This window comes from Corvus cornix, chromosome 3 (genome assembly GCF_000738735.6).
Source record: "Corvus cornix cornix isolate S_Up_H32 chromosome 3, ASM73873v5, whole genome shotgun sequence".
NCBI classification, from domain to species: Eukaryota; Metazoa; Chordata; class Aves; order Passeriformes; family Corvidae; genus Corvus; species Corvus cornix.
The window spans coordinates 63,974,763-64,118,941 of record NC_047056.1 but is presented as its reverse complement, the minus strand read 5'-3'; the positions used below and the strand labels follow the sequence as shown (position 1 = coordinate 64,118,941).

At 36.8% G+C, this 144,179-nt stretch overlaps 2 protein-coding genes across 7 annotated transcripts in view; one reads left to right on the top strand and one right to left on the bottom strand.

Annotated features, from left to right (window-relative positions):
- Positions 1-23,658: 23,658 nt before the first annotated feature.
- On the bottom strand, positions 23,659-94,920 carry TBC1D32 (TBC1 domain family member 32). Of its 5 annotated transcripts, none has more exons than XM_039569534.1 (34): positions 94,849-94,920; positions 92,478-92,632; positions 89,066-89,227; positions 87,740-87,917; positions 87,028-87,099; positions 85,757-85,882; positions 84,777-84,855; positions 84,532-84,632; positions 84,390-84,451; positions 83,745-83,889; positions 82,940-82,999; positions 81,021-81,111; positions 80,613-80,750; positions 79,129-79,221; positions 78,730-78,872; positions 77,909-78,033; positions 76,587-76,785; positions 74,674-74,756; positions 72,903-73,041; positions 72,318-72,405; positions 70,745-70,863; positions 70,043-70,159; positions 66,581-66,669; positions 56,248-56,370; positions 55,105-55,213; positions 54,168-54,261; positions 45,853-45,978; positions 38,941-39,024; positions 32,269-32,338; positions 31,343-31,458; positions 30,185-30,339; positions 28,580-28,720; positions 26,618-26,806; positions 23,659-24,360 (listed from the first exon to the last, which is right to left on the bottom strand). In XM_039569534.1, exons 1-34 carry the CDS (start codon positions 94,912-94,914, stop codon positions 24,241-24,243), a joined length of 3,957 nt encoding a protein of 1,318 aa, XP_039425468.1. In that variant the 5' UTR covers positions 94,915-94,920; the 3' UTR covers positions 23,659-24,240. The 5 variants fall into 5 exon arrangements, with proteins under 5 accessions (XP_039425468.1, XP_019146494.1, XP_039425469.1 ...); XM_019290949.3 differs by lacking the exon at positions 94,849-94,920 and adding an exon at positions 93,040-94,749; XM_039569535.1 differs by lacking the exon at positions 94,849-94,920 and adding an exon at positions 94,134-94,749.
- Positions 94,921-137,331: 42,411 nt separating this feature from the next.
- GJA1 (gap junction protein alpha 1) overlaps positions 137,332-144,179 on the top strand; it is a 9,326-nt gene continuing 2,478 nt past the window's right edge. Inside the window, exons 1-2 of one of the 2 annotated variants that reach the window (XM_010402325.4) lie at positions 137,332-137,574; positions 143,578-144,179. The exon at positions 143,578-144,179 is cut by the window's right edge and continues 2,478 nt beyond it. In XM_010402325.4, the coding sequence (XP_010400627.1) occupies positions 143,594-144,179 (586 nt within the window). In that variant the 5' untranslated portion in view covers positions 137,332-137,574; positions 143,578-143,593. The remainder of the gene's footprint in view (positions 137,575-143,577) is intronic. The other variant, XM_010402333.4, reaches the window with a different exon arrangement.

Genomic DNA, 144,179 nt, shown 5'->3' with positions numbered 1-144,179 from the left:
ATTTGTCCTGTTACTCAGACAACTAATTGCTTAGATCAGGGCAGTTGGCCTGAAGGAATTTTTGTCTGTGGCTTGTGTTTTTGTTTTTCCTGCTGAAATTTCTTAGTTTTCCTCTTGCTAGCTTAGTTTATATCAAATTAAGTGGGGCTCTTATGCTTCTTTCTGTCTCTACTTTGTTTCTCTCAATGTTCATCAGTTTCATCAGAAGATGTTCTAAGAATCTTCTGCATCTTTTTCAGGTTTCCTGAGCCACTTTCAAATTAATTGGGCAGTGTAATTTCTTCTTGTGTATCTCAACACCTGATTCTTATTTTGAAATTTTTACATGGGCTGTGTAATACCTTTGAATAAAAGCATAGAACAATTTTAGGTTGGAAATATCAGGACAGGTTCTCCAGGACAGGAAATAAGGCTTGCTGACATCTTACTTGTCTTTTTCTCCTAGAAGGCTTTTCTTTTTGATGTAGTCCTAAGATGTGATTGATGTTGGTTAGCTGAAATGCCTTAAATCATCTGCCTCATTTAAATGCCATACTCTGGAAATACTGACATCCAAAAGACAGAGCTTTTTTGACCTGAAAGCTAAAGCATAATATTTTATTTGTTGGCCCAATAAAAGGTATTGCATTATCTACCTTGTCAGTAGACACTGCTGTTCATAGTGCTTGGCCCTTATCCTAGCACACATAAAATGCTCTTGATAAATTACTTATGAAAAGGCTGGATAGACAACAGGCACAGTGACAGCAGCATATCTCTCCTCCCTGCCTCGTTCAAACAGGAGAGATGGTGTGTTTTGTTTCTTCCAGTATGGGATGTTTCAGGATGATTACTGTAATGGAATCTGGTAGCAGACACATTTGTGGCTTTGCAGATGTTGTAAAATAGCACTTAATGTTTTCTGTCTTGAGTCTCTTGCAAGCGGCCCCCACCTCTTCCCATCCAGAGGAATACCAGCTGAGGTAATAGCTTTTATGTTTGTGAAGGAGTTAGTCCTCAAAGTGCACATCAGACCAGCTTTTTTATGTGTTTATTGGCTTCACACAGAATGTCAAGACCAAGCTGGGGATTCAGCACTGTCCAGACTGTGTTTTCATTCCTTGATACCTGGAGTTTCAAGGTGAAAACCTTGTCCCAAAAGTTGGCTCAGGTAAAACAGGGATTTCTACAGGAAAGCAGAGGAGGAAGAGAGAGCTCACTGTCTCTGGCCCAGTGCAGTTCAGGAATATTCTGAACTGGTCATGAGCAGGGCTTAAAGTTCATGCACCACTCACTGAGGAAAACCCAAATCTGGGGCCCACTAAAATAAAACATTCTGTAGCCATTCCTCTGGAAAGTGAGTGAAAGATTGGACACTGTTTATGCAGCCAAAGGTTTATAAATTCAGAGACGGTGAAAAATGCTTGGATGCTACAATGAACTGCATTTTTACAGGTCCATGGAAGAGATGTCATTTCAGTATAGGCTATGCAGATTTCAACTGATACATGGAACTACTCTATCCTTATCCCTAAAGATTTACACCCTAACCAGCAAAATCTGAGGGCATAAGATGATATGAAAAAAAAAAAATTGTTAGCTGCTAAGAAACTATGCACTTCAATAGGTTACAAAGAATAGAATCATTTAGGTTGGAAAAGACCTTTAAGATTGGGTCCAGCTGTTAACCCAGCACTCCCAAGTCTACCACTAAACCATGTCCCTAAGTGCCACATCGACACATTTTTTAAATACATCAAGGGATGGTGACTCCACCACTTCCCCGGGTAGCTTGATAACGCTTTTGGTGTAGAAATTTTTCTTAATATCCAACCTAAACCTCGGTGTTCCCACTGGAGCTCTGTCTGGATAACTGGATCAGTCATGGTGGGTGCAGAGCTTGGAGAGGCAGTGGCTTTCTGCTGAGTGGATGCTATTGCTCACTGATTGAGCTGTCTAGGCTTCAGTGCCCTTCCTGTGCCCCTTTCTGCTCAAGCTGTCATTCCATGCCCTTGCTGACACACCAGACCGTGTCTATGGGCACTCCCCAAGGACTTCTTTTCTAGGGTTGGGGTGCTTGGTTGACATGGTTTCTGGCCTCCCCCAGGCCTCATTTGCCACTGTGGCACAAGCTGTGGTCTCCTGGCAGGTGTCTCTTTTCCCCCGAGGTTCCCCTAGATCAGGAAACACCCATGTGCACCACACTAGAGCTCCCCACTGCAGCACCTGAGAACAAATCTCATCGGGAAAAAAAAGATCTACCTCCTTAAATCCCTAAGGTTTTTAAATTTGGGTATGGATGATGTACTTGTTTTTCAGAAGGTATTAGTATTATAGGTGAAATATTGTTGGCCTCTTCTGTGGCTTTTTGTTGTTCATTTGTTTGGGTTTTTGCTGAAGATGTTTTTGTTTCTTTCCTCCCCTCTACATATTTTAATTAAACAAATGAAAAGGATGCAGAACTTTAAAACTCATCTTGCACTCACAGAAACTGGCTGAACATGCATGAAGTTGTGGGCCTTCTTGGGTTGGAAAAGCAAAAACTCTTTTAGTACACAATGTGTTCATTTAAATGACATGAGACAGCCTTTAAAATAAGGCAGGTGCTGTATAAATGATTCCTATGTCCTGAAGTTCAGGAGTATTGAGTTTTAGTAAGAAGTTTTTATTAAGGATCTTAGGGATGAAAGAAATGGGAATTAATTAAAATACTACTAAGAAAACATGACAGAGTGAGTTCATATAATAATGATGGGAAATAATCTGATTGGGTCCTGCAGAAACCTTGATGTGCCTTCAAAGAATCTCTGATCTAATTCAGTGTTGTAGGTTGGAAAGTCATGAACATTAGAAGTAGAGTACCTGTAATCTATGGGTATAAATGGGATACCATTTGAATACAAAAGAAAGGTTGTGACTTTCCTTTTATCTTCTCTTTCAGGCCTTTCTCAATAACTGTGCAAGAATGCAGAATGAATTAGAACACAGTCATTTATATTTCATTTGATTGTAGGTAGTACGTTTTGTGCTAAAGCCTTGGACTTACCTCTTAAAGTGGAATATAACTTCAGAACTACTGCACAGAAAAACCAAGCCCGTAGTAGGTAAATATTAGAAAATACTCATCTGCTCATGTTTTATTTCTTCAGTCCAACTAGCCATTCATCTGTTTTCCACCTCTTGCAAATTTGGGGGAGAATCTCAGATCATTTTTACCCAGAGAAGTAAAATACTAGCTATTACTCTTCTTTGGTGCAAGAAATGTTCTAAGGAGAATTTCAGTATGTATTTTAACAGACCAAAATCTTAGCGAGGAATGTTTATTGCAAAAATTTCTGTCAAAAGAAAAGTCCTTTAACTGCACTACATAAAATGCCTCTTTCTGGTAAGATGTTGGGAAATATTTATTTTTTTTTACAAAAATACATACTGTCATCTACCATGTCACATAACAAGTATGGTTTGTTTTTTTGTTTTTTTCCCTCAAAACTTTCAAATACCTCTTTTATTTTTCCTGGAAACTATACCTTTGCACTTACCTGAAAGATGTTGACGTTACTTTAGCACCGTAAGTCTCTTATAAGGCAGAAGTGTTAGCCTTCTGTCCTGGGCAGGAGAAGTGGGCTACAGTGTAGCTATTAAGTGTCAGTAACTTCTATAAATTGAGTCACTGCAGTGTCATCATGATGCAAGATTGATGAATATATTCTTTTATTTTCATCTGTTGTGCCTGTTCTCAAATACAGACCATATTGTCCTCAGGGATCACAGAGATCGATGTATCAGTGGGAAGGTTTTTCATCTCATAAGTGGCAGATGAAATTTTGAAAAATATGTATCAGTGGGGCATTTTGCTTCACTGTGAAGGTGGAAAGGAAGAAGATGATATTTTTATCCTTTAGAACAACCAAACAAGATGTTTGGCATATCAGGAATCCTATGACTAAAACCAGTGATCATTTATGTAGAAGTTTTCTTTTCGTGAAAGAAAGACAATTTTGAAAAATGAAAAGAAAAAGAACAAAGCTAGGAGCATAGTCCAACCTTTCTGATGCCTGAGTAGGAATAAGAGGTGTGTAAAATAAGTGCTCTTTTAAAGAGCAATTCTGTTAGTGTTTGGATTAAAAAAAGGATTTCAGTTTGGACAATGATTACAATTTTATGCTATTATGCTTAACAATTTCATGCTGAAAGTCTCATCTTATAAGCTCATGTATTTATAAAAAAAATTCAAAAAAACCAAAACCAGGTTACTTCTGCAAAATGCATCTGAGGATGAGTCGTGGTAGGTTATCAGTCCACTGTGAACTATTGGTTCTCTCCTGTTCTAGAACAGACATGGCCTGTGGGTGCAAGAGCAGGGATCTGTCAATGAAGAAGTTAAATGTCCACAATGGATCACACTGAAAATTTGGTTTAAAAAAGAAATCTGAACATTTTAGCTCTTAGAGAAAGAGGCGGGGGGAGGGGGGGGATAAGAGAAACTCAGCAATAAGAGAAAAAAATCCCTAAAGTTTTCCACTTTAGTGAGAGATCTAAGAAACCCGGTCAACTCAGTGTTTATTCTAATTTGAAACAACTTAAAAGGTAAATCAATTCCCATACAGAGGTACTTAGCAATTGGGATTTCTGAAAGTAAGTAGCTTATTAAAGTAGCAGAAAAATGTAAACTACTAAAGAAAGGCAGAGTCCAAGCAGAAGTATTTCCATAACAAGGAATACACTGCTGCTTTTCAGTTTTCTTAAGGCAGGCAATTAGATATGGCCATCAAGAAGCATGACAACCCTTTAATGCTTCAGCCTTATGTTAGGATTTATAGATCAAATAGAGCAAGGTTGGATAGTTGAGCGAGGTGTGTGGCCTGCATTTTGGTCAAGTACTTGATCACAAATCACTTGTTTAGCCTGAAGATTTGTGGCTTTTCTGTAAAAGCTGTTTTCCTACTGGTGCTTCAATCTGTACTGCCATTGTCCCTTAATCCTCAATTTACCTACAGCTAGGTTTGTTCAGAGAATTTATATTGTCCTTTTAGGAATGCCTGAATACTTACATTCGAATTCCTTCAAAATCATCCATCTATCTCATTGGCAGCTTTGAAGGTAAGAGTGTATTCTGTGTATTGCTAGATGAAGTTGGGATGGGTTTGGGATCAAGTTGCTTGGCTCTTTGACTATGGGGTGGTTTGGGTTTTGGGGCAGAAACAAGGAACAGACCTCAGAGACCGGTAAGGAGACAAGTAAAGAGTTTCCTGGATGTCCAGAACCAGTGCATTTTCCCTTAGAAAATGCTTGCTGTCAAGGTGTGTGATGTCATATCTGCTATTTGGACCTCAGGTAGCAGTAAGTAGATCTTTTCTCACTATACCTGCTTGTTGGCCACGAGTCCATCTCTTTGCTAGCAACGTGGAATAGAATGGCAGCTTTGTGGAAGGTGATCCATAGGTAATCACTAAGCAGAGCACATGGACTGACAAGCAATGCTAACACAGGAGATTTTTCCTCATGTGCCACATTTTGTCCTTATGGATGATAAAGTCTGTTTGCCAGTGACTAAACAGGACAAAACCATATGCTTTGATTGATGTATTTATTACTCAATTGTAACAATAAAAAAGGTGATTGCAGACAAAGTTTTCTGTGGAAGTGGGTTTGTTTTATACCTGGTATTGAGGGTTTCAACTTAGCAAGGACATTTTTGTACACGGTGTGCATCTGGCCATTGATGGAGTCATAGTGGGCCTGGTAGGTCACAGATGTAGTGACAGTCAAAAGTCTATTATAATTTAATTTCATCTAGCATGGTCTCTATCATCATTTAATTTAGCTTCCAAATGAGGAGATTTGGTTAGTTTTCATTCCAAGGTGAAAATCTTTTAACTACATTTCAAGCAGAAGAAAGTTGCTCACTTTGTTTCTGACAGAAAATCCATCAGGGGGAGAATGATTTTTGAAGTGGTGAGAGCAAAACAGTCTGTGCCATCTTTACTCACCCTAGTAAGATTAATTTCTTGCAGATCTGTACGTTACACATCCCGAGGTGGAATATCAGTTCCAAAGGAAACCAGAAGCAATGAGTAAATCAGCTTCACTTCCTTGCAATGTTAGCAACAATTGGGTTTATGGTGCCCTTGTTAGCTAAATCAGAAATGCCACGTAAGTCTGAATTCATGACATTATTTCCCCTAAAAACTGGAGAAAATCACTTGCTTTTGTAATGAAATATAATTTGTGGTGTGGGCTGTGCTTTCTAGATGTGGCCTAAAATAACTTTCATAGCACATAAAGTGTCTGTTTAGTGAGTGCAAGGGAACTAGAGGCCAAATGCATTACATCTTTTCAGCTGAATTCACTTTGTGATTCTAGAACGGAGGCTAGGCTTCTACTAACAAAGCTTGTAGTGAAGCTAAGAACAGAAAAGATAAGCCCTTTGCTCTTTTTGCTACTCATTTTTGGGACTGAAATGTGAAGTCTGAACTTTTACAAAGGTGCAGAACAGCACTTCAGGATTTTTTGAATAGTCTATTCTTCTTAATGGGCTTTTAAAATACCTGTTTTGGGTGTTTTTCAAGTTGCAGCCTCTTTCAGCTTTTATCGAGCACTTCTGCTTTTACTCCACTCCTCCATTGTGATAGCCAGAGACTATATATCTGTGTTTCAAGGAAAGGCAGATGAAAAATCTGTTTTGCTTTTTTTTCTTTTTACCTAAGGCTTTACATTTTTTGTTAGAGTACCATGGCATTTACTTGTTTGTGTATCTTCACATTTCTTATTGCTAAAACCACTGTTCAAATTTAATCCTGATTTTTCAGTCTTAGTAGCAGAGCCACATATGGGTTAATTTTTTTAATTGCCAGATATTTTGATGAAGCACTGACCACTTTGTCAAGAGAGCATTGTCTCTGCTCAGGTTTAATATTCCATTCATCCTGCTGGGAGTTTTCTCATCTCTTCTTGAAGGAAAAATGGAGTTATAGGAAAGAGACAATATCCTCTGCAACTGTAAATCATTGTAGGATTGATTTTGGAGGGAGGAGGAGATGGGGAGACAATGGTATAAGAATATTAGAGGTAAGACATTTGGCCATAAAAAGCAGACAAAATGGGAATTCTTTGCAGTGCAGTCCCATATATTGCTTCTTTCAGGAAAGATCTTTCTCATGCAAAGGTGGCATCTGTAAGGGTTTGTACATGTCCAGCCTGCAGGTACTGCAGTGGGTGAGGAAACTGTGGCAGGAGTTGCACTTAGACCTATTTGCCACCTAAATTCTGCCCACAAATGTGCCCCTGAGGGCACAGTGAGAGCTCAATGCATTAGAAAAGGCCAGTGAGTTGAATTAAAGTCAGGAAAGGGTGATTTTCTCATCAAATTGTGCCAACCTGTACAGAAAGGCATCAGTATTCAGCCTGAGCTGATAACAGGTTTAAAAGATGTAGTATAATCAGCACGGCCAGGAGACAGCATAGACACATCATTCCTTGTGTGCTGCTGTAGAATAGAAATTACATTGTCCCAAAAGGCTCTGTTGAAATAGAACTTTGTGCTTTGTGCTTTATGAAAAATTTTGATACTTGGAGATCAGTGAACCAAAAGTTTCTCTTCTTTCTTTTTTAATTTTTTGTACTTACCTGAGGAAGTAGAAATTTTAGTATAGCAATATTTGCTAAAAGGAGCTCTTGAACGTGTCCTCATACTCTAATGCCTGCAGCAGGACACAACAACTTAAATAGCCTCAGGAAAGGCTTTTAAATGGACTCCAGGATACCCAGTAGGCTCTGTTTTGAGGGTTTCTCTTGATTTTACTGAAGCTAAAGAAAGGAAAGTAAAAATTTAAAGGAAATACTTTCCTAGTATAGGTCTTCGAGAGGACCTTATATATGTCTCACTCTCCAGTCTCTGCTGAATGGATAGTGAGGGGATCAATACTGTCAGTTGGGATGCATGCAGAAATAAATAAAAAACAAAATGTGGAAGAGAAACAGTTTTATATACTTTAGTTAGAGGATGACAAAAGTTACAGAATCACATGAGGTATGTAGAAATCTGCACTGTTTCTTGGAAGAAGCATTGGCTGGGGCCTTTTTCATTAGGTCCATTTATACTTCTGGCAAGGTTTTAAGAGTACGATAATCTAACATTTGAAACCCACAGTCACCTCTAAATGCTGTGTTATTGTGAAATACCACTTTTGCATAAGTTGATGTGAGAATTGCTGAAAAGTCGGGAAATGTCTCAGCTATGAGATTTGGATCCTTAAATGGTGATTCATAAATTTTTGAAGTGTCTGGGAGTCTTTTAAAGTTTTGCATAGAATCAGCTCTCGTAATGAGATAAACATGAAGCCATAATTAAGCTTCATTGTTATTAAAAAATAAATCAGAACTTAACAATAGTGGAAAAGGGTATGATTTCTCATTCTACCTAAAATACAAAAAATGTAGAGAAACTTTGCCTTGCAACTTCTGTTAGAATTGAGGAGGGTGGAAAATTTTTAGATTTTTGATACCTTTATCCATGAATTGTAATGGTTTCTGCATGCACTGATCATGAATCATTACTTCTATTCACAGAAATGTAATCTTTCTACATATTTGGTAGAGAACAATTTGATTCTGGATGAGGATAAGGAGGGCTGAGAAAATGAGTGTCAGTTATGTTGACAGCAAATAAGGGACAACTTGTAAATGAACGGTCCCCAAAGCATGACATCAGTTCCTACAGGGACAGGGAAAGAAATATGAAGAGTTCCTTGTTTTCCTCATCTGCCTTTTTAGTTGTCTGTGTTAGTTTTGCATCAATTCATCAGCAATGGCATTCTGTAAGAAGTGTCTCACTGCCTATCAAAGAAAGCTATTGCTCAAGACCACAGTGCCAGGCAAAGTGGACATATTCTATTTCCCTCCTTTCTCAAAGTGATGCCTTGAGAGGCCTCCTAGAAACAGAGACTAGACAGGAGTAAGGGAATAAAAGTAGGTATTTATTTGAAAGGCCTTCAAAGGCACACCCTGGGGACTCTGAAGCTATTCTCAAAATGGACCCCAAGATGGACCCCAGGTCACGAGTTCTTCACCCTTTTATAGGTTTGGTTCATTTGCATAGCAGGGTTAATTCTCCAGTTAAAGCTTCAGTTTTCCCCTCAGCTTGTCCCCCCCAAGAGGCTCTTTGGTTTATCTTCTGGCCTAGGACAGTCTTGGTGTCGTTGGAAAGCAGGGCTGGAGAGGCTTTGTTGTGCCTACCCAGCATGAGAGAGCAGAAATCAACAGGCTACAAGAAACTTCAGTCACACACCAAGCAGCACAGAATTTGAAAAATATAAAGGTTAAAACCTAAGGCATCAAAAGTATGAACTTCTGATGGTGGCTGGTACTTTCTTAAAAGGGATTATGTTTCTGATATTTCTGGGAGCCCAGAGGATGATCCTACATACCTCAAAGAGGCTCAGACACCAAGTCACTCTCTATGAGTTGAAGAGCGATCAATTCTTGATCAACAAGAATCAAATGTCAGTTCTCCCTGATGCACTGAACACACACAAAATTGACACCTGCCCACAAAGTCTCCCTTCTTTCTCACAACTGCTATTAGATTACCAGGCATCCTCAAGGAAAAATGGACTATTTGATGCCATATTGTGTCATGTTAGAAAACTTAGGTAGGATGGCATTTAAAAGCCTGGAATGAATTAATCATCTGGGACCTTCAGAAATCCAACTGCTGGCAGAGATGACCTTGTCCCAGGTGCAGGTATGGCATGTTAATGTCTGGTTCAGAGCTTAGGACTGAATTAGAGCTAATCATTGCAGACAGCTTTGCAGTATAGAGAGAACAAAAAGTGACATACAAATAGAGTAAAAGAGAATTGTGCTATGTAAGGAAGGAATGGATGACTGGCTGGGTTTCTTTATTATTACCTTGTAATGAAAAATTTGAGTTTGTTACTGACCTGCTGCTAAAGCCAGTACCATTAAAGTGGAACTGGAATGTTAATAGCATAAGTATTTCTTTCTGATGCTTCCATCTTAATGCACCTTTAATTAAATCTTTTGGAACTGCTGCTTTTCTTTTCTTGGAAAGGTGAAAAATGTTGGTAATAATCCATTGTTAATTTAGGGATATCATTTTTGTAACCATCAATGCAATTAGTAAAGGTTGCTTGGACATTCTGAAGCAAAATTAAATGTTTGAGCTTTGCTGTGCACTCTGTAATCTTTTTACATGTGTACCTCTTAGCATGCTGCTAAAACAGCAAGGAGATAACAGTAAGATGATTGTTCTTTTTTGTAATTTTCTCAGTGCTTTCCCCATAGCAAGTACTGCTGAGCATGTGAAAGATATGCCACCAAATCTTCCCTTTTACATAAATATAAAGGTGGAAGAACAATAAGTGTGTTATCGATGCTGTTGAAGTAGATGAGAAAATTACCCTGAATTCATCAGAGGCCAGTGTGACCTTAGAATGAACTGTAAGTGGCTGAAAGTTCAGTTCTGGCAGTAGGTACTGAAAGTATGGCTGGCTGGCTGATACACCTCAGCCTCTCACCAGTGCCCATTCACTTGCCTGTAACTTGCAGTCACAGCTCAGGTAATGGTGATAAAAGGATAATGAGCTTGGGCACGGGCTGCTCCAGAGGATGTACATCCCACTCATTTGCTACTTGCATGGGAACAGTGGGGAAAGCAGAATTAAAAAGGAAGGAATCTAAACCTTCTGAATTTTCTTTTTCTAAGGGGGAAGAAGAAATGTAATGTTTAATGGATGATGGTAGACTCCTTATGAGGTCTAAAAGACGAGCCTGTCTGTTTCTATTACATAATATAACTGGGGAAGTTTATCTACTGCTCTGATATCCATGGAAAAAGAGAAAATTTGGTGGGAATATTGCTGAGGCAAAAGGAGTTCTGTTCTCATTAAAATTCCCACCATGCTGGTATATAGCTCAATTTGCTTAAACTCAGTCTTATTTCAATACCTGACATGATGCATCAACTGGGAAAGAATCCTCCTGAACTGCAATCACTGGCCTATGGCAATGGATGGTGGTAATGGCTCCCCTGGGGCTGTTTGTAGACAGCATTCAGGTCTGCTGTGGTGAACCCAGTAATGCTTTACTTAAGAGAGAAGAGTTTGCACCAGTAAAATACCTTTAAAACAGAATAATTGGTGTCCAATGAGACAACATTTGTAAGATACTTCTCTTTTTTCCAGACCAGTGTGGTTGGGTTGACCCCAGCTGGATACCAAGTGACCAGCAAAACTTCTTTAAAACTCCTCCCCTCAGCTGGACAGGGGAGAGGAAATATAACGAAAACCTTTTGGGTCAATAAAAGGACAGGATGCTTTGCTGAGTGTTTTGCAAAACAGAAATACCAATGGCACATCTCCTTTCCAGGTACTTTTTTGGTCAGGAACATCAAATGTTGCTGAAAGCCATTTATGGTAGCCTGTTAAGCCTTCTCCTTAGTATTTGTACCGGAAGTTTCTGTTGCCACTTCAAAAAATTTCAGGACATGGGACAGAATGTATGAAGAATTCCTTGAACTACAGTAACAATCTCATGGTTTGTGTTTATGAAAAAGTCAGTCACAAAAAGAATGTGCTGCTTACAAAGACCAAGGGACTTAGCTGTACTTTATCACTGTAGCAAAACATTCGACTCTGCCATGTAGTAAAGGCCAATGTTGGCACGTTTTTGTTTTATTTAATCCCAATGACAATTTCACTAAGATTATATTATTTGCAAATCCTACCTCAAAAGTTTCATCTGTGAATAGAGAAAGCAATGCTAAGACTTACTAAATCTTTCTCACAAAAAAAAGGCCAATTGATGAATTTAGGCTAGATGTGACGGATAAGTTAATATGTAGCAGTCATTAACCGCTCATGGGCTGGGAAAGTTTTTATCTTTGGGAATCTATATTTTTCCATGAAAAAATAAAAGATAATAAATGCATGCTTTGTACTGATAGATTCTCTTAGTGAATCACAGCTATAAAGAAGAAATTTTCAGCTGCCCTGTAATAAATGTGCATACCGGTCAGAAATAAAGTCTGCTGAGTTTGCACCTCAGGGCAAAGATAATTTAGAACCATCAAGGAAGTCAAATGACAATCCTGGGATGGTAACAAAAGCCTATTGAAAATATAGGACCATGAGGATCCCTAAGACCATAAGCACAAATGAGTACTTATTGATCAGTCTGGATGCAATCTGGAGAGAAACTTGTTTTAGGGCATATTAAGAAATGTTGTTTGGCTTACCTGTGCTGACTGAAGAGGCAGTAGTGGAACCAAGGTGTGTATCCTGAAGAGTGTTGAAAACAGGCATCTCCTGCTAGAAGAGTCTGTATATTGTAAAAAATGGTAAGGAAAACAGCAAATGTCTGTTAATTCTTTTGCCAAGTACTGTATGCAGGGTTCAGGTAGCTCAATCATAAATAGAATTGTGCATCAGCTTGTGAAAATTGACTATAACTCATTACACAGGTGTCTTTGGATTGTTTTTGCAAGTCTGCAAGACAAATCTCTGAGTTCACTGTTTCTATACTTCAGAAATGGAAATGCAGAATGGATCAGTGTGATATTCTCTGCTGACTGCTATACACACAAGTATCATCACTAAAGAAAATTCTACCCAGGTATTCGGTTAAGGTTTGGTTGATTACGTTTTGATCAATTACTTTGGTTATATGCCTTTGAAAACTGGGGATCCAGCATGAATGCAACAGGACTTTGGGAAGAGCTTCAAAATTTCAGTCTGTACTCACTGTCATAGACATATTTTTCTCTCTACATTTGGAAATAATGCCCCCTTAATGCAACCACTGTAGCAAATCCTGCTCTCTGTTCAGCCGATCACGCATTACAATTTGCTTTATCCTTTCAAGTGGGTTAGAATAAAGGAGATTTTCCACAGCAGAATTCTTAAATTGCCTTAAGCTCAACTTGGCCATTGATGATGCTGTGGAAATGGTGATGATGCTGTGGAAATGCATGACACCATTCCTCAGTATACTGGGAAATTAACACCTGAAAGGATAGGAATGAGGTAAATGCTATCTGTTAAAAAAAAAAAAAAAAGGGGGGCAACAAAACCCAAAGAGTTAAATTATTTACTCCTGTGTTACAAAAATGTGGGAAATACCATAACATTCAATTTCTGTGTGTAAGAAAAGCAAAGAAACTGTAAGAATTAGAGACAATGTATTTGATTTCCCCTTAAAGAACAGGAAGCAGGTGATTAGCAATATCAGAAGAAACCAGATTGTGTTGGGTTGACATTGGCCAGCTGCCAGACCATCAAGTTGCCAGTTTCACTCTGGCACAAAAGGGATGGTGGGAGGAACACAAAAATGAAAAAGAAATAAGAAATAAGAATTTTTAGCATACGCTGTAGAAGAGGGGAGTAAAAAGGGAGGCAGAAAGAAACTGTAGTGTTCATTTATCTAGACACCTAGAAAGGATGACCAAAATATTCTTACTGCTTTGTTCTTGGTGTGGTTCCCACACTAGGCTGCTGGAGTACCTGCTTTGCTGCTCTTTGATTTTTAAAATATTAGCTTTGGATGCAAAATACCAAGCTCACTTTTTGACGAAGGTCCAGACAGACATTACATCAAAAAACCTGAAGAGTTCTGTGTTTCAAATGATCTGCTGGGAACTCATGTTGGAAGTAGTATATGTCATCATGGAGCCATGGACAAACTGGGCCTCACACAGCCCGTGGCTCTGCATGCTCCTGCCTGACTCCTGGAGATAAAGCAGAAAGAGAATGAGGAAAAATGCTACTCAAGTGTTTGTCAAAAAGCTAATATAATTTGGGGTGGGTCATTACTTATAAGCTTTATGTTGGAGAACTTTGGCCAATAATTCATTAATCGCTACTGCTTTAATCCACAGGTATTTATGAGCCTGCTGCAGCTCTGGTGTCATGGGCAAACTGGACTGGAGGGGAACTGAAGCAGTACTAATAAGGATCACTGCCATGTGAACAAACACTACAGAAAAAGAGGTGAAGTTGAAAAAGTGTTCCTAGTAAACACAGAGGCCTTAGGTTGTGAAATAACAGATACTGACAGTTTCTTTGGAAATGTTATACATGTAGCAGTAGTAGCTGGTATAAATTTCTTTTACTGACCTCTTTTGTGCACAGGCAGGCAGGCTGAGATTATACCGAAGATTTAGGTATTATATTGTATAGCTCTAGGGATTATAGAAGAGGTAGGTGTAAATTTTAGAGCTTGGGTTTGGTTTGGAGATCTCCCTGCCTGAAGTTTCATAGGCTGAAATGTTTACAGAGTTAGATCAGAGAACAGCAGTGGATTTCACAATATCAAAGGCAGATTAGTCAAAATATTCTTAAGTAGTTGGGTCTCAATTCTTTTGGTGTTATGGGAAGTGGCCTGTATTATAATTTCATCAATATCATAAATTATAAATAGATTTCTCCTTGGCATTAGACAGATGTGTGGAACTGAAATTTTAAGTCGTATTAGAAGACAATCAGCAAAAGATCACTGTCTATCCTCATTTTTATTTATTTGTGGTGGTTTGAGGATTTTTTTTTCTTTCACTCTTTCCTTCTCCTATTAACTTTTGGTGTTTACTTGGAAATTTGAGAAACCAAAATATTTTGTAATTAATTCCTCTATAATTTCTCTTTTGCAAACTTCTCATCGATATCAGGTTCTAAGACTTGTGTTTCACTTTCAGTCTAACACACAGCAAGGAATATGTTGTCTATCAAACCGTGCATCTGTTTAATCCCTGCATTTTTGTTAGTGAAGGGTGTTAATTTTTTTCCAGTCTGAATTCCTTCTCTTTGATGAACAGCCTTTCCTCCTTAAGAGCTTTTGTACCTTTCATCTCTAGACCAGGTGGAGTGCTGCATTGCTGCATTTCTGAACAGATTTTCTTTAAGTGCATTCTCTCTTCACAAAGAAATAAACAGCTCTTGCAGAATGAGATGGGTTTAGTCACAGTTTGAAGAGAGTGAGAAAGAAAGCAGTCTCCTGAATGAATGCTTGCCTACTGTATGTGGCTAATTAAAATCCATTACTGCTTCCTTCTTTGCAAAAAGCAGTTGAGATATGGATTATTAGTGGCTTGTGGATAAAGCCTGAAGAAAATCACATTGTAAACCAGTGAACAATTTGCAGCTAGATAGTGAATGGAATGTATCAGTGACGTATATCTGAACTGACTGAATGACCAAAATATTGTAAAGAAACTGAGCAAATTCTTTCGGCACATACCCATGGTTGGCAGTGAAACACCCAAACAACATCTTTAAAGGCTTTGATCCTTCTAAAGATACGAACAATATCTTCAGAAGGATCTGAGTACATATGGAAATTTGAATGCCTACACAAGGAATTGGATGCCAGGTGGTGAGCCAAACTTGGAAACAAGTATGTTTCTTTGAGCTAGTTTCCAAGAATTACTATCTGTTGTAGTGCTATTGGAATAAATATATCTAAGCAAATGTGTAAAGTTGGGACTTCCAGCAGATTTTTTTTTTTTTTTTGTCTGATTGAAAAGCTTGGAAGTATTTGAGCACTTCCATTTTATAAGAAGGTGTTCAGGGTTTGCAGGTTTTCAGTGAGATTTGAACTGGCTAGGCTGACATGGAGATGGGAAAAGACGTGCTAGTTCAAAGTTGATCACTCTTCCCTGAAAGATTGCTCTTGGTATAGTTACAACCACTTTCAGAATAGCCAGACTGGGAGGCAGGGAGGAAAGACCTTGATCTTTGGAAAGGCAAGTAGGGTTTTCAAAATACCGGCCATGTGTTTATAGAGAACTCTTCACTGTAAAATGTTTCAAAAGAGCTGTCTCAGGTCAATACACTGGTACTTTTAAAAAAAGGGGTTCTGTCAAGAAATTTTTGGCTGTGTAAACATAGCAAGGCATTGCACAGAAAACATAATTCTACCGTAAGGTAGGAGCTCATGTACCCCTAGGGCTGATTGTTGTTGCAGGCAGATGATGCCTTCATATCCATTGAAACTGCAATTTTAAATTCAGATGGTCTCTGTTGTGCTCTGATTATTTTATGAAGGGCCTTGCTTTCCAGCTCCATGCTGGCATACTAATTTGATAGTTATTTCTTTTCTAATTTCTTAGTCTCAGACCTAATCTTTACACTCATTCTAATTGTTTTTTATTATTACATTTACTGGTTTAAGTTCTGGTTTCACTCTGTACCTTAAGTAGCTCGCTGCCAGTGCAGCATCTTTGCTACACCACTGTGCACACAGTGTTCACAGTCTGTATTTGCATAATGAGCTAATCTTTGTTGGCTGATTACTTTGTGGAAAGAATTGAACTTGTATCTGATAATAATTGCAATCTATCAAACTGCACAGTCACCTCACAAATGATCAAAGTATGTTTGCTCAAAGTTCTGCTGAATTTTATGAGCTCTCCCTCTCCATATTGAAACTCAGCTCAAAACTTTACCTAACATTCAGCTCCATCAGAAGAAAAACTGGGATCTTATTAGGTCAGTTGCTCTGGAATTAATAAAAGCAAGATATTTCTAAAAAATTCCCAAGCCTGTTCTTTGTATAGGTAATGATGTATCTTAATATAATGTTAGTTTGAGGCCAACAGAGAAAAGCATGTACTTTTCCAAGCTATAGTTTTAAATTGAGTGCCTTGCCTTGTGCACTGAGCTTATAATACTAAAATTTTCTCTGCAAGCAGAACACATAAAGCTTTAATTTCTTCGGGCAAATTAAATAACTCTAAAGCTACATATTAACTTATCCATCAAATCTAGCCTAAATTCCTCAATTTACCTTTTTTTTTGTGAAAAAGATTTAGTAAGTCTTAGCATTGCTTTCTCTATTCACAGATGAAACTTTGAGGTAGAATTTGCAAATAATATAATCTTAGTGAAATTGTCATTGGGATTAAATAAAACAAAAACGTGCCAACATTGGCCTTTACTACATGGCAGAGTCGAATGTTTTGCTACAGTGATAAAGTACAGCTAAGTCCCTTGGTCTTTGTAAGCAGCACATTCTTTTTGTGACTGACTTTTTCATAAACACAAACCATGAGATTGTTACTGTATTTCAAGGAATTCTTCATACATTCTGTCCCATGTCCTGAAATTTTTTGAAGTGGCAACAGAAACTTCCGGTACAAATACTAAGGAGAAGGCTGTTTCCTGAAGATCTTGCATGAGCTAAGGTGGAGGGGGACCAAACATTCTTCTCCATGTTGCACTGTTGTGGATTTGCAGCACAGAGAACTTGATTTGCATGCCATTGTCCATGAGGAGGGATGTGGAATGAGGAACTAAGCACAACTCTTTCCTGGCAAAAGACATTTGAAGATATATATGTAGAGTTCTCCATACTGTTCATACTTTAAAGAGTAGCAGGCTAAACAAACTCTTGTGCAAAGAGCCTGTGGCTAGTGTCAGAGAGGCTAGAGAAAACTAAAGCTGGCTTATCCAAAACCGCCTGGTAAGACTCCAAAATCCACCTGAGTTGACTGTAATGCCATCAACCTGGAATATGCAAGTAATGGTTCAAGTAGCCCTTTAGAGTTACTGATTTGAGTGCACCCTTCTGCTTGAAGATAATAAACGTTGAGTTTGTGATCTTCTACTATTGCAATTGCTGTGTAACTTTGCTGCTGTTTTTTAAAAAGGTGTAAGTGACATGGTGTAAGGACCTTAGGGATAGACACTGGCAGCTGTGGTAGACAGTGGAGGAAAAGGACAGTTCAATCAGCAAGCTGAAATAAAAGTTAAGTGCCAAAGAAAATTTGCTGGGTGTCTCAGCTGAGATTTTCCCAAAGGAAAACATTTGTTTTGTCGTAGGTGCTGAGCTTGTTTTCTTAGTTAGAATCAGAGGTAACATTTGGGTTTCTTTTCTAGTTTATTGCCCATTTCTATCTTCTGAAAGGGTCATTTGGAAGACCAGTTCTGACATTTACCTCCTCTGCTCTTTGAAGTCAAGTCAAACTGGCTGCTAACAATCCAGACCATGTTATACCGTAAAGAATGTTAATGCATTTCTTTAAATCTTTCAAACTTCTTCAGTGGCTGAAATTTATAGTAGAAATAAGTTCATGTTCGGGGAAACAAACTATTCTTACTTTGGGATTTTGGCACTTTCATCTTCTCTACTGTAACAAATGGCAGTTTAAGTGCTTGTGACACAAGTGGAGGAGACATTTTTCCATGTGGACACTATTAGTCATGTTACAGGTTCACCTAGTGACGCGCTGGCTGTGGGGGGGTCGCAAGAGCGGCGCGTCCGTCCCGATCGCGTCCCGCCGGAGCCGCTCCGGGAGTGCAGTGCGAACGTGCTCAGACACACTCTGACACACCGCAGCTGGGGGATACCCACAGCCACTCACACACACAGAGCCGGACAGCTCCTGCAGCGTCGCCGAGGACAGAGAGGCGGGAGGGGTCCTTTACACGGAGTTCCGAGGGGTTCATTGAGCTCCCTGCCAGAAGGGATCCAAGAACAAAGGACAGAACGCTGAACGATCCGGGGTTTTATCCGGATCGGCACCGGGGAGGGCAGAACATCAGAGCCTATCCTTCGGGGGCCGGAGGGTGGAGAGGGCATGGGGTGACAGGGCAGTGACCAGTGGGAAAGGCGAGGGGTGGAACGAGGTACCCGGGAACCAGTGGGGTATCAAGGAAAGGAGAACTATCTAGAACATGAACTTAAAAAGGGTAAAAGGGGGTGGTCTTAGACCTCTGAGCCTGCCCACCAGCGGACCTCCACTGTTTTGGGGCTTTGTGGCTTCTGGGTTATTCCTGCAGTGGATTCAATCACTGCAACAACGTAGCAACCGTGATGGGGCTCCCACACTCCACCTGAGCATCTAGAAAACAACCCTCACAAAATAAGATTATGTCCTTCTGCTTTTAAATTGTATAAACCAGCTAGGGGAAGGATCTGGTAAGAATCAGAGTGGTGCAACCAGTGAGAGTATTTATCACAGAGGCACGGATTACAGAAGGTAGCAGCTTGTTGTTTTAGCTGCCCAAAACATCATGTTCCAGGATTTATTACCCTCTTTCTGTAATGAGTATCATATTTTAAATAATTCCTTGTAATTTTGGGGGGCAGTGCTGATAGAGAGGGGGACTCTTTTTTTATGGGAGAGATTTAAAGCGATTTGCCATTCTGAAAAGAATCACTGTGCTTTTGGAAAATATTTGATAAAATCTGTTGTCAAGATTTTGTTGAGACAAACAGTCCCATTATTATTCACCACAGAGGATGAGCTAGTTGATTCAGGATGGAAGATACCATTGTTCTCCTCAGCACAGCATGTTAGTATTGCGTGATGTTGTCCATAGCTGTGTGAAACAGCTGGCACTAAGAATAGCCAGAGTGGTAGCTGCAGCAGTGTTGCAGGCTAAAAACAGAACAATGGTTGTTAAACGCTACACTGGGATTCTCCCACTCCTTCAGTTCAGGATGTTTTGGAAGCTTCAAGTCTACTGCATGTTGAAGGTCAAGGCAATTATTCAGGATATAAAATTAGTTTCTCTAAGGGAGAAAGCTGCACGGCTCCAAGTGACTTGGCTGAAAATTCATCCAATTTAATTTTCATGGGAGTCTGAAAAGGTTGGGATATCTAGAGACCACGGTTTCCTCTCACTTCCAGGTTCTGTACAAAATTAATTTCCTACAAATATCTGAATGACTCCAGAGTGATTTAGACAGATGGTCTAACTGGCTTCATGGGTCTATAATTTCCCTCAGAAGGAATTCCTTGCCAAAACTGTATTTGTTCCAAACTTTGGTTTCCTATTTTCTAACAGGAGGCTTTTCTCTGTTGATTTAGAGCTAGAGGAAAAAGGGCATTATAAGCAAACACCATCCCGAATCAACATGGGGAGTAAGTTCTTTTGGAGCAGAAATCTTTACCTAGAAAATCCATGACAGAAATTGTGACAGTATACACATCATGGCATTGTTCACAACAGTGGGTTTTACAAATCAAGAAAAGGTTGATCAGAAAAAAACCACTTGTTATTTGCCTTCTAAGTGAAAATTATGTGGCAGCAGGTAGCCTGGATAACTCCAAAAGATTAACCATATCTAAACTATCAAAAATTTTGAGGAGAGGGAAGTTCAAATGTATTGTTGTGCTTGTGAATGTCTGTATTAAAACTAAAGCAGCATTTTAAAAGCTGAGTCAAATTTTAAATGAGTTAATTTCCACAACATCGATGAATCTCATGCCATGACAGGCTTTGAGTTAGAGTGGAACAAATACCAGGAACAGATGAAATCTTTTGAGAGACTAAACACTGATTTCTTTAAAAAGGTTAATTTCCCTTGGTGTTTTTATTCCTGTGGTGTTTGTTTCCTTAAAAACCTACTCCAAAAAAGCCTGCTTTCCTCATTCATCATTTTAAGTGAATTTCATATATTGTCTTTGTCTTGTTCTATTTCTGAACAGGAAACTGACCTTATGAAATATTAGTCAGGTGTCAGTTCCTGATTTAACACAATCTAAACTAATTTTTCAAACCATGTTGATACCTCCCTATGCACCACTGCTCTGTATATTATGCTTTAAGACCTTTTGTTTCTTCTGATGAAACAGAATCAAACAACATTATGCTCTGGAGCTGTGGGGATTTTTTAATTTACTGGTGTTTTGGTAAACAGGGAAGGAACAGGGAAGATGTTTTTTCCCTGATATACTGCTGAGTATACAAAACTTTTTGAATCAGTTCTTGCTAGGTGAAGTAATATAACTGGTACCTCATTCACGATCTGAAATGTAAAGAATTGTTCTCCTTTAGCTTAGATGTTGGACAAAAATGAACTCTGAAAGGACAGGATCTGTGTATATGGAAATGTCATTTAAATTATTGGAAACTAGCTTGAGTAATCTAGCTTGGAAGAGTTGTATCTTTGTCTACTTATGAATGATCAGTTAATAAACAAAATGCCAGAAGTGTCATAAATATTGTCCATTGATCTGCAGAAACAGTACAAACACTGCAGCTCTCCAAATGACTTCCTCATGGGAAATAAATGATAGTTACTTCTCCTGGCACAAATACAGTTACAAGTTTAGCTAGTTTGAGCAGATAAAAATTCAAAACTTGTTTGAACTATATCTTCAGTTCTAGTCCAGTGTGATATATAGGTAGATATAATTTGAAAGGGAAAATGTATGCTGTCATTACCATCTATTCTTAAATCTATGGACAATTGCTATGGATTACTAAAAAGTATTTTAAGACAACACAAAATGGTTTAAAAAAGCTGAGACTTTTTATCTGTTGTCCTAGTGATTGAGCGGGACATATTAAAACAGCCAAACCCAGAATTTACAGTGCAACTATTTACCGTTGATCTATTTTTTTTCCTTACCACATCTAAACTGTTTTGTTTTAAAGTTTCTAGTTGCTTCCACTGCCAGTATTTCTCTTGTTGCATGAACACTATATATAGTAATGAAGAAAGTGTTTCCACCTGCAGAACTGTCATTTTGTACAAAAAAAAAGGTAAGCATTATTGTATTTTTTTAGAAAAGTACTCAGAGTTTCCAGAAATAAAATAATTTGGCAAAAGGAAACTGGGCAGACATGAAGATGTGAAAAATATTTTTGGATATTACTGATTTTTATCCCAAAAGGCTGACTCATGCTGCATAGACTAGGTGAAGGAGGTAGTTTGGAAACTGCATATCTTTTAGAAACAACACAGATGTTTCTATCCAGCATGGTATCCCAGCTGATGGTCAGGGGGATATGACAGACAGGCACAGGCAGCAGCACTCAATTGCCTCCTGTAGGAACCTGGGTCAGGACTGCTGACAGCATATTTGGGAGGGTCATATCTTCCTACAACCAGCTTCTCAGTTTTTCCAAGTTGGGGATTTATTTAGTGTCTTGTTTAGGGGGTTTTGCACTATTACGTTTATTTTAAATCAAGTTTAGTCACACGTTAGGTACGAGCAAGGAAATACTTCTTATCCTTTAGTGCTTGGGCTGTCCCTGGGGATTGGGAACAATGAGACAGCTGAAAATAACAGAGAGAAAAGTCTGAGAGAGGTAAATACAATCATGATGGAAGGCAAGGAAGAAGCAGCTGGAAAAGGCAATGAGAAAAATACAAATAGATTTAGAGACAGAAACTGTCTACATCTCAGTAGAATAGCTCCCTGAAAGAAAATAGGGAGCTGAATGGAGAAATTTATATACAAACCAGCAAAGCTGGATAAGGGAGTCTTCAGACTGGAGGTAATACAGCATGTGAGCATGTCTTCAGGTATCTGTTGCTAAAATGGTCATTTGTTTTCAGACTGTCACTGATCTAAAGAAGATGCCACTGGTTTCCCCATCCCTTCAAGCTTTATTTCAGTCTACTTGTAATATGTGTCAACGTCCTGTTTCTGTCATAGGGCACAATGGAATTTAAATTATTACCAGGTATTAAGATTTTGCATTTACATAAAATTTTCATGCACTAAATGTTTTATGGATGTTCTCTAATTAATCATCTCAGCATATATGGACTGTATGAAAATGTAGCTGTTTTGCAGATGGGGAAACTGCAGTTGACTGAATTGCTGGAAGCAATGCAAAAATTGCTTTTAGCAGTAGCAATGCTTGGTAGTCAGGCTGTTTGCTTTCTACTATATGTATTTGAGTTTTCTTTCTGGTTATTGGGTACTGTACCTCTTTGGATTAATTTGATGCAATAGTGATGAAAGTTGTTAATACTAAGGGTCAGCTCAGCAGTACCTCTCTCTTCTTTGTTGGGGGACAAGGAATAAAAAAGGACAGCTATTTATATGGCAAGAGTCCTTGGGTAACTCATATGCCTATCACAAGAGCCTATTTTTCTGAAAAATTTCTGGTGCTGCTAAAAGAACTGATGACTTACTTCATAATGGATATTTAATCAACCATGGTCTGTCTAGAAATGTGTATAAATTAGCGTTCTAGTGTTATTCACCACCTGGATGTTTGTTATCTCAAACCAAGAAACAATAAATATATGCCAAAATAAGGTTATTTAAAAATTAGAGACTGCTATTAAGGTTAAAAGAACAGATATTATGGGAGTCATAATACTCACTGGCCTCAGTGACAGGCAAACACTTGGTTCTATCAGTTCTTGTCATAATTCCTTCCTCATACTTGCCAGTCTCTTTTATTCATGTAGGTGAGCTAACACAGTTCACAAAAGTGCAAAAATATTTAAAACATGTCTTTGCTAGACAGGGAAAAAAGCTAAACTTGTGAACTTATGAAATGCAGAGTCAGAAAAGTAGAAATTAGTGGCAAAACCTTTGTCAGTGTTCACTCTTAGGTTGCATATAATTTCAGAAATTTCACTGCAGGTTCTAATGTGTTTTATAATTTGAATATGTGTTGAATTCATGTATATATATTCATTTTATCTAGCAAAGTTGTTTTCCAGGAACTTTGCAGCAGTGTTTAGTTTGTCTCCCAAGGATGTGGTAACAATATTGGATAAATCCAAATTCAACATTTGTGGTTTCTGTTGGACTTCCAAAACATTTATTATATCATGAATTTCTATTCAAAAGATTTGAGATTTCAGACATTCTGTAAAGAAAATGTTATTACAGGTGTTGACAAAACATAATATTTTCTCTTCTTTTTTAACTAAATAATAGTTTTTAAAGATTCTAATTTCATTCAGACATGAAAGATAATAATGCTTTATTACCTAAAATGATTTATCTTATTTAAAAAAAAGACAGGAATATCAAGTCTTTTTTCATTGCATGTATTCGAACATCCCATTTTCTCAACATTATCCACAAAGTCAGAACAGAGAATTTGGTTTTCATTTGTTGACTTTCCTTGCACATGAATACACACTAGCAGTTGTTTCTAAATATAAAAAATAATCCCTTTGTCAGACCTGAGCAAAATAGGAAGGCTTTAGGATGGTGCTACAAGGAGATGACAAAGAGACAATGAATTGAGAACAGGTTCAAGGCTTTATAAGGAAGACATTTCAGCATCCTACAGGTGGCTTCTGAAGCTGCCTTGTGCTAACTGAAAATGAGGCTGTGCACATAACCTATCTGGGAAAATTTGGTTATCAAAATTAGGTTATGTCTTTTTGAAAAACTATATTCTGAAATCCCTTCTTATTTGTTTTACAGTATGTACATTTCAACAGCCTGGCTGATTTTAGGTGAGATTGATCAATCAATCAATCAGCATCCTTTTAAAGGACATAACCAAAACTGTAAAATAAAGTGCTTGTTTGCTTCATCTATGTATTCTGTGCCATTATGGTCCTCATGTCTTTCAGCAGCATCGGTCTGTAGATCTCCTCCAAGGTTTTCATGTAGTCTAAATAATCACTCACTCGAAATCCATGGAGTGCTTCCTCCTGCACAAATACACATAGAAAGCACTTAATAGCTAGACCAAAAAAATGTACAACTCAAATGTATGAATTCCAAGCTTCTAAAGATGGCTCATTTTGTTCTGATTGTCACTGCCTGGCTGTTTAAAATAGATTTTATTATGTTTTATTAGAAATACAGATTTGGCAATATCTGCTTCCAGACAGTTTTTTTTCTAATTACACACTTGGTATCAGAGAATTTTATTTCATGGGAACATTGTTTACCTCATTTTTGGAGAATATTTCATTGAAGATTTTTAAGAAAAATAAAGAAATTTTTGAGAAGGGAAAGCCAGGTACTAAAATATTTTTTCGAAAGAAGATTTCTACACCAGCACATGACATAAGTTTATTAGTGTGGCGGAAAACAGTAGACGTATATCCTCAATGATAGAGGAAGATCTTCATGACATGCTTAAACAAAACCAGAATAAACTGTTCTGCACCACTGCAAGCAAATAATTCTTACTAATTCCAAAACACAGAGTAAAAGAAAGTGCCCTCAGGAAAAAGAAACTAACAGATAATGTTCCTTCTCATGGCTACTATATTAGAGGGATAAGGAGGATGCAGCACAGAACACAGGATCCTGAAGAACAGTTAGGTAAAAAGGGTTAATTTGTTGCTGTTGTGTCCTCATCATCTACTAATCAGTATTAGCACTGCTGGGAGGATGTGCTGCAAAAAACTCTCTGGAGCCAGACAGTCTCTGTGGACACAAGTTGTACCTCTGGCGTATTAACTATGAATCTCTGCTAAAAAGAATTCTCCTGATAATGTCTACTCAGGCTTGGAAAACAGCACTTTGGCATCTGAACAGGAATTCAAAATAGTCTTTATATTTCTTCTCCTCTACGTAGAAGCAAAGCAAAAGTAAGATTTTACCTTCCAAGTTGCTCCTCATGCACTGTGAGAAGGCTATGGTGGAATATAATATATATATCTGGAATTGAATGGCATGTAGTGACAGGACAAGGGGGAATGGCTTCAAACTCAAAGAGGGTAGGTTTAGGTGAGGTATGAGGAAGAACTTTACTGTGAGGATGGTGAGGTACTGAAAAGAAGTTGTGGATGCCCCATCCCTGGAAGTGTTCAAGGCCAGGTTTGGTGGGACTATGAGCAACCTGGTGCAGTGGAAGATGGATTGGAAATAGATGATGTTTAAGGTTCCTTCCAATCCAAACCATTCTACAATTCAATTTTTTTTTTTTTTAATTTCAATTAATTAAGGTTATCAAAAGCAGCAGTACAAGTTAAGTATGCTCCTTTTTCTTCTGCAGTTGTCACTCAATAAATTGCAGACATTCCAGTACTGCATTAATTTACATTTTTTTTCTCATTAATTAACATCTTTTTCTCATTAATTTAACAGTACCATACCAAATCTTTAGTCTGTTTATACTGCATGTGGCAACAACAAAATTCTCTCTCCTGTAATTTACATATACCATCCAATAATGCCATCAAGATGCAGTTTTTAAGCCACCTTGTCCAAAACAAAACAATACATGCATTAGACTGTGTACCAAACATTTTCAAGCAAACTGAGTGGGCTGAGATATTTTTCATATTTAAGAATATGTAAGTTGGATGCAAACCAGTCAGAAAACTATTATTCTTAGGACAGACTAAGATGCAGATATCTAGTTCTCAAAAGAATTTTGACAGGTGAAAAAAGATTAGAGAAAAAGACAAAAATGTCTCTTTGAAGAAGAGTAAGATACTGTATCTATTTATGAATGCAGCTATAGCTAAGCACTACCCTGCAAAAACCCGAAACCCAAACATAAATTCTAATAGGGAAAGAATATGAAATTGCGAGGCTGGTTGTATAGTAACTGGCATCTCTTCAAAATACCAGCTCACTCAGCTTTGTGCCACATCTCTACAAGCTTCTGCAAGAGACCACTGTGCAAACCCACCTTTCTGGAGAGCACCTCATTCAATGAGACTGAGCCCACATATAGAGAACTGAATCTAATGCTCTCATGACTTAATGTGGCTATTTTCTTTGCTCATGAAGGGAACTGCTCAGTGCAAAATGCAGGAAAGCTATTCTCTGGAAAATACTACACACAATTTCCTGCCAGGAAGCAAGTAAAATTAAAGTATTATTTCACTCACTTGAAATCAATAAGTGAAATTCAGTCAGAGTGTCAGATTAAGTAACATATATATCCTCAGTATTCAGAGCTTTGCTTCTCCCCAGCAGTTGAAAAAATAAGAAAGCAACCCTTACTTTAAGAAAAACCTGAAGGTCTCGGGCTTCTGTGTGCTTCAGGATGTCTTGCTGTAGGTGTCTGAACACAGAAATACACATATATATTTGATAATCGGGACCAAGGAAAATGCATATGGCAATGTAGTGACAGATCTCACTCCAGTCCATGTAATTCCAGAAACACTGAGTTATCCATTGAAGACAGATCTAGATGAGAATGAAATTATATATAATTAAATCATTCTATACATTCCGTCACAATTGATCAGCTTTTCTATACTACAGAGCCTTTTCCCTGTAACATTACCCTAGCTGTGAAAATAAAAGCTATAAAGCACACCATTTTTAAAAGCACAGCCTTTGAATAGAATCCTAGTGAGTTTGACTAAACATAACACCCTGTATCCGTGCATCTCACTTATATGAGTATGTTCCAGCATCTCCTGACATTGAGACTCAAAAGTCCAATGAAAGCAAAGGTGATTTTTTTCAAGATTTTGTTTTAAATGTGGCCTAAAGGGTAATGACAGTGATGAAGGCATATTCAGTGTGGGTTTTCCTTTCAATTAAAGTAGTTCTCTGCATTATAAATGAATGTCAGGCCCTTCCCTAAGACACGTTTCCATTTAATGAAGTGAGTATGAACACAGTGACTCCTCTTCTCTGTTCTAAATTACAATGTATTAAGATGTATAATGCACATTTCATTTGGTTCTAGACCACAAATCTTCAGCTAATCAGTCCTTGAAGTGTTCAAAAATATGCAGCAGAATTACCAAGATTCTAATTAGATGACAACAACCGTAGTCTGGCAGTAAATCTGTTTTGAGGTATTTATTGATGCACACAATCAAATACATCAGAACTGTTTCCACAGTTCAGTTTGTTTTTAATGCTGCAGTAGAACTGCAAAATCACACAGAAGATACAGTGGCACCATGAGTGGCATTTCAGTAACTTGTTAAATAAATGAAAAAATCCTTGTTAGCAGTTTGGAACAGTATCTAGTCTATTACTGAGTGCACACAATTTAAAAAAGCATATAGTGCAACTTGTACAAGAATAGCTGAAGGAGTGAGTGTCCCCATGTGTTTTCCCCATTCCCAAACAGGAATCTTACTGTAAGTACCTTATTCCTATGCTGAGATAATTTCCTTCATCTCCCACTCTTCTCTCCTCAAAGACCAAACCCAAAGCTGACTACTTTAAGCAATACCACATTGACATCAGCCCCCATTAAGAAGTCACTTCAGCTGCAAATCTCACAGCAAAAAGGAATTTTGAAGGCAAAAGATGAAAAATATTTTTCTTGTCTTGGCCCAGCAATATGCTTTCTCACTCTGGCGAGATGCCCTTTGCATTGGCAATCTAACTCACTGCATGGAGCTCTTTACCCTTCTTCATGATTGCAATCTTTACAAACAACGCTTCATCCATAGCTTTCCATACGACCAAAGAATTGTTTTAAGTAGGTAAAATGAAAGCTGGAATTATAGATAATTATTCTTCTGTAGTAACACCTATTTAATATGAAAGAATACCTGATTGTAATAGTTATGGTAGCTCATATAAAATTAATTTCACTCTAATATCACAGGAACAGCTTTCTATTATATAACTACTGCAAATTACTAATTTCCCTCCTATTTCCCTCCATTTCTTAGATAATTATTCCAGGGAATAAAATACTCTGTTTAGTTTTAATGCTAAATCTGAGGATTTAGTATATATTATTTTTAGCAAATTTTCTGCATGAACATGTAATAAATCAGCTCCAGTACACTGGTGTTATTCTGTGAGTCAGCTGCTTTCTATTTTCAGATGCTCTAAGTCACTATGTGTTCATATCTGTTACCCTCAGTTTTAAAACCACCACACAAGTGCTGTTTAGAAAAAGCGCCCAGTAGTTCCTCAGTGTTCTTGATTTTGTAGATTTAAGTCAACAGGTTGATGATACTTTAATACACTTTGATCAGTTACCTGGGATGGAGTGAAACCAGACATGTGGAAAGCTGAACAGACAAGGGGCAACTCAGCTTTCAGCAACATTTCAACATGGTGAGCACTGCAAAAATAGACTGGATGGATGCCGTATTCCAGTGTTGTAACAGGCAGGTGCATCTGGTTAACAACAATATCATCATCAACAACAAAACTGAGGAACATGATTACAGACTACAGAAATGTGCTATTTAGTAATGCCTTGCTGAGAGCAATATATAAAAATACACACTTTTGCATGTAAGGTAAGTCATTCTGATTATTTTAGAGACAGGAAACAGGATAAACAAAATAGGTTGTACTTCCATGAAGAAAAACATGTAGGTAACTAAAGAAAAGTTTTAATAAATATATCCTGTTTGTTTCTGTGCATTAGCAGTCTAGCTTCTTATTGCATATAGGCTTTAACTGTCAAAGCAGGGATGGAGAAACTGTTGCTATATATTAAAGAAGAGAAGAGAAAAGAGAAGAGAAGAGAAAAGAGAAGAGAAGAGAAGAGAAGAGAAGAGAAGAGAAGAGAAGAGAAGAGAAGAGAAGAGAAAAAAAGACTGAAAAGACTGATTTCTGTTGGATTTTTTTTCCCCATTTAGTGGTGGCGTGGAACTTCCATCACATTTGAAGTTGTTTTCTGTGTGCAGGTATCTTTGTAGTATGTGTGGAACACGTGAGTGAAATTCTACTTTGTGCAGCAAAAGGAGCAGAGGTTTTATCACTACGGAAGGTTCTGGATATCAATGCCAGTTAATGAATCCTTGGCACCAGTAGTTTTTCAGCACTCGCACAATGGAGCAAATTTCAGCACAAATTTCACTATGCTGTAACAACCTCAGGCCAGACTCAGTGCTGAATGGACCGATACCATCATCACTTCTGGTGACAAAACAGATCACTTGGTAATTACTACAGAAGCCTGCATGCAGAAGTACAGAATCTAATCTGTGCTTCCGATACCCCAGAGTTCTCTGGTAGAGACTACAGTTTAGGGTTTATGTTCAAAACATTCAAGACAACATGACAATGTACAAAGGGTTTTATTTTAAACACCCACAATGAAAGATAGAAACGATGTTTCCTATATTACAACCTCAATGCAGAATACTTACAATTTAAAATTGTCAATCATAAAGTATTTGTGCAGTAATATTTTTAAAATTTACTAAATACACGCTAATGTATGAAGTAAATTTCAAAGCTTTTACAAAAAAAAAAATCAAATGGATGAACTTGCTCTCTACTGGACTCTAATAATTAAAAAAAAGGTCATTCAGGAGTATCACAGCCTTCACACAGAATTTAATTCCACTAACAAAGCTTGTTTTACTGCCAGCTTTAAAATTCATTACCATAATCTTCACTATCAGTCCATCTGCTACTTCTCTCCTTTTAAACAAAAATTTGAGCAAATGTCATATCTACATTTTTCCAAGTGAGTTTTTCAGAGCCATGTATTTAGTTAGAGGGCCTTAAGGAAAATTTAATGCATTAGAAAAAAAAAAGAAAAAACAAAACTAAGGAAATTAATAAAGTCTCATTTGTAAACTTTCAAAGTAGCCTTTCAGAAAGAATCAGGTTATAAATTCTTACAGATAAATGCAGTCTTGGTAGCCAGAGAAATGCTGAAACAAGAAGATGTGAAAATTGCTGAAGAAACATCACTGTCTTCTCCCGGTCCCCTGACATCATAAGGAAGATGGAAGATGCAAACCAGTCATAGCCAGCATAGTGCTCCTGCAAGCAGCCTGAATGGGAAGGTTAAGGAACTTGGACAGAGATCTCCTCCTCACTCTCCTGCAGCAACCACAACTTTCCTCCTTCCCAGGCCCATGCAGACAGAGCCAGGTGCTGGGCTGTTAGACATGGCCTAGGGGAACAGAGCTGCACAGAAGGCAGCATCAAGGCACAGCTGTCTCTCAAACGGAACTAAGAGAAACAATTTAAGCTGTTTTCCCCATATACTAATTTTTTTCAGTCTGTAAGTACTCAAACTAAACCAATAAAAGAAAACAAACAGCAAGTAAATGCAAAAAAACAAAACCTGCACCAAAACAAGTGTGCTTATAAAGTGCAAGAAAGGAGAATTGTGGGGAAGAAAACAGTTGTTAAAATTATTGGAAAAAAACAAAGTAAAAGAAATGAGTAAAAAAAAAAGTAAAAGCCTTAAAAATGAGATTAAGCACATTCTGACTAATAGACCTGTAGTATAATTTAATAGTGGTATGCAAATGTAACAGAAACAAACATAGCAAAGCTTGTTGGAAAGCTATTATCTGCTTTAGTTTTTTCTTTACAAGAAGTTCCACAGTAGATCTAAAAGAGTCAAGAGTCTGAGCACTCCTGTTGATCAGACTACATCCACTTATCACTCTTACCACTACATGGGCAGTATCATTAGCAGTGCTGGTATTGTGGGAGTACCACAAATACTCATTAATGTTCAAAGGTACATTGCTGCAGGCTCTTTCTCACATTCAAAGATGTGATCCCACTCCAAAACAGTTGATGACAAAAATTAATGAGATTTGCATTTCTAAGAAAGTATAGGAACAAAAGGGTGAACATTTTCTTGAGTGCATGGAGTATGCATTGAACTTAATAAAATTTCAAAGTAAAAGTGCTGCTTTTAAAAACCTTTTTCTTTCTGTAAGTATTATGCACCTACACCTCTATTAAAAGTGAAAACCAAGAGTTCAAATTCCACTGAAATTTTTAGGCTATATAATTTATAAGATCAGGAAAGGATACAAAGTGAAGATACCACAGTTCTTTGCTGCTGTTTCAGAAACTCCTCACAATTCATTAACACAAAGCACAGCCCATTTTCAGCATCTTCTTTTAGCAAGTTTAAATATTTTCCATATCTATTTCAAAAAGTTAAAAACCAAAACTGTCCAAAGATTAAATATTTTTTTAATTCCTAAAAAGGAAGAACTCATATTTAATAAGCCCATAGAAGTTAAGCTGTCATAACATTCTTCATCACTAAAACTACGCTGTAGGTATACCCATAAATGATTAAATAAAACCTTCTATGCTCTACCTAGAAAGGATACACAGCAAACATCTGCTGCTCATTGCTACAAATCCTCACCCAAATTCCCTTTAGTTCAGTTTTAGAGACTGTGGTGGGGAGGAGCAAATACTCTAACACACGACTCAGTTTCTTCACATACAATATTTAGAATGTGACATAAGTATATTGTACGTGTAATTATTATAATCAGAATTCAAACATTAATGCTAAAGATAGCAATCTGTGGAAGTACAGACATCTTAGCTTTTCCTTTGTCACAGCTCTGCAAATTACCAGCCAAATGAAATGTTTAAATGGCACATAACTAAGCTTAGCTAAACAGAACCATTTAGAGAAGTAATGCGAGGGAAAAAACCTCACATAATTCAGGATAATGCCATTTTATGGTAAATCTTACTAGCATGTTACAGTTAGTCTTTACAAAAATAGAGGATAATAACATACATAAACTGTAAAGATAATTAAATTATGTACTAATACCTTTTTCAATTCCAATTAGAATTCATTTTCCTAAAGTTTATCTTAGATTTAAATGGTATAAAGCAATGAGTTGATGGATTAAGTATCATTAAAGTCATTCCATGAAAATCAAACAAATCCTAGAAATACTCTAGGGAAATATTTTAATACCACGTACCTGACTGTCATTTCAACACCAAGCTTCTGCACAGATGAAAGGTTTTCTTTCTTCACATCTGCATCCATGGCTAAAACAAAAGAAAATAAATTAAATAAAGTATCACAAGAAATATGATTTGAACTGAATACTAATGTAAAGCTCCTTCTGTGTATGCATACCAATTTTGGAGAATTGTTTCCTATTCAAAATTAGTTTGATAGTGTTTGGAAAGGATACATAAAGAACCTGCATTCTTCATATATTTTTTAAATGAAAATCACTCTCTTTATAAGGAAATCTTTATGGTTAGTATGGTTATCATGATGGTTATCATTACATTTACAGCAAGTTATATCTATTTCAGCCCCATATCTTAGCAGAACTTTATCCTTTCTGGCCTAGAAATCAGACAAGGCAGCATATTCTGATGCACCTTTTTCCATTCCAGAAGCCTTAAACTCACATAGCAGTAATTCTAACTTTTTAAACAAAAATTCTATTTTGATATGAATCACAGAAAATTTTATAACTGATGGATTTAAAAAATCCTGTACTTCTATGCATTTTTTTCACACAGTAAAATATACTCCATTTTCTGCAGTTGTTTGAAGTAAAAATCCAAGATTGAAAAATTAATAAACAATATTTTAAAGCAACCACTGCTGCAGCATTTCCTTAAAATTTTAAGTTCTAAATTATATTTTAAATGGGCATGTTCCCTATCAGGTACATGTATCACCTAAGATAACTATACCGCAGAAAAAAAATTCAGTCTAATAATATTATGAGTTACAAAGCTGAGGGAATAAACCTTTAATCTACTTCTTCGAAAGTGCTACTTAAAAAACAGCAAGAAATGAAACAAATGAAAACCCCTAATAACTGACAATATTTGTTAAAAATGTAAGTAATAGATCTGGCAGCAGAAGTTAAAGTATATTCATGTAAATGATAAATGTAAACATCTAATTAAGCAGATCACACAGTAACTTTGTATGTATTTTTTCTATATCCTCAGATGGACAGAGAAATCAAACTGAATGATTCCCTAGCGATTCATGTAGGTAAACACTCTATGTTCCTGGCACAAAAGTAGGGACTAAGGTATTAAAGATGAAATAGTTACAAGTTCAGGGAGGAAAGGCCTCAAAGGGAAAAAAAAAATTAAACTAGTGACCTGAAGGATATCAGAATTCTCTAGGAACTGATTTACAATTTTAAAAAATTCTTAGCACCTCAACGGGCAGAGCTTTTCAAAATGTTCTGTAGCATTCAGGAGCACAAAAAGAGACTCCCATAAGGCATGATTTCCAAAGGCAACTATGTATTATTATTAAACTCAGTCCATAGCTGTGAACACTCCAGAGTAAGTTAACTGCCATGCACAGTCCTGTGGTATTTCTGATCAGCCTAGACTTCAATCAACTTTGCAATTTATATGAAAGATTGCTTTCTTACTCATTTTTCCTCTTACCATGACAAAGCATTTATGTGTTTAAGTCAGAAAATGGGCCACATCCGAAATGACAGGATGACAAGCTGAAACAGCTTTACAGCATATTTCATGCAATTTGTATGGTCTTTGGATAATATATAATTTATTTCCCTGTTTAAAGTGCTGCTACGGCAAAGAAACCACTGGCTTCCCTTTTGTCTTAAGTGAAGAAGATTATTAAAGCTGTCAACTCACATTATTGGTTTAGCTCTTCCTGGTGCCCAGGCCAAATGTTTTTATGTCTATATAAATAATCTTTGGAATATGCTAACAGATGCTAAATTTTAACTTCAGTGATGGTAAGAAATTTTAGGTTTCTTTCTATGGATGAAAAAGATTTTTGATTCAAAGAAAATATGTAAGTAAAAATTCTGCAAACAGCTGAAAATCCCATAACAGCCAGAGCCACCTGCATAATTCCCACAGATGCTTCAAAATACTTAAAAGTAGATAGGTATTTTTGCTATCAGATTTCTAGTCCATGGCTTTGTCCATATAAACTGAAATTGTGGAACTCATAATTTTTTGCCTATGATTTATTATTTTTCTTAACAAAACAGCAGGTTTTCACTTACTCTTCAACAGGTACCTAAACACTGACACTGTCCATTGGCAGATACCCAAGCAGTCAATATTAATTTTTACATTTTGCCAGTAACTATCCTTACTCATTCTGATGTTCTTACAAAAATTTTCTATTTTAAATATTACTTGGACTTGGGACAGAGCAAAAATTACGAGTTTCTCTCCAGATTCTGTTCTGTCATTTTGCTACTATTTCTTGATGATGTCACCTCCTTCACCAGGCTACTCATTTAGAATACTTCTGACAGTCTGAACCTCATATTCATTGTTAGAATTGTCTATAAAAAAATCTTTTTTCAAAGAAAGGTATTACTTTTGCTGGATTTGAACAGGAAATGGAGATAATGTAAACAAGATCCAAGAGTAATTGCTGGAGAATGATGCTGGCTTCTCAAAGCTAGGTAATCTCATTTGCAATTCCACCTTGACTCTTGAAAGTATCTGTCATCAGTACTCTTGTCATAACAGTACAAGACTAAAATATTCATATCTAGATCTTTGTTATGTAATGGTCATCACAAATACTCAAGTAATTTCTGGCAACAGCTTCATTAAGAATGAACTACATTTTCAGTCCAGTTACCTAAACTGGCAATGCGTAAAATGCTTCCTGCTAACAGCTTATTTAAAATGCAGGACAGTTGGAAGAAATGCATTTATCAAATGATGCAGAAAGAATGGAAGAATGCCCTTCCTTCTCCTTCCCTTTCAGCCCAATTTGAGGTTGCAATCCTGTGTTTCTCGTTTGCTGCTCCTTCTGAAGGTATACTGATACCTTCCCACTGGGTTTTTAAAATTTCTCAGTTTGTTACCCAACCCACCTGACCCTTCAAAAGATTAAGAGCTCATTAAATGGTAGAAAGCTCCTATGAGATTTTGTTCAGTCAGAGAACTAAGCTTCATCTAGGAGAAGGAATGCACCATGACATTTGAGTTTTATGGCCAAGACCTGAAATCCCTGAGGTTCTGTCCCTCTGGCAGTAAACAGCAGAGCTGTTTCAGAGACAAAGTCCAGTGAAAACCAAGGATTTGACTGCAAGGTCATCTGAAAAAGCAGAACTACCAAAAAAACCTGCTGATCACAAAATATTGCAGCATTCCCAAGTTTGGGGAGTCTGCAACTCATGGTGGAGGTCAAGAAGCACAGACACTAATATATTAGAGAACTTTACATGTAGAATTTCTCTGATAAATGGGTTTGTCAAAACCTTGAGAAAACTAAGAGAGTTCCACAAAGTGTTTCTGTTGCACTGAACTGGAATTTGCTAACAGAAAGAGCAAGAGGCTATTTTAGGAACTTCATATCTCTAATATATAATGCATGGTATTTTACTACTACAGCAAATTTCAGTTTCTTGCCATTTTATTACCTATTACAGCTAGGTACCAATGATTTGTTTTTCAATGTTTTGGGGTTTATAAAAGAGAAAGAAAAAATAAAAGCAAACTAGAAAGTATTAATTCTAGGAAAGGGGACAGACAGAGATCATTAACATATAATACACAGATTCAGTCATCTGAATACACATCACAGCAGTATCATTGCTGCTGGCAGAAAGTAAACTTCATGTAAGATTTGTGTTACTGTTTATAATTGAACATTGTAACTGCATAGTGTTTTATCAGATATTTTTTCCTTCTCTCTTATCTTGAAAATGGTAACAACACAATCTAATTTAATTTTTCCATATTGGCAAGTTTTATAAGAGACTGAAATCCTGAGGGGTTCCACAGCAGATGGATGACTTTGTTATTCTAATTACAACTAGCTACAGGTTTACAAAGCTGTCATTTTTTTAAGATAATCAAATTCTCATTTCAAGAAACATGATAAATGCTGAATGTCTATGTGCTGTACTGAATCCACTTTCATGAAAAATGTGACTTTTCTTCATTGAAATTAAACAACTATTGGAAACTGGTTTTCAGTTCCTCAGACCCAAATTTAAGAGAATTGTGGACACACGCAACTGCCAAGTTCATGTTTGGTTTACTTAGATGTGGAGCTAGAAAGATGTTACCTTCTAACAACTCATTAGCTTTATCTCATACAGAAAAATGTCTCTACAGTAACTAGTTTTAGGATTTAGGTTAGATGGCTCTAACAGGAGTATATGAAAAAGATACTGTGAAATAACGGCATTCAATAATTCTCCTTGAAGAAATTGCAACGCTTCATAAAGACTACCAGAAAACCGTGGGAAATGTACAGAAACCTGACCAATCATTATTCAATCAGTGAGAAATCTAATTTTAAACAAAGATGGTCTGACAAAGATTTGAGTGTGTTTTCTTGTCCCTTTGGTACAAACATAGGAAGGCCATACTGTTTATTTAAAGAACCTGAAATGAGCACGAATTTAGCTATATGACCAATTCTTAATCACGCCCTTTTACTGTTTCAGTGTAGAAGATGATCACAGATTCAATTTTAGAGCCAGACTTTTGCTTCATGTCAATCAGCATGAATTTATTGGCCTAAACTAACTTCCCTGGTAAACCCTTATTGCTACATCCGTCTGAAAAAGGTGCTATGAAGTTTTAATAACTATTTTCCTATAAAAGTTAAAAGAAACCTTTGATGACACGTGCTGTTTGCCTGAGCAACACTTTCCTGGGCTGGAGACCTCTTCAAAAAAAGTCTTTGATAATGGTGTTGCTGACAGGGAAAGAATTCAGTAAGACACCACCAGTCCTTTGCCTACCTCTTACCACCAGATTACTGATTATCCCTGAGAAAACTTCTTACTCTCCCATTTCCAAGCTTGTCTTCATTAAAACACATAAAATATCAAAAGCATTTGCACATGAGAACTGTTCATCAGACAACCCTTTAAATGTAGGAGCCTTTATCCAATAACTGAACAGGCAAACCTACCCAGAATTAATTTCCAATAGTGCCTTTATAAGACCAAAAAAACCCCCCTCATTCAGAAAATATAAAAAGAAGTATCAGGCAGACTGAGTTGGTTTATCATTAAAAGAAAATCTGTAATGCTGAAGAAAACCAAGGACTGAGGTTTTTACTATGTTATCTTTGTTTCTGTATCTATTCTTTGGGATTTTTCATTCTAAATAATTAATTGAATGTATGCAAATGTCACAGAATTTTCAAACTTTGTCTTTCTTCAGAGTTGACAATAAATTTTAGATAAGTAATGCAGTGTTGTTGCCACCTCCATCTAAGCAGTGGTTCATGATGAAATCAATTAAATAGAAGATCTAGGTTCAACCTTCCTGAATGTGTTTTAAATCCCAGCTTTGACCAAAAGGTTGAGAAGAGTGGATTAAAATGAATGTACCTGATGACTAAGTAAACAGTGAATACTGCTTCTCTTTAGAGATCTTTCACATTAGATGGAAGCACTTAGCTATCATGATTAAGGAAGAGCAGGATTGCTGTCTTTGCTGGGCAAGGCGTCCATTTGGAGGATGCACGGTCAGATATTCGTTCTTCCTCTAGTTAGTTTTTGCCTTTTGAGCTTTTAAAGGAACTATCATAATTATTATTTGAATTAGGAAGTCTCAGAAATATGTAATTAGCAAGCCTTATAAATACATGGAATTATTTTATTGCTTATTAGGCCTCATGAGAAGTTGAAAAGTAATGCAGGACAACACAAAACGCTTTCAGTATCTTTTAAAAAAAATAAAATTGTGATAGAAGTAACTCTCCCATCAGCAACTCTCTTCATAAAGCAAAGAGACAGATACTCAAATGAAGTTAAGGATATTCTGTTTGCAAGCTCTTGGAAGCTAAATGCCACTACATAAAAAGAAAGACAGCCTCTAAAATTACTAAAGGGGTTTTATGCTTTGAAGCTTCAAAGGCAAGCCCCAAGTCTCCAAGGATACTATATTTGCATCCTATGAATGGGAGAGTAAAATATCAGTATAAATAACAGACTCTTCCCAAAGTAGGCTTGATTCTCCACAGTTAGTAACAGAATAAGTACTCTAAATGGCTGAACTACAGCCTGAGAGAAGAGTCCTGAATAAACACTGAAGAATGGAAGTGCAATTTCCAGCAGATATTAACATTGCTTCTAAATTTTCTAATTTTATCAGTGTTTCAAAGTATTAAAACAGATTACTTTACACTCAGAATAAATCAACTTTATCATTCATCCTTTATTCTTGGCTGTAAGCACGACATCTGTACAAAACTAACACTCAGATTACTCTGACAGCAATAACAGTTCTTTAATACATATCCTTTAATACAATATAAAATGTATACCTTTGTGGGGCTTTCAAAAGGGGAGCAACGATTGCTTACACTATCTTAAATATTTATGCCATCAGCTTTGCAAATCATATTATAATAGGTGTCAACAAATACTCTGAATCATACCCTCACCTGTTCTGCATCTCCATCTTTCCATTATACACATAGAAATGTGAAAGCCCATCACTAACAATTATCTGTTCTGTTCACTCGAGCACATCACCTTCTGCTCTCAAGTCAGGTATTTCCCACCAGTGAAGTATTGAATTTCTGAGCTCTTAAAGAACATTTAAACAACCTCCAAAATTATACAGATACATTTAGAAGAAAAACAATTTAAATATGAAGAGGCTGCATGGCAATAAGTTATTAGGAGACTGACCTTTATAGCTTCCTGTGCTGAAATAACAATCCATTCGGCTTTCAGAAAGATGTGACACGAACTTTTCAATTAATTCTGCCAAGACTGCAAGAAGTAAAAATCCATTAAAACATTAGAGACAATGAACAAAATGTGGAACTATGTCACCTAACTAAATGACAATATATGGGAAAGTAAAGCTATTTAAATTCCTCCATATTTATTCATGTTTTTATGAGGGAACAACTCAAAACCTGCACTGCACTTTTACATTCCTAACACCATTCCTAACTTAAATTAAATTTTAATAGCTTTATTGAGAATATATTCAGTGTAAACGGAAAGAGAATCTCATATTATCTTTATATCTTCCAAGGATTACTTCAGGATTTGTTGCATGGTTTCAATAAGAAATTAAAATTAACTATAATTAAACTATAATATCTTACCACATTTGTCTGTGTATGGAGACAGGAAAGGAAAAAAAACCCACAAGCCACAAAACCAACCAACCAATCAACCACCAACCCCAAATAAATCCAACAACCAACACAGAACAAAAAACTGACACCATCCCAAAATTATGCTAACAAAAGCACATGAAGTTTAAGGACTGTTTTCAAAAAAACTCAATATAAAACCACCTCTGCCATCACAGGATAAAAATTACTCATTTAGATTTATGCAATAAGAGTATTTTATTTGGGAAATTCTGTATTTAATGATCACCATAATGTTCTTCTTCAGTTTTTCTTCCTGCTGTGGAACTTTGAGCCTGCAGATACCGCATAGATAAGTCCGATGCTGACATCTGTTTACTACAGAGAAAAGCTTATCTCCCATCTTGATAGGATTTAGTCAGGAAGCTGGCAAGAACTCTCAGTGACAAATTATTATCCAAACTGTCCTTGATTCTCAAATTCTGCAAGTTTGAGGCTATGGCAACTGAACACATGACACCATACAAGTTTAAACAAAGCTTACAAAGAAGCCTTTACACAAACTGCATGGAAGAGGCCTGTATGAGGTAAGCCATATTAAGAATTTAAGATAGCAACAATGAACATATTTTTATAAGTAAATGCTATCCTAAAACAGCCGCTGTTGTCTTGATAAACAGGATATAAAGCATACAGATGTGCATACTGATACTTCTTTTCATAAGAAGGCAAAGCAAGGGAGCATATTTAGAGAGTAACAACTGCTGCTACCCATAAGATTTCCTGTTTAAAGACCATGTTACCATTTTCTTGGCAGCACCTCCATTTAATAGCAATGAAGCTTCAGCTCCTGCTCCCCCATTCTTGCATATAACTCCATGCATCCACTGTGCAGGTGGGTTTGCTGGTTTTAAACTGAATAGTTCACAGAATCATAGAATGGCCTGGCTTGTAAGGGACCATAAGGAATACCCAGTCCCACTACACTGTTTAAGTGGACAGTGGCAGGAGCAGCTGCAGCAGCACAGGTGAGGCGGAGCAGCAACGCATCCTGGAGGTAGCAATGGAGAAAGCCAGAAAACTCTTGAGCTAGCCATGCTGACAGGAAAACTAACACAAGCAGTTGAAGAGCTGAGCAAGCTCTTTCAGGAATGAGGAGGAGGAGAAAGAGAAAACCACAGACTGATGCTTGTTATGCCAGAAAAACAATGAAGAAAAAGATATAATAAAGACAATTAACTCTTCTTCTAATTATTTTAAGCTAACATACTGACATTAAATCATGGGGGTTTTTGTCTTGATTACTTGTCTAAAACATTTACAGAAATTAATTTACACTGAATAAGTCCAAAAAAGTTTTTAAAAAGTTGATTTTTGGTAATGCTAAAGAAGTTTCACTACAATAGCTAAACATGAATTTACAGGTAGAGTTCCAGCTCCAACAGTAACAAAATTAATTTTGAGTTGCAAAGGACTATTAAATTAAAACTAAAAACCTATATGTGTAATTTATAATCTGATGCACTCATAGTAAAAAGAGACTGCTAATTAAATATAACATAGCTACCTTTAAACATGGTTAATAAAACACATGGGGCTAGAAAAAGCAATTTACTGTACAGAGGAGTGACAATTTATTCTATTTTGAAGAATAAAAATACTCACTATCTTCACTAATATGTTTAGTGGAATTTTGCCCACAAACAATATAACAAATATTTGTGTAAAATGAGCAAATGTGTATATTCCTGAAATTGTAGATTGCAAAAAGCAGAAATTAGACTTAAAATTTTTAAATAGCTATATATTTACTGTATGACTATTAGTATGGCGATTACTGAAATACGCCATACTAGAATAATAAATGGGAACTATGTTAAGATTAAAATATTCCATAATTCAGAAAATTTGAAACTAAGTTGGACATTGTACATTTCTTCCCTTTTTGTCATAAGACATCCACATGCTTGACCTAGCAGGTGAATACTTCTGTTCAGTGCTTGAGTTAATAGAATGACAGCTCAACTGCTAAGCAATATTTTGAAACTCAAACACTAAATTGATTTCAACCATTTGAAGGTATTTATCTAAGTACCTATCAGGATCTTTGAAAAGATTTTAATGAAGTTTGAGAGAGGAAGACAAACAAGAATTTATCAAAACACATGTGGTTAATTCATAAATAGAGGGTTTTCACAGGACGGTCTTTTCCAAAGGAATGTCCATGTGAAATGACAAGTAGAAAGTTTTTGTCTTTTAATACTAAATCATTTAGCTGCCATTTGGACACTACTGGTTCAGTGATTTAACTGGAAAACTAGACAAAAGACATTTAGGCAGGTTCATTGTGCAGTACAGTCAGTATTGCTGTAAAAGCGCAAATTTTCAGGTAAAGTTGTTGTGGCCTACCAACACAGTGAAAATGTTGATTTTCGTAAATTATGGTAGCTTGGCTGTATTAGTACTGAAGTTTTTAAGAGTCTGGCAATCATCTCATGCAAATTTAACTCATACACACAAAATAAAGAGACTTTTTATTTAGGTGTGTGTAATTATATACAAAATAAATGGAAGCGTTTTTAAATTTCTTAAATTACTGCAATATGCTCGCAGAACACCTACATTCCTGCAGGATTTTCTTTTTCCTTGAAGAAGTAGTTTACAAAAGGAAGGTAACTGAAATAGCTTCAAAACTGCATAAGAACATTGCTTGAAAAAAACCATGTGGTTAAAACTGTTTTAATAGGTAACAACCACGAGCACTAACCTAATTGCTACTCTGAAAATTTTAAGCCAAAAAGGTCAAAAAATGTAAAAAGCATCAGATTTTTTTTAGATCCTCTAACATAACTAGTGTTACTGGATCATATTCTATGATCCAGATATTTCAGAGGAGTTTAAAAGAAAATACAAAGAACTCTTTTAACAGCAGTTCTGCTCTCAGGCACAGGGTGTGACTCTTGGAGATGGTGCTGTGCAGGGCCAGGAGTTGGACTCAGTGATCCTTGATGCTTCCTTCCAACTCAGCTGATTCTGTGATTCTGTGACTTCTGTTAGAGGTTAGAAATTCAAGAGTGAAAATCTTGGACAGATTAGTTTTTTGTAAGAGTAGTGTCAGAAATTTTCAACTCCATCAACCATACTTCAGTTTAATAAGTATATGAAAAACAGAGCTAGCAATTCTATTCTTGATGGCAACAACAAGGAGGACTTTCAATTATTGTACATTAAAATGACAAATGAACAACCTACATTTTCTCTCAAAAGAGGAAAACAAGATAAAAATTCTGACAGGGCTTCCATTAGAGAAGAACATTGCATATCTTATATCAATATACAAGTATTTTCTTCAAAAAACAGCCCTTCGAATCCAAACCAAATGTCCTAATCTTTACACACTTGCACGCACATTCATGTGCACTCACACTGCTTACAGTGGCTCCAAACTGGTTTGGGGACAGAAGAAAGAATTTCTGATCTGCAATTGTTCTTTCTGCATTACATAAAGACCCACTGTTCCACTCGAATTCTGACACAAGCTTCCTTGGAAAATCAAGGACATGAAAAGGTAAACATCTATTTTGTATTATTCTAAAAACTACTTTTGCAAATACAGTATCAGCATTTTGTTATCCTGAACTGAAAACACTACTACAGCACACAACAGTCACGGGTTCTTTATCCTATGGGAAAAGTTCTGCAGTTAATTTCAAATTTTTGCAGCAATTACTAAAGGCTGCAGCACACATACATCACAAACAATGACACTGCTTCAAAGGCTCATTGTATTTTTTGTCAACATGTTTTGATAGAGCTATGTCAGATGATGCAGAGCTCACAAAATATTAAAGGATTCCAAAACACTGTATTGACTGTAACCACTCTGCTTCCATCAAACATTTCACTCGTAAAAACTGAAGAAAATTCCTATGTTTTATGGTAAGGTCTCACATGCCATTTCAAGAGCTGCTATCTTTTCTTTTCTTGGTTGATTGGTTTTTATAAAGAAAAAACAAATTAGAGGTAAATTAATAAGCCCTAAAGAATACTGGCGATCTAAATCCAGATCCTCAGGGAGAAAGGTGATGGAAAATCTGAAAGACCCTATGGAACAAGTAATTTTAGATGAGTTTACTATCCCTACCCACATCACATATGGATATAAAGCTTGAGAAGAACTAACAGGATTTGGGGACTGAATATCTCATTATGAAAGGAAGAATGTGAGCATATAACTGATATGATCTCTGCAACACCCTTAATTTATTTTACTTTGGGTTTAAAGTCTCCTAAAAGGGGAGAGGAAGAAGGGTATTGAATCTGCCCAGAAGTCAGCTGCTGATACAACATTAACTGCAAACAGATGAAAAAGGAAGTTTATGGAATGGAAAACAACAGAAATACCTTCTTCCATACCTGAAGGACAAAAGGAGGAGATAATTGAAAAAGGCATGGCTAAAATAATCAAGATGAGATTCTGGTTCAAGAGAAAAAAAAACCCAAGACCAAAAGCCATGTCTCAGTCACGTGAATTATTTGAACATGCACTATACTAAGCCTAGATTCACACAGACTTATAATTTTCTACATAAATCTAAGCTATTGCTCAGCAGACTGGACTCGCCTGCTTCTTTTCCTGACAAAGCCTAGATGCCAATACACAGAAAGCTCTTACCTAGATGTATTAAAGACACTTCAGGGAGACCACAAGTACTGTAAAGAGTAATCCAAAAGAAGCCAAGACTTAACCTGACCAAAGGCTCTCCCTATGGTTCTCTAGCTGATAAGTGACCCAAAGACAACAACCAGCTACACACCTAAACATCCACAAATCCATGGCACCTGTACGGAAGGAATGACTGCAAGAATGTCTTTGTCATAGCTTATTGTGCCTAGAACAACAGACTGTAGAAGCTGGTTGTCTACAATATGTTTCGTTTTTAGGCAACAAGATAAAATCCCAAACTTTCAGTCCTGATGCATTAAAAGACATGCAAGGCTAAGGAAGGTTTTATGTCCTTTTAGCAGTTCAATAAAGCCTTTCAAAACTGGATCTTGATGTTTGAGCACAGAAATTACTTAAAAGCTACAGTCAGAGGTGATGCTTTAGCAGAGAAAACACCAGTCTAAGGACAATCCCAAAAGCAATGCATTACCAGAGCATTTAGCACAAAAGTATTGACCAAGTTGATGTGAGAGTAATCAACATGGGAAGGGTGAATTAGAGATATTGATACCGTTCATTTTGCTCAATAATTTTTTGATGGAGTTCAGGCAGGTTCTATAGATTCAGCATCTGGTAATCCTGACACCACATCACAGAATATTTTTAACAAATCAATACACATTACACTATACAGTCCTTTAATCTAATGTTGTCTTTGCTCATTATGTTCTGGTTCAACTCCTGTTAATGTCAGTCCCCCTTAGAATGGGCCCAGTACAGAAAGCACAAGTGTGCATCTTTGTTCCGTAAACCTTGGAGACTGCTCCATCTGTAACTACAGAGAAACCTTTGATTTCTGGGCACCTGGACTGAAGCCTCTCCTCTGAAATCTGGGAGAGTTTTGCATGCTGCAAAAGATACACAGCAGCATAGCTGTTTCTCATAAAGCAGATTCAATGAACACGATGTTGTCTCAAACCACAGAGGTGCAGATATTTTGCTGCTTCTGAAATATCTCCAAGCAGATACAGAACATCTGAAGAGCTTTGCAACTGCCAGTTGTATTAAGTGCTTATTTAAATAATATAAAGGGAAACCTTGGGCACCTGTAAGCAACAAATTAGACTACATACTGACCATCTGACCATAATCAGAATTCCTATGGGAATGGAAGCCAATTTCTGAGAACACCTCCCTTCTTTATGGCTCCACAAACTTATATGATGTCACAAGGGAATTATTATGTCTGACTTCTGATGATTTATGTCATATGGATGATAAGTGTTTTTGCTTTGGCTGCTTTTGTTTTTTAACTATAGCAATGCTCCTGCATGATCACACTGTTCATTAGAAAATGCATATGAAAATGAGGAAGAACCTGAATGAGCGGGTTCATTGATGTTTACTATGGCTTAATTCTGATATTTCTTACTGAAATTGCCCATTAGTACAATTTCCCAACCCATATTAACTCATTCGCCAATCACTGAGAAACATCTGTTTTCTTTCAGGCTTTCTTTTACATTTTCTCAGTATCTCAATAATGGACCCTTTAGAGATCTGGAACAAAGACTTGTATTTGAGCCCTCTTGCTCTGTCAAATTTCACTGACAACAGAGAGGGATAACAGTCATAAAGAGAAACACAGGACATAGAAGCATAACCTTGTTTTCTTAGGAAAATCCCATTGAAATAGTTTTCATAATCAACACAAAATTACTGACTACTTGTACAGATAATGTACTTCTCAATGAAAGTAAGAAGAAGAGTTGCTTACTAGTGGTCTTTTGCCCGCTTTCTTTGTTAAACTTATTAAGTCATACTCACTTGATCCACTGAGACTATCTGGACTGCTTTTCATGACTTTGCAGAACTCTTTTCTACAAATTTCTGCCCACCCAGTTGGTTTGTCTGGACTTTTTAAGAGTGTTAAGAGCTTGTCAAGATCTTTATCTAGAAGAAATGAAAAATTAGTGTTATTCTGTAATGATCATACAATGACAGAATAATTTTGAGTTGAAAGGGAATTTAAAGATCACATAGTTCCAACCCCATTGCAACATGTATTTTTGGCAGACCTCATAAGTAAAGACTACATAAATATGCCTTTTCCCAAGACAATTAAACTGAAGAAGCAGTCCTAAAGCTGATGACATTCTGCTTTATACAAAACAGAAATATTCATTCTACTTACTGATGGGGTTTCGTGCTTATTTTGGCTGGGGTAGAATTAATTTTCTTCATAGTGGCTGGTATGGGGCTATGTTTTGGATTTGTGCTGAACACGAGAGTTGATGATCTAGAGATGTTCTTGTTACTGCTGAGTAGTGCTTATACAGATCTGGCATTTTCTGCTTTCATACTGCTACCCTGGCAAGGAGGCTGAGGGTACAAGGGAAATTGGGAGAAGATACAGCTGGGACAGGCGACCCAAACTGACCAAAGGGATATTTTACACCATATGATATGCTCAGTATATAAAGTGGAGAAGAAAGAGGAAAGGGAGGAACATTCTGAGTGATGTTGACATGATGAGTTGACATTGTGGTGTTCAGTCAAAGGTTGGACCTTAGGATTTTAGCTTTTACATTTTTCATATATTTGGAATTCTGAAATTCTTTAGTGTATAACTATAAAATCCAAATATAGTGTTAGCTACTGTTCTCCCATTTTAGTCAGACAAAACAATTCCTCTCTAGGCCTGAAACTCAAGGACACCTTACTGTCGCAGGCCCCAAGAAATGTAAACAATAGTGAGTTGAGGGAGAGCAGACTTGGGGTAAATGACTTCATTACCTGAAGCTGTAATTGGAAGATTAACCTCCGATATACAAATGGACCAAACTCATAAAAGTATGAAAACCCATGACCCTGTCATCCATTTTGTGTGTCGTCCAGCCTAGGTGGGCTTCGTCTGCCCTACTGTACCTGAAGGCCCTCCAATAAATATAACTGCTTTTTATTCTCTCAACTTTGTCTATCCTCTGTTTTTAGGTAGTCCCAACAAGGCATCACAATGATATCTAAGGTCTTTTCAAACCTTATTGATTTTCTGATTGCATTTGTCTCTCTAAGTAACCATTACAGGTGATGGGGCCCTGCTCTCCTGCAGATGGCTGAACACCTGCCTGCCACCAGGATGCAGTGAATTAATTCCTTGTTTTGCATTGTCTGTGTGCATGGCTTTTGCTTTTCTATCACAGAATCATGTGGAGTTGGAAGAGACCCATAAGGATCATCGAGTCCAACTCCTGGCCCTACGCAGGGCACCCCAAGAGTCACACCATGTGCCTGAGAGTGTTGTCCAAATGCTTCTCGAACTCATAAAGGCGTGTTGCTATGACCACTTCCCTGGGAAGCCTGTACCAGTACCCAACCACCCTCTAGATGAATATAGTATTTTCCTGATATCTAATCTAAACCTCCCCTGACTCAGCTGCTTACCATTTCCTCAAGTCCTCTGTCATTGGTCACAAGAGTGAAGATTGGTGCCTGCCCCTCCACTTCCACTCGTGAGGATGTTGAAGACCACAGTGAGGTCTCCCCTCAGTCTCCCCTTCTCCAGGCTGAACAAACCAAGTGACCTCATCCACCCCACATAAGGCTTCCCCTTCAGACTTTCACCATTCTCGCTGCCCTCCTTTGGACACTCTCTAATAGCTTAATGTCTTTTTTATGTTGTGGTGCCCAAAACTGCCCCAAGGACTTGAGGCGAGGCCACCCCAGTGCAGAGCAGAGCAGGACAATCCCATCTGTGCCCAGCTGACAATGCTGTGCCTGATGCCCCCCAGGACACAGCTGGCCCTCCTGGCTGCCAGGGCACTTGGCAACTACCAGGTAACTTGGTTCCCAGAGTACTTGATGCTGCTATGAAATACTTTCTGGCCATCTTGAGGGGAAAAATAAAGATGGTACCTGAGAGAAGGCAGATGCACATGCATTCTCTCCAGCTGTGTACAACCCTTCTGCTGTTGGACCATGCAGTTCCCATCATATGAAAGGATTGCAACCTACAGTACTACTAAGTAGTCACTAAGGCAGTGAACATTTTTCATACCTTGCAAGATCTCCTTTGTTCTGTTTCTACATTTTGGACACTATAGAAATGAATGCTGCCATGAAAGGTGACTTCTCATTAAAGTGTCAACAATTGTTTCAGCCAGACTATGGCTATCTAGAATATTTGCTGTTACTTTTACTTCATTATAGCATTTGTATTTCAAAACACTATTTTCAAACGATCTTACTCTTTTAAGTGATTAGCATATTTTCAACAGAATTATGATTTTGCATGTAATTTATTTTAAGCTCATCTAAAGACCTTGATGATTTATAATTAGCAATTGTATCCCTGTCATTGGAATTTATTATACAATATATAATATTTCAAAACAAGCTTATTATAGTAACTTAATTATCATTAATAATGACACCAAATTAATTAACCTGAAATTTCTTTGTTATCCTCAAATAAATAAGTCCTCAGTATCTTCCCAAATAACATGCAGTGATGCTTAGAACAGCTTACTTATGAAAATTTAATGTGAAGAAGGATTTAACTCTTACAGTATTATCAGAAGGATTTCTAGTTCTTTCTCTGCCCTTGTTATTTCTATAACAGGTGAGTATTGAAGAAAATCCTGAAACTGCAAAGGAACACTCCTTGTAGTACAAGTTAAACAGTTATGTTACTTCCTCAAGGATTGCAGTAGTTCAGTTTGGCAGAAAAGGATCAGAGACTACAAGCTGAGATTTAATCAGTCAGCTTACCAGAATCCCATGCAACCAAGATACTGTACTGCAGATATTTAATATATCCATTACAAACTGCAACTGGTATCATATTATGGAAACTTACTCCAGCTTATTTTCTTCCAGGTAAACCACTTGCTTGCCTTAACTTGTCATTAAATGTGGATTATCACTTCTGCCAGACGGTCATCACAGTACAAAAAAAAAAAAAATATAACCTTGGGGAGTTTTTTGAATGAAAATTGCTTACAAAAACTCATGATACTGAAAATTGCCAGCTCACTTTCACAGTTTAGTATATATATATACTCAACTATAACCCGCCCAACAGTATTACCACATAGATGAAACTTAAGCAACCACACAATTCTGGGCTATACATATTACATGTTACTGAGGGCAGGCTATCACACTACCACTACAGGTGTTCTAAACACACATCAACACCAAAACCCAGAAGTTCTGGTTTTATTTCTTCTCTTTTCTGGTATGTCACTAAATGAGTTCACTAGTTATCCTAAATTAATGATCTGAATTTTATTTTTTTTCTGAAAAAAATACCAGACCCGCTAAGTGACATGAAGGATTGAAGGTGAGGGAACAGGGGGAGGAGAAAAAAAATAGGAAGAAGAGAAACGATGAGAAAGAAAATTACTAAGACCTTCATCTACTGATGCTAGTAAGCTTTTAAATATGGTCATGATTGAAAAGAAGCTAATGTAAATTTAATTAATCTGCTGTACTCCTGCTCCCTTCTTCATACGTGGCTATATTTTGCTATCCTATCTCTTACTCGTACTTATTTTGTGCTAGTATTGGTTGTTCTGTGTAATCCCATGAAAAAACCCAAAACCCCACATTTACTAGTTTATGAAGCTATGAAATTGCACTATAAATAAGCTACCATTACATGCGTGTATGAAATCTGAACCACTACATCAAAACTGCAAGTTTAAATTGATCTCCCTTTTCTAAAAGATGCTGCTTCATAATTCTTCAAATAATTCTTCAGCTAGCTTGTTTAGGTCTTCTAAAGCAGGTAAGACCTGAAAAAATTCATCAGTGTTTTAGAAAACATAAGAAATGCAGCAAGCCCTTTCTCATTTGACAGTGCTTTGTGGTAGAAGTGTTCTTCTGTATTAATAACTAAGATCTGTAAATCCATGTGTATCTTATTCAAAATCTAAACTGAGAGATTAACAACCTGACTACAATTTATTTGACTAGTACATAGAAACAAATCCATATAGAGATATAAATTTAGGAAACCTCATGTGCATTTCTCAGACACCTTACTACTCTTTCATCCTTTTTTAATTGAGTGGAGTTAAAAGCACAAGGCAACAGACTCATACATGAATACCAAGACAAATATAAAAAGAAGGAAGAGTCAAAGAAGCGTAGGTGATAAAGACATTTATGTGACATTATAAGGGATAACAGGAAAGATAATACAGCTGATTCTTGGACAGAGAAAGTTTAGGAAAAAAATTAGAGATTGCTAGTAACAGGTATTAGAAAAAAAGGCTGAAATCAGATTTAGAATATAAAACAGAACAAACATGCAAACAGACAAGAAACCCTCAACAAAACCAAACCAGAAACATGGCACCAAGTTTCCATTCAAATTACAAGTATAAAGCAAAGAACTCAGAGAACAGTGGCTGAGATAAATTATCAAAATACTTTTGATAAGAAGTAACCACAGATTTTCGGTACCAATTCTGGACTGTATGAGTCCAGAAGAAAATAAGATTAATGAATGGTGGAGTACCCAACTTTAGGGAAATTAGTCATTGCAGGACATTTATGGACAATATTTTTCAGCCACACTCACTACCAACTGTCATAACTGCAGAGCTAGGAGTAGGAAAGGAAAACATATTCTGTGCAAATAGAAGAGTGAATATTACAGTTTAATAGACTTCTAAAGAGCTTAACTTTTATTAATCTACACTATAGTTAACATTACAAGTAAAAAAAAAAAAAGAAAAAAAAACTCTTTTCACAGTTGTATCCTGAATATAAAAGGACTATATTACTATTGGAAAACCACTTAATTGTTCTTCCTCAAATTACCTTAATGAAATAATAATTGAACAATTAAAACAAGAAAAGCAACAGGGTATCTTGCTGCAGTGTAAATAGGAGGAAATGGAATAATTAATTTTCACATGTAAATAATGATCTACATATATCATTTGAAGTTTCACTATAAATTATCTTCGACAGAAGTGAATCACTAATATACTGCTATCCAATAGTTTTCAAACTCTAATTACTAGCTGAAATGATGAGTGCATATTAATATACAATCAACCAAATTTATTTTTCCATAAATTCTTTCCTACAGACACATATACCACACAGACAAATATCTAACATCTGCAAAACCAGGACAGATATTTGTAAACACTGACACACTACAAATTTTCCTCAAATACAAATACATTTTTTGGGCGAGTCTGCTTACTCAAAGTGTCCTCATGAAATGGAAGAGATACTCCACTACTCCAATGCAGTTACCAAATTTACCAGCATAAATTACGATGGAGTCCTTTTTTATTCAGTGAGTCAGTGCTGGTTTCTGTGATCACTGTAGCAGCACAGAATAAAAGCAAGAGTGCTAAAAAGGAGTTATTTTAGATGCAGCCTTCAGGCCTTGGTACTGGGAAATACGTTCCATACATTGTCAGTTACCACTGCTCTACTTTTTCTTACAGATCATTAGCTCTCCTCCCTTTGCACCCCAAACTGAACCAAAAAGATGTCAGTGTTGCATGTTTAGTACTGTCCTTCAAAAGAACTTACAGAATAAAAACCCCACCCATTTTTTGGGTTTTTATGCTAGAAAACTCCGTGCAAATAAGTACTTTTAAGCAATCACCCCTTATAAGCTACTTTTAGTTTTATCCATGGTTTCCATTATACCAGATAGAGTCATAGGCTAAATGGAGTCCAGGGATGTGGAAATGAAGCTTCCTGTTCTCTGACCTCAGTTTGGCCACACTAAATCCAAAATGTTGTTATAGCATCTATCATTCAACTCCATCTGAAGGGAGGGTTAGAAACAGCAGTATCAGGCTCAAAAGCACATCTGTAAACCTTTTTTTTTTTTTTTTAAACTCTCACCATCCATCTCCAATATCTGTTTTATAAATATATTAAAAAATCAACTCAGGTTATGTTTTTACACATGACATCACAATAATGTGATGGATACAGGACACATTTTCAAAGTACAAAGAAAAGGTAAGCTTCTCTTGAGGTGTCCATATCTCTTGAGCAGTAAAAGAGGACACAAATAAGAGGTCAGGACAGATAGAATAAAACCTACAGTCACAGCTTTTTCGAAAGAAACTATGCATTCTTTAACAGTATTAAGAATCTACTAGTCTTAATTATTCATGTCATAGAAACACCCAAAATAAGAGGACAGGAATGATACCTCACAGGTTACATAATGAAACACCACAGCATGAAATTTGAACACAAGACACGTTCAGGGAACCAGAGACATTGTGCTGCCCTTCGACCCAGTCATGCATTCCCACTCATACCAGGGCTCCAGAACTCTTGCCAGTCAAAAATCTGTGTGAGCCCTGTACATCTCCTTGCACTAAAGCAGAATGAAAATTTAACAAGTATTTTTCTAAACTTCAAGCAATCTGAGTAACACACAGCATGAATTCTGAATATTCACAACAAAGAAGTTGTAAGATCTTGTATAAATGTAACTCATAGATCGATCTCATAATCATATTTTTAACCTCTCTTATGAAAGAAGACTTCTATCACTGCCATATCATAGTGCTTAAGAATACAGTTCAGATATTCTCCATTTACTATTCATGCTCCTGATTTCTTTTTTTGCAAGCGCTAGAATAGCAATTTATGAATTTCATTCTTTTAATTTTTGATCAATTTATTCTAATACTTTCTTTCAAAATAACTTACACATCCTGAAGGCCTCAGTCTGGCAAATCATATGTTCACAATTTGGTGGTTTGTTTTGTTTTGTTTTTTTAACCTGAGTACTGAAATAGAACACTTTCAGTGTTTTGTTTCACTTTTATTTTTAAACAACAAACACAAAATATTTTGACTCCACTAACAAATGTTCTGTTAATTTTGCAGCTATATAATCTTTTACTTCAGTTACCTTTAACATTAAAAATGCCATTCCAAATTAAAATATTTCTTTGATACCATTATTTCAATTCTTCATCAAACTCATTCGCAAACCTTTGAAACTTCATTTCAGCAAACTTACTGTTAGCCAAAGTTTTACCCAAGTTTTCCTAGTTGGCTCTCATCCACAAAAGTGACAACTGTAATATCTCTTTCATTAACCCACTGGGTAATGATGAGCAACAGAATTATTCTGAACAAGAGAACAGAGGGATCCTTTGAACATGTTCTGAGAATAATAATAACAATGCAATGTACTTTTCCAACCCAAGAGCAATACTATAGCCTTCTTGAAGACACCCACTTTACCACTACCTGATTGTTGTCTTATGAAACTTGCCTTGGGAAGCCTGGAACAGTAGTACAAAAGCTAAGATACAGAAAACTCCCTTCTTTTATAACTATATGGCCTTTCCTCTGGCCAGAGCACGGAATCACCTTTTAAAATTTTTTTCCCCAGATATTTACAAACAGACTATTTTATAGTCCACAGTTAATGAAGAATTTTTATCACTTCTGTAAATCTGTCTCTGCTAAGGAAATTCACAAATAATTTCCATTAAGTTCATCTCAGGGATATAGTAAACGCGAACAAATACAATGAATGATTTATTTACCAAATCATTCATTTGCATTGTCTGTGCAAACTAAAACCTTAAAATAGTTTCTCTGTGTGAATTAAACTGCTGTGCCTAGGTAGTTCTTCAAAGGATTCTTCAGTCTGCTCACATTCCAAATTGATGTTCAATGTGGAAACCAACTATCCTAAACGCTACCTATTTCACACACCACCAAGCTCTGTAAACACAGGGATGTGAATCACGAAAGTAGTGTACAAAAAACTCTGCAGTTTAAGCAAACTGTCTTGCTTCAGTTACTAGAGAGATGATATAAATGCACTTTGTGAGTCACCCACCCGAGACAAGCCAGGAGGTTAATCTTGAAGTTTGTATAAGAATTAGATTACCAAACAGAGCTTTGCAGATTGACAGTTGCACAAAGCCAGACAAGCAAAACCAAACCAACTTATTTAGCTACGATTGTAGCTAACACTGAAATAACCTTAAGTACTTAATGAGATTATAATCTGTGGGATGTGAGGGTAGGAAGCAGGGTGCAGGGAGGAAGGAAAAAGAAAATTTTAAAATTGACTGAGATGCTTGCATGAAATCTACACTGCTTGCATGCTTTCTATGTACCTTGTCTGAATTCAGCTTTCCTAGGAATTTCTGAGAGATAACACTTTGGCACAGGGAATGATGAAAACATTGGCCAAGGATATAGACCACTGCCCTAGAAACAGGACCAGAAATAAATTAATTTAGCAGAAAAAATAACAGCTTTTTCTCAATTAATACACAAGGGTACAGTTCCCAGAATTACTGCCTATGAATCAAAATTATGCTTGATACTACAATTTTCAGTGAGATGTCCCATAACCAAAAAAAAGGAATGAGAATCCAAAAAGCATTTGAGAATATAATTTTTTATGGTGTATATATCACTGATGTTTGATTTTATGGTTCCTTTTTTCAACCACAAAGAAAATTGCAAGTTTTAAAAAACGTTATGAAAAAAAACCCCAACAACCTACTAAACTGTATTTCCAATTTTGTACATTGATCTAGGTGTCTTTGTTGGTTGCTGACAGTAATCTGCATTTCATCTTTATGAGACTGACAGCCAGTGAGAAGAAGAACATTTAAAGAAGTTGCTTAACAAACTGTCCATTGTTAGAACATCGATGAAAGCTCCAGGTTTTAGATACTGGACATGAAAACCCAAGCATGAAAAAAATATCAAATAAAATGAAGATAAATGGAAAGCTAGTAAAGAAAACACAGAAATATAAAAGTGAAAAAAAAACCCTGTATTCTCTTAAAAGTAACATTAAAATGCAACAAAATAAACATGTCATCTGAACAACATAGGTACATGACAATCCCCAGATAGTGGGAACAATGTGTTTTCTCAGTGTATCACTTCTTTAAAATGTTAACACTTTATAAAGCTAAAGGTGGTCTGGTATTTCTTAATGTTAAATAATTTTGCACATGCAAAATTATCAGCAAAAAATGTTCAGTTAATGAAGGCAGAAGTTACAGAAAAAGAAACTGGTACAGTTTAGGTTCTAACCTTATCTAATTCTCTCAAAGGCAAAATCCTTTCCTGTGGTCCTCCAATCAGATTTATTCTTACAAGAACATGGTTTCTCTCCACTGACAGACCATCAATTATAAAAACTCTGTGGAAAAAAATCCAAACAAAACACAAAAAACCTCCAAAAATTAGAACTGCTTTGATTTACTGACTGTTTAATTCAGAAAACTTTAATAAGCAAGAATATTTTAAGAAACATACTTGAATTAAAGCACAAGCTGGAATACACATAGGCATAAATAAACAGAAACATGAAGTATTTTGAGATGTCTCCAAGCATTGTTCTAACTTTGTGCTTCCCTACCTACTACTGATTAGAAACATCTGAGCAATTACTAGACTCAAAATTTTGAGTAAAAAATAGCACAAGTTTTGTTATTTCACATAAAAATTATATAATTAGGGCAGTGACAGTTAATGGACCATCAAAATTTCCTCCTTATTTGGCCTACCAGTATACTTCTGCTGTCACAAATAAGCGGAGTTATTCATTATTTGAAACATAGAAAATGTCTGTAACTAAATGACTTTCTGCTTCTCTCCCAAAAATACTTTTTTCCTTTTGAAAGGATGTGCTGTGCAATTTTATTTAGAAGACAGCAGTGGAAAGTCATAGAAGCTAGAGAGTTGTATCTTAGTCAAACTGTTGGAGAGTTGACAAAGCTACAAACCAAACAGTGACAACAACAAAAACATTCTCCCACAAAAATCCCCAAGTGCTGATGATGCCTTTAATTCATGAACATTAAAACAATACCCTGATTTTATATTAAATACATAACATTAAAAACCAGTATATATTAAAAGGCATATTTACATCCACAATTTTTGAACACTTTTTGTTTAAGGAACAACTTAAAAGTAATACAAATAAAAAGTAGTAAAATAATTGCTTTTTTATTTCTTTTATTTTTGGGGTGAACATGGGAGAAAGAGAAGTCTATTTTATCTTTTCATAATTTAAAACTTCTGACAAACCTGCATGTAAGGAAACTTACGGACATTAGAAGCCACCTTAAGTGAAAGCATTTGTATGTTTAAAGCCACTAAGGCATTCATGTGTTTGCTCAGAAGAAGAATTTGATGGCTAAAATAACATTTACATCAGTCACTTCTTACCCATGTCCTTCTGACGTTTCTGTGACATTTTCCTCTTGAGCAGTTAGTAAAACTTGTGACACTTTATACTGAGTCTCCAAGAGTAAAAGGGTATTGAGCTCACAGCACAGCACATTCAACAGCCTGCAGAAGGACACATTGAAATGATACGACATCAGTCAGGACTCCAGTAACGCACAGTAAGACAAGAGTGAACGTGTTTATGAGATCTTGCAATGGAAAGCAAGGGGAGAAATACACAACAAAAAAACCCACTTGAAGTGTCTGACAAAAACCCAGGCATTACTAGGTCAGGAACACTCCTTTATATCATTTTTAGCCACTCAAGTGGCACAACCTTAATCAAACAGGGTCCCAACAGATTTTTTTGTGTGCACTGAACAACCAGAGAAAATACCCACTGGTCAGCTCAGTCTGCTTTTGAGTTTGCATCACAGAATGACAGAAATGACGCAGGCTTAGTAAGACACTCCATGTGAAATGTACGGAAATTATACAATAATAGGCTGGTAAGGCAACTCAGAGTCAGGTTGTCTGAAGGGGGAGGAAGGCAGGGAGGTAAAAAAATATCTTTCCTTTAGAAAGTAGGCTTTTAAGCCCTTCTGTATAATCAAATTTAACACAGTTCAAAAGCAATAAAAGATTTAATGTGTAACATAACCAAAAAATCTGCTGGGTTGGGGTTTTTTCAGAGAAACATGAATGGTAAATGAAATTAGTAATAACAAGTGCCCAAGACAGTGCCTTATATACAATTTTCTTTCATAAATTTGGGGCAAATTAACAGGGTAAGTACTCCAATATATTTTCACATAAATCTGAAGTAAAGTAATCCAAATCATACTACTTTTTCTTTTAACTAATCTATTCATTCTAAGACCGCAACAGAATAATTTTATTGAGGGCTTCCAGTTCAAGGAAAACTGTAAATGTAACTAAACATTCTTGTTACTGGTTTTATTTCCTGTTTTAACACAGTCATAAAATGAAACATAAATTACATCTGATCAGCATTTTATTTTGTATTCACATAAGATTTGATATGAACTAGAAAATACACTGTTTTAAATTGTTTGTTAGTCAAAGCTTATTTTCTTCCCTGTAATTCCCAATATGCTTCTACTGACAATAGCAAAAATTCATAAGCCATTCTCCCAATAATTTAACACCTGAAAATTCATACAGTTGTGGCCAAGGATTAAACAGTCAAGATGAGAATATGTCTCTTTAGGTTTTTTTCCTGTTGTTTTTCAATACAACTTGATCTGTTCAGTTTCAGTATTCTTCAGGTTTTATTTCTTTTACATTATCTATTTTGTGACATCAATTTGTTCTCAGTACTTTTCAAAATCACAGAAGAAGCAATGACAGTTCAACTATAACTTTTATTATTACTATTATTTAGAAGAAAAAAAAAACAGAACAGAGCACTGAAACCATCATGAAGATGGACAATTTCTTCTGTTAAGTACAATAAATGGCAAAAACCTATTTACAGCAGTTAAAAACCACTTGGGAGAAGACTGGTAGCTGAGAATGCTTTATAACATCTCCTCTGGTAGGCAAGGCAGGGCAAAAAACAACCATAAGCAAATAAAATTAGGTAGATGGAATAGTCGTAAAATAAATGACAAAATATACAAGATCTAATATGAGCAGCTGCTGCTTGGGCATCCAAATGAAATTTTCACCTATATAGAAAAATACATTTAAAATGCTATTATTGAAGTACAGGTGTATTTAGTTAAATGTAATATTCCATTAATTACCTTCCAATGTCATAAATGTATAGACTAAGGTTTGTAATTTTTTTTAAAAAATCACATTTTATAGTATGTATATTTGTAACCATGCTTGAATACAGCTATGGAGATTTTTCTTTTTTGTTTGCTTTTAATTGCATTTGGAACATAAGAATTGTATCAAACTCCCCAACTCAATATCTCATCTATAAGAAGCACATGCTTGTGAGAATGTATAAAACCTTTACAGATATAATACAACAAGATAAAACATATCTTTTTGAGACATATTTTAAAATTTTCTTTGGAAACCGGAAGACAGAATTCCCAATCTGAATACTGCTGAAAATTGGAAGACAGGCTTTGATGAAGTTCTTGTATCTGGGGAGAACCCAATGCAACAGCACAGGCTGGGGGCCAGTCAGTCAGAAAGCAGCTTTGCAGACAAGGGCCTGGGAGTCCTAATGGTCAATAGGTTGAACATGAGCCAGAAACATGCCCTTGAAGGCCAGCGCCATCCTGGGCTGAGTAATGAAGAGTGCTGCCAAAAGTCACTTTGAGGGAGGTGACCCTGCCCCTCTGTTGGCACTGGTAAAGTCATACTGGAGTGCTGAGTCTAGTTCTGGGCTCCCCAGTAACAGCATGACAGGGATGCACTGGAGGAGGTCCAGCAAAAGGCCGAGAGGATGATTAAGGCTTGGGCCATTTGGCATAGAGAAAAGCAGAGAGAGCTGTGAGTGCTCAGCCTACAGAAGAGGATCCTCAGGGGAGATCCTGTCAATGTGTATAAATATCGAACAGGAAGGTTTGAAAATTGAGTCAGCCTCTTCTCAGTGATACCCAGTGAAAGGACTAGATGCAATGGGCATGAATTGAAAGACAGGAAATTCCATTTTAATATATTGTGACGGTGGTAAAACAGTGGAACAAATTGCCCAGAAACGCTGCAGGATCACCAGCCATGACAATATTCTAAACCAGACTGGACACAGCCTTGAGTAATGCTCTGCAGTTGAACCCACTTTGAGCAGAGCAGTCATACTACACAATCTTCCACCTCCCTTTCAATTCTGATTATATAATTCTGTGATCACTACTAATAAGATATACCATACACCCAGGAACAAACTGCAATGCATATAAAATACAAGATTATCTGAAGGCAGTCCTTTATAGAAGAATAATTTTAAAGATATTCAGAAATATCAAAATACATATCATAGCTGTGAAAGTATGCTAGGAATAAGTAATTTTGTTCTGAATTCTGCACTTCCTGCCCTATCTTTCCTGGAAGGTGGTCCCTGGATTCTATCCCTTCAACTACAATTTCACAACTAATACTTCACTGCAGAAATCCCTAATCTAAAAAAAAGGCATTCTAACTAGTATTTTGTTCCACAAACTATCTCCCCTGCTTTTGGTATGTGGAATCATAATGACTTCTTTAATTATGACAGAAAAAAAGGTCCTTCTTGGGATATAAGTCAGCTAGTAAATAAACCTTGCTAATTTTTATGTTGCCTCTCTAAATTTTTTTGCCTGAAAATAATATAATTAAACTGCCCATGATTTACTCTGAGTTGCTAAAAACGCATATGATGAGGATAGCTTATTAACATACTTCACAATATTTTTTCTATGAGTTCCTTTTAAGAACACAAAGCAATATATCCTTTGTTCTTTTTCCCAACGTCAAACTATGTTTCTCTCAACAGGACCTTTATTATGGTAAATCCAATTCTATTTTCCTGCAGTTCCCACTACACTACCATATACTGTTCTTCCTTACTGTCGTAATATATGTTCTTTCCAAAGCCACTCTGATGTTCTGTCCTCACTTCAGGGATATCTGCTAATGCTCAGCCGGTGGTGAAAGATGCAAGATACTGTTCTTGAACACAGCAGCTGTAACAGTCGGTGGTGGGTTGACACCAGTCAGCAACTAAGCACCCACCCTGCTGCTCACTCCCTTGCCACAGTGCCTGGCCAGTCTACAGACAATGAGACCTGCAAGACCAACCTCCAAGCCCCTCAGTTTTTATTACTGAGTGGGATGTTACACGGTATAAAACATTTCTCTGGTCAGTTCCGGTCAGTTGTCCCAGCTGTGCTCATTCCCAGCCTCTTGCACATTCCTAGCCTACTTTCTGGGGAGTGGGGATAAAAAAGAAAGCCCTGTAGCTGAGCAGTTGCTTGCACAATTTCAGTGGGAACATGCTTTGTTATCAATACTCTTTTACTCACAAATTCAAAACACAGCATCCATGTGGGGTTCTATAAAAAATTTAACCCCAGTCCATACACAGTCCAGTGAAACAAGATAAAATTCCCTGCTATAAGCAGCACGAAATTTCCACCATCTAGAAAAAAGAAAGCAGCTCAAAATAAACTATACTACAATCTCAGTAATAGATGTGTGCATGCAGCATAAAATGGCTAACTAAACACAAAATGCTTATATCTATGCTATAGACAGTGACATGAGGATGAAATAGAGGACTAAACTGGTCTCTAGTAAAAGGTTTTCTTTTGGCTTGCAGTTACTGCCTTCTACAGCTATAAGCATGGCTGAATCAGGTCAGTGCAAAATACACAGCATGGTATTTGTAGAGAGCTCAGTTGTGACAAGGTAAGGTGCTTTTATCTCTCAGGAATAAATATTAAAAACTGAAGAGCAATAACACAAGGACTGGAACTTCTTTGCAGTAGCAGGACCTCCTTGTCACTAAATGAGTATGTACAACAACAGTGAAATCCAAAGCAAAACTTTCATTAAACAATTTCAGTGTCATCATCATCAGGGGCAGCCTCAAAACATTTAACATCAGAGCTTACATTAACAATTTGATTTATTCTTTATTATGCTTTGAATAAGAGCCCAAACTTCAATGAGAACGTGGATCCAAACAGTGAGTGGCAATGACTATCAAGTGCCAGACCAGTAGACAAAGGCTATGGCTAACAAAAAACCCCCAAAGAAGTCAAAAGCCACTCAGTCAGTGTTGGAACACAAAGGGCATTTGGAAGCTCCAGCCAAGCAAAGCTTTGCACACTGCCTTTGCACACTGAACAAAAGGCATTAGCAATGAGCAGATAGAGGATGCCTCTGCACTTGGTCTAGCTAAAGGATTGAGGCTTCTAGTTGTTCCACTGAGGGCAATGCATGGTTTTGAAAAAAATATGAGTTTCTGGATACAGAAGTTACACCTTTGGTGCCTGGGGCACTGGAAGCTACTACCTTAGGGCAGTCATGTTTCTCCCAGAAAACTCCGTGACTAATGTATTCCTTACAATGTTTGCCACATGAAGAGATTTTCAAAAGAGCACCTACGCCACTTCAGCTACCCAATGTACCTACAAATGACATGTAATCTGATTGCTAATGGTAAAAAGTTTCCCTAGCTAAACAAAAATGCTTTCCATGAGCATCACTTGCCAGCCTAGAGGACTGAGAAGTGAAGTGCTTTAATCTTCCCTCAGCTAAGTAAAGAAAAAAAGTCAACAAACAAGTGACATCTGATCACAGAATCTACTGTTCCTATTTTATTAATAATGATTTGTTTTAAATTAATAAACCTAAAAAAACTTTTATTAATATATAAATTAGCAAAAAATTGAATAAATTGTGTAACTACATGACCACAGATAATGTAGACGCATTCTCACATAATCCTGTTGCAAATCCTCATCACTAGTAGTCACAGCTAACCCAGACCCTGTCCCCTTTCACCTTTGGGTTCTGCTAATCATAATGTTTTTTAATAAAGAGAAAGAAAAAGAGCCACTAAATATAAATAGCATTATGTTGCAATCGTTAAAATCACACATTCTCTTAATTAACAATACACATAATGCAAGAACAACTAAGGAACAATCTACTTTATATGCTGAGGCTACCTCACTATTAAAATGCAATTATATAAGGGGGCTTTTTACAATGCAGTTGACAAAAGTAATGGAGAAGAATGCAGGGGTGTTTGTTATGTGTATTTCCTAAACTCACAAAGTTATCTTTTGCCTATCACTTTTTTTTCCATTTAATTCATTCATCTGGATTTCACTGGAGTGCTTTAGATGAAATTTTGACTACTACGTACTGCTTTAAAGCAAATTTCAAGATGCTGATTGATTTTGATGTTAGTATAGTATGAGCCATTTAAATTTTCTCTGCTAGTTTTTGGGGCAACAAAAATAGATACAATGCATTTTTATAATTTTCTGCACCCATTTGGTAAGCAACAAAACTAGGATAATAAATAAAAAAACATATTTGCCATGATATTTTATATGACAAAGAAAATGTGACCTAACAATGTCAAAATATTTATTACACAAACCTGAAAATAACAAGCCAATATTCTTTTCCTACTTGCAGCAGACAGTAGCTTTACAATCCTGAAGCTGATACAGATGAGCATATGACTTAGACTAATATTTACAATTTTCTATAATTCCACAGAAACAGAAATGCATTTATTCACACTGAGCATTGTAATAAATACTGTGTTTTCAGCCTTGCCTTGCCTAAACCTAAACTAAATCTATTTTTCATTGCAGTTCAAATTATACTTCTACAAAATAGGTTATCTTCATATATCTCTAATGCTAGTTAAAGCACATTGTGTCTTTACAATTAAGCAGTCACAATTAGCATGTCTGAAGGAAAAGGATGCACCCTCAGAATTTTCCAGGTATTTCTCTGCAGAAAGCCAAACTCTTGAACAGGCTGCTTTCCTTGTCTCCTGATGCCCACTAGCAGGAGGCATCTCAGTGAACAAGTGTGGAGCTAACAAAGGTTCTTCTGATTCAGAATGTACATACAAAAGATCTTTTGACTTCACAGTATTTAGGAGTTCTATTGATCTATGGTCGAAATAAGCCACTGGGGAAAAAATAAGATAGCCAAAGAAAGAAAGGGTCTCGTTTTCCTCTTTAAAGTATTCAAATGCCCCTACTATCATATTACCATATATCCACAAAAAAAAAGATTCCAGGAACAGTGTTATAGAAGTACTCTATTAAGTAAAGGGAGTTTTTGCAAAGCCGCCTGTAAACCAACTCTTATGCCCTCCCACTGCCCACAGCCTATGCATATTCCAGTAATGTTGTTTCTCCTGTTTTTTTACTCAAGCCAACACTAATGGAGTATCTTTGAATTTATTTTGGGGTATTGATACTGTTTAGAGACAGGAACCTGATTATCAAAGGTACAAATTTTGACTCTGCCACACTTTAATCCAGCTAACAAAATGGTATCACTAACATTCACAGAAAACTAATTTTCTGAATAGAGGGTACAGCAATATGTAAATGCCTGAATAATGCTCTAGGCAAAGACTTTGAAAATATATATATTATGCATATATTTTCTTGGCAGGCTGTAAAATCTCAAAAGTCATGAATGTATTTACTATACTGAAATACTAGACAAGTTGCCTTGATAATGTATAAAGCCATCAATCTGAAAGATTCCTTTATTAATATAAGTTACAGAGATTCAAAGAGCTTGGCCTTAAAAGGAAGCTGGTGAAAACTTCTAGTGCTACATTTTAGGAAAACTGCTATTTCTCATATGCAGTACCTTTTCAAACCAGATCGATGGGTACACTTGTATCAGAGAAATAAAGCTGATAATTAAATTAAGAAAATACTCTGTGTTTAGTATGTTAAAAAAATATTGCTTTAATTACTGCTTTGAATTTCCCTTCTCTAGGATTTGTGCTCTGATGGCAAGTTCAGAACCTTCTAAAACAGAAAGACCACTGAAAATTCCTGCATTAGTTCCTGTGCATCCAGATTTTCAGCCTGTAGAAAAGAGTGTCTGAGACAGCCTTCAGTGTTCTTTTATCAACTGATATTGGCCAACTGGGAGACTTCTCGATTCTAAATAAGTGTAAATCTGCTTTGAAGCTGAAAGCTGAACTGACAGTTTGAAAATCTTTCTATACACAAATTAGGAACTGTCTATATACTTGCACATATCTATTCCTATCTCCCACTTCTTGCCTAAGGTTTTCCTTTAATAAATAAGTAATAATGATAATAATACCTTTTTTTTTCCCCAATTAGTTTAAAAGGACCTTCAAATGAATAAATCTCATCACAGAAACACACAATAGTGCAATTAATGGAATACCAGTTCACTGCGTGTGAAATTACTGAAGAACCATCCTAGGCCAAGACACACCCAATAACTTAAAAACAAAAAACAAACAAACAAAACTAAAAACAAACAAGCAAATTAAAAAAAAACCAGAAAGAAAAAAACAAAATAAGAAAATCAAAGATAGCACAGATTTGAACTTAGCTACAGCTTACTGTGGAACTATTTCACCCTTGACCACACAGGTCCTCATCTATAGGAATGCACCATAGGGAGTATTCTTTAACAGATATTGGCTATGCACACCATATCTAGCTTCCCTGTGTTTTCCCTTTGATTTCTACTGCATGCACACCACTTTACAGAGTGCTTAAGCTTGAAAAGGAAAGTTGACAGAAGAGCCTCTACCAGTCTGTCCTTCAAAATTACAATTCAGAATTCATACTTATTCAAAATGAAGAAAACTATCCACCAGAGAATGCAATAATAACATTAAAAACATAAATATATACATCTGTGCATTTTGGATTAAACAGACAGTGGAAATACCAATGTATTAAAAGTTTTTATATGCAATGATACAGCTAATAACCAAAATAATTTAAGACATTGAAGCTCAGTATACACCTGAAGGAAAATTTAGTTCTAAATTGCAGAAGTTGTTTAACATTCAAGTAAGTAAATGTGTAACTGTTTTGAACAATAAAAACAGGACCTTACAGTATAACCTGTAAGTTAAACAGATCTGAAGTTCAGCACTCAGCTCTGGGTGAGCCACATGTACAAATATAAAGTGTATGGCCGTATAGATCTGTGAACAATTAAAATAAAGTGGGTTTGGCTGTACTGCTGGTATTGAGTCTAGCAAAAATGTTTCTAGACAAAATCTTCACAAAATCATACTGCTTTTCAATGCTGCAATTATCACAAACACCTAAATATTTTATTTCTACATAACAGCAAAGAGAAATGTAGATCTTTTGCTCCAATTTCCATATTTTCAGATCTGTTAAGCATCTAATATTATTTGATCTAACTGCTGCTGAACTTAGAACTCTTGATGGAATTTGGTCACGGAGCAAACCAACTACACAAGGCAAGGTTCATTTTACAGAACATGGATGTCTGCAGTCAGTAGCATTTACAGGAAAAATCACGGAACTTTAACTGTATGCCTCCCACGTTCAGATAATATAGGCTACAGTTTCTTGCAAGTCTTAATAATCTAAATAAGTCTTAACACTGTAAATCCTGATTTAGAAGGGCCCCATCAGGATCAAGTCCAACTCCTGTTCCTGCACAGGACACCCCAAGAATTGCACCACAGGCTGAGAGCATTGTCCAAATGCTTTCTTGAACTCTGTCAGGCTTGGTGCGGTGACCACCTTCCAGGGAGCCTGTTCCAGTGCCCAACCACCCTTTATTTTAAGCTGTAAACCATCTCATTTTCTCTTGATCCTAATTAAATCAATGGAAGGTCTGTCAAGTTTTCTGTGGAGTCTACCTAATCGTAAATGAAGAAAATAATTTATTTTTCAAATTTCATCTTAAGACTTCTCATTCCTATATAAACTAGTGATTTTCTCCAAAGCAGCATTTATAACTTCTATGTCAAAATCATGTATCTCCCAATTCCAATCTCTGCCGTTGTTCATCTCCTCCATGCTCATCCTTATCAACAAATTGATATCTTACGGTTATTCATACATAGTATGAAATAATTTTACAGTGATATCAAAGTACAAATATGGCTGCAAAAAGCTAGTGTTTCAAAACTTAATCAGTTGGGCTATATTGTGCTCAAACAAGGTTATCAAAGTTTTCCATATTATGAAGTACAATACAATAGATCTTTTATTTCAACTGCATAAAATAAGTTCATAACAAAAATGTGAATTCAAGGATTTATATATTCAGCCTTGGAAAACAGAATAAAAATGCAGAAACTAATGTCTACGTTAAAATTATAAGGCACTGAATATTACAAAACATGAGCATAACAGTGTGAGCATCTTTTAAGTTTACCTTCAGGTTCTAGAAATATTTGGAATCAAATGCTACTCTTCTCAAAATAAGTTTTTGTGAAATTGGTGATAATTAAACAAATACTTAAGAGAACAATTTTAAGTACAGGGAGACTACATAAGCCAAACTGACATAAACATAGTAAAAATAATTTATTTCAGTATTTTGGTGTACAGTGGATGTACAACTTGTTTTTTACAGTCAAATAGGCAAAATCACATGCAATTTCTATCACTGCTTCTCATATTACAATATATCCATTTACAGATAATAAGATTAGATTCAAACTGTTCTCATTTTGTAGGCCATTTTTCATTTAATCTCCTTATGCTAAAAGGGGGGGAAATTTCACCTTCATACATCATAAAACCCAAACAATGTTATCTTGTCAGAAGTAACACATCCAAGCATGTTATATCCTATTTAGTTAACGTGACCAGAGAATAAAAAACATGCATCTTACCTCAGACCAAATATATGGGATTGTTCGTAATTGAATAAGGAATGAATTTTAGCTTCTGAGTTCAAAATTATAAGCCTGTCAATGATATCCTGCCAAAGGAAGAGAAATGTATGCTTTTGTAATTTATGCACATCATAGTTTCATATGGATATTTACTATTGGATGAAAGCCATTATTAAAACACACACCAAAATTATTTCTTTAACAAGAGGTGTTTTCCACACAAAAGTCAATGGCAAAAAGAAACCATGTAGAAGGTTAGGAAAAAAAAATCTGTTAAAAAATATAAACATACAAAAAGATCCTTGCATATCAACTATCTTAGTTCTTCTTCAGTATTAAACCACAAAAAAAAAGTTAAACTCTTTTTTGTATGTTTGAATGTGTACATGTCTATTTCAATGAAGAGAACAGCAAATCCTTTAGTATAATAACCCTTTTTCACACTGGTTAGTAGTACATGCTTCAAGTCACAGCCATTTATTCCCAGTTTAGCAAGGCTTGGCTCAGATGTTGAGGCTTACACCTTTTATCTTAGAGCATCTCATGTAACAGACAATGACCTGTTACACTTCTTCCACATATCTAATCTAATTATCTTCCCCTGGTTCACTGCATATGCAAACTGCTTCTGAAGGAATAATTTCATTTAAAAAATAGGAAAGAACAAAAACATTCAGTGATGTTATCATCTCAGAGACAGATTGCTGTGCTATGGTCAGAGGAAACAGATTACAAAATCGTTATCAGCTTTATTTAATCTCTATTAAATACAATAGTTTTATTTTCACATTTAAGAAGTACAGTTTCAGAGACAGCAGAGGGAGTTATTATTCACCTAATTAGATCAATGAGTCATTTCGATAAGATTTGAGGGGAAAGTTAAGACCCATACTTTCATGAAATCAACAAAAGATCTGTTTTTTAACAGAGAAAAGTAAAATTCCTGAGTAAAACTCACAGTAGCAAAAAAAAGTCTATAACTTTTCAAAGTAAACTTTCTTCATAAAATGCATTCTTATTTAAAATGAAAGCATATTTTTCCTATTAGATTTTTGGGGCTGTGGGGGAGACAGCTTTTTCCACATAGTACATTCACAATCAAATTCTCAATTAAAAAACTCAACTTGTACCTCAAGGCTGTTCATAAAATTGATAATGCAAGCAATTGATTTGTATGGGATTTAAGATTTTTTTGGTATATTTGTACATTCAAATGCTAAGGGGTATTTCTCTGGTAACAACCTCCTCTCATTTATAAATCAAAGCTTGGAGCTGCAAAAGTGTACAAAGAGCAGGCACAGTGAGAGGACTACTGAGAAAGGAGACCAAGCTCGGATTTGGGATTTTAGGAAGGAAGATAATTAACGAGGTTTAACACAAGATTACATCCAAAAAATGTGCAGATAGATCTGCACTGCTCAGCTATAGAGCACAGCTTAAATATTATGGTCAGATGCCATCTACTTTGAATACCTAAGACAAACCATCTAAGACTCTCCAGAATCACTGAAGAAAATTACCTGTTTTAACGTCTTGCAAAGCTACAGATCTAGACGGTACTATCCAAACTAGATTCCCCTGAATATATGTACTGCAGAAACCCTCAAAGAGTGAAGGCAGGGAGAAGAACCCTCATTTATATGTTCCATTTTCTAAAGTAACTTTACATGCCAAACACAGGAAAAAGAAATCTTGAATGTATTAAGGAAAACTTTCCAAAGGGCACAAAATAAAAACCTGATTAGTCTACAGTTTGAAGTAGTAAAAGCTCAGCTGACAATCTGTTCAGTCAATGATGCAGCTAGTCAGACAAAAATACAAAGGAGGCAAAAATGGTTAAATCCTGGGTAGTCAAGAAATAAATATACAAAAATGAGTAAGTTCTGTGCATTAGCAAATATAGTCTAGCATAAACAAGTCAGATTCTGTGGCAATGTAACACAATTCAGAAACAGAGAAAAAATAAGGAACACAATCAAATCTTCTAGTGGCATTGAAATTGCTTTTACTTTGCTTTCTATAGTTACATCTGGCCAAAATCTTTTATCTTTTGCTTTCTGCAATCACTGCCCAAAGACGTGGTTATAACAAATCTGTATCTCTGCTTAACTTCAGAAGTTTTCTGAGTACTTAGACTCAGCCATTATATGTTAAATTAACATTAGAGGATCTGACTATTTCCTTTCTGTTAACTACATAACCTTGGATGCCTGTCTTACATAGCTAGACATATCTCTATCCAATCTTGGATGTCTAGGCTTACAAAACCCACGGCTGCACAGTAGTTAAGTGAGACAAGCCTCATCCAAAACATCTTTATCTCCTCAGGGAACTTTGCACAATTGTACCAGTATTGGCATTTCTAGAAACTAGAGAATTTCATAAAAATACTGAAGTGCCTCAAAAGCTAAAACAACACTGGCTTTCAAAAGTTACAAAAATCATTCTTGAAATCTACCACAATTTGAATGCTCTCAAATATTTATCATCTTCAGCATACATCTATCTTCCTTGCTCCCAATGCCTTAAAAAAACTTGGTAACTGAACAAAGCTATCCATCAGTGAACACACTAACATTGAGTAGATTGGAAAAATGAAATTTATCATGTCATTTCCTCCTGAAATCATCAAAACAGTATTGCAAAAAAGAACTCAAAAATCCCTTCCAAACATAACATACACTATTATGATAAACTCTGTCTAAACAACTTAAACTATCACCAATCCAGAGCCTGTGCTAAACAAACACTTCAACATAACAGCAATTAAAGTGCTAACTCGTTAGAAAAAAAATTTGATTTTAACTGCCACACAAGGTCACAAATTACTTGTCTGTGCTTTGTAGATGAGAAAAAAGCCGTAATTGACTAAGTTGGATGATTGAATACAAAATAATACTAAATACAGAAATGGTGAAGCTATTTTTCTGAAGTATGTCTTAATCAGTAGCTTTCCCATTACTGATTTTTTCCTTTGTGTGAATCATGTGTCCTATTAAAAAAATTGCCTGAGGTATGGGGATTTTGTGTTTTCATTTTGTTGGTTTGTTTTTTTTTTTCTTTTATTCTGTTTAAATCCACAGATAGTGTGATAGAGCAATGCTGTATAAAACACAAGTATATGTACTTACCAACATTTTCCAGTATGTAACTGCATGCACATACAAATGTGTTTCTGTATGTTACTTTTTTCCATGAAAAAACACGATTCTAACACAAGTCAGGAAAGACGATCTTTAGATTAGGCATCAAATTTTATATTATCTTTAAGATTTCAAAATGAAAATTTAGGTTAATATGAAGTCATATGTGCATATACTGCCCTCATGCTGTATATAATACAAAATGCAGAAAAATTCAAAATCTTTCAATAAGAAATAAACTTACGTCTTTTATAGCAATAACATTTTCTCAGGAAGAAACATCTTAACAGAAGTATTTTCCTTTCAAAATACTTACAATTATATCTGTGGGTACTTCACGGAATGAATACATGGGTTTATTTGGTATATCTCGTTTACTCAGGAGCTCAAAAACTGCTGGATAAGTGAGCAAGTTTACCAGAAACAAAAAAGACTAGAGAAAGAAAAAAAAGAGGGACAACAGGGAACATTAATCACTTAAGTGCAACCAAGTAAGTTTTAGAAATTATTTGCCATTTACAGTAACTTTGTTCTTATCCTTTACAGGCTGAACTTGACATAAATAGACCTGCCCAAAATAAAACTGCATATCCTGGTAAGCATCTATATAATCTAAAAGGGCAGCAGTGTCTGAAATATCTATTATCTATCAAACTGTACAAGCAATTTTGAAAATCACAGTATTCATTACCACATAATTCTAAAATTTATAGACACAGAATACTCTAAAACACATCCTTCTTCCTGGTCTTATTACAGTAATCTGGACATAAACTGATGGCCAGCATTTAAGACTTAGTTTTATCATGATTGTTACTCATTATTTCATAGTTAATCCTTTGCATTGTGAACTGCCACGCAACACAAGAATCCTTTATCAGACATAATTTAACTAGTGTATTATACAAATTTTGACACATGCGCCAAGAAGCAAGTATAGTTGCAATAAAAATCATCCTGTCTGAACCACGGCACTGTTTATTTCCAGGCAAAAACATAAGATTAAATAATTTCTCACCTTCTGACAACTTTGGTCAATAGGGTCAACTGGAGTAGATTTGGGTTGGGTTATTCTCAAATCATCTTTTCCACACTCCAAAAGAGCCCATAATTCAGTTACAAGTGCCTTTATAAAGCCTAAAACAAATGTTTGTTCTAATCATGAGTTTCATGTTAAAATATGTCACACCAGAATTCTAACCAAGATTTTCAAAATTCTCTATATTGAAGGCTGAAATTTCACATCACAGATTGCCTGAGGGTTACTATCCCTGTTATTCTCAACCCTTTAGTAAAAATTACCTTTCTAGAGCAGTCTAGTTATGTTCCATCTACAGTCTGCAGCAATGGTTTCCAAAGACTATTACACTAGAGTAGGATTATATTTAGATCTCTTCTAAGTAAACGAGCTTCTGACCTTCTTTAAAAAGTTAATTGTAACAGATCAAGGCTTAGCCAGTATTGTCTCTGTGGTTCTAAAAATACAGATTCACTATAACTCATTAATAAATTAAAACATACCACAATGAAAAGGACTAAAAAAAAACCTTTAAGAGAAGCACTACTAGCTGAATTTAAATTGTTAAAATTTAAAATGTTAAATATTTAAATAGAAGAGGAAAGAGCCATCTAACTCTGAAATCTTCAAATGTAAGTTACAGGCTTAATAGAAACTTTACATACATTACACAAGCTGTGAGGGTTGAAAATCAATGCTGATTATTTTTGGTATATCATTTATCTCTGATGCCACAGGGCATAAAAGGGCCATAAGACGCAATTTGGCTGAAAACCTTACAATAGGACAGATGGGTAACTCCTCAGTAGATCTGTTCCCTGCTTTCTGAAAAAATCCCAGAGGCATAAATAGTAACTAACAATCAGTTTCCTTGACTGGCAGAATTTGCCTGCCTTTTTGACAGTCTTTCAGTCAACGCCAGCCACCTCTAGATACTCAGAGAGATGATTTGCAACTTTTGTACCTCATGGACTTCCTTGGCAACTTAAGATATTAATGAGTACCCACATTGTTGATAATATGGTAACAGTTGCGTTATCTGAGATTGACTCTGCAGGGACTTTGTCTGAATTGACAATTCTTGTAGCGCAATCTCATCTACATCTCACTAATGTATAACTGCACCAATGACACTGGGGCCTTTGCAGTTCCTCACCCTTTGAGTACTCAGTAACCATGGAAATGTACAGACAAATTACAGACATCAACAGTTATTAATTCTGAGCTTCAGATCAATAAGAAACACCCGAAAACTTATTTTTAAACAGTACAAATGTCTTCATACACATACAAGAAATTTCTGGAAATCCAAACCAGTGAAGTAAAGTTTTTGCATAATATCAGAAGAAAAAATAAAACAAACCCTAAAATTCTGCATCAAGATTAATGAATGACTTGAAAGCTGGAGAGAATTAATTTCCATCAAGAAGAAATTAACAGACACTTAAGAGTCTTTGTTAATACTGCGTAATTATTTTACACAGTTGATCTTTTTTTAACATCTTTCTCTCTTTTTCTAAAATGCAAGACTACAGCATGTTATTATTCATAAAAACATTATTCTTCAATTTACCTGAATTCTGCAGAGCTACTGCAGCCATTGGTGTTGTTGCCATTTGTGTAACAATGATTCTATTACCAAAGTCTTCATATTCATTTGTCTGTTGATAAGAAGTATAAAAGTGCAGTGTTAGTTATTCAGAAGGCATGAAACTCTCAAATGATCTCTTAAATATTGATCTTTCTTACACTTGTTTACAGAATTTAATCCACTTTATGTTTAGACTTGAACAGTTCATAGATATTACCCTCTAAAGACTTACCAGGGTCAGATTCCAAACCAAACATCTTTATCAAGTATCTTATAAAAATTTAAACACAAAATACTGTGGTTGAGACATGCTATATGAGCAAATAAAACCATTAGTGTTATAATGTTTTTGTACACATTCAGTAGGATGCCTGTGGCATTACTTTTCTTGTCCTAAAAACGCATATTATCTGATTTTTTGGTTATATTTCAAGCACTTTTAGATTTCAACATGACCTACCACCATTGTCTAAAAAAAATTGCACTTAGAAGAAAAGAAAAACAGTATTTTTCTTAACTTTTCAAACCTTACAGTAAAAAGTAAACTGTACAGACTGCAATGCTTACCTGGATTTTTTTTGATAAACTGTTAACCATAAAGTTCACACAGTCATTCATGGCACCTGTACTATGAAGCAGAAATAGTCCTTTGGGTGTAGTAGAAAAAATTAGCAAGGCATCTAACAAAGTCTCTTCCCATAACAAACTGCAAGAGTAACAAAATAGTAATTAAAAATTATATGTAAAAAAGCATGGGAAAAAAAGAAAAAGTACAATTTCTAACTTTGAAAAACAACAGTACTTTACTCACTGGACTCTATGCTGAATTTATAAGTTTATGTCAGCTTGAAAAAAGGATTAAGGAAAAAGATAACATACTAGACCGTATTTTGTGTGAACATTCAAACTCAGCATGGCAAAACTAAGGTTAGGTAGGAACACAGAAGAGAAAGATGATGTAATGGGCAACCCAAAAGACCTTTGCTATCCTTTAACATACATATGACTTACAATCTGACTCTATACAGTCTTAAGATATTAACATGGCATTTACATGTTGGCAAAACAGGCACCGAATTTCTCCACAATGTAAAAACACTATGAGGAACTCATATTTGAGGAGCTAAAGGTTCCTGCAAAAAATTAGTACAGAATTATGAAGAAAGGTGCTATATTTACACAATAGCTTCATATACTAAGAGCAGTAAATGGAAAATCAACATTGCCCTGAATTTTCAGACTCACAAATAATTGTGTATTTCTCATCTTAATGCATACAAACTTCTATAACAGGACCTTAAGTTTCAGTACAAAAGGAAGGACACCTTTCACTTGGTATGTATTAGGCTTTCAGTCAAAATGCTGCCAATCTTGCTACACAATATTTTGAAGGTGTAAATATGATTCAGCAGAACAGCATTTTAAATTAGCACCACATCAAAGGCCTAAGATAAACAGACAGCTATTTTGTTCTGTGCTTTCCAATTCACATTTTCCTCAAACCCAATTCTTTAGTCAGAGAGAATAAACTATAAGTCAATTTTACATAGATTAGACACCACTCTCTAAGCCATGAAAGTTCTCAAAGGTGAGGAAGAATTTTGTAGCTCTACTGAGACCTTTGCTAGGATGGCTTCTCTACCTACCACTATCCTTTTGGCAAAAAGTCCTGGGTTTGGCTGGGATAGAGTGCGTTTTCCTCTAAGTAGCTGGTATAGTGTGCTATGTTTTGGGTTTAGGATGAGAATAATGTTGGTAACACACTGATGCTTTAGCTGTTGCCAAGTAGTGCTTATCCAAGTCAAGAACTTTCCAGTTTCCCACGCTCTGCAAGTGAGCAGGTGCACAAGAAGCCATGAGAGAGCACAGCCAGGACAGCTGAAACAAACCAGCTAAAGGGATATTCCATACTATGGGAAGTCATACTCAGTATATAAACTGCAGGGAGTTGGCCAGAAAGGGCCAATCACTGTTGAGGGATGAGCTGGGCATCGGTCACAGGGTGATGAGCAATTGAGTTGTGTCTTACTAGTTTCTCTTGTGTGTTACTTCTCTCTCTCCTTTTCATTACAGCTAATGTTATTATTACCATTAGTAGTATTACTATTATTAGTATTACTATATTTTACTTTGTTTCAATTATTAGACTGTTCGTATCTCAACCCATAATTTTCCTGATTCTTCTCCCCACCCCATTGGGATGCAAGGGACTGTGTGGTATTTACTTGCCAGCTGGAACCAAACTACAACAAAGTCATAGGGTTACAAGATGTCTCAATTGTGGTTAAAGTAGCAGTGTTCACACTTATACACATGCATAAATGAAGTACCAAGTTACCTGTTTTTTGATTCTTGACTTATTGATGAAATGGAGTCTGCATCAGTTACAGGAGTAGGTACTCTTTCTGAAAGCCAACTTGTCTGTAAAATGAAAAATAAATAAAAAGCTCCCTACTGTTTATATACACCATTTTAAAACTTCAGATTTTGTTCATTCTCTTGTTATATACAAAAGAAAAAACCACAGTGATCAGGCTGTAGTCTAGTCTTTAGCACAGAATGCACTATTCCACTACTTTTTTTTTTATTTCAGAAAAACTTATTTTTTACTTGTTTGGGTATAAACAATTTTAAAGCTATTACATTTAATTTTTCTAATTAGAATTCTTAAATAAACCTCTTTGTTTTCTAACTGGAGACTCCCAAATCAAAAACTGGCATTTAAAAGGAAAAAAGGAAAAAAAAGGAAAAATTGTAACACAGTTCTGAACTCAATTTCTGCCACAGGCAATGGAAATAACAGCCTCTGGAGTAAACAACACAATACTGTTTATTAATTCTGCCACTTTTTATTTTATTTATTTATAAATTATATAAATTTCTCTGTATTGGTATGGATGTGATTAGAGCTACAAACAAATATATATACATGTTCTCATATCTGATTTAGTTTATAATTTAAATTATATTTGAAAATAACTGGTATGAAAGACTGCATATTTAAAATTAATCATTTAAGGTTTTTTTTATGTTTATGGGATAAAAAGCAAATTACCCCATTGAAATAAAAGTAAGCAGTTATTACTTTACTGCCTTATACATGTGATGTACTAAATCAACAAAAGAATCTTCTATTAAATTAGTCAGTTGTATTGGATCTGGTGTTCCCCTTTTATTATCATGTCTATAAATTCTGTCTCAGAATTTCATCAGAACCTGCCAAGAAAAAGAAAGAACTTCTTTCTCCATTGGTCTTAAAACTCCAGGAGACATGTAAAAGAAATGGATACAAATAATCAGTCCATACACTAAAAAATTGACACTATGGCTTGCAAAGAGTCCACCATACTCCACCATTTTTGCTACACTATTAATGGTAGATTATTTTATAAACTTCAGGTGTCTTAAAACTGAACAATGACAGAAAAAAAATTTAAAAAGTAATAAGATGATGGAGTTGACTTTCCTGTAGTAACTTGTTGATTCTTGAAGTCAAGAATATATTGATTCTACTTCAGTTTACATCTCACTACTAAAGTGATGTGAAGAAACTTCTTGTTAGTTAAACTTTGCTTTTATTCAACACATTCAGTCTACATATCTTGTACATGTTAAGACAATTTGTCTAAATTATGTTTTATACCATAATAAGAGATTTTAATGTGAAAAGAAGTCTTTTGTGTATGTGTAAATGCTGTGGTGTTTTAGAGGAAGTAACTGAAAATGCCGATCAAAAGCTTTAAACAGTCTGCCTGTGATAAAAACTCCTGCCTGGCACTTCTCATTATGGTCTCCCGAGAATATTTCAATGTCACCTCATTATTCAACAAATGTTTGGCATCTTCTTTTTTTTTCCCTCTGTATCTTCCACTGAGAAAACCAGTTTAACTAAAAATTACTAAAGGACATCTCAGAAGTCTTTTCTTTCAAAATATCCCAAACCAAGAGTAAAGGAAAGATCTGTGGTAGATAGCAGTTAACATGACATGAAGTGGCTTCTATCATCAAGGACAATGAATGATAGGTCTACCAATGCATCAAGAGTTCCTGTTTTAATCTTTGGCATGGAAGACTCAAATTAAACTTCTGCAAGGTTCACATTCAGAAGTAAAATTTTCAAGCAGGACTTCACCCTTACAACATTTTCAAGCGCTACTTCACTATGTAAATATGATCAACCTGTAAGAACAACTATTACACAAGCTGAACGTCTCACAGTAAGGTTTTTCCCCATCCAAAAGCAAGATTTACCTTTCTCCAGGCCTCTGCAATACATTCATGCAAGGCATAAGGAATTAGCATCTGTAGGCCTTCACAAGTTCTGTACATTTGACGGCATACAAAAATGAAAGCTCCTTTAACTGACATAAGCTCAGATCCAGATAAGAGAGAAATGTCGTCATGAAGAAGTTTCTTTGTGAACTGAACAATTACACGAGCGGCTGTAAGACTAGAAATAAAATAACACTTTTTAAATGTTGTTCTGTAGTAAACAATAAACCTTAAAGCAGATCCTCTGACTAAACTTACTTAATTTTTTTTTTAGGGGAAAAGAAACTACAGAAAGAGACTATGACCCACTATGGAGGGACAAACTATATTGTAATAACAGTCAGAAGAAAAGAAATGTACAAGTGATTTTACTTTGGCAAATATATCTATGCAATGCAAAAGTATATCCGTTGCTTTCCACGCAGCCCACGTGACCATGAACTACACAGACTCTATATTTAATAGGAGTCCAGTTGGGAAGAGTAACCAGACAATCATTTTCGCTTCTGCTTTATCACTGTTAAGGATATCAGTATAAGGTAAAATTTGTCCTTGTTCTTTTCCCTATCCAAGATATCCTTCTGAAATATTGCAGATTCGTAATGACAAGGACAACTCTTTCTCCAAAAAAGTAACTTTTACTTCCACCCCCCTTAAAAACATAGGCAATTCTGAGATTTATCCACTTAGAAGACATACATTCCAAACATTTTCATGACCTGCAGCTTAGCTGTTTTCAAAGGCTCATCTCAGTTTTACTGCTGTTTTAAGTGTTAGCATCAGCTAACTACATTCTACCCATAGGAACACACAGATTCTAAATTAGGTACAGTGTTACACATGACAGCTTCTTGTACAAGATCTGTTTCTACTAGATGTATTGAAATGTGAATACTACATTAAATCTATTCTTTCAATAAATTTGGTTGATTTTACTATTTATTCTAAAAACAAAGAAAAATGAAGAAGAGAGGCCTTTGGTCTGAACAGTAACACTACGAATATAATGGAACTACCTTCAGAGAAAGGAAAGCTCTCACACGAATTAGAAAAAGAAATAAAACACAAAAACCTCCCTAATTATTTCTTTCCACTGTCATTTCACCTAATTCTACACATAAATATCTCCCTAATACATTCTCTAAAACACTTACTATTTTAATTCATAATCAGATATTTTACTCCAAACAAAACCAAAATGTATCACATTATAGATAAATGAAAGAAGAGAAAATGAGTCTTGTAAGAACAATGTAATTCATTGAAGTGCTCACTAATGCCATTCATTAATGCACTATTACCTGCCTTTGGCATTTTTTTCATTTTCTCCATACAGAAGAAGAGAAAGACCATCTTCTGAAGCAGCAATCCTTGCCAAAATATCAGCTACATCAAGTAAAGCAGTTTCAAGACAGTTTATATACACCTATTTGGAAGAGGAAAAAAAAAAACATTGCTTTTGTGAAAGCTGTTTTTTCAAGTCTGGCTTAGGTATGCAGAACCTGAAGCTCACCTTTCTGATAATTTCTTAAATAGCTTAATAGCCTATGTTCAAATGTCATCACACAGAAATCTTCATCACAGAGGGCACTAATTCCCAATATTTTCATAATCCTTATAGAAATGTTTAAAATATAAAAATAAAATTTAAAAAACCCACCAGCCCTTTTTCTTTTATCAATTCAGAAAATAGTAGCTTCCCATGGAGAATTATGTATTTTATTATACTCGTTATTGAGAAGACCTAGCTTCCAAGTTGCTAACTGAATTTAAAAATAAAAGTAGGTTGCCTTTCAAATAAAAGGTAGAGCAAATATTCATCCCAGAAATATCCCAATGACATCAGAAAAAAGGCAAAACCAATCAAAAAAATTAAGTGGTGTGTTTTTTCCCTAAGGAAACAATCTCACTACAACACAATTTTTGCTACTATTCACAAGACTTCAATGTCAGACCAATCATAGTAACAGACTAAACTACTCAATGCACAATATGATAGCTAATGTATAAAATACCACAGAAGCTACCACATTATGTAAGTAAATAAACCTTCTACATAGAAAATACATAAAAATTACAATATTCTATACATGTAAAAATCATTTGGAAGATTATTACAAACCTCTGTGCCACTCAGCAAACTTTGAACAGGATGAAGTAGGGCATCTATCACTGCATCTGTATACAAACATTCAGTAGCACATCCTGTTTGATCACAAAAAACTTGCAGGATCTCCATAACAAGACTTTCTGGAGAATAATTGTCTGGTGAACACAAGAAATGTGTATTTATATTTTAACTTACACAAATATATCTATATAATTTATGTAGTTGCTTCTGAATTATTATTAATTTTGTTAAGTGCTGATTTAACACGGAGGGAGGAAGAAAGGGTAAGGGCGGAAGGGAAGAGAAAAACTGCACAAATAACAGAAACAAATTAAAGATTGTAAAAGAAGTTATCATATGCCTCATTACAGCTAAATATATTAGCATATAAGGAAAAAAAAGAGCATTTACCTGAATGTGCTGCCAAAGCTGTCTTTGGGTAACTTGGAGAGTAATAAATAAGCTGAGTAAATAATACCAACACATCAGTTACGGATATGTTATCTATTAAAAAAAAAAAAAGGAAAGTACTTTTCAAATTAAAGTACAACTTTAATTTTCTAAATAAAAAATGGATTTTGTAAATATATGTAAAGAATGCTTTGCTGAATAGAGGAGATCAATCACATACAAATGATAAAGCAAAGGACATGCATGTCCTTGGGACTCTATTAAGGTATTTCATGATCAACTTCTAAGACTTGATCTTGCTATAAATTTAGCCAATTGAAATTGTACAATGTCTTTCACTGTAACAAATGGCAGGTAACATTTGAAAATACTGAATATACATGGCTATAGAAAAAAAGCATTGCCTTACTATTAGATTAAGTGAGACTACTGGAAAAGGGAGAGGCTGTCAGACAACTCTTTCTCAGGTCTGAAACAAAACCAAGAAATGCAGCAAGATGGGAACAATTGCTCCAAGTTTAATGTAATTATCTTAATAAATCAGACAATTTGTGAGAAAAAAGTTGCCATCTATGAAGCTGAGAAGGACACTATTAAGAAGAGAAATGGCAAGATTGTTACATTTGTAAGGAAAAGAACAAAGCAACCACCACTCCTGGATCTCTGCTGGAATGGTGTTACACAGGTAATGCATAAACGACAAAAGCACTTTGTTAGTAGATGTTTCTAACTCACAACTGCCCTACACTGGATCTATCAAATCTTGATCCTCTAACCAAAGGGATAAAAGACAAGTCACAGAACTAGTATCCAGTAATGCTTTGAATTCTACATTGAATTAATAGAGACACTAAAGCAATGGAATGCTACAATTGCCCTCACACACTTCCATCTGCCAACCCTGCACAATGTAGATTTCTTTGGATGTCCAAGAGCTTTTCCATCTTAGATCTTGTATCCCTATTAACACCTCTGTTCCACAGGTACAGAACTTCTCTTCTACTTTTATTTTATCGTAATTAATAAGTTAAACTCACAGCACTTGTTTTCAATTTGCAATTAGCTTGAAATACTGATTTTTCTTTCACACCTGAAAACCAGTTTTGGTCCCTGGACATGTCTCTCTTCCAACCAATTACATCAGTTGGTTTGACAGAAGCTATTACTCACACCTAGAAAAACTGAATCACTTGAAGGACTGATCCAACTGTCCTTCAACATGAAATAATTATACTAAAAGTAAAATTCATAAGCGATCCATTTAACCACATCCATCAAAGAATAAAAAACTGTGTAGATGCTCATATATAGATATATATAGGTATATACACACACCACCTTTATGAAAGTTTCCAGGCCCAGAATTGGTGAACAAAGTGTTGTTCTTCAACATCCACAATATTGCAGTGCAAATATATAAATATATACCAAGTATGGATACAGTGTTTCTCAACAGGTTCCATTTTCCTCAACTCTTCCCTTACCTTTTTTATTTTTCAGCTGTACTGGAAAGAGACTCTGGCCTTGCTTATAGATCAACAATCTTCCTAAGAGGCACAGTGAATGAACAAAATAGATGTACTGCAATTCTGGCCCAGTGTAAGAAAAACTCTGCATATCACCTGTAACAATAAAGCAAGAAATTAGAACTTTTCCCTTGTAGTTTACTTTACAGTACCTAGCTACTACCTGCAACACAAGCGGATCATTTTGTATATAAAGACAGCTTAATTAATTAACCACCACTATTCTTTTTCTCTTGAAAGACAGTCATACAACATTTGGGGAAGAAATAGAATAGATAGAATGTCTTCCTCTTGAGGTAGCATGCTCAAAAACCTAAAGAATGTGGATGTATGTGCATATAATGCAAGACATGCAAAGATACTCACAACAGTGCTGCTGGGAAAAGTTGGAATTTTTATTAACTGCTGCTTTGCAAAATTCAAAATAATCAAGACATTGCTGGACAGCTGCATTAATCTGTGGAATAAAGCACAAAATAAGAAAGTACCTGATATTTCACAATAAACTCATTCTCTCTTGTATTCAAGTATTGTCCTTTAACACAAGAACTTAAATACCCACTTCACTTCCATGACTTAATTTTTCAGTGCTTTGGATGAATAAACCAACAGAAGGCAAAATTTAACAGGGCTACTAAAATATATCACCATTATTATTACATTATCACACAGCCAGCTCTATACACATAAAGATAATCTATGAAGAAGAGTAGAGAGAACATAACATGCAAGTGTTTTGAGAAGTCAGCAGCAATCTGCAAATGCCCCATCATCATTAGTGTGGAGGATTTTTAAGTTTACACATGTGAAAAACTTTGTCTTGAATACACTTACTAAACTATAAGTTTGGTTGCCAGGTGCTGTCAGTGCTATTACATTTCTTGGTGGTGTATCACTGTCATAGCATCATAATCTAATCAAGGTTTATAAAAGTTTAAAAATTATAAGCATGGTTGTAGCAAGGAAACACAAAGCACATTGTCCTGGTTTCAGCTGGGATAGAGTTAATTTTTTCTATTTTCTCATGATCTGAGAAGAATAGCTAGATTTATTAGAGCTTGGAGCTGCCAAGATTTATTCGCAAGTGTAAATATACAGACATATACAATAAAAAAACCCCAGCCTTAATCGGATGTTTACCCTGTGCTTATAAATTAGATTAGACTACCCTGCTCATGGACTTTCTACTATAAACTCTTTGTTGCATAGATCATGCTTTATTCTATGCTCTGTTCTGTGCACACAGATAAAAAAAGATAAAGGTCTCTTATAGTTGTCTGTGTCCTTTTCTCCATCTTAAGGTTTTATCAGTCCCATATATTTTACATTTGATATCATTTGTATTTCAAGATTTTATAAAACATAGCCAAGTCCTGTTTATATGAATAGATCCCACATCTACATTGGTCTTATTGAAAACAATGAAACCTCCACCCCAGTAAAGAGATCTGCCCGTACAAAATATATGATAGGATTAACAGCTATATTTTCTATAACTATTTTCTATAACTATTTTCTATAACTATATTTTCCGAGTTTGATTTATCTTGCTGACTCTGAACCCTTAATGCTTCAAAGAATACAATGGCAGTTTTTTAGCCTCTTTTTGTCAAAAATCAAAATATAGCACAGAGTATTTATGATATTTCTTCATGCACCATTTTCCATTTCTATGCATTTGTGGAAATAATTCTAGATATGAATGCAACATAACCAATAAATTATAATCCCAAGTAAACACCTGCAATAAAATATCCAAATTCCCCTTACTCACAGCTGGCCATACGCTTCTTTGCATTTATCAATGATCCATTTAAGCAAAGAAAAATTAAAAAAAAAAAAGTTAAATCCAAAAGGCTTATCCAGCTGAACAACATGGAATAGCTCCAACAAGAAAAAAAGAGGAAAAAAATAGTCCAAATCACAATGTGCCAAAAAAAGTTGCAAGTAAACTTGTCTTGGTAATTCACAGAATGGCCTTGTCTGGAAGGGACCTTAATGATCATCTAGTTGCCATGGGCAAGGACACCTTGCACTAGACCAGGTTCCTCAGGGCCCCATCCAACCTGGCCTTGAACGCTTCTGTGGATGAGGCATCCACAACTTTTCTGGGCAACCTTTTCCAATGTTCCACCACTCCCATAGCAAAGAAGTTCCTCCTAATATCTAATCTAAATCTACCCTCGTTCAGTTTGAAGGCATTAGCCCTCGTTCTCTCAATAAATTTTATTTACAGACTACTGTTGAATATATAATCAATAAAACATGTTAATAGAAGTACTTACCAAGGATTTATATTTCCTTTCCAGAAGCCTAAATACCACTCTTCTGCTGTAATATGCATGCTTAAATGACAAAGAAGATGTAATATCAGCTGCAAAGATATGTTCTGTTTTTTAACTAAAAAAGTAGAAATTATCCCTGATTCTGTTCTGTTAGGCATCCCGTGTACTGTACATATTCAATGTACTGAACTCCAGCTCAAGTAAACCAGTATAACACTCAACTGAGACTTTTGTACATTTATGACAAAAAAACCCTACATCATTAGAAAAAAGTGTAGTAGAACATGCAGTAAAAACAGAAAACCAGTAAGTACACTGAAATACTAAATGTAGTGTTTTGACATTGCTATGTAAATTCTACATCATAAGTTTATAAATGGTAGGCTGGAAGAAGCTCTAATGTCCACTGGAAGTTAGCAAGTTGTGTGTAACATGTAATATAATAATATAATATAATGATGTGCAATAATAACTGTTCTTTCATGCTTATCACTTCTTCCAAAAAAATTACTTGCATCTTTTGATGGCTGTCAGTCAATTCTATGAAAGGGACTGAAGTCACAAAGCACAGAAAATACTCAGAAATTTCATGAAAACTAGTAATTGAACAGAAATTGAAGTGGAGAGTAGTATTGAAAAGCAGTGGACATAAAAGTCTAAAACGACCTTGCACTTCCTTAATTACAATTCTCAGTATAGGTTGTTATAGGACACAATAGGTCTGTGATGTCACAACCCAAACTTTCCAAAATACATGTCGGACATGAATAAATTATGCGTTGTTGAGTTGCGGGTTTTTGCTTACCGTCCACTTCTTAAACCACACTGCTTTGATATCTAGCAGAGCCAAGAAGTGCATTGGACTCAAGAAATCTGGAGAGGCAGCATGATTAGGCTTGTGTTTTACTGACAAAAGTGACAAGGTACTCTCCACTACTTCTTCCATGTACCTTATGACACAAATAGGAAAAAATGGACAGAAGACAAAAATATCACTGAAGTCTTTCCACCAGTAATATTCAGGAACAAACTTCTCATAAAACCTTGTTCAGATAGATCATAAATATCAACAGCATTATCTTTATTTTGATCTAGTATAGGTATTAATTCTTTGTAATACCACAAATAAAACTAATATGCATCTATATTCTCCTAAGTTATTACATCTTTTGTTAAGTGCTAAATATTACACTTGCTACACTTGAATCCAAACTATTATTTTGTTCAAAAGTACTTAGAACACTCCAAAAGCTGTTAGCAGCTTAACATGACTACTCCTATGCAACTTCCATATTTGACTTTTCTCACCCTCTACTTTTATTTCCCCTGTTGTCACTGACGAGCCACTGTGCATCCTATAATCAAGCCTTTGCTAAAATTACATGCATCCTATTTTATGTCAATAACTATTAAATTAAGAAACAGTTACAGGGTTTTGAAGATTACATACTTTTCTGGATGTCGAATCCAGGAAGATGGTGCTTCCTTTTGATACTCATTTAAAAGGCGAACCTGAAAACATAATTATTAAAAAATAATTAATGCATGATGTTTCAGTAATGATAGAAAAGGTACAGAAAGTTCATTCATACCTTTTTAAGTAAACGATTTATATCTGAGTTAGTTACATCCAGACCAGCTGAAATATGAAGAGAATATCCTCCAGAAAGAAAGTACAACTCCAAGTGTCTTGCTAAAAAAAAAAGAAACCCAACAACAAAATACAATTCACCTCCATGACAACAATGACAAAACAGACTCTTATACAGTCTTCATTATAAAACTTTTCAAAAAGCACGTGACTCATGAAGTCTGAAATGTAATTAAATGCACATACCTAAACTTGTATAGACTTCTTTTGTCATATTAAATGGAGAAGAAGAAAAGGTTTTTGCATAGAATCTAAGGATTTTCTCCTAAGGGTGAAAAAGCAAGCAATGTATTAAATAGTCATTAACTGTGTATTATAATTGCAAAATAATCAATATGTAGAGGCATTATTCTCAATATTACATATTATTCATCTAGAGATCTGTGCAGATGTTAAGCATGTTTTATAAAAATATCGTTTATAAAAATCTACAGTTCAAAGGAAATTTTATTCAAATACTTGAACTACAGCACCAATGCAAAGCCTCACTGAGTTACGAAGTAGACCATTACTTTTCCATTACGTATTATAATATATATATATATTATATATAATATATTATAATTGCAATTATCACTGTTTTAAAAGAAATTGTAGAACTCAGGTGAAAGAGAAATATATGACAGCAGCTGAAGCAACTTTCCTATTTATTTGGTAATCACTTTAAAATTTGAAGAAGAAGAAAAGAAGTTTAATTGACATAATAAATAATCTAAAAGCCATTTAAGCAGCTGTCTTTTTTTTTTCCTCATCACTGCCTGTATGATATTACTATGTATCACTTTCTCATCATCATGGAGCATAAACCTGACTTGAGTAGGAAATATTAACAGGACCTATTTTACAGAACAGTTATGCCCATTTTTTTACGTGTGTTTTTGCTAAAAGAAATTCAGACATCTTCACTGCCATTAAAAGAAATGCAAATGAGTACTTTGGTATCTAAAAATCCTATTGAAAGCCTGTTGCAGTCCTTTAAACCAAAATTTACTGGAATCCTGTATTTCTTTTACTTCAAAAAATTGTTTATGTGATTCATACGCAAATAATAAAATGTCTTGGAACCTTGCTGGACTACTTATAATATGTACGTAACTTCTTACATCTCTTCAGTACTCCTTTCTTTGGATACGCATCTGATAATTAGATACAAAACATTCCCTTACACTGAAGGTTGCATCAGGATCTGCCAGAGAGATCGTCAGATGCTTACGCAGACTTGGCCAACTCTCAGAGCTCAGGATATCAGAGGCAGGGACCAAGCACAGCGTCTGCAAAGCTTCTTGGCGAATCTGAAGCAGTCAAAAAATAAACATCAAAAATCCATTCATAGCAACCTCTGAAATCCATAATTTACAAGTCAGGGGGAGTGAGGGAGGGTAGGCAAGAGGGAGGCAGGAAGGAAGGAACAGAACCTGGCTGCAGAACAGATAAGAAACAGATAAGAAAACACTACATCACTGAGTGGGGAAAATGTCTGCATTCAAAGAAGCAATAAAACCATTTTAAATAGGTTTTCAATACTGGATGCAAGGTTTATGTTCTACTTTCTGCCTGTAATCAAATATTTTGTTACTGGGGAATATAGCTCTCTAAAGCTCTCAGCTAGGAAAAGTAGACACAGATATTAGATATTGTGTTATACTGCTGAAATTTTCATCAGCATTCTAAATAATTTCAAGCAATTTTTTTTTCTATTCATAGACAACTGCAATCTCTAGCAATTTATTTCATCTTACTGAAAGAAACTGTAGGACATTTTAATAACATTTAATAGCATCAGACTTTTTATCTGGTTTTCTAATAAAAGTCCATCACAATGTCTGTACCAGTTCCTACCTACCATGGCTTTTTCAACTGCCAGACAACCCCCAACAAGTCTTATCAAAACAGCACACTGAAACTGGTATTTCTCCAAGCCTCAAAAATATCAGCAGCTGGTGCTGATTGCTGGTTAGAGGCACAAATTAGTACTGCCACTGATATGACAGCAAACCTAACTTGGACTTTGTATTTTCCATTTGGCAGGAGGTTGTTGGCAAATCAGCACACATCTATCTCTCCCGACAGGGAAAACTCGAAGGGCGATACAGAAGCTATCAAACAGGACAAGGGACATGTATGCAGGGCAAATAATGTTCAGTTACTTTATTCATCATAAACCAACTTTTTTTTAAACTAAGAATGATGATCTATAGCACATAGACTTCTAAAAAAAATAGATAGTTGCTGCAACACTAGTTTTTGAACCAGATTGGTTACAAACAATGAAATATTGCACTGCAGAGGAAATTCTGCACTGAAGCCAACATATATGAACCAACAAAGACAAGTTTCCACTTAGGTACATAGGAACTCTTAAGAACATACAGGCTGCTCTCCAACATGCCATAAACATTCATTTGTATTAACATTTCATTTCTGCTTTTAAACTTACTTCCTTGGGCTGAATAGGGTCTAGCCTTTCTGTGAGCAGCTGCAATTGTTCTTGACTCATGAATGCATAACTCTGTAATACACATTATAAAATGATCATTAGTATATTTTATTAAACTGAACAGCAGAACATTAATATCATCAGTCTTTCTGATACCTAATTTATTTTTAATAATTAGGACTCCAACATTTATACTAATTTAACGATAAAGTCAACATTCCTAATGTTTTCTGCTGTTTGCCCGAAGTTAAACTTAAGTAATGAAATTACCACGACATATTTTGTTTGCTTTACTTCAAAGTTTTCCATATCTTCAAAAAATCTTTAAAATAATTTATTCAACAAGCAATCTAGCAAATTACGGTGGTCTGGAAATGAACTGCACGTTATTTGGCTTCTACAGTAAAATTACAAAAGTTAGATGATGCTCTGCTTTTATCATTATCTTATCTTTTTCTATATCACACTTGGATAGGTACTTTGAAGCATATGGGCATCATACTAATCTCATCCAGCATATGATGCCTAAAGTAGCTAGTATAAGCTTAGTACTTAAAACCGAAAGAAAAGTAAATAATTTGAGTTTAGGATACAAAAAAAGAAGGGAAAAATTAATCATTCTCTAGGGCCATTCTCAGTCTCCACTGACAGAAACTTAACAATTTTGCAGTATCATGCTTATTTCATAACACAGAGAGAAAACCCATCGTACTTGGTTGAAGGAGGAGTCACTGTCAGAACAGTTGTCTGTGTAATAGCCACTCTGACGTTCTTTCTTTGCTTTACTATCCAGCTCCTTATCATGCATCCGATCTTCTTCAAACTTGTTAATCAAAGATTCTACCACAATCATCATGACATTCTTCAAGGCATGCATCATTTCTCTGTATCTTCAAAGTTAATATGATTTTAATATTAAAGAACATATAAATCACTATGTAGAAAAACGAAAAAATCGCTACATCATGAATAACTGAATATGACATAATGCTAATTGAAATTGAACTCACTGAACTTACAGAAATGAATGCATATGAAATCCAAATCCAAATTGAGCAATGAAACCTTACATGTTTCAGTTAACGATATTTTAAATTACAATAAAACTCCTTTTTTTTCCTTCCAGAACCATTCAATTACCACTAGCATAATTCTATTTTGGGATTTTCTTAAGAAAGAACAACATGAGTCCACCAAAAAGGAGGATCTGTCCCTGAGAAAACAAGCCAGTTCTCATCCTTATTACTGTTTGTTTCTTGTAGCTCAACATCCAGTTTTTCTTCTCTTATAAAACTCAAGCAGAACCAGTAGAAGTGAACACATTATCCCAATTCAAGATCTTGAGTACAGGTCAAGCACACAAAATAATTTTCTTTCAACAAAACCAGGGTTTTTCTAATTTCCATTAATAGAAAAATAATATCCACGGGGAAGCAATTCAAGATTAAAAAATGCTTCAGAAAAGCATTCTGTTGTAAAATGTTGATGTTTTATTTCAAATTATATTTTACCTCAGTGATACAATTATTTATTTTATAGTCATCAAAGATACAAATTATCATATCATGCTTTAATATCCTCCTACATGTCAAATTAAAAATATAAGACACATATTTAGTTCATTGAAGTTTCTTCTACCAATTTTAATGAGCACAAGAACCCTAAGGTCCTGATCCTTGAAACAAAATTATACAAGCATAATCTGAAAAATGGTCATCCTAACATCTGTTTTCCTGTTTTCTTATTTTGCAGCATATAAAAATGACCACTGATGCTAAAATCCTAAATACCTCAAAAATGTCACATATTCGCTACCAATCTTTTTATGTAACAGTTCACAACCTTAATTCCAAGGTGAGAGAAAGCATGACAAATTGCAGTGTAGGCTGGCATTGTCTGAACTGCTTAGCACTGTCTTTGGTTACAGGTTCAGAATTGTTATTGGTTCGGATCTTACTTTTTCAAAACGCATTATGGAAAAGAGAAAAGAAGATTCAGACAAAGAAGAAACAGATGTGAATTGCATGTATATACTCACTCTTTCGATTCACAGGTCTTCTTAGTAAGATGTTGGACAAGTGTGTCATAGCCAGATATTTCACCCTGATTTTGAGCAGAGGTACATTTTTCTGTTTCTTCCTCAATCACAGGTCCCACAGTATTTTTTACATATTGTCTAAGGTATTTCACAAACTCATAGCTGCAAGAAACAAGCAAAATTAAAATGTAACATCTCCTTGATTCACCATGAAACATTTTCAACATGATGTATCAACAACCACTACCTTCTCTCCCAGGAGACCTGTTACCTGAGGTAAGAGTTTATGACTTGCATAGAATAAACTTTAGGAGTGTGAAATAACATGTTACAGTTCGATTTTCTTCAATATGGTCATTATCAGCATATTGTAGGAAGAAACAATACCAAGTAGAAGAAACAAAACCAATAGCTAGTTTACCAAATAGCACAATTTCACTTTGTGCTTCTTCTAGAAGTAAAAATCCACTCGGAAAAAAGGTTAAGGTTTTCTAGGTAGAAACCAAAGAGTATCAAGAAATTTCAAATTCCGAAAGAAACATTCCTTGTAGCACTCTGAATATAGTACTGTCTTAGAGTATAAACTGTCTGGTATTATTATTTATGCATACATACAAAACGAGAAGGTACACAGATAACACAGTTTATAAATTAGAGCATGGGAGAATACCTATGGCTTATAAAATTCTATGTGTCATGACAGTACACAGATATCAGTCAAACTGACAAAACAGCTGTCTGTGATTACACAAACACATTAAAGTCAAGGATTTAGCACTTTGCAGTCTAATGATCAGATACCCACAGATCCTTGCTAAAAGAATAGAATAATCAGAGGGAGATTTCAAACTAAAGACTCTCCCTGGGTCCTCCAACTTTGTATTAGCTATAGAAATTGCTGAAGAGTACTGCTCAGAATAAATCAACTTTTCTTTTTGGCTAGTTTTCTGATTTGTATAAAGGGCAAGGCAAACAGAAACATACAAAAAAAAAGTAATCATATATTCAGTTGATGTATCATTTTATTTTCATTGTATCAAACGTGCAACTACTTCACGTTAACTTGGGTAAAAAACCCCAAAAACCAAACAACAAAGCACACAAAATTGTATCATGATAGTTACTTCCTCACTGGATTCCATCAGGTGTGTCAGTATTTTTCTTTTCTCCTACCTTTCCATTCTTGTTCTCAGTGAAAGTAACAGAAATACACCTCAAGAAAGATGCAAAACATATTTCTGTTTTCATTTGTGAAATTGCACACAACTCTCCACTGCATGAAAGCTTTAATGAAACTTTTTCCCCTTTGTTTTAAAAGGGCAACATTTCCAGCATATATATATTTTTGCAGTGACTCCTTCACTCTGAAATATACAGCAGCCACATCGCTATTCAGACTACTTTTATGTCTAATGTTCTAGTCTTTATCTTCTGCATTATTCCTCCACCTTAGAAATGTTTTGTAACAATTATGTGTTTCAGCAATGACAGTACTACTTCACAAGCTGAATCAATTCAGACTGATCTGGCAGGGCTTACAAAGGATTCATGCTTGGGGTGGTGTTAAAAACACCTCTAATGTAACAGAAACATCCTACTTATGTAGTTTAAAATTCTGATGTCTACTACTGCACAGAAGTTTTGTACTTGATTCAATTTTCCTTTTCATTAGCTTTCTGAGGAACCTGCATTTGTCTTTTCTACATCGAAGTGGGAACAAAGGATAAAGTAAGGTCTCAAAATCTGGTAAAATTACAGAAACAGTACTGCTCAAAATGCTGAGCTGAACTAGAGCATTGGACAGTCCAAAAGCACACACTACTAATAACGGAGCCTGCAATCTGGATGGATGGGTTAAGAAGAAACTTTCTTAAATGGATTCACTTATAAATGACCATATGACCTCTCTGACTTCCCACAAAAACCAGTCTGTACTGCCATGGGTCACAAACAAGACAAGAATACCTCCAGAAATATTACAGCACCAGAGAGTAATCCTCATGTTCTGCATTTAAAGATCACTTGATTTCCCATTAAATGTAAATTAAAACTGTTCTCATGAAAAGAAAGTATCTTTAGGATCACCAATTTTCTAACATACAAGAGTAATGGATGACAAGGTTTCACTGTTGTGAAAGGAAAAGCTATATAGGCATTGCTTCAACTCCTTACAGACTTTACTCCCTCACCCTGGGTATTCTATTAAAGTTCTCAGAAAAAATGACAGAAATATTTTCAATTTTTTTTTGAGCTTTATTGTATAAATCTTCTCTATTTTTTTTCTTTCAGAATTACATGTATCTTTCAACTTTCATATGTTTACAACCAAATTCTTTTACCCTCATGCTTGTCACTCAGCAACCTACTACTCAAAATTCACAAGAGTACAAGCAACAGTGTAATCCAATATAATTCGTAACAAAAACTAAAACTGAGCTAAAATACCTTTTAAAGAATCTTCAGAACACATGGAAGTTTCAAAGTTTTAAAATTACAGTGAAATTTTAGATAAACCTTAGTTTTATTTCACTTATTTACTTTCACCTAACTCATACCACTGACAAAGCAATGCCAGTACCTAGGTAAATTTAAGAGACTAAATAGTGCCACTTCTGAAAAAACTGACAGGGAACCAGCTTTCTCAGAAGAAGTCAGGTCACAGAGCTCTGTTCCTTATTAAAATGTCTTCAGGTCATTTCAGCTTGATATTCTCTTGGCTTGTCATAAAATGTGTACTAAAAATCTCCCATGTAGTAAAAATATAATCAAGTTATAACATCATGGAAAGGAAAGAGAAGCGTGGGATCTGGAAATCTAGACTGCATGTAAGTGAGGTCACATTGTCAAGTCTGATTTTACAGAAGTGTGACTGGGATACATTTCTGGTTTACTTAAACATAAATTAAAAGAATGACTACCTGATAAGATAGACATGTTCAGTAATACAGGCCAGAGAGAACAATCAAATATGGAAGCCAAATAGCACTCTGAAAAAGTACTCCATTTTGAAAAACAAGATTATCTTGTCTAGCAGGTGTCAACTATTCTGAGAGCCTTCAGTGACTACTTCTTCTAGCTCCTTTTCATGTGTGCATTTAGTACATTCCATGTGCACATGCATCAGAGCTTTGTAAATTCCTCTCTCACAAACAGCTCATGAATTACTACTACAGTAAAAAGATATTAGGAAGAGTGGAGGGAAAAAAAAAACCAGACCAAGAAAATGGCAACATTAATTTTATTCTTTAAATTAGCATCACCTGAGAGTTGATTAGTGACAGGAATATCTATATATGTATAAATACACACATATTTACAAAGCAATATAAAGTGTAGACTTTTCCCAACTGTTAATACAGTTTAACACATACCAATTTCTTGAAAAGACTAAAAATAGCAAAAATATTTTTACTTGTGAAAATTCTCATCCGTTTCCTCCAAATGCAAGAGAATTTCTTCTGCACATTCTACTGATGGGGCTCCAGTGATTTTTTCCTTCACACTCTGCAGCAACTGTCTAAGCATAGACTGTAGCAGAGCTTCATCTTCACTTGTAAAGTGAGACATCTGTAGAAAACAAACAGAAGAATAAGAAACTCTCATAGTTTTGTTTTTCCTCAAGATGCTAAGAAAAGCACAAATCCCTTACATTGCCACTTTTTTACTGTTATGAATAGGATTTTCTATCAAAAGACACAATCACAGACAGGAAATATTTGATACAGCTTATCTTCAGATAAACCGGAAACAAAACAATCAAATCAGTTTCAATAAAACTCCTGATACTGTAGCATAATATTCTTAAAGGAGATATTACATTAAGAAAAGCCTGAATACTCCTATTTGTACTTGCTTGAGAACTTGCCCATCATATAGGCACAAGACCACACTGTAAGCTAAAAAAATAAAAAGGAGGAACCGTTTTACAGATATAATGACTGTATCTTGATAAGAAAATTTTTTAAGTCTCTCACCTGCTTCTCATCCACTGTTACTACCCAGTTCTGACTTTGGGATCCCTCTACTCAGTGCTACTGCTGTGCCCATGACTGAAAGTGCTGTGAGCTTTTGGAAGCACCAGGTGGAATTATCAGAACTGCTTAATTTCCCTGTGCTAATCAACTGCAGTGACTAGACAGAGTCCTGTCAAATTAAACTGAAACTGCTGGGAAAAACTGGGAGGAGCAGAAGCAGTGAGAAACTGGAAACATCTGTCAAGTCCAGAGGACAGACTATCAATTAAATTTTCAAGGGCTGTGAAACAAGACAAAAGCTCAATTCTGATCTTAATTAATTAATGGCTTAAAAATCTTTATATGCCATGGAATACTTTCAAACCTCAGTGGCAGTTCTAGCTTATATATTTATAGCCTATTTAAGGAAAAATTACTCAGAGATATTTGACGTTTTTGTCAAAAAAATTAAGGACTCTTTAAGCACCTGTGAATAAATACACACACACTTGGAAGAGACATTATAGTAAATTATTGTTTAAGAATCAAACAGCATCAACAAGCAAAAAAAAAAAATTTAAAAAATGAAAAGCCGTACAGCACTAGCTGGAGGTATCTTTTATGAAAGGTAACAGTTCATCAAGTTAGCACTTCTCTGTTGTAAATAGCAGAGTTACCGAATATTTTATTTTGATCCAACATAATTCAATACTAATTCAGTCATCTTACCAGAAATTTCATTAAAGTAAATTCAGAGCAAACAAACAAAACACCCCAAATTCCTTGTAATAATCTTAAATTTGCAGCCTTCTTTCTTACAGAATCTCAAGATACTTAATCAAAGTCAATGCATTTTTAGGTCTATATAAACATCAGATAATACCCTAATCACCAAAAAAAAAAAAAAAAAAAAAAAAAAAAAAAAAATCACCTAGCATTTTGGTATAACTAGGGATTTTCAAAAGCCCAAGGTATCCAGATACTGGCTGGCAGTACAAAGCTCTGCTCAAATTATTCATAGAGAGAAGTCATGAGAACATTGCAGCTTCATCTCCAGTTTTCCTTGGAAAGTCATACCTGACTTATGTAACCACTAACAAAGATACGTATCTTACATTTCATTCGTAAAGGTTTGTGGTTTGTTGTGCTTGGTTTTTTGGTAGTTGTTGGTTTGGGGGTTATTTCCCAGCAGGCTTATCCCCCACTCAGCTTCCAGGCAACATTTAAATGGTCGTTTTCTCCCTAAAATACACCTTTACCCAAAGCCCAGTTAGGGCAGTCCTTTCAAGGTCCCGGCACTGTCCCAGAATGCAAATCCTGCCCCACAACCCAGGGGAGGATTCAGAAGCGGCCTGTTGTTGCCAGCATTTATCTTTACACAAGCCTTCGCCTGAGCAGGCAGGCAGTTTTAGCAACAAACCAAGGAGAGCAGTTCCCAGAATGCGAGCAGGGCGAGAATTCCTACCGCTTCTCGCGCTGTACCGCCCGTCCTTCGGCCGCGCACCAGTGCTGGGCGGCACCCGGGATTCCTGGGACAACCCACGCACGAGGAGAGCAGTCGGTCTCTTCCCAAGCGTTGGGAGAGGCTAAACCTGCCCAGGTGCTTCCCTCAGCTATCGCTGACAGCGCGGGCGGGCTCAGCCCGGGCACCTCGGATGCGCTCTCCCCGAGCACCTCAGATGCGCTCTCCCCACGCACCCACTCAGCTCCACCACACTCCCCGCGCCCCGAGAGCCCCGCATTCCCAGTCCCGCCCAGCCCAGCCCTAGGGCAGCCCCGGCCAGCTCCCCGGCCGGCCCCCGCGCCGCTGCCCGGCCCGCCGCCATTCACCTTGGGCGGCCGCGGCCCTTGGCAACCGCGGCGCCGCCGCCGAGTCTCGCCGGGCCCTGGAAACATCGCGAGAGGCCGCAGCGGCCGCCCGCGCCCCGCCCGCGCGGGGTGGCGCTGCGGTGGCGGCGCTGTGAGCGCGCCGGGCGGCGGCGGGGGCGCGCGTGCGGTGAGGGGCGGCGAGCCGCGCTCGGCGGACACTCCGCTCTCACTTCAGGCTCCTCTCTGCTCAGCCCGGGGTGGTGGCCCCCAGCTTTCCCAGTGAAATCAGAGGAATACAGTCATGCCGCTATGCCCAATTTACATCAGCAGGGGAGCAGATTGTCTCAATAAGTAAAATAGTGAGCGGCAAGGAATTTTTCAGTCCTATTTTTAACTCTCCATTCCCTCCTGTGATGAAGGAAACATTACAAAAAATCAAGTAGTATTTTTTTTCTCTCCAACAAATAAATGCATAACACAAAAAACCAGCAGAAGCAGTTTGATTTGAAATAATTTCTATTAGTTTAGCTATAATAAACCAGAATCTAGTTACCGTAAGTACTCATAACAATGTTTGTCAGTGCTTGCATGCAGGGTGTTACATAGTTCATTATTATCCTTCCCTCCTACATTTTTCTAGTGATTCTGATGGTGGGGGAAGCTAATCTTCCATGATGACGTGTCCTTTAATGCTAATCTTCCATGTAACGCTAATCTTCCGTAAGGACTTGTTCCTTTAACTGGACTTGTAGCCCCTTCAGTTAATAGAGCTCTACCTAAGCGTGGGTATCTATTTGCACAGTAGAACTAGGAATGTAAACTGCAGTATTTCTATCGAAAAGGGTTAATTCAGGAATTGAAACATAAACCTATCTTACTGCCAGTTCTCAGAAACCAGATTTTGATCAGTTGCAACAGAATTTCTGTGAAATCTTTATCACTGAGCTCCTCAGTCCTTTGAAGGGGCCCGTCCTTGCCCCTTTCCTTGATGGGAAAATTGTCTGCTGACTGCTACTTGCAAAGGGTCTCCAGTAAATTAACCAGAGTCCTGTTAACTTGGCCATGCACTCTCCCCATCGTCTCAGTGCACCTTTTGGAATAGGCTACAAGTGACAGCAGTTTATTCCTCATCCATGCCAGGCTCTTCCTTCACAGGTAACCAAGTGGTTTGCTTCTTTTCTTTCCCCATACCAACTGAGAGGCGCTGTGGTGCAATACTTCTAATTCCTTTATCACTTCACAAGCACTGATTCAAGTGACAGCATCTCAGTTTAATAGCTGATAAGGAATAGAAAAAACTCAATGTACATAGTGTTCAGCATTTCCTTACTGAAAGAGTCCCCACTTTAACAAGCCTTCCGTATCTTATAAAACACCTTATAAGAAAAGTTGCACTTGTAGTGGCATCACAGAAAGATGTCCTCATGATGCCTGTGGTGTTTCTGAAATCCTTCCATTCCTTTCTACCCTCTCCCACCTTCTGTATTTCATCCAGCTTCTTTAGCCACGTTTTGCAGCCATTGGAACCTGGAGCCCTTTCTCATGAGCAAAGGTGGCAGAGCTCAGATGCCATTGGCCGTGATTATTAGGATGCATCCAGGCAGACACCCTCTGAGGGTGATACTCCAGAGTGAACAACACTGTTCTGAAATACAGTGAATTTACATGGATGGATGTCTGTCACATGAGAGAGGTTGCAATCACTGTGGAATTGTTCATGTGGATTTCACAGTGGTGAAATTCCACTCTCTCTTATACTAGGAATTCCTTCTCCTTGGTAAAAATATTCCAGATGTTCTCTCTTGGTTGCACAAACAGGAAAGCCTGGTTCCTAACCCCAGTTCAGGAAGGCATGAGATACAAATAACCCTTCATAAGATCCCATCATTGTTAGAAAGTCACAGTGCTGGCTTCTATAATTTTAGAAACTTAAAGGAAACGACAAATACACAAATTCTTAGAGTGTGTAGCATATAAGGTAAGCAGAGTTTCAAACTCTGAAACATAGGAATGTGAATAATTTAAGTATTATAGAGAAGTTTAATTTAATTGATACAGTTGTCTCCCCATACCTTGAACACATCCCAAAATTTGAATTACCAGTTTATGCCAAATTTCTGTAAATTTATGTTTCTGCAGTGTCTTCAGTGTGGCAGACCAGAAAGAAGGAAACTGTGGAAAACAAAGGAATCTTCTTTACAACTGATGGTAGCAGTGGAAATAGCTTGTCTTGGTGCTCATGTCATTACACCAGGGACATAATTTCTCTCCCCTCTTTCTGCTCTTTCTGACTTTTCTCTTTTCCTTCATTGTAACTTCCCACAAGACAACTCTTTTTCTGGATGACTCACAAAGGTCTGGAGAGATTTTGATTTTATGTAGGTGATGTACAGCTGTTAGTTTCTCCAAGACTGTTTAGCTAAGACTTTCACCAGCTCTGTATATAGGACCTACTAAAGGAATTGGCATTTACTGTCTGATTGAATAATTTAACATAGCCAGTATTTATTGAAATTCCAGTTTATCAGCCTTTCCTTGACTGATACAGTTTTCAAAGGAGTATATACCAAAGAACTAAAAGGGAAGGCAAAGTCCACTTGACCAAAACAAACTCAACCAAACCAAAAGCAACTTTCTATACTCCCATTTCAGAGCTAAATCAAGACCAGAAGGAGCCAAGGTGTTGGCTTCTGTAACTCACTTTAGAGTTTCCCAAACTGGGACTAAGATAGGAAAAGGAAGAAATAAGTTAGGAAAGCAGAAATAAGTGTGAGTTCTGGTTCTGGTGGTAGCACAAGAAGTCTGTACCACCTTTCTGCACACTCTGACATCTCTTTACCAGTTCTTGAGCCTCCAAATAAAAGATGAAGACACTTCATCAAGCCTTGTATGAACGCTGTGGCATTTGTTGCCCTCTCATATCACATTTATGGCAGTTTCCCAAATTTGGAGGAACAATGAGCATGTTTTGAGACATCATTAGATCATAATCTAATCATAAATATCAAAAAGGAAACTGCTTAAAATATTACTGTTGATGGGAAAGTCTTTTTAAATAATTTCCAAAGGAAATTTTCTATTTTGGAGACCATCTGTCCTTTCCTCCCTGTACACTCTAGGGAAATACTAACCCATGGCTAGATGTTTCCGTTAAAACAAACACTAAGGAACTGGTGGGTAAATGGTCCCGAGGGTTGCAGGCTGGAGCACTTATGCTGTCAGCTGCACTTGGAAGTCTTGTGTTAAAACACATGCAAACAGAATTTATATCAGTTCCATAACAGGTAAGATGTAAAGTGTCCTGACAGGTCTAAAGTTACATCAGATGACTTTGTACATTCCTGTTGAGAGCTAAGCTGGTATGAGATGCATGTAAGCGATTACAGGAATCAAAAAAATAATTGGGTCAGTTTACTTATTTGGTAATTAAACTTCAGTTATGCTGACATTTCAAATAGACTGAAGATCTTACTTTGCTGTTCCTGATCTCTTTTTTCTGAAAAGTGAGAAACTGGCAGGAAATCAATAGGACTCTTGCATAACATTGTAAAGCACCAACTTGGAACCAGCCTGTCCAATAGCAATCAGGAATGTTATTGATTAAAAATGTAACTTAGTGAATATATACGTACTGATTTTTCCATCTGTATTTTATGACGCATTTTTCAATAGATGCTCTGCTTGAGGTTGTAAAAGTAACTACTGGAACTGAAGTGATAAAATCCATACTGCAATGCTAAGTAACTACCTCAAAGAGTCAAAGACAAAATAAGCTTCAATGACAATACAAATATCCAAATGCCAATAAAATAATTTTTCGATCCACAACTTTCTTTTGGTGAAACTTCAAGGAGCCAAGGACATGTGTCACTAGCTCTGACTGGCCTTAGGCAGCTCTCTTAGCATCAGACTTAGGTCTTCATTAGAAATTGAGAATAATAAAATTATATGCCACTGTGAAAATTAATCTCACAGAACTACAACATAACAACCAAGTGACATCATAAATCTTGACTTTATTTTCCATTTTTTATCTAATTAATATTTTGGTCTTTTTTTATCCTGTGTTTCCTGAAGGTGGCAGCAATATTCAGGAGTTGCGTGAATGTCTGACTTTTGAACCTATTGACCTGTAATACAGCATTTCTTTCAATGTAAATGAATTTGTATTTATGGATATTAATCATATGCTAAAATCAAAATTTGATTACATAGATATTTCTGTTGTAGACACAGGATGTACAATATCACTAGAACATAGGAATAAACTATGTTGGCCTGGAGCATTAGAATTGCTTATTCTTTCATATGATAAAAATTTGGAAGCTAAAGGAGTATTCCTAAAGTATTAAATATTTTTAACAATGTACTGTTGCTTACAGTTAAAGTTACCCATTTCATTGTCTTCAGTGAAGCCTGTATCATATGCATTTTCTGAAGTAATCTGTAAGCTCATTTTTGGGCACTACATTAGCAATTCAAAACACTACAAATGTTGTGTGAGATCACTGAAGGAAGGTTAGAGCCTGTCTATAGGGTTCCTTTCAGTTCCATTCCTCCATTTGACCTTAATCGTTTAAAATCACTTCTAGAGCCACTCAGGCCAACTATCTCACAGCATTTGAGGGTTTTATGAAAAAAGAAACTTTAGATCTTCTCCTTTTGCCCTGGATGTGGTACACTGCATTATTGTGAAATGCTTTTGCTACTGAGGCAAGGCTATTGCATCGACATTAGAAATAGGAAATAATTAGAGAACTTTTCTCTCCTTTCATTTTGCTAGCAGTTGCCTGGTCAGGGAGTTGCAGATCCCACTGCAATCTAAATGGAGGATCATGGAAGCCCACAAAGACATCTCTGCAACAGGGCTCTCCTCCCCTATCTCTTTTGCTAATAGAACTGCATTATGCCAGGTGATTCTCCTGCCTGCAAGTCTTCTGTCAGCTCCAGGGCTGCTCTCACAATGCATCCAGGACAAGGGCCCAAGTTCTGGAACTGCTATCCCAGAAATGCCATTTTGATGCAGAGCTCCTCAGTACAAGAGAGTTGTGGAGCTCCTGTAGTGGGTCCAGCAGAGGGCTATGAAGATGATGAGGGGACTGGAGCATCTCTCTTGTGAGGAGAAGCTGAGGGAGCTGGGCCTGTTCATCCTCGAGAAGAGACAGCTGAGAGGGGACTTCATCAATGTCTGTTAGTACCTGAAGGGGGTGTCAAGACAATATTTCCAGGCTCTGCTCAGTGGTGCCAAGCAGTAGGACAAGAGGCAATGAGAAGAAACGGATACACAGGAAGTTCTACCTGAATATGAGGAAGAACTTTACTGTGCACGTGGCCATGCACTGGGATAGGTTGCCCAGAGAGGTTGTGGAGTCGCCCCCACCAGAGATGTTCAAGAACATCTGGCCACAGTCCTGTGCCAGGTGCTCTAGGATGACCTGACTTGAGCAGGAAGCTTGGAGCAGATGACTTCCCGTGGTCCCTTCTATCCTTACCTGTTCTGCGATTCTGGCAAATGCATAGCTGCCAATGGCTGTGCTGCCAAAGGAAGTGCAAAACATAGGCAGAGGCTTCCTTGTGAGTCTTCACTGGTGCAAATGGACTCCCTAAATCCTTTCATGCCTTCAGACCTGAATGTTTCATCCTGAGAGAAAAGTAAGGAAAAAATCGCAGGTATTATTACAAAAGTAATCTCCTGTCCTAAATATGCATGGAACACAAATGCTACAATTTTAAATTACACTGGCAGAATTTATTACTCTGTGCTTCTGAAGGAGTTTGCTCAGCAAACCTGGTGGCCTTTTTAGCAGTTGTATGTGAATATTCCTGTGCCTTGAAATTTTCCATCTTTCTTCTTGTCCTTACCAATGACTGTTTGTGCTACCTCTCGAACCAGTACTTTGATATCCTGAAATTGAATATTTTTATAATTGCTCAATTTATGTTCATCCTTAGTAAAGTATTGCTAAAGTAACTTCCTTCACATTTCCTCTCAAGATCAGCATTAATTTCTGCACTTACCATGTTGACATTTCAGAATTAATTTATCAGCTCGTCTGAGCTGCTGATGTGGTATACTTTTGCAGACATTGACTGTTATTCCTTTTTGCATTTCTGCTCCGTCTTAGATTTCCCTAAAATGTGTCATTGCTATCACTTCCTTTATTACACCATTATTACTACAAAGCCTGCATAAGTGATTTTATCACTTGTGATTTAAGTGTTGAGCCACTACACCTTCTCTTTCCTGTTTCCCATTTGTCTTCTGAAAATTGTACCCATCCAGATAAACTACTGCTCTCCTTACCCAATGGCTTATCCTGCTATAGTTCTGAATCCCGGCCTCAAACACAATACGGTTTCCTTCCTGCATCATCAACCAAGTGCTGTCTGTAATCTTAATATTTGCAGGAGTCAAATACTAGAGACATTTGCTATGTAAGCTGTTGGCTTATATTCTCTTGTTAGTATAAGTTATGGTCTTCTTGTAAGAGTCTCTTCTACAAGTACAGATTAATCTAGCCAGATGTGACGCACAGATAACTTTGTTCTGTTCATTTTTGGAATGTTGTAAAATGCTTGAAAAGTAAGCAAGTCGTGCTCTTTGCTGCTCGTTTGAAGCTGTAGTCTTTGTAAGACAGGCTCAGGAAGAGAGAATTTGGCCCGTCCTTTGCCATGCTTTATTCCTTTGTGTACTTTCAGCAACATGAACTGTGTGCTTTGTTTTTCAAATATTTTGTGTCCTAGCAAACTGTGACCTCCTCCTAAAAGTGATGTTTTAAAGAAATAGTAAAAGCATTGCTTGGTAACAACACTCTTTATTTAAATTACAGAAAACACTTGTTTTTACTTTTTCTTTTATTTCACTTAGATAATGTCTGTGATCCTAAGAGAATTTTATATCCAAGAAAAGGATTTGGAGCTTCTCTGAGCAAATCCTGTGTCTGAAATAAAGAAAGATGCATGAAGAGAAACACCAGTCCTGAATGTCTTCATACACAAAATATGGTCTTTTAATAAAAACTTACTTTAAGGTTGTTGTGTAACAGAATCTGTGGTGCAAGGGAATCTTATTAGTAGCACATATTCCTTAAGATAATGAATCTAATTTCTTCAAAAAAATTTTAAAAAAGTGTTACAGTTTTGCATTATTGAAGTCAATATGCTATCCTCATTTCAATATAGTTCCAGCGAATTTTAGTGTTAAAGATGATTTTGATTCAGTAAATCTGCAAATACATTTCTCTGACATGAAAAATAATCTCTAAGTAACAAGAAGAATATTTAATATTTTCACTGGTATTTTTTAGTGCCCTCATGATGTGAGTAAAATTCCAACAGAGACATGACTTTGTCAGTCAAAATCCTTTCACTGAGGAATAAGACAAATACTTCTGTATCTTGATACACCAGCTCACTGTTACAAATTTTGTAATGCATATTTTATGATACAGCCTGTAGTTGTTGTGACCCAAGGGCACAACCTGGCACATTGCTTTGTTGAACCTCAGACAACTGGCCTTGGTCCCTCAATCCAGCTTGTCCAGATTCCTCCTCTCTTCTTCAGTTCAGAAAATTCATCTTTTCAATTCCTTTTTTTTTGGGGGGTGAACCACCTTCTCCATCCAGGCAATTGTACTTACGCACCTGTCTGGGGAAACTGCCAGAACAAACACACACAGAGTCCCTGTTCTCCTGAGTTAGAAGTTTATTTGAATCCACAAGATGCGACTCAGGTTTCTTGATTCAGAAGGTATCTTTTTTTACAGACTTGTGAATGGTCTTGTTTACTACACCAGAACTGCAGTATGCAAGTCAGTGCTGCTGAGAGAGAAAGAGCTGTGATTCTGAAGTAAAAGGAACTCTTGATGGGGGTTGGAACTTCATAACCTGGCTTTACAGTCAAAGCAAATCAGAGCATTTTCTGTTTTGATAAGGCTGAGGGTAATCCTCATCTGCCAGATGGGTTTTGTGAACATGTTGTGATTGATTGGAGACTGATTATTCTGCTTCGAATTCCCGGAGCATTCCTGTAGTATGCAAAGTATGCTAATAATGTGATAATTATTATTTTAAAGTCTGTTTCCCTTTTGGTGCACTCTTTTTTGCTTAACTCACGTTCCTGTGCTTGCACTGAAGAATAATGCAGGAGGGAAGAATCCATGTGGATGTAGACTCTAGGTTGTTGTAGGTTGATTAACTTGATTTATGCTGATGGATCTATCTTAAATTACACCAGTGGAGTCAACCCCAGTTTTAAAGTGGAAGGAGGATATAATCACAGATGAGTAGTTCTCGGCAAAGCTCTCAAAAAACTTTAAAAATACACTCCTGCTTAGTTTTTAGAATAATTTTGCTAGCTACTCTGATGCTTTATAGTGTTTATAGCACTAAATAATTGTAATGCCGTTGTGTTTCATACTCTTTACTTTATTGCTTATGCACCATATGGTATTGATGTGTATTATATTGCATATAACTCAATACAATAAACATAGTATTACAAAACAGAATTGCTGGATTTTTATTATAGGTAGGTTACCTACTGTGATGAAAATAATATAAAATTATAGGGAAATTATTATTCCCTTTCTTCCTAGTTTTTATTCAAGAAATAACCCATGGTAAATTAGGTGCAATTCCACAAAATTTTATAGAAGCATAGATCTTGGTATAAAACAGTAAATAAGCTCTGCTAGAATTTTATGGGTTTTACACTTGTCTTTTAAAATTAGTTTATATTTGTAATGCTTTGCCTCAGAGGTTACTTGAAGATCACTCCTGAGTGTTATTGCACATTCTTAATTGTTTCTGAAGGTAATGGATGCCAAGAATCTCACTTTGCAGAACAGAACCATTTATTCTTTCTGTTATTTACACTTACGCAGATTTTTTTTTTTGTTAACCGTGACACCCCAATTCCTGTCCATCAAAGACTAAATACTTAGCTAAGAGAGTAAATTAAGAGACTAAATAAATTTTCTATCATTCTGATATGATCCTAATCTTAGTGACATGAGCTGTCCTCTGCAGAAATATACTGCATGGCTCATTTTGTTGACTTAATTCCAGAATGGGACCTGAGAGCCAAAAGGAACAACTGAAATTGCATTTTTTAAGCTATCCTTCCTCTCTCAGCTGTTCATATTGTGAACTCCACGGAGAAGGGAAGGAAGGCATTCCTTTCCCAAAGGAATTGCAAATTCCTTAAAAACCTTACACAAGGATGAAGCTTGACTGTAGCATTGTGGTTAAATACTGGTGCAGGAGTGTTGGTACTTTTATTAAGTCCAGTTACTGTTTAATATAAAATGGATGATCAGTCCTGATAGTATAGACAGTCCCACACCTCACTCCTACCCACGTGTCTCTGCAGAGCCAAGCTCACACTTGTTGGCTTTCCCTTCCTCTTTGGCGAATCCCGACCTCCTTCACAAATCTTCAGCAGAAGAGGAAAGCCCTGCTCAGCCTACTTCTCAGCCACTAAAAAAGTTTCCTAGGACCAGGTTTGTTTTGAATTCACAGTTTCTAGACCTGAGCTAAATAGTGTCAGTGGGCACTGTAGGACTGAAGTGTAAAGAGCTGTGCAGGCATTTGGGGTCTTCAGAGCCAAACAGGAGGCTGCACCCTAATTTTCAGTTTCAGATTCTGAATCTGATCCTGAAGGTTTTCAATTTTTCACATGTGCCTCTTTTTCTAGGTCAATGACTATTCTTAAATCAATTTCTGTTATACAGGGTAACATTATAAGGATAGAATATAGAAGATGTTTGTATCTTTAAATAAGCATAATGCTCTTTTACAAATTTTCACTTATTTTGTATAAATTTAAGACTTTTTATCAGACAGATGTTACAGCAAATTAAAACCTGCATGTGGTACAGAAGGAAGTGAAAGGCAATCAGGATCAAATATATTAGGAACTGATTACATTTGGTGTATGTTTAGAAGTTTTATCTGAAAGAGGCAGCCTGTAGAAAAATTTCTGTCAGCCTTTCATATCATCTGTCTAAGATGATTTGTGTTTTATTTAATGTTAGTTGAACCTGTTAACTCCCAAAACTACATATTGTTTGTATCAGAGCACCAAAGCCTTGCTTTATAATATGTTATACAGATTCATTTGTCCTGAATAATTTTTCCAGTATGAATAACATAGACTTTGTCTTAACACTGTTACGATTTTACAGCAGTACAAGACCAGTGGAGCTACTTCACCTGCATCATCCTCCTCTTCAGTTTTATGCGAGTGTAGCACAGCTATCAGAAAGAAATCACATCTATCTACCTTAGTATTAGTGTCCTAGTCATTCTTGGTACTATAAAAGAATGTAGTGCAGGCCCCATGAAAAGAGTGCCCAAGCCAGGCTCAGGCTCCCTGCAATCATTTCTATTCATCCTGCTGCAACTGTGCCCCCCTGGAATTTTAAACAGGGACACTCCAGAGCCTCGTTGGGAACAAGTGAAGCTGTTCAAGTGATGATTATTCTGGCAGAGCCTGAGCAAATTAGTTAATAATTAGGTGTGAAATTAATGTACACCTTCTGTTTTCCTTAGTAAATTTCCCATGTTGTTAATTTGCTTCTGCACCACCAAGGGACAAAGTACATTTAAAGAACGTACATGGCAATGAGCTGAAAGTGTCCCCAGGTAAACCTTGTTGCATTTGTTATCTAAATTTTAGTATTGTATAGAGCTTTGTTTGAACTCTTTAAAATGTCTCACTCCTTAAGTCCTAACTGTAGTGCCTGTTTGAGCAAGATTTAATTGCTGATGAGAAAAATAAAAGATTGCTTTGTCTTTATGTTATATTATGCTAGATAGATATATAGTATATTATTTCATTATTCCTTATCCCATATGTTTGCATTTCAAATGTGATATTTGAGGGTGTTTGTATAGAATGTACTAGCTAAAAATTGTGTGACATGATGTTAGACCTGCAGTGTGGTTCCTATTGTAGCAATGTGTTATTGGAGGGGTTTTATGTATTTCTGTATGTTAAGCAGGATGTTTTACTCAGAGGGAGTGTTTTGTGATTCTTTACTATGAGAAACACATAAATGAAGTTAAATAGACCTGAAAGCCTCTGTGGGAGTTTGTAAATGCAGACTGCACCAAAATACAGAATGAATATCGTCAACGTTTCAGTGAAATTACAGCTTTACTGTCACCCACAATGTAGAGTGTGGGAAGATCTCTTAGAAATCTGAGGTGATGCAAGATAAAGTTTGAATCTCTGCTCCTCTTAAAAGGTGAGGTTAGAGACATTTTGCTCTAACAGGCCATTTTTGGACCCTTCACTCTATTTAAGTCTAGCTATGCCAAATCATTGTCTCACTGCTTATCCTGTTAACTTAGACTGTGACTTTTGCTTTCTGTAGTCTGCCTGACTTTTTTGACCACTCCAGTTTACTGGATAGGGATGAAAATATCTGTAGCACAAGGGAAAACATGTAAGCGTGGAAGCTTCTATAGGAGTAGGTAGAAGCAAATGTCTTAAGAATTTTAAGAAGCACACATTGCTGTAGCACACATGGCAGATAGGAATATGAAAGGTTCTTTCCCTTTTTCTAGAACAGAAGAGAATGGGAAGTCCTTCTTTCATAAGCAGAAGGATGCCCACAGACCTCTTCCTAGTCTTATCTCATCCTGAATGAACCTGACCTGGTACAGGAGATCAGCAAGTCTTTAAGAGATTGTTTTGTTGCCTGTTCTGAATTTTGTGCTGTTCAGTTGTCTCACTTTAGTTGGAGCTAAGAGTACCATTTTGGTTAACTGGGAACATCACAAGATGACATGACTTTTGACAAACTCTAGCAGTCTTTGAAGTAGATCGTGTATAATGTAGGTAATTTCCCAAACTGTTCTTAATGCATATGCTAAGCAAACAATCGGAACAAAATTGAGGTAACCCATCAGGTTCAGATTAGCCTTCTTGCAAGAATGTTAACAGAGGGAATTTTTGTGATGTCTAAGGCTCTTTATTGTAGTGGTATACCAAAAGGTAGCACTTCCCTTTCTTTGGATGCTATTTACCATCAAAAAATCTAGGAATAATCTGAAGGGTAAATAGTTAAGCTACTTGTAAATGGTGGTAGGAATATATGCCAACATTGCAGTTTACAAAGGATAGTATTTGCATATAAATCCAAAGAACAGTTTACATAAAAATTTTTAAAAGGCCGATTCATCAAAAATCAATTACAAAATGCATTAGGATTAAATAGAATCTAAATGTTATGGCTGGACTTAAGTGGCTTGATTATACTCCTAAATATCTGGCATTGAGTTTCCATAGTCCTAATAAACTGAATTTCTATTTCTTCCAAAAATTGTTTCTACTGTTTATCCCATTTGAATAAATATTAGTGCTTGGACTGGCTGGCAGGGGGAGAGAGGCAAAACTCTTCCACTGAAGTCACTACTGGTGAAAGTTCTGAGAAGCATCTGCCTTCTGGACCATGACACATGCCTGGGTGAGGAACTGTGTCTTCAGCAATAGCTAAAGCTGGTCTGCTCACCATCTCCCAGGAAGAAAAATTTTAAGGTTCTCTTAGTGCAGTCTTATGTTAAAATATTTTTAATGAAAGATTATGGATTTCATCAGTTTTTCTGATGTGGGTGTTCTGGTTTCTCCTCATCTCTTCTCATAATCTTGTTCTAAGGCCACCCATTCTTCTTCATGCATGCTCGTGGAATATCCTGAGTAATAGAGGACCATTGTTACCTTGCCAATAGCTCTTCATCTTTTTGGATTATGTGTCTTTCACTTTAACCACAAAGTGTTTTTCTGAGCTAAAACCTTCTCTTCAGTGTTAACTTATGAATGAAAGAAACTGTATTTTATAGGTCTGTGATTTACATTCTTTCTTTTTCTCATAACTGGTGTACTTACCGCTTCTTGCCACCAAAGCAAAAGCTTTCCTCTTTGTCTCCTTTGCTTTTTTGCTTTCAGTTTTGCTTGAATTTGCACTAGGAATAGGAAAGTGGGAGAGGTACTTGTGAATCCTTGCAGCTCTAATCAGAGCTCCATGAAGGGGCTGCCAACAGTGTTATTCACTTCTCTCTGCTGTCCCAGGTTCTTCTTCCTCCCTCTTCCTTGACCCAGCTTCCTTTGGTCATCTCTCTTCCTTTCCCTATCAGTTTCTCCATGAGGTACATAGCCCAGAGTTGCTATTCTCCTTTATGCCTCCACCATTCTCCTGCCTGTCCTCCTCCCTTACTGTTGTTATTTTTTCTTTCCACTTGTTAGGCATAGAAAGGTCAGGACCTTGTCCTCTGGGCTTTCTTGAAATTTGGATGCTAGCCATAAGTTCATTTTACTGTGGAAGAATGTCAGAGTCTATTTAAGTCAGTGGAAAGACTCCAATAATTTCAGGGAGGTTTCGGTACTGGCCATGAGACCATGGCTGTTTTGGTCAGAATTTCTTTCTGTAGCAGCCTTATCCAGGAATCCAGGGAGTGCCATGGCTCACCCTCATTCTCCAAAACACTTGCTCACTGTTATAGTCAGTGGTAACTAAAGCAGCAGTGAGAAACTCTTTCTTGACCTGTTTCTTGAGCTATTGGAAGTATTACTTTTTCAATGATTGCCATATTATGAATTTTTCTCCCTTTCCACAAAAATCCCCTTTTTTAAAATTAAAAAGTGGCCAACTGATTCATACAATCCATCTGCACTTTTACAATGATGCCTCATGTACCAAATCTTCCTGTGGTATGCAATTTCCTTAGTTTTTAATAAAGAAAACCAGAAAATGCTTATTCTTAATTTTTACTGATACTTACCCAATTGTTTCCAGTTTTACTTTCTCCATATCATATGGAGGTTAACATTTTTAAAGAAGTATCTGTGTCTGGTTACATTGCCCTTCAGTCAACCCCGTGCTAAGTTTGAGGTATTCAACAATTTTAATTATATCTAATAATTAGTCCCAACATTCCGACCATTTCTGTAACTTTCACTGAACTTCTTAATTTTTTATTTAAATTTATTAAATTTATTAAATTCAATGTTTTTCTACTCCTTGAAAGTAGTTTAAAAATTCTCGACCTATTAGCCAAATAGTCCTATTCAAAGTTCAATATTTGACTGGTAAATTTGTGTAACAAGGTGGGCATGATGTATTAATATTTTTTTAATGAGCTATTGAAGAAATTACTTCACTTATCTTGGAACTCCTAATTTTCTTCTTGGCACATAATATATGTGCCATAATATGCACACCTGAGTATTCATGAGTTCTTGGCTTAAGTTACACAAGATTTTTCCTTTGTAATTTTTTTTTTTTTGACAATTACTTCTGACCTCAAGATGCAATTTTTCCAGCCTTTAAGACAAAATCAGAATATTCTCTGGAATCCTTTATTCTTTTCTGATAATTAGAATTTTGTGTGTTTTTAAATCCTTGGGGTTTATATGCTGGATCTGTGCTTTAACGTTATGTCAATGAAGATAGTATGAAATCTGCGCAAGTTGATCCACAAATTATGTTTTGTTGGTTGATATTTATAATCCTTTCCTTTCATTTTACTGTGATTTCTCAGCTGCAGAATTCTTTTTCTAATTTCTTATCCCTGCCAACTTAGATGTTCAAAGTAATTTAGTTTATTTTTAAAAAATCAGCATGATCCTTCATCATGGAGAAAAAGAGATCACTGCAACATTGATAATTTTGCTATTTTAGACAGTCAAAGAATGGTAGTATGAGGCAGATAAACCATTTGTTCAGCGTTGTCTATGAATTGGAGCCATAGACAACAGAAGACAATTGCTCATGTCGAAACCAAATCCTCAAATAATTTATCATATCTAATTTAGAATCCAAGAGAATTGTAAAGAGGATGAGACAAAGGAGATAATAAAACATTTTGGAGAGATCTCTGATGTTATCTTGTTCAGGCAAGCAAATGGTAAATTGTCCCATCTGCTTCTAAATTTCAGGCTTGGATGGAATTCCTGAATTAAAAGAAAAAACCCAAAAACCCCAACAAGCCCCCCCCCCCCCAACAAAACAAAAAACAACCAAACAAAAAAACCCCAGCAAAAGTAGACTGATTAAAAATGCACGTGCAAATACTAGCAAAAAGTAGTAGATTGGGTCATAGAATAATAGACTAGCCTAAGTTGGAAAAGATAGGAAGTTCATCTGCATAAAACTTTTGTGTGAAAGGGAGCCCTAGTGACATTATCTAGCACCCTGTCCACCTACAATGATGGAGACTATCAAATAACTGGGAGATTGTTCCAATTCACTGTGAAAAAATAATTTCTTATATGAAGATGAAACCTGTCCTTATGGAGCTTGAGCCCATTGTCCCTCATCCTCTCCATGTGGGTGTGGTCACTTGCAAAGTGACCTTCTGTCTGCTTTGTAACTGCCCTTTAAATACTAGAAAATTGTGATGAGGTCACCCTTGAGTCTTCTCATGATAGAAAAGGCCGAATTCCTTCAGTTTTCCTTGTAAGTCAGGTTCTTCAGCAATTGAATCATCTTTGTGGCTCTCCTTTGGACTCTCTCTAGTCTTTCAAACGTCTTTTTTTGAATCAAGGAGTTGAAAACTGGACACAGTTTTTGAACCACATCCTCATGTTTGTTGGCTAATACCACTGCAGATAACCTTCAGAGATGTAATTAAGAGTTACACTCCTTTTACTATCTTGAAACTCAGCTATATCTTGGCTTTTATATGCTTTGCATTAATAGTACTTTTGCAACTTTTTCTACAAGACTCTTTACACACACACACACACACATATATATATATATATATATGGTTTGCAGGAGGATTTTGAGAAGGAGGAGTACTTACAGTTTATGAAATATTTCTTCTTTGTCCTGTTAAATTCTGGTAAGCCTCTGCTGAGATGTAAATGCCCTGATACTGCCATTTTCCTTCTTTAACACATGGACCACAAGGGAAGACTGTGATAGCAAGCTGAAATATTCACAGACCATGAAACTTTGTCTGGGCTGATTCAGAAGCCAATGCAGAAGACTGTTATTCTTTCTAATGGAATCAATATGCAATGCCAAAATACACAGTTAAGACTGGAATTAGCTCTATTTCCAAATCTGCTGCAGTACCCCCAAAATTTGTGTGTTTCCCTGAAGTATGATATAGAGAGCAAGGGGGGGGAGAAGAAAATCTGAGTTCTTGTTAATTGTCTCCCAGACAGACCAGGCAATTGCAGTCCCCATTTCATCATGTTAAACTACATGGCTATGGAGAAGGGAAAGAAGGAAATAAAGTTATGGCAAAACTATTTTGGGCAGTGACACAACGTAGAAGTATCTCAGAACTTAGCAACTAGATATGTGTTACAGATCCTTCCCTTTCACTATTGCCAGGAGCCTCAGTCATTCACTAGGGCTGCAGTGCCCAGGTGCTGTCTAAACACAGAAAGGGCAGTCCCTGTCAGTTTACAATCACAGAATAAAAATAATAGGAGAACGCAAGAAGCAATATGCTAAAAAAATATGTATTTTCTGAGTCAGAATTTGGAAATGTCAAATGAACTTTTCTTTCAATACCAGCTTTCAGACATCTTAGTAGGCACTCATATGCTGGGATTGGGCATATACCCCAAACACAGGTTTTAATACACATAGTAATGTATTTTCTAACTTACTTGGTGTTTAACTTTTCAAACCATAACTCATGTTTCTTTAACAACAGAAAGTTAAAAGTATGCAAATAAACATATCATTCTAATAATAAATGAAAATAAAGGCATTGTTTTATACTGAATTCAAATGAATTAATTATGGTCATCACTTGTGTCCTGGGGTGATGTTATGAAGCCGCTTTATTCCTTAACCATCCCCTCAATGCCCAAGGACGCTGTGCCTTTAGGATGGACCCAGGGGCAGGGCCGGGGCCACGGGCCCGAGGGGGCGGCTGAACGGCTCAGCCCAAGGGGGCTCTGGGGGGCTCGGCAGGGCTCGGGAGGGAGTGTGCTGGGAGTGCTGTGCTGCTTTGTGGGTTTCCTTTGTGTTCCAGCTAGCTGGGAAAAGGTTCTGTTGGTTTCTTCTTGCTCTTCTTTTCCCTTTCCTTGCCCTTGCCTCACTGCCTCCCTTCCCTCCTCACTGGTCCATGGGATGGCCCCAGTGGGCCCACAGGGTAGCCCTGGCTGGTCCGAGCCCACATGTCTGTTCCCTCTCCGGGAATTTGTTGTATTTTGAGGGGTTTTTTTTGTTCTACCCTGTTTTGTTTGGTGTTAATAAATAGCTTGTTTTTTTCCACTTTCACTTGCTGTGACCCACTTGTCACATTGACGGAGGAAAAGGGGAGGCCCTTTTCCCTTCAGAGGAGACACTCACTCTGGAGTGTTTCCTCCTGAAGTTTTGTCTCCAAAACCGAGACATAAATTTGTCTTCTGGATAAAAATGCTTCCCTCACCTATGTTCATAGATTTCAGCTTTGATGGGATTTTAAAAACCAAGCCTTAAATTCTGCTGTTAAGCAATGGACAAAAGATCTTAGGAAAGAAGTAGAATTTAATGAATTGGACTCTTGAAGATATCAACTTTAAATGAAGTTCACTAAATGTATCCACTCTGAAGATTTCAAATCCATCTAGAAGTAGAGAAGGAAATGCAAAACCATCTATTTTACATGGAATTTGGAATGATTTCTACCAGTTAGAGTAGTCTCCAGAACGCTGATCCCAGGGAAAACCATGGAGCAAGTCCTCTTGAAGGACATTTTGGGGCAGGTGAAGAAGGAAGTGATTGGCAAGAGACAGCATGGATTTTCCAGGTAGTGATCAATCATACCTTACCAAGCTGACAGCAGTGAATGCTGTTTACCTTGACTTTAGCAAGGCTTCCAACAGAGTCTCCTACAAAATTCTTGGAACTAAGTTGAGTCATTACGCTGTGAATGGGTGGACAGATAGTTGGTTAAAAAGCAGTTGGATGGTTGGGCTCAAAGGACAGAGAGTAATTAGAGGATTGTGTTTACCTGCTGGCAGTGGAAGGCCACCAGTGTCTCTGACCTGGGACCTGTTGTTTGACATCACAGGAGCACCCCAACCTGACCTCAGCACTGAGCCTTCTGTAGCAGGGCTGCAGCAAGGACCTCCCGAGCATTATTATCATATAGCCGTTGTGTAAATGTCAGTGTCTGCATTCTGTAAAGGATATGTTTAGAAATTATACTTTTTTTCCTTTTAAAAGACTGTTCTAATAATGTAAGTAAATTTTTAAATTGCTTACAGTCTTACAGTAGGCACCAGGCATGACTGAGCTCTCTTGAGGCTGAACAATATGTTACTTACACCTAAACATTTAATCTGGTGTAGAATCTAAAGAGTTCTTAAAAATGAGGATTTGATTTTAAAGGTCAGAGAAAAAGAAAACAAAATCAAAGTAGTAGGAATAGATCTATTTACTAATAAAAGAGACTTACTAAGTGGCAACCCTACTTCCTAGGATTTGAACTTATTTGCCAGAATGAGCTCTGAATCAGAAAAAATCATTGTGAAGCCAGCTGAACACAAAAAGCCAAATTCAGCACTCAGATGTATTCACACAGCTATCATTTACTGGAACAGGATTGGCTCAGAACATGGAAGTGAATAAGCCTTTGCCAAGCAAAGAAAAACTTAGACAAATTTCAGAAACCACATCATAGGAACATTTCCCCATTGTGCCTGTGGTTGTGGTCTGGTGGTCTGCTGAAGTGAGGGAGAAGGGAAAAGCATGAAATCGGACCGGAAAATGTGTCTGCAGGCACCAAGCAGCAAGAGGGCTGCAGCATAGTGGCAAGGTGCCTCACTGACTGTAACTCCTTCTTAAAAAGCTGAAACTGCATTTTTAAAAAGTTTATTAATTCTTTACAGTCATTTGAAGAATTATGGATGGATGTGCTTTGTAAAAGTGATACTCTGCTTGTTGAATCATAGATATGTTCCTCCTGATCAGGCATTTTGCTTTACTGTACTGTTTTTCCCTCTCCGCATGTGTGACAATTGATAACTTGTGTTACAGGAAGTAATCAATAGACCTGTTTTCATTACATTACTGAAGGTTGCTTTAAATGGTTTTATTAACAGTAAGGAAAATGAAACTAACTTAACATGAAAATATAACTTTCTGTGTGATCAATTAAAAGTTATTTAAAACATTTTGAAGATTATTGAACTGAATTAGGCTGTATAAATTTGGAAAGGCCAAAAAACCACAAAGTCTAAATTTGCTTAGATCTTCAGGACAAAATACTAAATCTAAAACAGTTATTTATCTAATGAATGTTTGATTCAGGTTTTGGGGGGACAGTGGAGAATAATTTTGAGAGAAATTCTTATTCTGTAGAATTACTAAATTACTACTAGACAAGCCGGAGTTAATTTCATTCACATTCCTGCCTTTTTTTTTTCCTAGGCTGCAAAAGATTTTTCTGGTATTTACAGTGGGATCAGATAGTTGTAAAAGCTTCTCTTAGTAGTGCTCCTGAGCAGACTTACAGATAGCACTTAACAAGTGTAATGGACCTGAGGAGATGGTGCTGCAGTGTAAGCCATTTCAGTACAATCAACAGTGAATTCCTTTCCTTGCTACTTTTTCAGTGGGGAAAAGCCCAGGGTCAGCAATGTGAGTTTTAAACTGTGGAACTTCATTATTTACTCATAGGATAAATGAAGCCATTCACAATCTAAATCCTCTCTGCTCTGTAGATGCAAGGTTTCTGCAATAGGAAGCTGGTCCCAGGAAACCAGAACAGGATCCCTGCCTACCCAGCAGGGGCTGGAATGTTTGTCCTTTGGTATCGAGCTCTGCCTAACAAAGTGCACAGTACAGCGAACATCATACAGTCTGCATGCCAATGCCTGTGGCCACTGATCTGGCTACAAATAGAAGTCATTGGACCCACACTAATTATTCATGCACCAAGTAGGAGATTACCAGCAAGAGCAACAGCAGTTCTATCTAGTAATATAATGATGTGATGGTGGCAGAAATACTTAAGAAGAAATAGGTGTTTCCATTACTTTAGGCTTTTGCTTCAGCCCAGCACCATAGTGCCTCATATTCTGAGCCCCACTGAACATTCAGCTTGTGTCTGACTCCTACAAAGAACAGAAACCCACAGCCCACTGAAGAAAGCAAGCAGGCAGCTGTACAGGGCCCAGTGAGCCATATGAACCTCTGACAGCTCAGATAGACCGAACATTTGAGCTGGCCATAAAGTTCCCACTTTTCCACCAACGAGGACAGTGTTTGGCCAGTGCTGCATACTTGTTAAACACTGGCTGTACACTTTGCTATGTGTGCTGTGTCTGGATAGGTAATTAAATGAAAAGTCACAGCATCCTCTCTTTCTCCTTTGTCTACTGATGATACATTTCTGTCCCATGTTACAGCTTCCATTGTAATGATACAAAAAAAAATTAGAAGCATGAAAAATTGATGGGGCTGTGTGTTTGCTTTAAAAACCTGGCATATTCAGATATGCTATGTTTAATAAAATGCGATGTGAAAAAACTCTTTTTCTTTTCTAATTAAAAAAAACTGTACAGATACTGTAGTTACGGTTTGGTCTGCTCCAACACAGATCCTTGATGGTCTTTTGTACACTTCCCTCATTTTTGCATTGTGCTTCTAGCTAAGATTTCCTTTAAATTCTGAGTTTTTGGCATTGTTTAGTGCTACTGTAACACTTGAGGAACACTCAGCCCTTGCTGAACCCTGAGCATGTCTTTGGAGGGCAGAGAGAACAAAAAATGAATTATAGCTACACAGTGATTTCTCAATGCATTTTAATACAAGACTGGATACAAAGAAAACAGAATCTATGGCTTGAGTGGCAGGAAAGAAGCGGTTGCATCAAGGATAAAGGAAAGGCAGGGAGGCTAGATATGTGCTTGAATTGAGAGGTTATTTCTGCCACATGGATTTTGCAGTGGTTGCTGGAGGCTTGAAACAAAACACCACCTGAATTTGGTTATTTAAAGTGATAGTGGCAGCTCCTTTAATGCAACAAAACACACTGTGTTTCTTGTGTAAATTTTGATCACTGTGTAAGTGACTTGACTAACTTCAGTGAGGTAGCATATGGAAGAAAGTTCCACTAGGAGGAGAAAGAGAAGGGCCATTCAGAGCTCCCTCCGAGTGGTTATTCAGAGTGACACACTGTGAGAATGTTAAAAGGTGGAGATGTAGGTTTTCAGAAAAGATAGTTGATTTTTGGGGTGTCTTAAGTATTTTTCAGAAAACTTTGGTGGGACATGCTTTTTAGGAAACGCTGTGTATTCATGCCCCACGCAGCTCCTTTGTGTCTCCTTTGCACACATCACTCGACTGCCAGACCCTGCTGAAAATCTCAGGCTACCTTCTTGCATCAGTTCTAGATGATGAGAGAAGACTCCCAAAACTAATTAAGAGAGCCACTTTAGCATCACAAGAATCCTCTGTGAATAAAATATTCCAACTTCTGTTTGTGTACCCTTCCTCTCCAGCTAATGCATCTGTCTGTGTGTGCCAGTTTATCCTGTAGTGCTTGTCCATAACAGCAGGAAATTGAAATTTGAAATTCCTATTTAAGAAAGCTGAATAAAGAGTTTGCATTCTTCCAGTTCAACTACTTTTGAAAATAAACCCAGGAAATTGAAATTTGAAATTCCTATATAAGAAAGCTGAATAAAGAGTTCGCATTCTTCCAGTTCAACTACTTTTGAAAATAAACTCTCAGTATAAGGACGCCAGAAAGCACAGTAAAACCTGCAGCCTCTTGCAGACTCAGAGCAGATACTCTGGCTGGAGTAAGAGCTAGGAATTTTGGCAGAGAGAGAAGGACCAACATGAAAGACCAGGAGAAAAAGAGAAAAAGTGTTGGGGAAACTACAGTGAAAGAGGTAAGCTGAAGACAGAGTCACAATGAAATTAAAGTTGGCATTAGAAATATATAATGACATTATTTTCCCAGTAGTGCAAAGCTGTGAGCCTGCTGATGGAATAAACTCAGTGCTTAATGCCATCTGCTCTTGCTGATGGAAACAGTGTCTTGCTGGATGCAAAGGGTGGAACATTCCTGAACATGTTAATGCTATAAGCTCTTCATAGATTAGCATGGTCTGTTGCAGAAATGCTTGAACTAGAGAAGGAAACAACTCATCACAGCAACTTTACAAGAGTCCTTGATGGTCTGCTGCAGATCTACTGCACGCAAGTGAGCAACTGACACAGCAGTGCTCTGAGAACACTGAAAAATCTTATCTGCAAGCGTAGATCCTGTTTGTGCCTGCAGGCAACATACTCGATTTACAGCCAAAGCTGAAAGCCCTTTGAAAGTTGGCCCTTAAGGTCATACCCTCTCTCCTAAAGTCTGTCAAGGAATTTTCCCCTACAAAATATTCCAGGAGAGTTTTGTAGTGCATGCTTGCCTTGTCTTGTTCTCTTTTTGATATGGCAGAAACAGCAACCTTTGTGAGAGTTCATATAATCAGATTTGCATTTTGTTTAGCCAGACTCACTGCTGCTATTTTGAAAATAACTCTCAATATAGTTTTATACTCCAATTCATTATCACAGTGTTTGGTCATCTTTCAGCTAAAAAACAACAGCAAAGAAGTTCCTGCAGGAATTCAGAATCCTTGGCATTCTCTTTTCTTTGGCATTTTTCTTTTCTGTGTGATTTTTAACTTTTGAGATTCTTTTGATTTGGTTTACTGATTTTTTTTCTTCAGATTCCTGCAATACAAGTTGGGGGTGGCATGGATTAATATTTATTAGTACAAAGCAGTGTGGTTCTCAGATGAAACAAGGAATCTTTTCTGTTTAAGGTTTTGCTGTATTTCCTGAAAAAAGTGAGGTTAAAATACTTTCTAATTTTTTTTTTCTTTCACCATTACTAGATTCCTTCAGTGAGGAATGCTTTGTCTCCATACTCTCACAAACTTTTTCCTGTGCTTTTCAGCTTGGGACTGGTATAAATCAGCTTTCTCCATAGTAGACATTTTACCCTATAAATTTTTGCATACACGTAGCATCTCTCTTCAAAAGTGTCACACTGTTAGTATTGATTTTTTTCAATTTAATATTTTCCCATGACTTTCTCAACCTTCAAAGTTCTTTAATTTACCTATTTTAACTCCGAAAACTCACTGATTTGCATTCTTCTTTTATTTTTATTAAGTATCCTACTGGGTAAATCTGAAGTCATTTAGAACTGTAAATTGCAAACCTGATAAAGGCAAAACAATTCGTTTACAGTATTTGCATTAACAAAAATTGTTCAGTGGGACTGGATTATAAACCATCTAGTTTATACAATAGTGAAGTCAGTTCTTTTAGATTATTCCAAGGGCCTAAGAATAACAAACAAGGCAAAAACTAATTCTTTAACTGAGTGGCTGCTAGCTAAAAGAATAAACAAAACAAAATCAGAAAGGATTTAGTAGCATGGTGGTAAATGGATAGAAGGCATGTAGGCAATCCAAAATTTTTTGATTTCTCTCCCTGTTTTTGCTTATTTTACACCACTGAGTTAGTCCATTGAAATTCATGCTCCATTTATAATATTCTAAATGATCGGTGAATCTGGCTAAAATGACATTCAAAATCTTTGTAAGTACCAATCACGTAAACGGGAGCCCAGAGGAAACACAAACTGAATTGCCTAGGGTGAGGACCGTGTTAAGAAATGGAGTCATAGACTCCATGTTAAAGTTCTCTTCTGCCAGGCCTCCTTTGGAATGTAACTGCTTACCTCTTTTCCCTGACAGACTGCAAGTGACAGAAGTGCTCCACTGTTCAGGGCCTCTTGCAGCAACTGCCAGCGTTTGCTTCAGCTCTGTCTACATATGGGTCATTAATTTCCACATCATCAGTGTTGAGAATGAAAGTACAATTGATTAAAACATTCCATTTAGTGAACTCAAAGGAATCTCATAAAGTTGCTTCCATTCCTGTCTGGGCCCTCAGCAGTGGTGTGTAGGCAGATGTTGATCTGTTGGCATGTGAAACACCCTGCTGTGCAGAACTGGGCAGTGCAAAACCATCGTACTTGGTGTTTGTGAGTTTTCATTGGCAATGAGGACTGTAATGTATCCTGCAGATGTAGGGAACATGAGCTGGACCAATGTAAAAATAACAATGGGAAAATGATCCATCTGTTAACAAAATCCAATTATTATCGTAGAGCAATTCTCAGGAAAATTCCTGGGTTAAGTGAGGCCTTCTTTTGCTATATTACAATACATTATTGTGGGTAATTGTTTTGAAAGCTTTTGTGGGACAATAAGCATCAAACTCAGTTATCTATAAATGGCATTTAGTCTGAGATATTCTTGGGCACACTGTGTCGTATCCAGATGTTGCAGAACAGTGTAGGCATCGTGTTTGTCCTGTGTCACATCTGCCAGACACATGCGAGTGTCTGAAATGCCCTAAGGCATCCCAAATGGCAGTAGGTGTCTGTTTTAGTCTGCTGCATCAAACCTGTTGTGTTACTTTCAGGTGAGCTCAAACTGAAGCTGGATTTAAGCCAACTAACTTAGGAACTAACTTCAGTTGAACTGAAAGGAAAGTCTTGTCAAAGGGCTGAGCATCTCCTATATTTCTATTCTATCTTTCTCATAGTCTCATGAATATCCTAAGTGCACCAAATGGCCCTAGTCACCTGTAAATATAGGCAGTCTCACCATGTGCAATTCATGCAATTAAATTTTATCCTTAACATCTACTTAATTTCTGTTTAGGCTCCTACATCCTGTGCATGAAACCATGCCTGTCACTGAAGTCTACCGTGTTAGTTCAGTCTATTTGCTTTTCACCAATACACTCGTCCCTCTTAACTCTGAGGCACTTAACGCGGAATTTAATTACGGTGTGGGATCAGAGTGGTGAACACAGAAATTAAACAAATGAAAATGAAAGACAATCAATTTCTACTCTTTATTTTTTAAATAAAATACAGTGGTTTATGATTTCTGATGGGAGAATCAATTTAGCCTTGGCAGTGTTTTATTTTAACGAATAAAACCCCTGCTGTCATACAAGCTTTTTCCTCCAAGTTACATCTCTGTTAGAATCTGCTATTCTTATCAATTTTGAATTTTCCCAGGTAAACTCAAATTAGAACCCATAGTTTTTGTTTTCCAGGAATAAAAAAAAAAACCAAAAAACTAGTTTCCTATATTAGGAAAATACTTCTTCATAAGTGACAGGAAAAAGAGGTGTGGATGTTTGGCATATTAGCATCTGACTGCAGTAATATTTTAAAATATAAATGCACAAGGTAGAAATGTGATACTTGTCAGGTTCCTACTACAAAAGCATATTTCAAAGCTGCACAGTTCAAGTCACCTTGAAGAATTCTTTACCCAGCCCCAGGAAGAGCTCCAGTTCAGTGCCCATCAAAAGGGTGTGAGTTTCATAGCGGGAACACAGAACTTAGTTCCAAGACTCTCAAAGACAAATGGAGTAAGAGCTTTAGAATTTGTCAATAGGAACAATTTTATAATATTGTAGTGAAAAATTAGGAACTGATTTCATTCCGTGTTTTACTGAGGTAAATTTGATTGTTACTATGGACCAGTGAGCCACTCGTGCTTGATAATTGGGCACCATACTGCTTTGGTCAAGGTCCCTGAGCTGTGTCAAGGATGGTCCACAAGAGGTATTCCATAAGAATAAATCCATGCCCTGCAGCTGCCAGAAGAGGTAGGATCAGCAGGAAGAATTAGTGGTGGCTGGAAGGGTCAGACGAGCAGATGGATATCTCTGATATGAAATCATAGTGCTTTGTGGCACGTGTGCTTGGTGGCACACCCCTTCAGTGCAGCTCCCCCTTACTAAAATTCCTGGTGTCCAGATAGAAATTTATACTCTTGATGATAGAAAATTACCATATAAACAAAGAAACTATTTGTAAAGAAATATTATCTTATCCCTCAGTTTTTCTCACCTTTTTGCTCCTAATTCATTCTCCGTAACAAAGATTGCCAGCCTTTCTCAGCAAAGCAGTCTCTTGTCTTGAAGTCATCCCACTGAAACTCTATAGGAGTTCCTGGGCAGAAAGATGTTATTCATTTCACTAAAATAATTTAGAAGATGAGGGGTGCTTGTGGAGCAGTCTGCATCTCCCAACAATCATTGAGACAGCAGCATATGCGGCAATTTGACTGTGACATTAAAACTGTGCACCCTGGGCTCTCAGGCAGGTGACATTGCTAGACTGATATTGCCCAGCTTCTGACAATTTTCCAGCTTGTGCAGCTGTTGAGAACATATGGGCCTTAATGTTTCTGTGCTTAGTGGGTCTTCCTCTTGCTTTCTCTTACATAAACACACACAGACCACAGCCTGCCTCTACTGAGCACACTGAATATTAAAATAGCAGATTTGTTTTCAGAACAAGAAAGTAATGGATTCAACTCTTAATTATTGAATAGCTGTGTTGTCTTCTAACAAATCTGAAACTACTGCCAGTTCCATGATCTACTACTTTGATACTGGCAAAGATCTTATTTGTGAGTGCATTCAGCTGCATACATATGAGAGTCTGAAAACCCAGAGCTAAAGCACAACTTGCTTCTTCCTGATTATATTGAACATTTTACAGATATGAAAACATTGCATTTTAGTTGACGACCAGAATTTAGCTAGAAACGTACGTGCTGCAAATTTCAGTGCTAATTAAACAGAATTTTTACAGCAAGAGAAAGTAATATATCCTATTCTTACAAATATGGGTTCAGTCCAATCTGTCTTTTTAATTGCACTGCAACAGATTATTAAATTATTCAAATAAATAATAGAAAAAAACTTCAACTAAAATCCTGCTGAAGGGGAAAGTGCCTTGTATAAAAATGGCTTCATATTATTTTGTTCTGCATTCTGATAAATACGTAGCCATCAACATCCTTGCTTCAGTATGACAGAATTGTTCACAATAATAGGTAGCTATTTGGGTCTCAACATGAATACATATTTAAAATGTTGATAAAATTGCCATCATATTTTTAAATGGACAGACCATGATAAACTAAATTACCCTGCAGCATTATTTAATAATTCAGCAAATTTAAATCTTGATAATTTTAGTAATTAAACTCCAAAATGAAGCACATGCATAAACCAGTTATTTCCTCATGCCCCAATTCAAGATAGAAAGAAAATTCAAGTCTTTTGGCAAATTATGCTTTGGATGGAAGAACAATATGTAACAGATATTGAATGCTAGTCCTTCAATAGCCAAGCTATTTTGAGATCCACCTGAGAGGTGTTTATGTTGACAACTGGAGGAAAAGTTGGGGGTAAGGCAACCAGATCCTAGAATCACATAGAGAATAACTGCTAGGAAAAACCCTGTCTCTACACTAATGGGGGTTTTGATCTCTGAAAGTGAAAAAAAAAAATTTTGAACTCGTGGTACTAAGATATGGGAATAAGATATGAACCTCTTGATTGTTTTGGCAAATCACGCTAGTGCACTCACCTGTGCAAAAGCTCAGCCTTGGAAGCAATTACTGCTTAACAATATGGAGCACAGGAAGGGCTAACCTACAGAAGAAATTAGATCAGGGATAACTGGAAGACTTGAGGACCTTCAGCTTTGGGAGAAAGCATTGAGACCTGCAGACTGGAATATCATTCCATATTTAGTTATGTGGTTATCTTATTCTCCTTTCACCTTGAAATAAAAGTTTGCACCTTCTTACAAGATGTCAATTGTTTTTCTAACTGGGATTTTTAAGGCAGGCTATCCATCCCAGATACAGTAGATACCATGTGTACCACAGAAATTTTACATTTAAAAAAGCTGAATCTGTCTTTTAATACAACCTCTTTCATAGCCAGGTCTTTCTTCGATACATTGCCAGGGGTGGTATGTGTCAAATATAACCCTGGTTTACAAAAAGAGAATAGTTTCGAAAAAAGGCAACCAAATGAGCTAGAATAAGAACTAGCAAAACTTTAATGGTGCAGCATTGCATATGTGCACTCCACAACTTTGTACAAAATCCATAATGGAGGTACACTTCTTACTGAGTATATCCAAACATTAAATCTCACATAAATGAGACTTTTAGAAATTATCTTTCAAAGTAAGCCCTTACAACTGAGATAATTCCCATTTCCTACATTTATCCATTGTTTGCTCCACCCTGTGCTGTGATTTAAAGTCTAAGTTATTTCAGTACTAAATCTGATTTTGAGAACTTTGTTAATGCAGGAAAGTTCTTAAAACTGAGCAGGGCACACTGCTTATTATGAAAGCAAATATAAAACAAGGTAAAAAGACAAACACCCAAACTGAAAAGGCAAATTGAAAATCTATGTCAGTGTAATGATCACGGTAAAACAAATGTCTCAATGAGGTTGTTTCAAGAACAAATCAGATTACATATATAAAGCATAACCCATATTGAAACATTAATCATATCACTATCTCTTTTATACCACTAATATTTTGTACAGACCCATGTGCATTTTTCTTCCGTAAAAAACCCTTACACTTGTGAAGGATGCACCACTGTTAAGAGCAACTCCATGTTGAGAGTTCCTTCCAGCTACTGCAAATTATCAAATATATCTTCTAAAGAGAGTTTACTAGAAATGTCTGTAGCAAGATTGAATAAGTTTGTGCATACCCATCACGCAGTGCATGGCTTTCAATAAGGAGTTTTCATTTCTATGTGATATGTTTCTTTTTCAGATTGTTTCATCTTCTTTGATTTGAGGTTTAAAAATCACCCACGCCTGTGGCGATATCTCTTTGTACTGTTCACTTCATTGAGATTGATCTTCACAGCCTTCAAAGAGGACACAAGAAGTGGACATCTTTGATTTTCCTATATGTCAGCTCTCCCCAATACAATGAAGGAGAAGACCCCAGTTGTTGAAATGCAAAATCAGAAGATTTAGAGCTGGAAATAGCTTTCATTATGTCCTATCATTTATGGTTTTGCTGTGTCAGAACTGTTGTCTTTTGAGGGTTTGTGTCCCAGTTAGTTATAAACAACTCAGGCCATACAAAGACTGAGAACGAAAGGAAGTTTCCATTCCCTGGCAGTTGGAAAATATTTTCCTTCATTCAAGAGCATCTTTCTACCTTTTATTTTCATTTTTTGTATTTTCTCACCTTCCCTGCACCAAACCAAATAATCAGGCAAACAAGAGAATCACAAACTTTACCATTATCGTTCATTTCTATTTGTATTACTGGCTTGGAGTTTAGATTGCACTGTTCTGTCTACTATCTCCTGCTGTAGTTTACATTTCCTTCAGGACAGTCATACAGGATAAGTCTTATTATCAGTGATTTTTGCTGAAAGTCAAATATTAGAAACAAATTAATATGGGTATGTACATGTCTTTTTTTTAGGGGTGAACAAGCGGAGTACACATGTTCTGGAAGGTCCTTTGTGGGTTTAAGAAGTCAATCAATATAGCAACCACAATTGTAGTGTACAAATAACTCATGTTGGAAATAAGAGTTAGAATTACATGTTACAGGAGCATTCCCGAGACATTCCTAAAATACATTAATGTAAATATTTAAATGGATAGTTTTGAGCAATGGATACTTTTGTAATTATCAAACTGTGCCTGGAAATACCATGTAAATATGGCAAATGTCTAAATTAATTAGATATTCTGTTTACTATGGTTATAATTTACTATTGCATGACTTCTACAACAACTTAAGATTAATGGAAGTCTTAATTTTTTTGGTGGAATTCTTGACTTTTTGTTAATTTATTTACCCCAACATTAACTTGTATCTACAGTACAAGTGGAGGGCCTCCTGTGCTTTGATTATCCTATAAAGAGCAGTAAGAAAGCATTTGAACTCCTGCTGCTTACATTTCCCAGTGACTCCACATATTACCCAAGGTTATTTACCTTGCAGAGCTTGTTTTGGTTTTTTCTCCCAAGCACATACAGTGACTTTCTAGAAGTGAGTGATAACAACAACATCAGCATCAGATGGGAACATGTCCTCAGGTATCATTACTAGTTGACACTTTTTTCTATTAACTTACTGTAAAGCAATTTCAATGCTTCTAGAGATAATTAGATCTCAAGCGATCTAGGTACTCTTTTTGTTTCTGCAGGTAAACATAATCTCCAGAGAAAAGCACTAAGGATTGACATACAGTCTCTGAAATTGAAATTGTTGTTAAAACAATTGCTCTAACGTATTTTCCAGAAGGAATTGACCAAATCAATTACAAGTAATCACTCACTTCATGTGCAGCTCACTGACACTTTTAATGAAAACTGTCTGTGTTGTAGGTTTATTGACAAAAGCATGCAACATATTGTTCCCAGAAGAACCAGAACATTTTAATAGAGTAATATGAATGTCAGAAAAGAACAAAGAAGACAATTAATGACAATTAATTAGTTGTACTAATAGACCTTGAAAACCCTGGGGTACTACTCAAATCACTACACCATGTAAATTGTAAGTGTGTCCTGGGGTGCATCAGGCACAGCAACACCAGCTAGGCAAGGGAGGGGTTCTCCCACTCTGCTCTGCACTGGGATGGCCTCACCTCAAGTGCTGGGGGCAGTTTTGGGTGCCACAATACAAAAAAGAGATTAAACCATTAGAGAGCATCCTTGAGGGGAAGCCATATGAAGAGTGGCTGAGGTCACTTGGTCTGTTCAGCCTGGAGAAAAGGAGACTGAGGGGAGACCTCATTGCAGTTACAACTTCCTCGTGAGGGGAAGAGGAAGGGCAGGCACTGATCTCTTCTCTGTGGTAACCAGTGGCAGGACCGAAAAGAATGGATTTGAGTTGTGTCAGGGGAGGTTTAGGTTGGATATCAGGAAAAGGTTCTTCACCCAGAGGGTGGTTGGGCACTGGAACAGGCTCCCCAGGGAAGTGGTCACACCAAGCCTCACAGAGCTCAAGAAGTGTTTGGACAATGCTCTCTGGCACATGGTGTGACTCTTGGGATTGGTGCTGTTCAGGGTTGGGAGTTGGACTTGATGATCCTTGAGGGTCCTTTCCAACTCATCTTATTTTGTGATTTATGACATGCAGAAGTCCTGGTACACGAGTTAAAAACAAGGACTAACTTTGTGAGATGCACTGTATTTGTTGAAAGCTGGTTGATTTTGTAGATGATCCAAGCTGATAGATAGCGAAGCAAGCATTCCATCAACTTTTCTTTTACTGGAAAAACAGAATGAAAGAAAATATTGTTGATCAGTTTGTCAAAGTCTGAAAATGTTACGACAAGTTTATATTATAGACCATGATATAAAAGACTTTGAAATGTATTTCAAGAATCATTACTTTCAGATGGAAACCCTTCAGAACTCAGTAGTTTCTAATTCTCAGATATTTATTCCTGAACTAAGAGAAGAATGGCTATAGTGAACAGACTCCTGATATCTGAGTGAAACTTTTTTTAACATTTACTCAATCCGTGCATTCCTGAACTGAACAAACAAAAAAAAAAGTGTATTCTTTAATATATATTTTTTAAAGTGTATACATCAGGATATGTATAGTGTGCTGAAGGTATCAGGAATCATTGAACAGAAAGGCTGCGGAATGCCTTTCTGATAAGGAAGCGGCATCCCATGGAGGGGAATCACTGCTGCCACCGGTCTACAGCCTTCCTTTGGCCTCTAACCTGCCTCGCTCCCGCCCATCCTTGATCCAGCCCCCCCACTGCCCCCTGTCCCGATCCAGCCCCGCTCCAGCGGCGCGGACGGGCCGGAGGTCTCCCCTGTCTCGCACCGCCCCCTGGCGGGACCTGCGGGAAACGCGGACGTTTCCTGCCTGGCCCCGGGTCCCCGGCCAAACTTCTGCCTCCTTCTTGTTCGAAATCTTAGTTTCGCATAAAATAAAAATTTCCATCTTTAAATTATTTAGTATCATAATATAGACATCAATAAAACTTTTTAATATTCAAAAAAATCTTTATTTTGGTCGTTTCATTGTGGTTTCATGTATTTTTTTTCCTAAGTATAGAGCTTCTTTTGTATTTAGATGTAGGGCAAATCTGAATAGAGACAATACAAAAATTCATATGTTATGTCCTTCAATGTCTTCGAGGTTAATGTGCTGTGTTGGCAGATTATACTTCTTTCTAGACACCAAAACTTCAAACCCTGGTTAGGATTGGGATGTCAAAACAGTCCTTCGGGCTTTTTGCCCAGCAGCAGTTATTCTTCTTGGCACAATGCGAAAATTGTGTCTAATATCTCTCTGCAACCTTGGTCTGCAGAGCTACTTAGAAATATGAGCTTGTCGTAAAGCCAGTAATTAACAGGGACAGAAAGAAAGGTTATGCCTCAGCATAACATTTGGAATTAAGTCAAAGATTTTTTGTTTAAAGACACACAATGTTTCTGGTGCTGAATTATGTTTTAGGTCTTTCTGTCCTGCTGTAATAGCCTGGAAGCTCCAAGTCAGCAACTGCCATGTCTGGAGGCACCTCATTTTCTGAGAAGTCATTAATTGCTTCCTGCTGTGACTGCTGAGGGGCATGCTTGTCTTGAGGGCATGAAGCTGCTTGGTGCCTCAGTCTGTGTAAGGAAAACATCTTTCTAAGCTGAAACAGGAATTTGAATAGGTTGTGTTTGTGGTGATCATCCGTGTGGCCACACTGATCAGTCCTGTGGTGTAAGGATCCCTTTTATGGATTTGATCCGCAAAGATCCTCGCTATGCTTCTTTCCTGAATATCTTTAGTCTGTTCAAGCGGAAAAAAAAGTCAATGATGCTATCATTTTTGTTCATACTTTTGTTGCTTTTGTTTTCATCCCTGAGTTGAATACAATCAATCATAGTTTTATGGGAATAAACCTTCCTTGTGACAATTTATAGGACAAAAGAAGCTATATTCTTTTCCCAGCTCTCAGGAGTTTACAAAGGAGCCAAAAGACATTTCACACATTTTTAAGTGTGTATTATTGCCTTAATATGTTTCCCTAGATGTCATGAGTATTCAGAATAATTGCATGCAATACATACTCAATTCTCAGTTGCCTGTCTTATAATAAATCTGCACATATCTACACCAGCAGAGCAAAACACTTATTTTAAAACTCACGATGTGTTGTTACAGCAGAGACCAGTGGTAGAACTGAGCTGTTTTGTGGCGGTATATATAGCACCAGGGGTCCTGACACATGCACTTCTCAGATGCAGTCTGTGGGTCAAGCAGATTGCATATCAAGGACTTTTTCACACTGAGACTTCTACATTTCCATTTCAAAGGCTGGTAGAGACCCTATTTGTTCTTGATGTAGAATTCCTTCTTGAAATCAAATGATATTGAGGGCAGGGAACAAAAGTTGAATAAGTAACGAAGAGCTACTTATGTCCCATGGAAAAGCAAAAAAAAAAATGTGCAAGTGCTTCAGTATCACTTGACTCTACATGAATTCATAAAAGGATCTGTGTTTTATATAGTCATTCATGAAGTAATCCAAAGAGATTTTACTTCTGTTTTAGCTTTTAACTTGTAGTTTATAGTATGTGTGTCCCTGTCCTGTACCAAAGATTAGCCCTCATTTTCTGGCTTAGTTGGCTGATCAGCAGGATCTTCCTTTATCAGTAAACATTTTCAGCAGTATCTTCTACAGATATCAGCTTAACTGGCTTCATACCCATGACTGCTTTCCAGGTTTAAGAAAAATAATTTACTCAGAGGAGTATAAACAGTGAATAAAGAAGTTCATCCAAATAAAGAAGTTAATCCAAAATGTAATAGCCACTCACAATTTCCATAGAATAGTGTGCAGTGGGTGGCCAAAGGGGTTCCCAGACTCATGTACATTTTATCTACTTGTGCTGTGATCATCTGAAATTGACAGAAATAAATGTACTTTCTTTAACACTATGTTATGGATACTTATCCCATCTTTAGGGTTATTTTTGAAAAAGATGTTAAGAAAAAAAAGTATTTTTTCTCAATTATTTCTCAGGTTGTTGAACTTTTCAATTTTTTTTCATATAATCATAGAATGGTTTGGGTTGGGAGGGACCATAAAAATCATCTAGTTCCAACCCCATAGAATTATTAAGGTTGGAAGAGACCTTTATTGAGTCCAACCATAAATCCAGCACTGGCAAGTCCACTGCTAAACCATAGCCCTCGGTGCCATATTTTTGCAAAATAATGCAGCTTTCTAAACAGGAATAAAGGATGCATCAGTTTTTCTTCAGTTGTTCTCAGTTTTTATAGTTAGAGCAGTGCCTTTGAAAGCTAAAGATAATTGTTTTGAACTTTACAGTCTCAGCAAGGCTTGCAAGCAAGTTTACCACTTTGGGACCAAGTGTTCTGATCACTAAATAATTATCAAAAATCTCAGCAGCAGCAGCAGAAGCAGAATCACAAGTAGCCTCATCCAGGAAAACAGGATGATGTGAGGAACTCCACATGGCAGCTCATCCTGGGCTGCTTCAGATAATATGGGGTGAAATGGGGCCTCTCTGGGGAGGGCAGTGGGACCACCTCCAGTATTTTGGGGTTTCTGGCCAGAGCAAGGATGGGAATGGGCTCTGGGCAGCACAGTGTGGGGTGGCTGTGGAGCGTATTGAGCACCACAGGTGCTTCCTGAGCTCTGCAGGAATCTGTGCTTTTCCAGAGTTTGGTAATCACTGAAGAAAGGCAGCTGGACCAGCAATTGTGTGCCTCAGTTCTCCATGTCTGTACTAGGACCTAAATTCTGTATTCATTCTCATCCTCACTGCTAACACTAAGTCACCGTTAAAATGGATTTATATAAGGACAATTTTTTTTCATAGGAAATAACACCTTACAGGCATTGTCTGCCAACTTTCACTTAGATTTTAGACATAATAATTTGCCAGATATAACCTTGGTTGTGAAAATACTTATTTAATTCTTACATTCCATCTTCTAAAAATATCCTGTACATATGGAAAAGTCTGAGATTATTAGTACCCATTTGGGGTTTTATTGTGATCAAGTGTGCAAGAACGGTGCTTTTGGATTATACACCAGTGTTAGTTTTTAGGGCAGGTATTTGAGAGTTGTTTATTTTGAATGCAGCCTCAGAAAGTTGTAAAGCTGCTGGGTTTTACAATTCAAATTTGACATGTAAAAGATCACCCTTAGTTTAATGCTCAGTACATTACAACTCATTTTTCTCACATTATTGAACATGCTTTTAGCATGCTTTTGATACGATGTATTTGTATTAAAATTTTATAGCTGAAAGCTATTGTTATCTATTATGTGATGTTTTCCCTTATGCACCTATGTTCATGTTTGCTGAACAGTGCTGGCAATAACTAATGAGCAGTTCCCAGCCTAAATTGTAGAGTCAGGGATTCTTATGTTCTTTATGCATCATTTGTATGTGTCATTAAATTACTGATACACTGCGTAACCTGACTACATTTCTTTTTTTCAGTTCAGTTAATCTAAAAATTTATGGGAAATTAAATAAATGAATGTACACACATTTAAATTCAAAGCAGATTTCTGGACTTGATGTTTTTTACTGCCTAAGAAAATGACTCATGGATTATACTAGAAGATCCCCTTCTGGGAAAATCTTATAACAGAAACTGCTAATTTCAGTAGATTAATTTTCCAGTTGTTTTCCCAAAGCTTTTCTTATGGGAACCCCTTAATTAGTAGTATATTTTAAATCACTTTGTGTTTTTACCAGCAGTAAACCCTATTAATAATTTTTACTTGCTTTTATGTAGAATTCCTTGACGTTTAGTTCTTTGCAGACCCTTTCATGTCTACAACACTGTTAATCCTGCAGGCTGCCAAAAGAAAGAGGCAGTTATGCTACTCAAGTGATTCTGACCAACATATATGCAGCTGTACAGCAAATGGCAACAGAGTGGTGTAGGGGGAATGAGTGGGAAACCTTGAAATGTTCATGTCCTCAAACACCCCTGTGGTGCTATCAAGAACCCCAGTGAGTGCACCTCTGCCTTTCAGACAGGAACATCTCACTCGACTCTGCCTCTGTTTTTCAGAAATTTTTTGAAATAGTGTACTGCAGGCCCATTCTCTTAGATGACATTAAATTTCTCTTTTCTGCAGGTAAAGCCCCTCTTAAAGTGAGAGGAAAGATAAACCTTGGTTTCTTTGGCAGTCGTGTGGAGAGAAGACTAAACTGACCAGCATAGGCTGTCTGCAGGTGAGTGAGCAGTCACACAGTGAAATGTGAATGAACCCACACGTCAATCTAAAAATAATTGTATCTACAGGAAAAGGCTGCCCAAAAAGCATTCTCTAATCTTGTGAAGAATAAAAAATCCCCGAACAGTTACATTTATAACGTGATTAAACACATTTTATTCAAATGCATGACGTAATAAGAGAGCTTATAAATAATTTATTCTAGTTTCTTTCTATGTAGGAATTGATCTAAAACAGGGACTTTTTTTCTAAATATCAATGTGTAGACTGACAATAAAAAAATGTTCATTTTGATGTTATAGATAAAAAGTCCTTTTTAGTTAGACTTCAATGCTTATTTAAATATTGAATCACCTCAGTTTAATTGACTGTAACCAATGATATTGCCTAGCCAAATGCAAAAATATTGTTCTGTTAGTAAAACATAGTGCCTCACATTAGTAAATTTACTCAAATGGTGAGTGAATATGGAATTATTTAAATAAGATCAAAAATCAAAATTAAACAAAACTTGAGTAAATTCTGACAACAGGATTAAAAAGGAACAGTTTCTTGAGGAGAAGAGAACTCACCCATTTCCTCTTTGCTCTTCTGAAAGTAGCCAAACTTTCTGTCCCTCAGTTCAGCCACATGTGGAAAACTCACCAATCTCTACAAGATTTCTAAGACTTCCACAGAAAGGCAGTTGCTGCTTGTAAATCCTGGATAAAAATATTAGAATTATGTCAAAACAGCTCACTTATTGTAAATACCCAAAGGACAATGATTATTGCACAGCTGATTTTTTTTTTGTTTGGTAATAAAGAATTTTTTTTTTCATCAATAAAAGTACAAAAGTATTTTCAGCTGGGTAGTAATTTTGGGGAGTTACTTACTCTGGTTTTCTTTCATTTGTAGAGATTGCTGTTTTGTAGTTTGGTTGTACAGCCTTTATTTGTATTGCTGGATAATACTTCATGTGTGCAGATTTATTGCCTTCTGTGAGATTACCCATAAGACTAAGTACCAGACAATGTCAATACATATTCAGAAATTTTCTTTTCTTCCACTGTTAATATATTCATTCATTTCCAGACCTCCTGAAGAAATTAAAGACAGTTTTGTGAAAGACAATATTACTTTCACTCTATGTTACTCTATGGTTTGAAAACATGAAATGGCCATACCTGTTTTAAAAATCTCCCATCCTTTGGGACCAAAGGACTTGGAAGCCCCACCACCATCAATATAGAGAAACAAAAGCTCACAAAATACTGTAAGACCATCTCAGTGTTGGATTTTTGAATGTGAAATGAAAAATAAACAAAAAGATTACCTGGCATTCAAGATCCAATATAATTCATGTTTATTTTCACTGTGTACAGAAGGTGGAGCCAAATTCATAAGGATCTGGGAACTCATACTTCAATCTTTCTTTGAATACTTTTCTAGAGTCTTTCTTGAGGGGCAACTTGTTCAGAGGACATATTGATTGGAATCAGTTACAGTGTTGGGATAAATCCTTTTAAGACCAACTTTTCTGGTGTTAAGCTGTCTGTAATGAGGTTTAGAAGTTTCTTGGCACAGCTGAAGAGCATCTGAGCCTTCATGTATTATCCTTCTCTCTTTCTCCATCAGTGATACAGGAGTGAATTCATATTTCTAAAGGTAGCATGTGAAAGGGAGCAACCTGAGTATCTCCATGAAGTTGTGGTGAGACCTTAGTGGTACGAAGTGGCAAGCACTGACCAGCACAAAGAACAGAAAGGAAACAATCACCCCAAGCTTTGAACACTTTACTTTCCTTCTCTGTGATCCTTATAAATTTTAAAAGGAAATTCCCACTTAGTTGTTTGCACTGCTAGCCGATATTCCAAAATGCAACTAGAGAAAAAATCAGAATAATTTGGGTCTTAAAGGATGGACCCTGACATCAAGAAATTTTGCTTCTAATTCTGGTTGAGCCATTATCTGTCTGTGACTCAGAAGAGCTGCTGATATTCTCCATGACAAACTTTCCAAGTCCGTAAAAGAAGTTACTATAACGTAACTTCTTCTATGATAATATTTATAAAACACTCTGAGATTGTAGACAGATGACTGTACAACAGTGCAATATATTTCTGGAGAATGGTGACCATTCTCTAGGGTGGGCTCTGACGCAATGGCGTCTGTCATAGAGAACTTCCCACTTTCATTTTAAGTGCTTCAGTCTTGATGTTTTATTCCAGCAGGGTGTCTTTTAAAACAGCAATTATTTTCTTTTTCAGGCAGTAAGAGTAGAATCTATCTTACGCTGACTAAGCATCCTTTTCCCCTGGGGGAAAATTCTAGCTGTGAATTAAATGAATCTGAGAGACCAGTTTCAACAAGGAATGGCAAGTGAACTCACTAAGTGACAGTCTTGTGATTATCCTCTTTTTATTATTTTAATCCTTAAAATGATAGAAAATATTCTTATAGGCTGTGCACTGTGCCACCCAAGTGGGACCAGATACCTCCCTGAAGGATGACAATTGCCTTTAATTGTCTGTTTTGAACAAGCAATGACCCTTTGAAACTCAGGGCAGGGGGTGGGTACGGCTGTGTTTCACAGACTCAAGGGTGCGCTGGGTGCATCAGTGGGCTCCAACAGAGTCACCCCAGCTGAAAGGATGTGCAAGCACTGTGGTCAGCTACTTCAAAGCTGAGTTGTATTTCTATGTGATGTAAATTCCTTAAACAAGCAAAAAAAACCCCACTGGGTGCTAAAAGAAAGCATTAGTCTGCACATTTATGTGCTTAGGTAATCATGAAATACCACATTATTGTTCCTTGGATGTTCTGAAAAGCTTTACCTCCATAGGGCATGAAACAGGGCCACGCATTATTCACAAGTCTGTCTTTAAAGCCAAATGCGTGAGAAGGGACATCAGTGAAAACCTGCTGAAGCTTATGTGCCATCCAGGGATGTGGGTGACTGCACAGCTGCCTTGAAAGCACCCAAGAAAATCTGCACTGCCTGTGTATGTTAATCTCCATTCACCGTATGTACAGCTCATTTTACTCAGTCTGTGGATTCTTCTCCCAAATTGCACAGGATGAGGACAGTGCTGTGCATGGGAGTACCGGGAAGTGAATTTTTCAAGCAAATTGAAAACAAGTGAAAGCATGTGATTCGTTTTAAGAGCTCCACAAACTACAGACATGCTTAATTGGAAGTAGACCATGAACCCCACTGGTATCCATGGAAGATTTGGTAATGGTCAAAGGACTGGATAGCCTTCCAAATGAAACATTCACTACAGCTTTTCTAGTGAATCAGGTTGCTCAAATATTATTGAGAGATTATTTGGAGGAAATATGAGGAAAAAAGGTTTTTTATAAAATGCTGCACTTGTGTTCAGGTAATAAATACAAAGAAAACAGTGGACTGAGTTCTGTATTAACCACAAATATGTGCCAAAAGATGGAAATACTAAATAATCCAAATTTTTGTTCCCTTTGGTAAGTCTGTATAGAAAAGCAGCAGCAGTACTGTGGGCTCTGAACAATTTCACTGATTTAGCTGAAGATTCAGCAGAGAGTAGACAGAAGCACTGTGGAAGTCATCCTGAGGTTCAGCCCCGGAGATACACTTGACAGAGTCTGGGCTCCAGCATTGCACCCGGGTTGTGGTGCAACTGTGTCTTTACAGATTACGCTGCAGCCTGCCAAAACAAAGGCAAATGTGTTCTGGAGTCCTTGCACTGCCAAGACAGTGCTGTTTGCTCCAAAATGCAAAATTTCAGTGGATGGCAAGAGAGTTCTCAGAGAGTTCAAGGCCCCAAAATATTCATTTCTTTTATGTGAAAAGAATCTGTCTTCTACAATGCAAGGCTTCAAACCTAACTGTGATCTTCTTACCCATCTCTTAGTCCATAATTATGAACAGATTTGCAAATACCTCAGATCTGACACCCCCATGCTTTCCCGTGGAACACAGTTTCAGCTGAAGAGGGGTTGTGTGTGAGGACATTTGCTCCATCTGAAACAATGGTTTCCATTGCAAGGCAAATGAATGTGAGGTTTTCTTGTAACCTTGTGAAATGGTAGATCATTGCATCACCTGAAGCTGAACATATTCTGGTAATAGGATGCAAAATATGATCATGGAGACATTTCCAAACTCTAAGAGACCTTTCCGAATAATTCTTATTGGGACAAATAATAATCCTTCCTAATTCTGCACAGTGTCGTGGTGGAGACTTGTAAAACTTTCCCTTTTTCATGTAGATAATGCCATAGCAAAACTAAGTCCTCCACTTAATCTGGCTGCAAAACTATTCTTCCCTTGTTACTAACGTACACATTTTAGTTTTCCAAACTGGATTTTAAGATTGCTGGGTTTCTCACAAATACTGTTTTTTGTTTGGTTGTATTTTTTTTTTTTTAATTTAAGTGGAGAAATACTTTATACTTCCTTCAAAACCATAATGTTTGCAAAATCACAAAGCCTATACTGGAAGATAATGGGAAACTGCAACATCAGGCAAGCTGGACCCTGTGATCTTGCCAGCTTTGACAGGGAATGATAGCTTTGTATTCTTGCATGTTATAATTCAAGGGTTTATTCCTGGCATAATTCTGCTTTCTAAGGGGCAATTTTTTCAGCACCAACATATACAACATCCCAAATGTCCTCAATGTCTCAGCATTGACACACGTAGTTACGTTGACAGGGTTTTATACTTTTCTCCAAATAACCAGTGTTTTACAGACAGTAGCAGGAGCCCTGTGTGTACTCTGCTCACTGTCTATACCACAGTCATGAAGACAGTGAAGCACTGTCGTTTGTATATTACAATTTATCCATTCTCAAGAAGAAGGGCCCACAGCCTGTGAGGCACAAGGCCCCATTTCTCCCTTAATGTGATGAGAAAAGGCAACCTAAAAACTACCTTCAGAAAACAAAGTTTCTTTCTGCCATATGGCTTGGACAAATGTAAAAACAACAGAAAAAAAAAAGTCAAAACTAACAGCCACTACCAAAGAAAAGAGAGGAAACTAAGCAAAGCAATTGTCTCTGTCTGCAAGTGGAAGAAGGGGAATGGAAGGTGTGCATTGTAGTGTACTAGCTCTGTTTGTCACACAGGAGGCAGTGTGGCCTGCTATTAACTGCTCCCGAGCAAGAACCAGGATGGGTGTGTTTAGTTCCTAGCTTCAAAGCTCCCTGCTGAGTATATTTCTACAAAGATCCTGTCTTCCTTCTCTGGAGAGTTCTGGGTGAAAAGCAGTAGGGAAGAGCTGTGAAAAATAAGCAGTAATATCTAGGTTGTGTTGTGGAATGTAACTTTCAGTATTTCAAAAAGAAACTGTAAAGAGGACCCTTATCTAGGAATCTCTCCATGACCATTACTGGACTTCTCTCCTTCAAAGAGCAAAAAATACTTATCCTGGGCTACTGAGCCCAGAAATAGCTCTTGAGAATAACATGAGTTGAAACCCCAATGAGCCTGGTACCACCCCAAATGTGTAACTTCATGGAGAACTATCTGACCAGGAACACGTCTAGAGAAGCTCTTAAGAAGTCCCACAGAGCAGCTAATACCCCAGGACATGAACAAGGACAAGACCAATTCCTGATGGCGTTTGAATTCTATATGTGAGGAGCTTAACACAGAGAAATAAATTAATCTCTGTTCTACAGACAAGGCATTTTTCAAGGAGAATTTAACCAGGGTCTAGGCAGGAGCAAAGCCAAACAAGTTTTGTTTCAATTGTATAGATCAGTTTTGAAGCATGCTTTTATTCTGTAGAATATGTTCAAAAATTATCAAGAACATTTCTTCCCACTATTGAAGCCTGATTCACTGTACTATGCTTTATTTTCTGAAGTTTCCTGGAAAGAGTTTCCTGGAATGTGAGATAATTCCTTCATTTCTCCCATGGGATGGACACAAGCACACATGCACACACAAATAATAGTAAAAAAATATGTGATGTGTATCTACTGTGGAAACAAACGCTGCTCCTGGTGTGTACTTTCATGTGTGCACGTAAAGGAAATTGACCTCAGTAAACAAGGCTGTGTTCACAACAAAAAGAGTAGAGAGGGCTTGGGAGGGCTTCCTCTCCTGAGTGGTGGCTAGGAGACAGCAGCCCCAGCATCCAGAATGTCCACACTGGTTACCCACTGATCCCTTTCCCTGCAGTGAAACTCCTGGTGCACACCAGAGAGCCAGCTTGCCTCATCTGTCTCAGGCGAGCCCAGATCCGGTCACCGTGCCAGCCAGGTGCTGGCTGCTTACTGCCCATGCATTTTTTTTTGTTACATCAGCAAGAGTGGATTTCCACGCTCTCTTTCATGTCTTTCCCTGTGCCTCCAGTCCGCCCCCTCCTCCTCCCTCAGCTCGCAGAGCCCCTCCTCCCGGGCTGCCTCCCCTCCCTCTCCCCTCCTCTCGCACAGTCACAGGCTTGAAAACTTGTTATAAGCTCTCCCAGTGTTCCAAGTTAGAAAAAACTTTTACGAGGTATCAGCACTTTTCTTTCATTAGTGGGGAAGGAAGGATGAAAAATACAAAACAGCAGTAGACTTTTAAAGTTTAAATAGACAGGTCTGAGTGCCTGAGCGTGCTCTTCCATTTTAGTTTAACCCTCCAAAGAAGTACACTGATCCATTTTCACTGCTGATCGGCAAGGGTAAGTTGAAAGTTTTCCTTTTTTTATCATTTTGTGTATCCCTTTTTCTTTTCTGAAAACACTTCTTTTCTTTTTTCTTCCCCCCCCCCCCCCCCCCTAAGAATTCTGTGTTATTGCGTTGAGGGTTGAACTCGTTTAAAAACACACATCACTGAACAGCGTACATTCTCTTAAAGTGCTAAGTTCCAGCTTGGAGGAATTCTTTGCTTCCTTTTGTCATATTTCTATACATTTCCAGAAGTGCTACACTTTTGCAACTTGTAACCTTGTTCCGCCGAAGGAGGAACTGCGCCGAAGTTGTTAGTGCCGGACTGAGCTGCAGACTTGTTGCTGCAGCAAGCGATCGCTCCCCTCCGCTGCTCTCGGACTAACACAGCTCCTTTAAAGAGAAAGCCGAGGTGCGCTTCGCTCTCCTCTGTTGTACCAAAATTGCATCAGAAGTTGGTAACAGGGAGATCTTGCCCTGAATGCGTCCCATTCCTTCCCCACACGTTTTGCTTTCATATGGAAATCCTGATTGATGCCTGATAGCTTGAGCAGAGCAAGGTTCTTAATTAGATGCTTTATTAAATGCTGCAGCTTCTGAAGTGGTGACTTTCACGTGGTCTTCCTGATAGGTTTTTTCCCCTTTTCTTTTAAAATAGATGTGATAAAATCCAGACATGGGTTATGGATTTTTAACCTGGTTTGTATATAGTTACTCTGTTTTAGCAACCTCAGTGAGGGATTTTAGCGAAGGAATGTGGGATATCATGATATGCCTTACCACGTTGGCAATGTCTGTGAAAGCCTTGGGTAGATATAAATGAAAGTTGTCTAGGAAGGACTGTACATAATCCCTATATGACACATTCCCTGTATGTTACCTTGAAGACCAAATTGCCAAAATGCAGAGAAAAAAATACTTGAGCAGCATCTCTTGGAGAACTAAAAACCTTTTTATGTTGCGAGACTTGGAGTGATTCCTTGTAACAGTTGTTGCCTGCTGCTCGCCAGTAGTTAAAAAGCAGCACGAGGAAGGAGAAAAAAGAGCCTTCAGCTGAAAGACAGACGAAGCACAGAATCTATCTTATCGAGTAACACACGAACAACAATATTGTGTGCTTATAAGTGTCCTCATATTTTGCCTTGAGATAACCAGCAAGCCTCATGAAGCAGCATATTTCCTCTGAGGATTTCTTTTTCATTTTTGTACATGATGCTTATGACAAAAAACCCTGATAATGAGGACAAAAATGGGATATGGACACCTTTTGCCTGACGGCCCTGTGTGCACGCGCGTGTGTGTGTGCGCATAGGGAACGAGTTAGAGGACTTGCATAAAGCTTTCATCCTGCCATTTTTAACATCTGGACAGCACACTGCGCGGCAGAATTTAAGCCTCTAGACTCTGGGATGTTTACTGAAGTGTTTCCTTCAGAAACTTCAAAGCCAAACACTGGTGCTGACCCACAATACCTAACAAGCATTTGAACAGGAGAAAGGCGAGCAGCAGGCTGGGTTCAGGACAGGGAAGAGAGGGATGGACACAAGGGATTTCATTTGCGACATGAAGCTGAATGCTTATACACACAGGAGCACAGACAGATTCAACACTCTAAAGTTATCTCAGCTCTCATGTTATGCAAGCCCAAGAGATTACTTTTATTTGTCTCTGCGATGAACCAAGGCCAAGGATTCCTGTGGGCATGGGGAAGGTTAGAGGACATTGAGCAATGCATCTGTTTCACTAGAAAGGTTGCTCTCTTTCCCCCAGTCTCTGGTATCTCCTTCCCATGTTACTCACTGAATTTGCCTCATGTAGAGGCACCTGGGCTGTTGTTTGTGCCATTTATGTGTTTAGACATCCAGATTTCAAGATCCTCAAGCAGGAACATTAGAGGGCCTGAGGCCCCCTCAGGGAATTCAGCATTCCTTCCCTTAATTCCAAAGTGAGTCAGGAGAAGGATGAATCTGGGCATTAACACAGAGGGTAAACCTGGCTTGTACAACTAGAGAATGTCTAAGAAAATGATTACAATTGCTTTTGCAAATATTGTTTATAGTTAAATGAGGTGGGGAGGGTACAGCATGGGAGAGCCAGAGGTTATGGGGTAGATCTGGTAGTGACTGACCATCAGCAGTACTGGCAGACAAAGGAAAAACCACACTTGTGACACTTTAAATTCTAGTTTCTGCGACCATTTTGTGCGTAACCTTTGTCCAGTGGATGAAATGAACTGAAGCTCATCTGCAGACCTATATATGAACTACACCTTCTCAAGGGAATGTCTGCAAGGCATTCATTTATTTTTGTAAGATTTCGAAAAACTAGCTTTCCCTATTCCAACAGGTCCAAACCCAATGAGTTGTACATCAACTGCTTTTTCTGTGATGCACGTTACTTTTGGGAAATTCTCAAGCTGATTTATGTTCAGGGTCCAGAGCCTTCTCTTTTGTAGTCTATGTGTGTGTGAGCACAAATAAAAAGATAGAAAAGGTTGGAAAACCAAAGCTTTGGCTGGTTTCCCAATTACTTCAGCTGCATCATCCCATTTTAGAACCCACTCTAACCCTTACTGCTCTTCCATCCACTAGCATCTGACCTTCTAACACTGTAGTCAGACCTGGGACATTACCACAGCACTGAGTTTGCATTATCCTTCCTGGAAAATATGAACCAGATGACATGATGAATGCCGTCCATAAAAAATAGTTCTAGAATTTCTTAATTGTGGCTTACAAATCAAATGTCTTATATATGTGGTCATCCTAAACCCATGCAGATGAATGCTGTTAGATCTCCTGCTGGTCTATGGATTTTTTTCCTGTCTTTACCCATACACAGTAGGACCTGAAAGAAATCCATCTTTTAAAGACTGGTATATTTTAATGTTAGGCCAGCGTTATTCTGCCTCAGAGAAGGTTATGATCCTGTAAATTATTAATCAATAGAAACTCATGAAACGCACATACTCATCATCAGCCATATCCTTAAATTCCTGAAGTACTGAATTTGTATCATTCAAACAGGCCAGCCTGTGTCATTCAGTGGACTCATTTAAGGTAATTGGAGGTGTTAAAACAAGCTAAAGTCCAGAATGCTAAAGAGCTAATTTTAAAGGTTATCTGCCAACCATTTCAAGCTACTTACAAAGCTAGAATACTTAAGTACCTGTTTGACACAAAACCTCTTTTTTTACCTGGTAAACAGATTTGTAATCAGTTAATAAAACTGGTCTTTCAGTGCCCTGAAAGTAAACAAGTTAGATCCGGTGAATGAATTTTCTCTACAACAAAGCGAAGTACTGTGTTTCATAAAGCAATGGAATCCACTTAAGAAAAGGAATAATATATTTGTGCCACCACAAGGTTATCTGATTAACAGTACAATGTTTTGAATTGATGTGGGGTTTTTTATCGCTGGCAAAGGCTAGTATGTAACTGATCTCTTTTTTTAAAAAGTTGCTTTTCAGAACTATGTATGAGTAATTCAAACATGGAATGTTTCCTCCTGGAGTTTATATTGCCAGCGGACTCAAATGAAACTTAGCAATTTTGCATGCTGAAGCAAATTAAAAAATAGGTAGTAAATTCTCCAAATATTGCAGGTGTGGGATTAAGTAGGTCAAAACTGAAGTAAATCATATTGCATTAATGAACCAGAGAGGAGCATAATTAGAAAACAAACAACACGTAACTGCCTAGAAATAACATATCGTCTGTTTTCTTAATCAGGCTTTAAATCTGAAATAACATTTAGACAGTAAAAAAGTACTGAGTTGAGTCTGAGGAAAGTCTGTTAACCCAATAGTTTCTAGTCACTGGAAAGCTGACTAATTAAATCAAGAAGCTGTTACTTGAAAAAGGTTCTTTCTGTCCACTTGCACTTCTAGGACATGAAGCAAATAGCTTTCCTTTAAAACAAACTTCACATGTTGTATAGTTACAGGCTGTTCTCTGTTTTAACAATCCCAGCCTGAGGAAGAACGTGGTCACATTTCATTCCAGCCTTTCCAGGGACCTCTGCACTTCTCTGCCTGACTCCTTCTCTGCCGCCCCAGCCCAAAAAGACAAACTCACTTTTTCTGGGACAGATGAAAGCTGAGGATGGCTGAGAGGATGTGTCAGAGACAAACATGCTCTGTGTGCTCCTCCCAGAAGAGACTTCCAGTTTTAAAAGTTTGAAGCAGGCTTGATCCTTTGATGGGGCTTTATTCATGAGGAGAGCTAATTACATGAGGAAGGGTCATCAGGCTGCAGTGGGTGAACTTCAGAGCCAGCTGTTTAGGCAGATGGAGGAAATGGCCCTGGGATATTTTTCAGGGGTTCAAAGATAATTGGCATTTCAGAGCTATCAGAGCGAGTACTTTTAACGCTCGTCTCCCATTACTCTCTCAGACTCGGTGGCAGGAATGGTGTGTTTTTATTTGGCATCTATTGTTACGTCTGAGTTTGCCAGATTTATTATCTTCTGTTTCCAGTGACTCACCACTTCTTAAAAGCAAGTCTCCGTGGTGCTAAAATTTCCTATTTTGTGAATTATCCAAAAAGCGCTTTTTCTATAAAGGACCTTCTCTAGGGAATATGTCCATGATGCAGTGGTGAGGAAATCATTTGGACATTATCAAAACTGTTAATACCAGGAAGGGATTACTCAGCATCCATGGAACAAATATCTATGCCCAGCAGCATTCCCATTAAAAGGGAAACTTCATGATTATTTTTCCTTTTAAGTTCCTGATTTCACATGCTTTTTCATGTGAGGCAAGTTAAAATGTAAGTTTTTATAAGATTGCCATTCTCCAGTTGATAAAAATCTATAGTGAAATTTGTTTTTCCTAGGAATCTAGAACATCAAGCAAACCATTTCATTTCTTAATTTATATCATCATGCATATTTCCAGATATCCTGAGAAGCTGCCTGTGTCCAGAAACATGCACTTTAAAACTCAAGTCAGGAAAGACAGTTTAAACTTGCAGTGTTCAACACTTGGAATGCAAACTGCAAGCCAGAAGTCGCCTTACAAACAGCTTATTTACCTTTTTTTTTCTTGCTAAATCTTTTCCTTTCAAAACAAAGAAGGAATTTAAATACAAAAAGATGCAAATACAAACCTGAAACTCCAATGAATTAAACAAATCACAGATAAACAGGAAACCAGTTCCTCCAATATGGTAACATGATCTTAGCTGTGTTTAATGTATTTACTATTTTCAGTTCCTTCATAAAACTATAGGTAAAGAATTCTTACTTTGATGTTTGTGACACAAATACTAATGTACAAGTTTAATTTAGACAGCTAACATTTTTTCTGAAGTTGAGTAGAGTATAAACTTGGCATCATTAGGAACTATACTCTTAAATGTGTTACACTCTATGAAGTGATAGGCAAGAACTCAGTTTAATATTGCTGTGTAGGAAAAACTGCGTGTATTTTGCAAAGGTAGAATTTTGTGTATGTGACCCTAATAACTTTAGGTTACCTATTGTATTTAGGTTATACTGTGGTTTGCTTTTTTGTTATCTGAAAGAGTGAACATAAAGATTACATTGAATGATAAAATCCACACTGAAACTGAGAAATCTTTCATATATTCCTAGAATATTTAGGCAGTGCTACTACTTAGTTCCACGCCCTGCTTCAGCTGTGTGTCACAGCTGTTTTCTACCTGAGGCAGATGTAGGTCATTGAACTGAGGCTGCCACCAAGGAAGCTGAGCCAACCACAGTGGTCACTGAGGGTAGTCATGGACTTCTTGAAAACTGGACTGAAATTAGGAACTTTTTCCATTGTGCTCTGAGACATTATATGTTACTTTCTCTTTTCAGTTTCTCTAACTTTCCACTTCACCTGCAGACTAACTAAAACTCCAGTTTCTCTTCAGATCATGTAAAACACATTAATTATCACAAAGGTGACACCACTGCTCTATTAGCATTGATCAGTGATTTAGTGTATCAAAGGTATTAAAGCTGTTCCTTAACCCTTGCTGTTTTTTTTCCTTTGTGTCTTTGTTTAGCTAGCATCCTGTGAAGATGGGTGATTGGAGTGCCTTGGGAAAACTTCTTGACAAGGTTCAAGCCTATTCTACTGCAGGAGGGAAAGTGTGGCTGTCTGTCCTGTTCATTTTCCGAATCTTGCTATTGGGAACAGCGGTAGAATCTGCTTGGGGAGATGAACAGTCTGCATTCCGGTGTAACACTCAACAGCCTGGTTGCGAGAACGTCTGCTATGACAAGTCCTTTCCCATCTCCCACGTACGCTTTTGGGTTCTGCAGATCATATTTGTGTCTGTACCTACCCTTTTGTACCTGGCACATGTGTTCTACGTAATGAGGAAAGAAGAGAAGCTGAACAAAAGAGAAGAAGAGCTTAAGGTAGTCGCAAATGATGGTGTGAATGTGGATATGCATCTCAAGCAAATAGAAATTAAGAAATTCAAGTATGGGATCGAAGAGCATGGCAAAGTGAAGATGCGTGGGGGACTGCTCCGTACTTATATCATCAGCATCCTGTTTAAATCTGTCTTCGAGGTGGCTTTCTTGCTGATACAGTGGTACATTTACGGGTTTAGCCTGAATGCCATCTACACCTGTGAGCGAGACCCATGCCCACACAGAG

Coding starts and splice junctions, on each gene's coding strand:
- TBC1D32 (XM_039569534.1), bottom strand. CDS start 94,914: ATGTTTCCAGGGCCCGGCGAGACTCGGCGGCGGCGCCGCGGTTGCCAA. Junction 84,856..85,756: donor ATCCTGATGCAACCTTCAGT/GTAAGGGAATGT, acceptor TTTCACCCTTAG/GAGAAAATCCTTAGATTCTA. Junction 26,807..28,579: donor CTGGTTTCACTCCATCCCAG/GTAACTGATCAA, acceptor ATTCTCATCTAG/ATCTGTCTTCAATGGATAAC.